Raw genomic sequence first — 137,989 nt, 5'->3', positions numbered from 1 at the left:
GTTCCCGGGGAGGCAGGGGACTGGCAGATTGAGCCAGGCTCATTCTGGGAGGCCTTGAAGCCCTCCGGCCATCCAGGGCTGGGAAGAGCGGATGCTAGGGCCGGCCTGTGGCTGGAAGACAGATCCTGGGGGCCAGCTGGGCCAGGCCTGCTGTCCAGGGAGAGGGGAGGGGGCGAGAATTGGAGGAGTTCCATGCTTCCCAGGGACGACTTCCTCTGTTAACTGTGGACAGGGTCTAGTGTCATCTTGTGGCAGAATTGGAAAGTAGCAGGTCTGTGCCGCCATGCTCCCAGGGCCCCCAGAAGCCTCTGAGCTGGGGGTGGAGCCTGCTTCCCTCTCCAGGCCCGGGCTCTGAGTGATGTCAGCACAGGGAGAGGGTGGGACCAGGCCTGCCCTTTCTCTAAGGTTCCCAGCCTTGCCATTCCCTGATACCCTTTCTCTTTCGTTCTCTCTTCTCCCCCTCCCAGAGCAAATGGGACCTGTAGCCAGCACGGGCCATCATCCAGCAGCCCCGGAGTGCTTTGGGGCAAGGGATGCGACAAAAATCCTTAAGCTGTTGACAACAGAGAGACCCTCCAGTCGCTGTTTGGAAATGGCAGGGCCAGGAACCTCTCTCCCAAGGCAGCCTAGTCTGTCAGGGGCCAGCTCTCACTGCCAGAAAGCCCTTCCCTGCATCTAAGCAGATCTGCATTCTTCGGGCCTCTGGTGCCAGGCAGACAGACTGAATCCCTCTCCCACGTGATCCTTCAAAGACCTGAAGGGCATCCCTACCCCTAAGCCCCTAGCAACCTTCTTTTCTCCAGGCTAACCATCCCTGAAGCCATCCTTTGAACCCTTTCTCATGAGGGGGGCAGTTTTGCCCCCTCATTCCACTGATTGTCCTACTCTGACTCCGGCTTGTCAATTTCCTCCCAAAATATGGCAGCCGGGAGCCCAGTACCCCCAATGGACATCTCTATTGGCTGAAGGCCCCCATCCTTAAGAGTTCTTCATTCACAGCAGGGATCTGGGGATGAGCAGGGGAGCTGTCTCTTCCTTAGTCCTGAATACCGCTCAACCCAAGATGAAATGAACTCTCTTTGGACAGGTTTTGAGCTCATCACCCATAAAACCTCTCAGGTCTCTTTCGGACATGTGGTCATGCTTCCTCATCTGATGCTTGCCAAGCTCATTTCCGAAACCCAGACTCTAGGGGGATTTATTTATTGGCTATTTATTTATAGGATATTTATATATTTTGTAGCTGTATAAAGTTGTATAAATTATATAATAAAGAATATTTATTTAAATTTAATGAGAATTGTGTTAAATTTCACATGAGTAGCCTTAGCTCTAGATTGTTCAAGCCTGCCAAAGGCTGTGTGACACTGGATAGGTTCCTTAAGCTCTCTGAGCTTCGCTTCCCTTCCAGCTTCGTGTCACCTCTGCCTTCAGGTCACCGAGAAAAACTACTGAACAAAACGAGGCCGAGACAAATACAAAGCCCCTGGACACTAGCTTAGGGGCCATTTAGTCCAACCCTTTCATTTTATAGCGGGGGAAACAGGTTCAGAGAGTCTAAGGGATTTGTCGTAATCAGAAGGGATGGGATTCGAACTCAGATCCTCCGACTCCCAAAGCCAATATTCTTTTCTCTTTTAACTTCATTCATCTTTGAGAGAGTCATTCCATTCTGAATATATCCAACCCATATCTCTCCATCTTGTCCTCAAGGATACTGCAAGGCACTCGGTCAAATGCCTCCTTGAAATCTAGCTACAATTCCATCACAATTGGACTTGATCTACTTTTTTGGTAACTCTGGAACAACAGAGACAAGATGATCAGTTCCTGGGCTCCTAGATCTATGGCTAGAAAGGACACATGGGGTCCAAGGAAGCTAACCAACTTGACCAAACAATGAGGTAGCTTGAAAATGGCAGTTCTGACTGGAAACTGAGTGGATACCCATCAATTGGAGAATGGTTGGGTAAATTATGGTATATGAATGTTATGGAATATTATTGTTCTGTAAGAAATGACCGGCAGACTACTGGGCTTATACCCCAAAGAGATACTAAAGAAAGGAAAGGGACCTGTAGGTGCCAAAATGTTTGTGGCAGCCCTCTTTGTAGTGGCCAGAAACTGGAAAATGAATGGATGCCCATCCATTGGAGAATGGCTGGGTAAACTGTGGTATATGAACGTTATGGAATATTATTGTTCTATAAGAAATGACCAGCAGGATGAATACAGAGAGGCTTGGAGAAACGTACAGGAACTGATGCTGAGTGAAATGAGAAGAACCAAGAGATTATTATATACTTCAACAACGATACTGTATGGGGATGTATTCTGATAGACGTGGAAATCTTCGACAAAGAGAAGATCGAGTTCAGTTTCAATTGCTCAGTGATGGACAGAATCAGCTACACTCGGAGAAGAAACACTGGGAAATGAGTGTGAACTGTTTGCAATTTTGTTTTTCTTCCCAGGTTATTTCTACCTTCTGAATCCAATTCTCCCTGTGCAACAAGAGAACTGTTCGGTTCTGCACACACATATATATTGTATCTAGGATATACTGTAATCTATTCAACATGTAAAGGACTGCTTGCCATCTGGGTGGAGGGGGTGGAGGGAGGGAAAAAATCAGAACAGAAGTGTGTGCAAGGGATAATGTAAAAAATTACCCAGGCATGGGTTGTGTCAATAAAAAGTTATAATTATTTTTTTAAAAAAGAAAGAAAATGGCAGTTCTGAAGACCCCATGAAGGCTCTTAGGTAACACTTTCTAAATATGGCCAAACCACTCTTTAACAAAAGCATCCTAGAGTTTTGACAGCCATCCAGCTCACATTTTCTTCCCCTTTTTGAAAACGAGGCTCAGAGACAGGACTGTGGGGACCGAATGTGAACGACAACATAATATTTTCACTTATTTTGTGGTTGTTTGCTTGCATTTTGTTTTCTTTCTCTTTTTTTTCTTTTTGAGCTGATTTTTCTTGTGCAGTGTGATAATTGTAGAAATATGCATAGAACTACACATGTTTAACATATATTGTGTTACTTGCCTTAGATCTAAGGGAGGGAGTGGAAAGGGAAGAGAAGGAGAAAAAAAGATTTGGAACACAAGGTTTTGCAAGGGTTAATGTTGAAAATTATCTATGCATATGTTTTGGAAATAAAAAGCTTTAATTTAAAAAAAAAAAAAAGAAAACTAGGTTCATATTTGTTCCTCTCCAGTGCTACACCTGTGCACCATGATCTTATTTTTTCTCCACATATTTTTTTTTATTACATGTATATTAACTTTTTAAATACACTATTTCTTTATGAATCATGTTGGGAGATAAACATCAAAGCAAAAGGGACAAACCACGAGAGGGGGAAAAAACACAGCAAAAAAGTGAACATAACATGTGTTGATTTAGTCAATCTCCATAGTTCTCTCTCTGGATGCGGATGGTGTTTTCCATCCAAAGTTTATTGGGATTGCCTTGGATCACTGAACCTCTCAGAAGAACTAAGTCTTTCGTAGTTGATCAGCACCATGATTTTGCTGCCATCCTCTCCTGTCACGATTGAACACATCTTTCATTCTTCCGGGATATGGTTCTCCTGTCACAATTGAATACATTGTTTCATTCTTCCAGGATGTGGTTCTCCTATCTGGATTCAATATATTGTTTCATTCTTTGGAGAGGTGGTTCTCCTGTCACAATTGAACACATTGTTTCATTTTTCCGGGATGCGGTTCCTGATTGAACACACTGTTTCATTCTTTTCCAATTTGGTTCTCTTGGATCCAGGATTTGAACTCATTGAGGGCATCTAGCTGCTTCCTTACTATCCCTCATATTAGATTTCAATTCTCTGTTAAAATTCTCTTTATAGCAGGACCCAGAGATCATTATATACTTCAACAACAATACTGTATGATGATCAATTCTAATGGACGCGGCCCTCTTCAACAAAGAGATGGACCAAATCAGTTCCATTTGTTCAATGATGAATAGAACCAACCACACCCAGCGCAGGAACTCTGGGAAATGAGTGTGAACCACTACATAGCATTTCCAATCCCTCTATTTTTGTTCCTTCACAGGCTAATTGTACACTATTTCAAAGTCCGATTCTTCTTGTGCAGCAAAATAACTGTATGGATATGCATATATAAATTATATGTATATATAATATATACATATTGTATTTAACATATACTTTAACATATTTAACATGGATTGGTCTACCTGCCATCTGGCAGAGGGAGTCGGGGGAAGGAAGGAAAAGGTTGGAACAAAAGGATTTGCGACTGTCAGTGCTGAAAAATTCCCCATGCATATATCTTGTAAATAAAAAGCTAGAATTAAAAAAAAAATTCTCTTTATTCTGCCTTCACATAAATTAATTATTTGTCCAAAATTCAATTGCAATAGTCAGACTTCTGTCCTGTACCCATTATCCTTGTCCTACTGATTGAAAAATGAAATTCTTATGGAGGCAAATCAAGACATTTTCAGCTATTCTGAGTGGTTTCAGTGCCCTATCAGCTACTGTATTATGCTCCCATGCCATGGTGAACTGTTTCTAAAAGTTATCATCTATAGAAAATGCCATCAGAATCCATAGAGAGAAGCACGGAAATTTAATATAAATCAATACATGCTATTTTCACTTTTTTTCCCTTTTCTTCTGTTTTTTTTTCTCTTGTGATTTTTTCTTTTGTTCTGATTTTTCTCTCCCAACATGATTCATAAATGTGTATTTCAAAAAATGAATATATATAACCAGGAAAATGAAACAATAAAAAATAAAATAAATGTAGACCAGAAAGAAGTTGTCATCTATTTTCATCTTCCGATCAAGTGATACATAGTATTCTCTCACCACAGCATCCTTTCATCTTTTCATTCAGTCAAATGTTCTGCCTAATTTTCTACTGCAGTCCACGTATTTCTTTATAGGAGTATATTTTCCTAATGTATGCTCCTCCATTTCTCCTGTTAATATTATCTGTCCCTTTGGGATTAGACCCATGGCCATATTCTAGTGATGAGTCTTCTCTAATTAGCCTCTGGGATACCCATAAATAAGGTTGATTTACAGCTTTGAATTAAGGTTTCTAGTTCACTTTACTTCAACAACTAGGTGGCACCACAGGGCATAGAGCTGTTCCTATTTGACTCCAGACACTTACCATCTGTGTGACCTTGGGTGTGTCATTGAAGCTCTCAGTTTCCTCATCTGTAAAATAGGGATAATAGTAGTGCCCACCTCCAAGAGTTATGGTGAAGATTCAACTAGATATTTGTAAAGCATTTAACACACAGCAAGCACTAGATAAATGCTAGTTCTCCTTTGGATGCCATAGCCGTTCTTTATAATTAAAGTGCCAGGGTGATTGTCTTTTATTAAACTTTCATAGCTTAAGGCTCTCACTGCATCCAGGTCATCTCCAGTTGCCCCAGTCTCTCTCGGGCCACTTGACCCAGATGGTTTCAAAGGAGAAACTGAGGCACAGGTGCACAGCCCTCCCTCACTTAAATCCAATTCACCTGCATGTCTGACATCACCCTCCCCCGGATGTCATGGCCATCTTGGAACATGAAGGATAAGCAAGAACAAGCTATTATCGTCATCATCCTACTTATCATTCACACAATACATTTGCCGGGTGCATTATTCCTACCCCTCTCCTTGGATATTGCCTCTTTTACATCACCTAGCTTCTCCGTGGACATTTTTCTCCTTGTTACTGTCGGTGGTACCTGGATTAGCAGATGTAAGACGGTTGCTTCCTCTCCCTCCGTTTTTCAGTTTTAAGGCCATCTGATCCACAGATCTCCAGCCCAATGACGTTCTCCTCAGCTTTGAGTAGATGCACTCCATCCCGGGCTAAAGCATTCACTGCAACTCAGACCCTTTCTCTCTCTGAAGCCCTGACCCCCAAATCCAAACCCACACTGATGGGGGAAAGATTCCTTTCTAGATTCCCACCCTCTCCTAGTTAATAATGTAAATGGCCCTTTAACTCACAAATCCCGGTCCCTTTGAATTCCAATAGAAGATCTGACCTGTCCCCAGCCCCACCCGGATCTGAGCCAACTTTGGGGCTACACCCGAAAGCCCCTCGAGCTAAGTCTCCTATTATAAAAGGCCATGCCGGGAACCCCTCTTTGCAGAGATTCCAAACTTGGCTACTATCTGAGGACCCTCTGTCCACTGGACCCTCTGTCCAGTGCCCTCCTCATCTCTCCCTTCGCCTATACTTTAACTTTGCTTATCCAATAATGAACCTCTTTTATCAATCGAGCTCTCCGGGCCAATAAATGCTTTTATTGGGAACTCGCGCCGCTACTAGACCCCCTTGCGCTGAATCTGTACTTCAAACCTGCCACTAGACCTTAACCCTAATTTCATTTAGGTACCCCAAATCTAAACCTCAACAACACCTCTCAGATCCCATCCTCACCTCCATTTCTTTTCTGCAATCGAAAGAAGGAAGGAAATCATGGCACTGGGGCCCTAAGGTCTTTAGTTGCTGGCTGAAGAAGATGCACTCCTTAGCCCTGCTCTCCAGAGATGGTTTTTGTCCTGCTAGGAATCACTACAAGGGGCTAGTAGTCAACAAGTCCCACCATCTCTCGAGGCTCTCCTTCCTACTTCCGATACTTGCCTCCCATATCAAGACTCCCCAGCAGGCATCTCAAACCACTGGGACTCTTTTCTTTCAGTGCCCTTTGCAGATTGACTTCCCCTTCTGATGGTCCTACGGCCCCTCGGCATCCTGGAGCCCGAGAAGCTGCTTCCTCCTCAGGTGGGGCAGTTCCACCTCTATCTACTTGATCCTTCCTGTTCCTCCCATACCTTTGACTTCCTTGCTTTTTCTAGGTGATATTCTTCTACCCACCAACCTCCTGACCTGCGTGAAAGTTCCCTCTGTTTTTCTTTTCACATCCTTCTCCTTTGTTTCCTTGTGAAGCTCTTCTTCTATTCTTTCATGGAACATTTCACCCTCTTTGATAAGCCCTGGAGATGCATTCATTATTTTTCATTGTTCAATTCAATGAGCATTTATATATTAAGCGCACCCTAGGTGCAAAGCACTGCTCTAGGTGCTGGGAATACAAAGACAAAGTTCAAACATGCTTTTCACACATGCCTGCTTCCATCCTTTTGTTTGCATTATTCCCCCTACCAAGGGTGCCCTCCTCTTTCTTGCCACTTGTATATAGTCCGATCCTTATTTCAAGGTCTAGTTCAATTCCGACTTCCTCCATAAAGCCTTTCTTGAACACTTTAGCCTTTGGAGATTATACCTTTCTTTAGTTCTCCTCTCCACTTCTTGGAGAAACCATTCATTTGGCACATAGCCTATATTTTTTAGTGTGAGAAGTATGGGCTGAAAAGGAAAACAAATCCGAGGTACCACCTCACACTTATCAGATTGGCTAAGATAACAGGAAAAGAGAATGATAAATGTCGGAGGGGATGTGGAGGGAAAACTGGGACACTGATGCATGGGTGGTGAAGTTGTGAACCGCTCCAACCATTCTGGAGAGGGTCCAAAGGGTTATCAAACTTCATATCCTTTGATCCAGCGGTGTAACTACTTTGGTCTGTATCTCAAAGAAATCATAAAAGAAAGAAAAGGACCCACGTGTGCCAAAAAAAGTTTATAGCAACCCTTTTTGTGGTGGCAAAGAACTGGAAATCAAACAGATGCCCATCAATTGGGGAATGGCTGAATAAGTTATATGAAAGTCATGGGATATTATTGTTCTTTAAAAAATGATGAACAGGCTGATTTTAGAAAGGACTGGAAAGATTTACATAAACTGAAACAAACAGAATGAGAAAACAATGTACACAACAACAGCAAGATTGTGTGATGATCGACTATGACAGACTTGTTCCTCTCAGCGGTTCAGTGAGCCAAGGCAATCCCAATAAACTTTGGATGGAAGACGTCATTTACATCCAGAGAGAGAACTATGTGGACTGAACGTAAATCAACACATGCTATGTTCACTTTTTTCCTTCTGTTTATTTTTTCTAGTGGTTTTCCCCCTTTGTTTGGATTTTTCTCTCCCAACATGATTCATAAAAAAAAGAATGTATATGCATAATCCAAAAAAATGTTGTTTTACATGTAATTGGGGAAAAAAAATTTTTAATGAGAAAATAAAAAAGCCTGGAAAGATTTACACAAACTGATATTGAATAAAACAAGCAGAACCAGGAAAACATGGTGCACAGCATCAGCAAGATTATATGATGATCAATTATGATAGACTCAATTCTTCTCAGCAATTTAGTGATCCAGGACAATCCCAATAAATTTTGGATGGAAAACGCCATCCGCATCCACAGAAAGCCCCATGGAGAGTGCATGTGAATCAATGTACACTATTTTCCCTTTTTCTTTTCTTTTTTTCTTGTGGTTTTTCCCTTTTATTCTGATTTTTTCCTTCACAACATGACAAATACAGAAATGTGTTTAAAAGGATTGCAGATATCAGATTGCTTCCTGGCTTGGGAAAGGGGAAGATAAGGGAGGAAGAGAGAAAAATTTGGAACACAAATTCTTTCTAATTTATGTCAAAAAATGAACATTATTCTTTTAAACAATTTTAATAGTATTTTATTTTTCCAAATAATGCAAAGAAAGCTTTCAACATTCACCTTGCCAAAACCTTGTGTTCCACATTTTTCTCCCTCTCTTCCTCCCTCTCCTCCACCCAAGACAGCAATCAATCTGATATAGGCTAAACATAAGCAATTCTTCTAAATACATTTCCATGTTCATCACGTTGTGCACCAAAAAAAATCAATTAAAAGGGAAAAAAACAAAACAAGCAAACAATAACAAAAGGGTGAAAACACTCTGTTTTGATCCACATTCAGTCTCAGTTCTCTCTCTGGATGCGGATGGCTCTTTCCATCATCAATGTATTGGAACTGCCTCGAATCACCTCATTATTGAAAAGAACCAAGTCCATCACAGTTGATCATCACACAATCTTGTTATCATGTACAATGTAGAATACAAAGTCTTATAAAAATAAATGTTGAAAACTAAATGCGTTTCTCACTCTATTTGATTTTGTTCGCTTGTATTTTATTTTCTCACTCATTTTCTTTCCTTTTTGATCTGATTTTTCTTGTGCAGCAAGAGAATTGTGTAAATATGTTTACACATATTAGATTTAACATATGTCTTTTTTATTTTTAAAAAATTATTTATTTATTTTTAGCTTTTTATTTACAAGACACATGCATGGGTAATTTTTTCAGCATTGACCCTTGCAAAACCTTCTGTTCCAACTTTTCCCCTCCTTCCCCCCACCCCCTCCCCTAAATGGCAGATAGACCAATACATGTTAAATATGTTGAAGTATATGGATTTAACATATATCTTAACATGTTTAACATATATTAGATTGCTTGCCATCTAGGGGAGGGGATGGAGGGAAGGAGGGGAAAATTTAGAACACAAGGCTATGCAAGGGTCAATATTGAAAAATTATCCATGCATATGTTTTGAAAATAAAAAGCTTTTTTTAAAAAAAGAAAGAAAACCAAATGCGTATTTGGAAAAATAAAATACTATAGTGGGAAAAAAAAGAATTAAAAACAAGAAAAATGAACCTTGAAATAAAGGTTTTTTCAGCACTTCTGATCAAAAGAGTACCGCTGAATAGAATCTTTGAAATATCAACATAAGAATCAAAAGGTACATAAAAGTGTTGTGCATCCTTCGTTCTTGATATCATGGATGATGTCATGACTCGTGTGTGTAAATCGGATTTAAATGAGGCAGAATTACACAAAGTCTCAGCCTTTCTAGTCTCCCTCATCTAATCTCTAATCTAATTTATCTACTGTTTCTAATATTTCTTGTCCATGTCTTCCCTGATTTTATTGTCGTTTGTTCTTTATTTTTGAAGAAGACCGATGACATCACGGGGTGAAGTTTTTGTTGTGGCTGTGTGGTTGTTGTTTAAATAGTATTTTATTTTTCCAAATACATACAAAGATGGGTTCTAACATTTACCTTTGCAAAACCTTGTGGTCTAAGTTTTTCTCCCTCTCCTCCTCCCTCTCCCCGCCCAAGACAGCAAGCGATCTGATATAAGTTAACCACGTACAATTCTTCTAAACATGTTCATATTCATCATGTTATGAAAAAAAAAAACAGATCAAAAGGGAAGAAAAAGCACGAGAAAGGAAAAAAAAACAAGCAAACAACAATAATGACGACAAAAGTGAAAATCCTCTGCTTTGATCCACATTCAGGCTCCATAGTTCTCTCTGGTTGTGGATGACACTCCAGCACAAGTCTATTGGAATTGTTGGTTCCCTGTTGGGGCAACTCCTAGTACTATTCACAGAGGTTGCTGTTTGTTCTTCATTCTTCACGAGGGCCATGACATCAGGGAAGATTGACTAGACCACTGAATGGTTAAGTGATTTGCAGACAATCAGATAACCATTATGTGTCAGATAGCAGACTCGCCAGGATTCCCAGACTTTGAGATCAGTTCTTTATCCACTAGAGTAGGATACCACTTAGATGCCTGAATATGTGGTAAGATCATAGACACTAGGAATAGAGATATTAATGGCGAATGCTCTTTTTGTGACCCACAATAGACAAAGTTTATGGAATTATCTATTTTTTTTGACTTTGTGGCAAGGGGTTAGCCAGTGAGGGTAGATTCCATGAGGCTTTCTAAGATATATGGATAGAGATAAGCACAACTAAGACATAATTTGTTTCAGTCGTTTATATTTATCTTATTTTATTTTTAATTTCTGGAATAAAACAAGCATTTACATAAGAAAAAAACCCAAGTCTATTGGAATTGTGGGATAAAGTTTTGACTTACTCAGGAATCGGATTTAAAGGAGGTAGAGTTGTACAAAGCCTCACTTTTCCTGCCAGAGTCATCCAAATCCAGCGGCAAGGCTGGCGATGACCTGGGACGCACCGGATGACCTCGGTGTCTCTGACGTCCAACCAAGTCCAACCACTTTCACGGCCGTTGGAACAAATTTTTCTCACCTGCCCATTCCACTTTTGGGGTAGACAGCCCCCTAATAGAAAAAGGTAAATACAAGTGAGCTAATATAAGGAACTAAACAAGAATGAAGTGCTTACATTCTAATAGGGAGAACGGATACAAATATTCTCTTAGAACTTTAATATCATCAAGGGTCATAGAAAGAATTAAAGAAAGCAGGAGAGCCCGGTAATGGTTCTGTAATGTTTTAATGATCCTTTAAAAAAAAAGAAAGGGAAAGGAAAAAGAATACACTGGAGGAAAAAAAGATAGAGGAAATGTGGTGGAAATTATCTCACATAATCAAGGTGAACATGTAGCAAACTATACAAACAGAAAGGAGGATGTGGGGGGGAGTGGGCTAGAAACCTCATTTTCATGTGAACTGATCAAAGGAAGAAAGAATACACAGACTGATGAAGATTTCAACATAATGACACAATGAGGGGAAGAAGTAAGTTTCATTCAACAGGGAAATGAGAGGAGAAAGAGTGGGGGCAAGTAAGAAAGAGAGGAGGTTCAGGGAGGACTTAGTCATAAGCAAAACAAACTCCAACCCACGAAGGTATATTGCAAAGAAAGTTTCAAAGGAAAGAAATAAAGGGTAAGAACCTGTGATTAGCCTCTGACTGTGGAAAAGAGGACAAGGGAATAGAAGCTGATTGCATCAAACCTGGAGCACTGTTGCTGAATACACTCATCTCTCATCTCCCTATTCTTTGTGAAGAGGATACAGGAGGACCGAGACAGGGCGAAGTATACATGAATAAGCTAGAGAAAAATACACAATTAAATGGTTATTGTGACTGTGAATGGGAATGGGAAGACCTCGTCCATAAAATGGAAGAGGTTAACAGAATAGATTAGAAAGAAGAATCCAACAAAAAGTCCTTTATAAGAAAGACACTTAAACATAGATTCACACAAATTAAAATAAGAGGCTGGAGCAAACTCTATTATGCTTCCAATAAACTTTTAAGAAAAGCGGGGATAGCAATTGTGATCTCAGATAAGTCAACAGCAAAAAAAAAATGGTATTCAAATGATTAAAAGAGATTAGCAGAGAAACTGCAGTAAGCTGAAAAATACCAGTGATGATGAATTAATATCAATATTAAGCAGTGCCAAATGACAGAGCAGCTAAATACTTGAAGAAAAATTACAAGGAAAAAGAGACAGTAAAGCTATAGTGGTAGGGGACCTCAATGTACCCCCTTTCCGACCTAGAGGGCTCTAACCCCCAAATTAGGACCTCAATAGGAGGATCTCTACCCCCCTAAGCACGTGAGGACGTCTCCTGGTGGAACGGGAGTATGAAAACGACTCGTTCCAATGGCCACGAAGGTGGCTGAGGTGCATTGTGGAGTGCTTGGAGCTCGCTCAGACATCAAGGACCCCAAGGTCATCCACTGCTTCCTAGGCCATCACCAGTCATCTTGACTTTTTCTTTTTCTTTTTCTTTTTTTTTTTTTGGAGTCACTGTAAACATTTTATTTTTTAAAGAGTTGTGTGTATGTGTGTGTATGTATGTATATATATATATATATACATATTTAACAGAATACTCTTCTTTTTAAAAAAATATTTATTTCTAACATCCTTTTCTTTTAAAAATTTCTAATTCCATATTATTGCTCTGTAAGGAATGACCAGCAGGATGAATACAGAGAGGCTTGGAGAGACCTACATGGACTGATGCTAAGTGAGATGAGCAGAACCAGGAGATCATTATACACTTCGACAACGATATTGTATGAAGATGTATTCTGATGGAAGTGGATTTCTATGACAAAGAGACTTAACTGAGTTTCAATGGATAAATGATGGACAGAAACAGCTACACCCAAAGAAGGAACACTGGGAAATGAATGTGAACTATTTGCATTTTTGATTTTCTTCCCGAGTTATTTTTACCTTCTGAATCCAATTCTCCTTGTGCAGTGGGAGAACTGTTCGGTTCTGCAAACATATATTGTATCTAGGATATACTGCAACATATTTAACATATATAAGACTGCTTGCCATCTTGGGGGGGGTGTGGAGGGAGGGGGGGGAAAACAAAACATAATCGAGTGCAAGGGATAATGTTGTAAAAAAAATTATCCTGGCATGGATTCTGTCAACACAAAGTTATTATTAAATAAAATAAAATTAAAAAAAAAAGAACATTAATGTTCTGATCTAACGTACTACTTGAACAGTGCTGGAGGAAGTCACACAAACATGCCACCAAATTCCAATACAGTTTATTTGAAAAAAAAAATTTCTAATTCCAGATTCCCTCTCTCCCTCTTGCCTGACCCTCACTGACTCACTGAGAAAGCCAATGATATGATATCAATTATATGTGTGAAATTATGCAAAACATTTTCATATTAATGTATCAAAAAAACAAAGTGAGAAAATTGTACTTCATTTGCACCCAGCGCTTTTCAGTTCCTAGCATTTTTTTTTTTAGCACGAGTCCTTTGGAATTGTCTTGGATCATGGTATTGATAAGAGTAGTCAAGTCATCTTGACTTTTGTCTTGCCATTGCACTTTGACGACTCTGGAAGAAAAACCGAGGCTTCGTACAACTCTGCTTCCTTGAAATCCAATTCATGAGCAAGTCAAAACTTTACCCCGTGATATTTTTGGTCCTCTTCAGAAACAAAGGACAAACAACAGAATCAGGCACGGAGGATTCGTGGCAAGACACGGACAAGAACCCGACATGATGAGGTGAGGGGGACCCACGCTGGACGCTATTGGAAGGAGTAGTCCTGTGGATCTGGGGGCCTAAGAACCGAAGATGAACCGAAGTCCTGGGGGGAGATGTAATGAAGTAAGAATTGAAAAGACTTGGTAATTGACTGGCTTGGGGGGGGGCAAGAAAGATAGAATTAAGGAAGTCTGGGAGAGAAGCTGATTGGGAGAGAATGATGTTGAGATGGAAGTGCCATTAGGTGGACATCTCTGGCCAGCAGGCAGTTTCATCTTGAAGAGAGAAGGCAAGGCTAAAGATGGAGTCTGGGGAAGGTACCCCCATTGGGGCAAGAGGATAAATGAACTCTTTAAGGGAGAGAGCATAAAGAGGGAAGGATGGGGATGGAGCCTTTGAGAATGGCCACATTTAAGGATGGAGGGGAAGATTCTTAAAGGAGGGGCAGCGCTCTTAGAGTGAGCAAGACCAGGGTCATGAGGTCTCTATCAACTGATAAATCAAGCACAGACATTTAAGGGCCTAGGATGTGCCAGGCCTGACAGTAGGCCCTGAGGACACAGAGACAAAAAAGCAAGGCGGCCTCTGCCCGAGGAACTTAGGTTCCGGCGGGTGGGGCGATGGCTGAGGAGTGCTGCCGTCTGCTAAACCCGAGGATGACTACTGGGGAGGGAGGAACGGGTGCTTTCATCTGGGAAGGCCACAATGAGCCTCCTGTAGGAGGTGGAAATTTGAACTAGGTTTTAAAGGAAACTAAAGGTCCCAAGAGGGAGAGGCAAGAAAAGGGAATGTGCCATGATTGGGTAACTCGTGACAGCCACGGAGCGTGTGAGGGAGAGCCATGTGTTCGATGGATTCAAAGGTAGCTTGAAGAGGGCTTTAAATGTGACTCCCAGTCTGGAGTCTGGATTCGGTCCTACAGCGTCACTGGAGTTTTTGGAGTAGGGGAGGGACGTGGTTCTGGACTGCATTTTGGGAAAATAGCTCTGGCAGCTGAGGGAAAGAGGAACTGGGGTGGGCGCAGAGGGAGGCTCTTCTCTTCTCTTCCCTGGAACGGTTCCAGCCCCACATTTCCTACTAGCTGCCCTGGAAGAGCTCTCCTGGAGAGAAGGTCCTCAATCAATATTTGTGGAATGACTAAAGAGAGTGGTTAGGTGGAGCACTACCCAGATGGCAGCGAGCTATGCGCCTCCCACAAAGCCTTTTGGAGCAATTTGATTCTGCAGCCCACTCTCTCTCTCTAGTTTAGGCCCTTATGACCTCTGGCCTATCACCTTTAGCTCTTTTCCCTTTCTGATCCATCCTGAACTTTGGTCAGTTGCCTCGCCAAAAAACCTCAAAGGCACTATGAGACCAAAGTCTTTCTGGGACTCTCCCCTGAAGTCAGAGGGATCTAGACTGACCTGGACCTGAATAAGAAGGACGTCCTTGATAACATTGCTCCTCTTGGCATTTGTGCTGATCTCCAAAGAAGGGGAGCTCACTACCCGCCAAGACCTCCCCCCACCCACATTGCACTGTGGGATAGCTGTCCTCCTTAGCTAGTTTTTCCTCTTCCTCGGCAGTATCTCCAACTCCTGGCTCCCCGGGGCCAAACAGAACAGGGCTGATCCCTCTTCTTTCCAAATATTTAAAGATGGCTATCGTGGTTCTTGTGGGGGTGGGGAGAGGGCTGGCTAAAAGTTCCTGGTTGCTTCAGCCAGTCCTTATATGGCATGGGCTCTCCAGTGGCTGCCCTTTGGACTCTCCAGCTTATCTATGAGTTTCCTAAAATGTGGTGTCCCATGCTCATCACGATCCTTTGGCCGTGCTCTCACCAGGACAAAGGGCAGAGGGCAAAGGAGCACGCAGCCCTCCCTGTTCCCAGACGCCATGCGTCTTTGGCGCGGCCCGATCGTTGGGTCCGGCGCCCTGCCGTGGTATCCCACTGAGTCCCGTGGGGCTTGCTATCATCTGCGTATTGGGGGAGGTTGCCAAATCATTGATCAGAATGAGAGATGACCCATGGTGGAGCCCAGATCCCCGGGGCACTCCCCAGAAGACCTCCCGTCTAGCTGCTATGAGCCCATTCATCACACTGGTTTCAAAGCCATTAGGCTGCACTGTCAGCCAGCCCCCATATTTTCCTTGTTGGTCAGTAGGATTTCATGAGATTCTTTATCAGATAGGTGTAGATGAACCAGGACAGGAAGCTCCAGGAAGAGGGAAGCCCCTTCACACATGCAGCATAGCCCCTTCTGCATAATTTCTAATCTTCTCGAGTTCAGAAAACTGACTTGTCTAGGGTCTCACAGACGGGCCGTGTCAGAGATGGGAATTGAATCCAGGGTCGCCTGCTCTTAAAGCCGGCTCTTTAGCCGCCGCCACCCTGCCTTTCTCTGGCAAATGCTCCGCCGAGATCGAGGTAACCCGTATCTACAGCTTTGTCCTCGGCCGATGAGGGCAATAACCCCGTCCAAAAAGGAAATGAGGTACGTCAAGTGTGACCTGTTTTGATTTTGAAAAAAATAAAGGTAGCTTGATGCTTTTGTTTACATCGGAGTCGTTTCTGGGAACGGACAACCTGTTCTTGATGGAGCTGGCCTGTCTCGTATTGTCTGTAGAATAAAGTCCAAGCTTCCTGGCTTACTATTCAGAGTCCTCCCTAATCTTGCTCCAGTTTACCTTTCCAGCCTTATTTTCCCCTCCTCCTCAACAGAAACCTCTTGATTCAAGAAAACTGGTCTACTTTCCCATTGTTCCCGTGGTACAAGAGCAAATTATGGCCTTTGTATTATCTAAGACTGTTTCCAACTCCGAATCCTATTATTCCCCCAGGTGTGCCTCGCACCTTCCTGCCTCCTAGCTTTTGCTCGAGCTCTTCCTTCTGGCTCCAAGGTCTTCATCCCCCCCATTCAGACTCAAACTCTTTGAGGGTTAAGTTCTGCTTTCAAATCTTTCCCGACTAGTCCAAGCCCCGATGAGCGGTCCTTTTTGTGAAAGACGAGATCACGGGTTTTTTTCAAATCAGAGCATGAAGATGTGCTTTTCAAACCTTGAAGTGCCACACGAATGCTAGTGATGATGATGATGATATCAATATCTTTCAAATCTATGGGTAGAATATGTAACATATCCTTTGGTATTCATTCAAGAAAGCAAAAAAAGCAGGAAAGAAAGGGGAAAGGAAGGAGGGCATGGAGGGAGGGAGGAAGGAAAAGAAAGAGAAGGAAAGAGAGAAGAAAAAGAAGGAGAGAGAGAGAGAGAGAGAGAGTAAAGGAGAAAGCCGGAAGCATCTTCCAAGGAAGGCCCTGCCTCAATGCTGGGGGCACAGAGACCCAAAAGGCCATTGTCTTCGAAGCCTTTTTGGGGGAGTGGAGACGAGCACCTCCTAGCTCTTTTTCCAGGTTAGATCGGGATGGATGGACAAGATGACCTACAAGAAGAGAAAAGGTGAACAGAGGGGACGTTCCCCTCTAGGACCGGGTTTCATGGGAGAGGCGACCTCTGAATTGGGCCTTGAAAGGTGAGAATTTCAGGGGAGGCCGGGAAAGACCCTGCAGTTCTGCTGGGGCCTAGGTAGTCTAGCAGGGGGCAATGGTTCTAGCAGGACATGTTAGTGCCTGAAAGTGGAGGGCCTTGAATGGCAGGCCATTCCCATTTGGTTCACTTTCTGATCTTGACTCGTCATCCCAACGGCCTTGGGGGAGAAACTCTAGGTATCTTTATTTGACTGAGAAGGAAGCTGAGGCTGAGAATGAGGAAGGGCCTTGCTCTGGGCACCGGCTGGTAAAGGCCTTCAGGCTGCTCTCTTGAAGTGAATAAGCCAGAGAATGGGGGACTCCCAGGGCTGGAAGGACGCTCTCCCAGCACTTCCAGCTGCCTGTTGTTTCCTGTTGTTTCAGAGGTTCAGTGGCTCGTGGGAGGCCTGCTGGGGGCAGCTTAGAAGAGTCTCCCCTTCCCCCTTCCCCCCGCCCCCCGCAGCTTTATCCTGGACCCAGATCCCCAGCCTCTGGACTCCGTCCACTACTCCATGCTCCACGTTGGCGCCAGCCTCATGTCTCCAGATCTGTGATCTCTTGTCTTTCCTTGTTCAAGTTCTTCCAAGAGCCTGGGCCTGCACATACGCACTCACACACACACTCATACACACACACTCATACACACTCATACATACACTCTCTCACACATACTTACACTCACACACACACACATTCACACACTCACACACATTCATACACACACTCTCACACACACTTATACTCACACACACTCTCACACACACTCTTTCAAACACACTTACTCTCACACACTCTCTCACACACACACATGCACTTACACACACACATGCACTTACACACACACACACTTACACTCACTCTCACACACATGTACTTACACACACACACACTCTCATATACTCACACACACACACGCACTCACACACAATACTCTCACACACATTCACACTCTCACACACACTCACACACACATGCACTCACACACACACCCAACCATGTATGTACGTGGTTGGTCAAGTGCATAATGGAAACCGCACTGGCCCTGTAGCTGGAAGGCTAGGCTTGGGCCCACACACACTCACTGTGGGGTCCTAGCCAGGTCACTTCCAAGCTTGCTTCTCTGCCCTGTGCCGGTGCCCTCCCCGCCAGGTCCCGCTTCCTTGGGTGTGGGGGGTGGGGATAGGAGGGAGGGAAGGAGGCCCAGACCCTCAAAGTCAGGCATTGGGTGGGCTCCTTGCCCTCGGCAGCCCACCATGCGAACATCTCCAAACTCTGCTCTGGACCCGAATAGGGCCGACAGAGGCTCAGTCCATGACCCTCACCCTAAAGGGAGCCTGACTCGGGACAGAAAGTGAAAGTCAGGGGACTAGGCCGACAGTTCTGTCTTTAGAGGCCATGGGCCCGACTTGGGGCTTGGGGGCTTCGACCCGCACTCCCAACGGCGAGACCTTGGATCTGGGTTAAGCAGACAGTTAATGGTTGACGATCTGTATTTATCTTAATGATTTCCAAGGGGGGGGGGTGCTGCTCACAGCATGCTTTGCAGTCCAACCCCCATCTCCTAAGGCCCTTGGACCCTGGACCCAGGCCTCTGACCCTAGGCTCCAGGCCTAGGGGACCACCGTCCCATTCGCTCCAGCTGAAATCCAAGTGGGGCCGAGAGCCGGCACACGGGCCGGGCCGAGGTCGGTCACGAGGGTGACCCGGCCTCCGGCCCGGTTGGGCACTCAGAGTTTGGGCAGACCCCGGGCAGGAGGGGCCAGGGTCACTCATCAATAGCTGGGTCCCCGTGGAGGATTGCTTGCGCAGGAGGAGGTGGGGCTGGTTAATATTTGTCCGGTTCCTCCTGGGCTGTGGGCCATATCTTCCCCTGGCCCCAGACTCTGTGGTCCCTCCCCTGAGCTGGGCTGGGCCGGCCGGAGCATTGAGTGGCAGACACCCCTGCAGCTATTCCCTGGGGAAGGGCCCCAGCAGCCACTGTGCCATTGTGCCAGGGAGGTGAGGAGGGGGGACGTGCTTGAGAGCTAGGTCTGGAGGAAGGGGAGGGAGCAGCAGCCTGGTCTCTGGGCCTCAGGGTCAAGCCACCTGGATCTCTCTCTTCCTTGACACAGCAGTCAGGTGAGTCTCCGACCAGGCTCTGGGCTCCCCTTTCTGCAGCCCCTCGATCTCACGCCCCAACTCCAGCCGCGGGGGCGCCCATCCCTCGAAAGCCATCCGCCCCTCCTCGCCCCTCCCGAAAGCTCCCTGGGTTCGGGCCAGGTTCTCTCTGCCCACCCGAGCAGGTTCCTCCTCGACTCAGGCTCTGGATGACAGCTGGCTGCTGCCAAGGGCTATTTACCTGCCCTGCTGGCTTCCAAGGCAAACAAGGCTGCCGGCCTGCATGGGGGGTGGGGGGCAGGGGAGGCTCCTCCCGGAGCCCAGAATGGGGGGACAGGGAATGTGGGAGCCAAGGGGGCTCGGGCTGGGCGGGGACGGCCCACGTGGGCCTCGAGGCTGGTCCGGGAGCTGGCAGGCACACAAGGGAAAGCGGGGAGCTTTGGGATCCGGGGAGCCAGGAGCCGGGCAGACGAGACCAGGCAGCAAAGGGAGCCAGGGTGCCGTTTCCTCCTATCACGCTACAAATTCTGGGGGAGGGGTGGGGCCGGCCTTCCTCTGGCTCTGCGGGATAAGGCCCTCCACACGGTGAGAATTCGTCCACTTGAACGGACCCAAAGCCCGGGGAAGGCCTGAACTAGTGGGAACAGAGAAGCTCTGGGTGCTGGGTTCGAGTCAGAACAGGAGTAAGGCAAGTAGGCTTGGCTAAGGCCTCCCGAGGGGCTTGGGGAAACCGGGCCTGCCTCAGGATCCTGCTGGGGAGGGCAAAGAGAAATCCCCTTCCAGAGATTCCACAGAAAGTCTCAGTGGGGAGCAGGGGGGCGGCGAGAGGGGCTGTCTAAGCAGCCGGGTCCCGAGAACGGAGCCATCTCTCAATGGGGCGGCCGTGCCGAGGGCCGAAGCGAGGTCCCCTCGGCCTCTGCCGTGTCGGGCTTACAGAGCGGGGAAGGGGGTGTCCGGAGGGAAAGGGACAAAAGGCTCCCGGCTTGCCCTGCATAGACCCTTGGGGACACGGCCAGAACCGGGGTAGGATGAGAGGTCTTTGCTCCAGGGCAGCAAAATTTAAAGGGCTCAGAATTTCCAAAGCACCATTTCACAAGACGGGGGCGTTTTAAACCGTGTGGCATCCTCGATCTGATGACACCGAAGGATGGCATAAAATGGAGGTGGCAAAATAATTAGCTGAATGAAAAAGCGAGCAGCTTGTTGTGCCGGGTCCCCTGCAGCAGCCACCTCCTGGAGGTCCCAGCTTCCCCGCCTTCCTTGGGCCCACCTTGTTTCTCCCCCACCAGCAGCTTCCCAGCTGGTAACCGAGCCACAGGGGGGAGGGAGTCCTGGGCTCTCTGGCAGTTCTGGCGCTGCTGCTTCCCCTTCCGGGGGCTGTCGTCTCCTTATTGCTGGAGGCAGCCCCGGCTGTAGTGAGGTGGAAGGGAAAGAGGGGGGGGAAGTGGGGTCGGTGACCCCTAAGCTAGAGGGGAGCCCCCTCCAGCATCTCATCCGGGTTACTCTTCCTTCATACGCCACACAGATGGAACAATCCGGGGCAACCGGGGCTGGGGGAAAGGCCTGGAGAGAAGGAAGACCTCCCGGGGCCGCTGCTGGCCAGCTAGCCGGGCCCCTCCTCTCCCTGAATGGCTGTCGAACAGAGGCCCCCTTCCTGATGCTCTCTGACTCTCGGGGCGTCGGGGAGGGTGTTGGGGGCCGCCGGGTTTTGGCTCCGGGGAGGCGTGTTGTGATTCAGGTCTATCTGAAATAGAATAGAATAGCAAACCTTGGACTGCCAGCTGGGGCCAGAATTGGGGGGGGGGGCTCGTCAGACTCCTCCAGTGAGCCAACGTGCTCCCTTGTTTCTTGTCCCCTCTCCCCCTGCTGGAAGCCACACAAAAACAGACCGCGAGCCGGACTCTGAACAAATGTCACTCAGCCAGTGTGGATTTCAAAGCCGAGTCCCTCCCCCCTGAGAGCGTGGAAGTTGCCAGCCTCCCAAAGGGAAGTCGCGGGACTGGTTGGGATGGCGGGAGGCAGCTGCTCCCGAGGGGCCGCCTAGGCCCAACTGTAGTCCCTAGGAGGCTTGGCCGGAGCCGCCGGAATCTCAGACGGGGGCTGGAGCCGCAGGTGCTCTCCCCCTGCACCCCAAGGCCTGAGGGGAATAAGGCAGGGCCTGAGGAAGGGGTGGTGGCAGTGGATAGTTCCAAGAGGATCACTGAAGGGGGCTCCTGAGTCAAAGGCCAGTGCGGACTTGACTTCCCTCTGAGACAGGGAAATGAAAGAAAAGCAGGTCAAATCAGGGGGCACGCTAACCAGGGACACACTGTCACCGAGAGAATGGAGCGGGGGGCCGCGAACAATGGGTCGGAGTTGAAATCGGGAGAGATCGCCAAATGGGTCTCCCAAGGAGGGATACCGAGGAAGCTTCCTCGGTTATGTGCTCCCAAAGTTTCGCCCACTGATGATTTCTTGGATCTGCCCCATCGCCGGGTACTCCCAGGGCTCGAGATACCCGGCCGATTCCTTCCACAACTGCCTCTGGCGCCCCCGGGGAGGGCTCAGTCTGACTGTCTTGGCCAGGCAGCGTGGGCCCCCGGGAAGAGCCCGGCGCCCCGAATCTCTGCTCTGGCTCTCGCCGGCTACGATCGGAGAGTCAGAGACCGTTGGGGCCGGCAGGACCCCGGCGCTTAGCCAGATCCCCGTCCTCATTTTACAGAGGGGCAGCGGGCCCACAAACTGCATCTCAGATTCAGAAGGGAGCCGGGTGATAGCCCCCAGCTAGGCGGCTCAGTGAATAGAGCACTGGGTCTCAGTCCTGAAGACAGGGCCCTATCCTACCTCAGGTACTTATCAGACTCTAGCTAAGCACTTCCATTGTCTACCTCATTCTCCTTATCTGCAAAATGGGGACGATTAGATCCCCGGCTCCAAATAAGAAAACATTAGCAAAGTGTTTGGCCAAGCTTTAAGGACTCTCTGAAGGGCCGCCATGGCGCCCAGACACCTAGAACACCAGACATGGCTGGGGATTCCTGGCTCCGCTGCTCCCCTCGGGGCCTCGGTTTCTCTTCACGCTTTCTGATTGGGGCCCTGGCTCCAAATGTAGCCAGAGCAGATGATACTGGGGATCCAGAAGGGTGCCCTGTTCTCTCTCCCAACCCCCCCCCCTTCTCTCACATGGCAGGAAGGAGAAGCCAGACCGTGGTGTCAAAAAGGCTGGGCCAGTCTCTGCTAGTGAGGCAGGAAACACACCCCAGACCCAAAAATCTGGGGTCGGACCTCATTCATACTACATGAACTGGCCCGCTGCTGCTGATGGTGATAGTAAGGATGAAGATGAGGATGGTGATGGTGGGGATGGTGATGGTGAGGATGAGGATGGTGAGGATGAAGATGGTGATGGTGAGGATGAGGATGGGGATGGTGAGGATGAGGATAGGGATGGTGAGGATGAAGATGGAGATGATGATGGTGAGGATGAGGATGAGGATGGTGATGGTGATGGTGAGGATGAAGATGGGGATGATGACGGTAAGGATGAGGATGAGGATGGTGAGGATGGTGATGGTGATGGTGAGGATGAAGATGGGGATGATGATGGTGAGGATGAGGATGAGGGTGGTGAGGATGGTGATGGTGATGGTGAGGATAGTGAGGATGGTGAGTATGGTGATGTTGAGGAGGAGGAGGATGGCGATGGTGAGGATGATTTAAAGGTGGAGGTACGGACCTGGAGTTCCATCTGGGAGGGGAGAGCAGTGGGAGCACCGCTCAGGGGTCACACAACCGGTGTGTGTCCACGGCGGATCTTCCCGAAGCCAAGGCCGCCGTTTACCGAATGTGCCACGGTGCCTTCCAAGGGGTCCACGATGTCAACGCGGTCACCCCCCTCCCGCCCCCAACTCCCACGCTCGCCTGGGATGTATCCCGATGCACCCGAGACGGGCCTTGCGCCGGCCTCTGAGGTCGCTTCTCTTCTTGCTGGCATCCTCTTGGGGTCCCAGGACTTCTCTTTGAGGCCTTCTGATTGTGGAGACCAGAAGCGGGCAGAGGCCCTTTCTGAAGGCCTGATGCGGGGAGGGGAGGCTGACTGTGTTGATTCTCTAGCGGCCCCCGCCCTGATTTCTGGCTTACCCAGACCCCCCGGCAGCTGACATACTAACAGCAAATGGAAGGAATGGACAGAGCTCGCGTCAGGGGAGAGGGAGAGGCTGTATCCTCCACACGCTAGCCCGAGGTTGCAACAGATGGGCAGGGACAGAATGGGCCGTCCTCATATCCAGGGCAAGAGACTTCAGGTCAACAAGCCGCTGGGAGAATGGGCCGGGTGTTCTCAAGCCACCCGAAGGACCATGTATCTCCAGAGCCTTGGGAGGGGGCGGCAGAAAGGACCACCATCCTGCCTTCCCCCCCCTCGCCCTCTGCCTGCCCCGGGGGGGGGGGTGTCTGCTTCAGAGCGGGAGAGCGGATTCACTCTGGGCTGTGCCACAGCCTACCGTGCTGATCTTGGCAAGGCCCCAAAGGCTTCTAGCCTCAGTTTCTCCATCTGTTTAAAATAAGAGCCCTTCTGAGTTCTTTGCACACATGTGTGATCCTGGAGACTCAGGAAGGGGCCATGGGGGGGTCTTCTTCTGGCTTCCCTTAGGGAAGCAGGAAAAGCAAGGGAGCTCTGGGGATCCCACTGGCCTTCCAGGGAGGGAGAAGCCCCAAGCTGGCCCTATCTAGGGGAACCTCAGCGTCGCCTAAAGCCGTCGCAGGGCAAGCGTACGTGAGTCGGGAAGCCGGGCTCCGAGTGAGCGAGAGAGGGAGCCAAGGGGACGCTGGCTGTAGGGCCAGGGGGCTCTCGTCCTCCCGATCCATCCCCCTTCCCGGCCTCTGTCTCTGGTCTCCCCTCCCTTCCCCCCACCCCTCCCATTCTTCTGGCTTCATGGCGGGTGCGGGGATGGACCGGGCGGGCACAGAACAGGTGGGTGCAGGCTGGGTGTCCGGCGCTGGGACACAAGTGCTCTGTGTCCAGGGTGGGCGGAAGTCAGGGCGTTTGATCTGAATTCTAAAGGGCGTTGTTCAGAGCCCCACAAAGCTCTCATTGTGTCCGCGCTGGGTATAAGGCAGCATATGACTCCCGAGCACCGGGCAGCGGGGAATTGGGACGCAGGCGCGGACCCGGGGAATCACTCCCCCAGCACGGGTATGAAACCATAGGGGACCTGTCCGGGTGGCCTCCGGGATAGGCGCTCCCCAAGGTAATATGTGGGATGGATGGGGAACGGAGAGACTTGGGGAAGCCGGGAGGAAGGGCGTCCGGGGCCACCGGGGCCAGAGCGGGAGGGGGAGAGGGCGAGAGGAAGCGGGGACCGGGGAGATGAGGCAAAGGAGACGGATGATGCAGAGGGCTAGGGGACCTCATTTTTCCCAACAGCCTCCGGCTCCGCGCAGAGGGCAGAGGGGAAGGATTTCCGGCCGGCAGGGGAAGCTCGGGGTCGTCTGACCCGACCTCCCCCTCTCTTGGCAGAGGGGGAAACCGAGGCAGGCCAAAGAGGGGAAGTGACTCGGGCAGGGCCGCGGCAGGCTCCCGGACCTCACGACCCCACCGTGGCCGCTGTCTTTCCAGGTGCCAGTGAGACAAGATGAACTGGACGGGTCTGTACGCCTTACTCAGCGGGGTGAACCGGCACTCCACAGCCATCGGGCGCGTCTGGCTCTCGGTCATCTTCATCTTCCGCATCATGGTGCTGGTGGTGGCCGCCGAGAGCGTGTGGGGCGACGAGAAGTCCTCCTTCATCTGCAACACCCTGCAGCCGGGCTGTAACAGCGTGTGCTACGACCAGTTCTTCCCCATCTCCCACGTGCGCCTGTGGTCCCTGCAGCTCATCTTGGTGTCCACGCCGGCCCTGCTGGTGGCCATGCACGTGGCCCACCAGCAGCACATGGAGAAGAAGCTACTGCGGCTCGAGGGTCACGGGGACCCCTTGCACCTGGAGGAGGTCAAGCGTCACAAGGTGCACATCTCGGGCACGCTGTGGTGGACCTACGTCATCAGCGTGCTCTTCCGCCTGCTCTTCGAGGCCGTCTTCATGTACGTCTTCTACCTGCTCTACCCGGGCTACGCTATGGTGCGCCTGGTCAAGTGCGACAGCTACCCCTGTCCCAACGTGGTGGACTGTTTCGTGTCCCGGCCCACGGAGAAGACCGTCTTCACCGTCTTCATGCTGGCCGCCTCAGGGATCTGCATCGTGCTCAACGTGGCCGAGGTGGTATACCTCATCATCCGGGCCTGCGCCCGGCGCGCCCAGCGCCGCTCCAACCCCCCCTCGCGCAAGGGCTCCGGCTTCGGCCACCGCCTGTCCCACGAGTGCAAACAGAACGAGATCAACAAGCTGCTCAGCGACCAGGACGGCTCCCTCAAAGACATCCTGCGGAGGAGCCCGGGCACCGGGGCCGGCCTGGCCGAGAAGAGCGACCGCTGCTCCGCCTGCTGAGCCCACGGCCGGGCCGCACCCACCGCCAGCTCTAGCCTTCGCTCGCTCTCGGTGCCCCCGGTCTGCCAGGCCGCAGCCCAAGCACGCAGCTCTCGCCCTCTGACTAGGGGGGTAGGGAAGGAGAAGGGAGGTGGAGGTGGGGAGGGGGTGGCAGGGAGCATGTCACCTCCTGTTCCCCGAGCTTAAGGGAACAAAGGGGGTTCTAGTTCTTCCTGTTTCTCCTCCCCTTTCTAATTCCTGCTCCTCTTCCCGGGCCCCCCGGGTACTTCTGGGGGTTAGGGGTGGAGGGGGGCTTTGCCAGCACTTCCACTGATGACACTAACCTTAACCCTGACACCATTTGGGGCCTGTCAGTAGGGTGGGGGTCATTGCTGGCACCTGGGAAGGGCTCGGACGGCCGGGAAGAACAAGGCTTGGATTCCATCTGACCGGCGGGGGTGGGGGGAGTGTTGCTCAGTCCTGTCTTTGACTCGAGGAGCCCGGGCCCGCAATGTTACACATTAAACAGGATTTTACAGTAAACGTGGCTGTGACTCGTGTGTTCGCCGAGTCCTTTCCCCTCCGACCTCAGGCTTCCCCCGGCTGACTTCCCCCTGCCGAGCCAGCTTTTCCTTTGCCTCGGTTGATGAGGAAAGGAGCGGAGAGGCTGACAAAACAGTTCTTCAACCCGTAGAAGCTAGAAAGAGGGGGGACCCGTCCCGCTCCTGCAGAGCCCCAAGAGCCTCCTGCCTGCCTCGGGAGCAATTGGAGGATGGAATTAGGTTTCCACTCGAACGCTCCGCTCTGGAGACCTCTGCCAAACCAGAGAGGGGCTGCTGGGAAGGCTGGCCCCTGGCCCGTCACCTCGGCCAGTCCCCTGGCCAGCCAGTTTTCCCGGGCTTCCCTTACCTCAGGTCCCCCCGCCCCGCCTGTCGCCCCTGAACCATGTGTTCAGACTGAGCCAGTCCCTGCGGAGATCTAGCTGCGCCTCCTCTCCAAGGCACAGCTCCTAGGGCCCATGGACCTCTTGCTCCCCTGTGGCTGTCTGTATCTCTCTGTGGCTGCCTCTAGCTGGCTGGCTTGGGCTGTGGGACTGCATCTGGCTGGAGCCGGCTGGAGCCGGCTGTCTCTCTTCCCTCAGTCTCTTCACGGGGCAGGAAGCACCTTTCTCGGGGCCCCCGAAGATCCCAGCCACCCCTAGGCTAACTGCCCTTCTCTCCTCCAAGCCTCAGGCAGCAAGAAGGGGCCTTGGCTCTCCCTGGTCCGGGATCAGCTTGGCTCTAGAGTTGGAAGGGACCTCAGAGACCCCTAGTCTAATCTCCCCACCCCCCTCACTTTCCAGACGAAGAAATTCAGGCCCAGGGAGAGGGGGGCTTGGCCCCCAAACACACAGGCCCCAAACCAAACTTTGAAAGCGGGAGCATACCCTCCAAGGTGGGGGGGCTCCTTCGTGGCCTTCCTGGTAAAGTTTGGGAGAGAGATTTCCAACCTTACTTTGGATTCCTTGCCATTCTGAACATGAGGGGGAAAGGGAGGGGACTCCCCACAGGCAGTTAGGATCCAAAGTGAGTGGAGAGAGTTCTGGTCTTGGAGTCGAGAAGACTCCAATTCAAATTTGACCACAGAAGCTTCCTGGCAGGGTGATACTGAGCAAGTCACTTTACTTCTGTTTGCCTCAAGCTCATCATCTGTAAAATGGGGATAATGATAGCATCCTCCTCCTGGGGTTGTCATGAAATCATAATTAGAAAGTGCTTGGTGCTTAATGTGCTTCCTCAAAGGAAGACTCCCTGGGGGGGGGGGGTTATAGTTTCCCCAGACAGAAGGGCTTCCCAAGCGGAGATGACTTGGCTACGGTCACCCAGCTGGCCAGCAGCTAGAACAAGATTCTGGCTCTATGGGGCAGACTTTGGGAAAGGTGGCAAACTCTTTCGTTGAGGATGGAGGCTCTGAGAGCAGGCCATCCCCTATCAGCGCAGTCACGGCTCGCCTTACTTAAGCCGCCATGGAGTAACTGGATCCATCATTTAGCTCTCTTCAAGCAGCTCTCTGGGCTTCTCCTACACAATGACAGGAAATCCTCCTGATCCCTTCTCGGGGATCGCCTCCCAGTAGCAAGAGCTCAGTGTCCAGGAACCTTCGGGGTGACTGGGCCATTCGGTTCCTTTTCTTTGACTCTCAGGCTTCCCAAGGCCAGAGTGCGTCCCAGCAGCTGCAACACGGGAGCCTGGGTGCCATTTCCCAGTCTCGGAGAGTCCCTGCTTCCTTTCTTCTCCATGGTTTGCGAGGGGAGGGCCCCGGACACCCAGCTCTCAGCAGGACCGTGTCTTCATAAGGACACGGGATCGGGAGATCCTTTAAGTAGTTAAGCCCCTCGGTCGGAGCAGCGTCTGGCAGCCTGCTCCGCGGCAGAAGGCTCAATCTCCCTTCTCTTCCGGGAGGCCAGGCCCGCAGCCTGGATTGGAAGGCTGACAAAAAGGCTTTGGGACTGGGAGTACTTCCCCTTCTCCAATGGCGCATGCACGGGTGTGTGTGCAAGCACACGCGTGCACCCTTGTGTGTGTGCATGTGCGTGTGTGTGTGTGCGTAACTTAGTCTTGTGCCATCTGATCACGCATGGGCACAAAAGTAGGAACAGGCCCGAGGGATGGGGAGGGCAAGATGGGGAAGACATCATGGTTGACGGCAGAGGGCGGAAGTGTTGCTCGCCAGACCCAGCGTCCTTCTAGGTCAGCTGAGAAACGAGGAGTCGGAGCGGGGACCGCTAAGTAGCCAGCGTGACTTTGGCCAAGTGGATTTTCTTCTTTCCCAGCCTCAGTTCCCCCCTCTTTAAGTAGCTGGGCTTGATGGGAAATCTATGACACGAAAATGGGCAAGAAATCCCTCCCTATTTTAGAGACAAATCCCCACCTCTGAGAGAGCAGAGACCATGGCGGTGGGGGGGCTGCTTCTCCCATAGGCTTCTCTCTGTCCTCCATCCCCACCCACAGGAAGGGAGAAGAAAAGCCCCATTTGGACACCCATGGAAACATTTCTTTACCTGAGGTCTGAACTCCTTCCCTTCGAAAAAAGCCCAAAGGCCCAACTAACGCCCAGGCCGGCCTCCCGAGCCTCTGCTGGCCCTTGAGAATGGAGCGGCAACTCGGGGCCCCTCTGTCGGAGGCTCTCCGCGCTCTGGCTCTCAGCTCCATCGCCTCCATGGCTCCCCTTTGCATTTATTGTGATTCAGCTGAAACAAGCCACTTACTGTTCTCTGATCCTATGCTGCCCTCTCCAGCCTCCCTGGAAGGCTATTCCCACAAGGCTCCAGCCAAGGCTGCCACCCGTGCTCCTCCCTTGGTGCCCGACGGCAACTGCCCTGCCCTCTCAGAAGACTCGGCTCAGGCCCACTGGGTTCTGGGAGGCCCGTTCTGAGCTTCTGTTCCCATCCCCTCCACCAATGGGGGCACTTCTGCTTTTCCTCCGTTCCACTGAGGGGGACGGGGAAGAAGGGGGGATGCCCGAGCCCCGCCTCGCCTCCACAACCAGCAGCACCAAGGTGCTAGGGGCTGTCCGTAGTCCGCCATCTTTCTGTCCCCAAGCAGTGAGTCGACAAACATTTATTAAACACCTGTCACGTGCCAGACACTGTGTTCAGTGCTGAAAATCCAGGAAAGATGGTCCCTGATCTCAGGTGGCTCACTTGGGAGAAAGAATATATAGCTCTATACCTGTGGGAAAGTTCTCAAGTTAAGGGGGAGGGGGGAGGAAAGGCTTCTTTTTTCTTCTTCTCTTTTTTTTGGGGGGGGGGAGGGAAGGGTTTGTAAGGCAATTGGAGTTAAGTGAGCTACCCAGAGTCTCACAGCTAAATATTAAGTGTTTAAGGTCAGGTCCTCTTGACTCTGGGGCCAGTATTCTACCCACTGTGCCATCTGACTGCCCCTAGGAAAGGCTTCCTGTAGAAAGTAGGACTTTTAGCTGGGGCTTGAAGAAAATCAGAGAAACTAAGAGGCAGGATGAGGAGGAAGAACATTCCAGGCCTGGTGGACAGCCAGAGAGAATGCTGGGAGCTGAGAGATGGAGGGATTGGTGAGTGCACTACAAGTGAGTGGACCAGGAGGCCCGGCTCACTGCTGGGGAGTGAGAGGTGAGAGGCCTGGAAAGGGCATTAAATGCCGAGGAGGGCATCATGCACTGGATCCCAGAGGCCATAGGGAGCCAATGGGGTCTATTGAGTAGGGGAGTGACCTGATTGGACCTGGACCTGTGTTTTAGGAAAATCACTTTAATGTCTGAATGCAGGATGGGCTGGGATGGAGAGAGGCTTGAGGCAGGGCAGCCCACCAGCAATACCCAATTGGGAGACTGCTCTGGACGGGGCTATTTTCAAGAGATATTGTGAAGGGAAAATCAACTGGAAGTGACCGTGGGGAGCAAGAAGCAACTCCCCAGGGAGGATGAGGGAAGGGGCAGCCGGTGCTGGCCAGGGGGGCGTGTTGTGTGGGTGGCCGTCCAGGATGGGGAGGGGACATGATGAGTTTCATGAAAAGCTAGTAGGTGGGAGGAGTGGGAGAGGAAAAGATTTAGGAGGAAGTTGTTTGTTGCCTATGGAAGGGATATCCCAGAGAGCACAGCGAAAGGGCTGGGCAGAGGGAGGTGGTGCGAGAGTTGAGGGGGATGGGGATGAGGAATTGCGTGCTGAAGGTGGGGAATGGAGTTTGAATCTGGAGTCACAGGAGTCCAGAATCACCGGGAGAAAGTAGGGTACGACCAGGGATGAGAACCTTTATCACTGAATGGAAGGCGCCACTCTTATCCCCTCACAGGAGTCTGAAGATCAGATAGGAGGCAAATGCAGCACAAGATAGAAGGGACATCGTGTCTCTGGGCTCACTGCTCTCTGAAGGCAGAAGGTACCGCAGGGAGTGAAAGCAGAATCTACAAGGCAGATCTTGAGTCATGGGAAAAGGTACTCGAAATCACAACTGAGCAGACAAATGCAGATTAAGACCACTCCGAGGTCCCACTACCCCTCTCCACTCGGTGAAGGCAACCTTAAAGGAGAATGATGAATGTTGGAGGGGAGGTGGGAAAACTGGGACACTGATGCATTGTTGGTGGAGTTGTGAATGGATCCAGCCATTCTGGAGAGCGATCTGGAACTATGCTCAAAGGGCTATCAAACTGCATTCCCTTTGATCTAGCAGTGTCTTTACTGGGCCTGTATCCCAGAGATTTTTTTTTTTTTGATATTTTGATATTTTGATTTTTAAAGAAATTATAACTTTTTATTGACAGAAGCCATGCCCGGGTAATTTTTTACAACATTATCCCTTGCACCCACTTCTGTTCCGACTTTTCCCCTCCCTCCCTTCACCCCCTCCCCCATATGGCAAGCAGTCCTAACATGTTAAATATATTATATTATATCGGGGTCCAATATATGTGTGCAGAACTAAACAGTTCTCTTGTTGTGCAGGGAGAATTGGATTCAGAAGGTAGAAATAACCCGGGAAGAAAAACAAAAATGCAAACAGTTTACATTCATTTCCCAGTGTTCCTTCTTGCGGTGTAGCTGCTTCTGTCCATCCTTGATCGATTGAAACTGAGTTAGCTTTTCTCTTTGTTAAAGAAATCCACTTCCATCAGAATACGTCCTCATACAGTATCGTTATTGAGGTATAGAATGATCTCCTGGTCCTGCTCATTTCACTCAGCATCAGTTCCTGTAAGTCTCTCCAGGCCTCTCTGTATTCATCCTGCTGGTCATTCCTTACAGAACAATAATAGTCCAGAACATTCATATACCACAATTTACCCAACCATTCCCCAATTAATGTATCCCAGAGATCTTAAAGGAGGGAAAGAGACGTGTATGTGCAGAAACGTTTGTGGCGGCCCTGTTTGTAGTGGCCAGAAACTGGAAACGGAGTGGCTGCCCATCTGTTGGAGAATGGCTGAATAACTTGTGGTATACAAATGTTCTGGACTATTATTGTTCTGTAAGAAACGACCAGCAGGAGGATTTCAGAGAGGCTGGAGAGACTGACAGGGACTGATGTTGAGTGAAATGAGTAGGACCAGGGCATCATCGTACACAGCAACAGCAAGATTATACAATAATCAAGTGGGATGGGTATGGCTCTCTTCAACAATGTGGTGATTCAAGCCAATGCCAATAGACTTGGGATGGGGAGACCCTCCCGTCTGGAGAGGTCTATTGGGACTGAATGTGAATCACAGCAGAGTCTTCATCTTTTTTTTGGTTGTTTTTGGTTTTTTTCTTCCTTGTTTTTCCCTTTTGGTCTGATTTTTCTTGCCCAACGTGACAAATCTGGAAATACATTTAAACGGATCGTACGTATTTAACCTATATCAGATTGCTTGCTATCACGTGGAGGAGAAAAAAAATGGAACACAAAGTCTTACAAAAATAAATGTCGAAAACCATCTTTACATGTATTTGGACAAATAAAATACTCCTGAGGGGGGGAAAAAACCCTACAAGGCAGAAGTGCTCCCACTGATTTTTTTCTTTCTCTTTCCTCAAGGGACTGTCAAAGCAAGAGATGGGAAGCCTGAGGTCAAAGGGAAGGTTGCTCCTCTTTGCATAGGGGTTCCCATGGCTCGATCAGGAGATTGGTAACAGGAGGTAGGAATGGCCTTGCCCGATCTCCCAAGAAAAGGCAGCAAGGGGTCAGGAGACAGAAGGTGTGAGGAAGACTGGAAAGACTGGGGGGGGGGGGGCAGATCACGAAGGGCTACAGGATTTTCTGTTGGATCCCAGAAGTGAGAGGGAGCCACTGAATTTACCAAGCAGGGAGAACAACATGGTCAGATGTGTTTTCAGATCTCTTTGACAGCTGAGGGGAGGATAGACCGGGGTGGGGTGACAAGTCTCAGATGAAGTGCCATATTGCAGTAGCCCAAGTGCCCTCCTGCCGGAGGGGTAGCGTTCAGGGAAGAGGAGGGAGCGCAGAGGAGACGTGCCGTAAAGGAAGCGTGGAAAAGACTTGGCAACAGATTGGATGAAGGGAGGGGCCCGTGAGAGATGGTAGAGAACTGGGAGTGACAGATATCTAAGTCGTGAACCTGGGGGACTGGGAGCGTCAATGGGGAAGTCAGGAAGACAGAAGGGTTTGATGGAAAGACCCGAGTTCAGTTTGCGGCACGGCGAGCTTCACACGTCCACGGGATGTACCATTCAAGATGTCTAGTAGGCCGTGGGAGGTGTGAGCTTGGATTGAGCTCAAGGCTATGGTCAGAATAGGTAGAGTCGGGCAGGATTTGAGTTGAATCGACTGGGGAGCTGTGGGCAGTAATTACAGGGATGGGGTACAGCTTAGGTCAACATAATGATGGAGGTGTTTCTTAAGAAGTTGTTACCCTTCAGCCACGTGCAACCCCTTTGGGGGTTTTCTCAGCAAAGACGCTGGAGCAGTTTGCCATTCCTTCTCTAGTTCATTTGACAGATGAGGAAAAATGAGGCAAACGGGTCTAAGTGACTTGATCAGGGTCATACAGCTAGCCACCAAGGGCAGATTTGAACTCAGGCAGAAGTGTTCGGGATTCGGAGCCCATCGCTCTATCCGCTGCACTGCCACCTAGCTGCTCCTTCCAAAAGTACAGCCGACCGGCCAAAGATGCGCACTGCTGCACTACCGCAGGACTCCAAGTGGAGGCTGGATGTTGCCAAGGTCTAGAGGCGGAGCTTAGCCGGACTAGAGCTGAGGGAGACGCAGCCACTTCCGGAGGCCTTAAGCAACTTCCACCAGTCACCCTGCCAGGTCGATAAGATTCTCCAATGGTCACCTAACTTCAAAGGGAATCATTTTTACCCGAAGGCCTCCAGTTCCAACCTAGCGTGGGAGAACCGCCAAGGCAGCAATATATACCCTCGCTCTCTTCTCCCACAGGAGGCAGCCCATCCTCATTCCTGGTCTGGGCCAATTCCACGAACTACATCACATCATTAAGGTAACGGGAGTTACCTCCACCCAGAGTTCCTGGGCTAAACACGTATAATACAATATAATATAATACATGGGAGCACACACCCATGTTTGGTCTTTTTCCACTGACAGAGATCTGGTGGTATGGAAGGCCATTGTATTTGGAGTCAGAGGAGCCGGATTCAAATCCTGCCCGTGCCCCTTGCTATCCTCTCTAGGCCCAGCATCTCATTTGTAAAAGGAAGGGAGGGGTTCCAGCTCCAAATGGACAAAGCTGCCAAACCCTCTCTGTCCAGGCCTACGGGAGCACACTGGGTATCACCCAGGACTCGGGGGCCTGCCATCGGGCCCGGCTGCTCCTCCAGACAAGATACCAACTGTCACCGGGCAGATGGGACAGCTGGGGCTCCTTCAGAGCCTTCGAGACCTCACGGGTTAGCCTGGTAGCCGCGAGTGGACCGGAAGGTCATCCCTGAGCTACCCAAGGTGGGGGGTTTTCTGTCGGCTCAGCTACGGACGAGGGGGCCGACTGAGCCGGGAACACGTTAGCAATGGGACCGGGGGTTCGACGGAGGCACATGAAGCCGCATGGCCCCCCACTGGGCCCTTCCCACATGGGATTCCGGTTTGGGTACCAGTTAGACCCGAGGCCCTTCCAACCCCGGAGGTTCAAGGACGAATCAGATAAGATGATGTCAACCATTACCCAGGAGGTGGTATAGAATCTCCCTGTGATCACTCATTTCTAAAACGGCATCAAATTTAACAGGACTCATCAAATTCAACTCTCCTCCCTGAGGTCACCGACCCTGGCGTTGGAGGAACAGTAGAGACACCAGACCTAGACACGGGAGGCCAGTGTGCGAGGCCTGCAGGCAGGGGTTCCCTCGGCACCATCACTTAAGCCGAGGTCGGCTTCTTGGCTCTAAGACGGGACTGTTGGCCCTTAATGGGCCAGTTAAACGAGCTAGCCCGAGCTGTGGGTTAAAGAAGGGGAGGTTGGCTTAGTTAAAATGAGGGGGAGAAAGGGGACTCGCCTCAGGGGAGAACTCCAGGTCCTCAGGGTGGCTGATGAGCTAGGCCAGCCCTTCCTAGCAGCTACCAGAAGTCATCGGGTTCCCAGGAGCAGGAGGCCCATCTTTCCTATAGCACTCCACCCCCAAGGGAGTCTGCCTGCTGGCAGCTCGCACCCCCCCATCTTCCCACACCTGCTTGCTCGTGGAAGCCCGAAACCCAGGTTGAACTGGGGCCGGGCCTTTCTGCCTCAATCAGAGCTAAAAAGGCAGTTTGGCGAGCCAACGCGCGTTCCTAAGCCCGTGAGTCAGTACGACCCGGTGGGTGTGCTGGGGGGAGGCAGGGATGGGAGCAGGAGGGCCCGGACAGGGCTAAGGCCTGGCAGGCGGCAGGAGCTGCTTAGGGAGCCCGCTAGCTGTCCCTCTCTCCCTCATCTTGGCTGGAACCTCGACCGAGCAAGCGAGGCGGCCCGAGCCCCGCTGTCTGTGCTTCCCAGCAGGCCTCTCCTGGCCCCGGCTATCCCTATCTCCCGGCCCTAGCCTCCTCAGCCCGCCTAGCCTCCTCAGCCAGGGCCCTGGGGATTCTGCCCCCTCCTCGGGCGAGGAGACCCCCCCCCCCGGGTCCTGCTCTCCCCAAAGAGGGGGAGTAAGAGCGACTTTTGAATCTTTATTTGAAACGAACAGTTCCAGGGACAGAAGGTTAGTTGTGACAACGGCTTCTCTCACTACAACACGAGGGCGTCAGCATCACTGCGGGGACGGGCGAGGCGTCTCACAACAATATATACAATTTCAACAGCGGCTAAACTGAGAACAGTTAGAAAAACACAGAGGGGGGGCCGGGAACAGCAAAGCCTTTGGGGGGAAGCTGGCCCCCCTCCGCCTGACCCTAGTCAGCTAACCTGGAACGACAAGGCAATGAGGGGAGAGGGGAGGAACGAGGTGGCGGGGGGAGGAGGCGCCTCCCCGCCCCGCTCCCCCTGGAAGATCTGAACAGATGCCGCCCCAACTGTCGAGGGGCCCCCACAGGCTCAGCCTGGTTCTTCAACGGGGGCAGGCCAGGAGCGGGGAATCGGATCCCATGCCAGGAGCGGGCACGGTCGGTGCCGTGGGGACTCTGCCCCCCCTCCCCGAGCTCTAAGGGGAGCGGGCGGGGGAGCCGTGAGAAAGGGGTAGGGGAAGCACGGCGGTGCCGCGGCTGGCCGAGTCAAATGAACACACAGACGGAGGGAACAGAAGTGTGTGCCCCGCACTCGAGAGTCATTCTCTGCCTGGGGCCGAAGGGAAAAGAGCAGAGGGAAGGATCACTAAACTCATAGCACAAGGCCCTGGTGCCTGGGAGGGAGCAAGTGCTGCTGGGACTCCGGCAGTGAGGGGAGGCCCGGCGGAGGAAGTAGTGGCTAAAGCCCTGGAGTGAGGATGGCCCCCAACCCTGTGCTGCAGGGAGAAATGGTCCCCTCCCTTCCCCTGCCCCCCGTCTTTCCCCACCAAAGGCTCCTCGAGTGGCACCTTTAGGAAAGGGAAAGGGGCGCGTTGGGACGCTGCTTTTCCTCGTCCAGGCTGGCGAGGAGAGCGAGCGCGGTTCCCCTTCCACCCCCCCGCCCCCCACCCCAAATCTGGCCCAAGGGAGAAGTGTTGCTCCGAGGCCCAGGGGAGGGCCCCCCCGCGGGGCTGACGCCAGGAGAAGCGCCCCTGAGCAAAAGAATGGGGTCTTCGGTGCTGACGAGTGGTATGGAAGGAGGGGAGAGAGAGGTGCCCCCGAGGCCAGGCCCCGGAAGAGGAGTGGGGAGGGGCGGGCAGGGCCCTTCAGAATGAGCAGCATTGGTGCCCAGGCCGGCCCCTCTCCGGGGCGGGGGGTGGGGGTGGGGGTGGGGGGGGTGGGCCACAGGACAGACATTGGTGCGGAGGATGCGGACGCGGGGCACGCTCAGTCCAGGTCCTCCTCGCCAGGACGACCGGGATCTTCGTAGATTTCGCGCACGGCCAGGATGCGATTGAGCATGCTCTCCAGCATGCTCCGGTCCATGGGGATCACGGAGTACCAGAGTGGAGACTCGGCGATACAAGACCGCTCCGGTTGCAGGTAGAATACGTCATTCCGGCTTCGCAGGCTCTCGGGGCTGCAGGGAGAGAGCAGGCCGGTGAGCGGAGGACCTCGACGCCCCTGCCTGCTCATCCCCGCCTGCCTCGGCCTCCCAGCTCACCATTTGGAGAGATAGAACTCGTAGAACTTGACGGGACAGCGCAAGGGGTTCATCCGATTCTCACGCTGTTCCAAGATGGGAAGTTCCTCCTCCCTCTTCCTCTTCCCCGAACTGGTGTCTGGGGAGGGAGTGCAAGTCAGCTCGGGGAAGGGCTTCTCAACCTGGGGTCTCAGAACTTAAAAAAACAAACAAATTCAAGAGCTTTACTTCCACAGAATTCCTTTTCTTTGCAACACTTTGTAACTTCAACATTGTAACATGGTGTAACCTTGCAACACTTTGTAACGCTAACATAACATTTTGTAACACATTGTAACACTTTCTAACCGTTTAACTTGTGTTTTGAGGCCTAATTCTAACAAGGGCCTTGACCTGGGAACAAGAAAGGGGGCGGGCCCTCGACTTGGGCAGCCTCCCAGATCCCTCTCAGTTCCCGTGTCCTACGAATAATATTGGACGGAGGTTCTTCATCGCGGGATCCTCCGAGAGATTTCAGGGGACTCTTGAGGTTTTGCTAACGGCCCTTTGACAGAATTGGATTCTCGTAACTCTATGGAGTTTGTCTGATGCTATTCCAAGAAATGATCCAGAAGCTTCCCCAGACAGATTGCCAAAGGAGTCCCCAAGCGCTAAAGGGGAGGATGACTCCCCTGAGCGATCGGTGGGACCTGGAAGTTCATGAGCATCAAAGAGCCCGTGGCATTCTGGGTCAGCTCACAGCTTCACCTCCAGAGGCCCGGGCTCTAGTGCTCGAGACTAAGGGATGAAGCAAGCTGCCCATTTGCTCTTTCCCAAGGCTGGCCAGAGCCCTCATTGGGAGGCAGCCCTCACGAGTCTTCCTCGACAAGCTGACATCTCGTGGGTCAGTGTGAACACCACCACCCGCCTGGCCGCCCAGCCACTCATTTATACATATGGGCCAAGTGCACACATATGAAATGACAAGCTCCTTTAACAATAAAGTCCAAGGCAACCCACCCCAGCCATTACTCAGATGACAGGAGGATTCGCATAACAGGGAATATGAGAACCAAGGGTCAACAGGAAATTGAGGAAAACCTCTCTGTCCTCTGCTCTCTCCTTCCCTCCCTTCCTCCTTCCTCTGTTCACCCCTACTCCACCCCCGGCCCTAGCCACAAAAGCCACGTGACCGAGAGAAGTTAACCCAGAAGGACCGATCGCCTGCAGGGCCCTACCCGCTCCACGGAGCCTCTCTTGGGGCCACAGAGATTGAATTCGGAGGGGGCGGCGTGAGAGGGAGTGGGAAGGCCTCTGCGCCTACCTCGACTCTTTCGCTGGCGGGCAGGAGCATAGTAGCGGATGCTCACTACCTTGGTGGTGCCCCGAGGGGTGGTGCACTTGCGTGACTGGCGCACCACATTGGTGAAGGACAGCTGCATGTGCTCTTCCGCCGTCTGCAGGCCGAAGAACTTGGTATTGAAGAACATGAGGGTGTTGAGCAGGACGAAGGGAGAATAGACGCCCAGCTGCTTGCACTCCCAGAGGTGCTCCTCCTCTACCCGGGAGAACACGGTGTCTAATGCACAGAGAAAGGGAGTGGAGAGTCAGGGCTGGGGCCGGGGCCACGCAGTCAGCACGGCCTCGTCTTGGCGGCAATCCTGATTCCACCTGGAGCGGTCTAGGCAGTCGGAGAGCCGCAGAGACCTCAGAAGTCGGTTCACATGAAGATAGGCATTTTTGCTTCCATTTAGGGTTAGGGGTTTAAGTAATAAAATCGCGACATCAACTTTAATTGGGTATTATTGGTACGATTTTGTACTCTCACAGGAAAAGGGAAATAGCTAAGAGGGGCCTCCTGGGCTAATGTCATGGCGTCCAGAGATAAACCTCAAGGCTGCTCCAGCTTCTTCCTCCTCCAGAGGGGATTCTCCGCTGCATCCGGAGCAGCCCCTTCCCCTTCCTCCAGGCCCTAGTCTGCCGGAGGAGGCAGAACAGGGAGACGGTCCCCAAACCTCAATCTCCCTCTCTGCCCGGCACCATCACTAGGGACACTCAGTGGACGCTAACTGCTGATGAAGATGGCTGGTAGACTGATTAGAAGTCCTCATAAAATATAGTTCAGCCCACTCCCTCCCTCCTCACCACCCAAGGGGGCTCTTTAGACAGCCCGGGTACTGGGCTTCCTTGTGGACAAAGGCCCCGAGCCCACTCTGAGGTGCAGGCACCTTTTGACCCGGCCCCTCCATAATTCTGAAAAAGCCACTTCCCAAATTCCACTTTGTTCCTGCCTGGAGACAGGGACGTGCTTCTAGGAAACAGGAGGGGGAAGAGCAGGAGCAGGGAGCCGCTATTGCTTACTGTTAGGGAGGATCGTGGGTTGCCAACTGCTCAGCGCCTTGTTGAGTTCTTGAACAAAGGTCAGGTAGTAAAGGTCCGTGAAAATGTTCACCATTCGGTTGTTTTCCAGTAGGTACTGCGGTAGGACGGTGGCGGCCATGAGATCTCCGCCCTACCCCCACCCCTGGACTCCTGCTGGGTGACGTGGGCCCTCATGGCGATCTACCTCTAGGGGCTAGTGGGAGACGGAGGCCTAGGCCCAGGCAGGTGGCCCGTGGGCAATACTGAGACCTGAGGCCTCATGGCAACAACTCTTTAATTATAACTGAAGTCTCCCATCTCCCCCTCTCTTGAATGTTCTCTGATGGAAAACACCCCCTGGAACCCAAACCAGCCTACCCAGTGATCAAGCAGCCCCCTCCCTGTCCTTAAGTCCGGACAGGAGAAGATGGAGACACAGCACGCGACCGTGGCAACCGTCCGGCCTGTGGGAACCCAAACCCTGTTCTAACTAGAGAGGACTGGTGGGAATTTGTCTGCCCCCTGGAATGGCTGGGGGTCAAAGACAAGAACGTCCCCCACAGGGCAGAGTGCTGGACTTGGGGTGGGGGGGTTGCTCCCGGCCGGAAAGCTTTGGGACCTAAGCGGGCAGACTCCAGGGGATACCTGTTGGATGCCAAGACACAGGTAATAGATGCTGTCAGGCTCGTATCGTTCGCCATTGGGCCGCGTTATCTCCCTCACAAACTGGGCCAAGCCATAGTTCAGCTCAGCAGCTGTGCAGGCCAGGATGTCCTCCTTGATCCGCATTGGCTTGGCTGTAGGGAAGCACAGTGAGCGGAGAGGGGTACGGATCCTCTGGGGTGGGGAAAGGGGGGGTACTACCTCAAAGGAAGCCAGAGTGGCTGGGCCTGTCTCGAAGAACAGGTTCTGGCACATGGGCCAAAGAAAGAAGGGATTGGAGCGTTTGGAAGGGGAAACAAAGGGACGGACCAACACGCAACATCAAGGCAAACGACGGCACGGGTGACGCGCTTCCGTTTTACGAGATTTCCAAGTTACGGCTGAGAGTCCTCGGCTCGGGGCTCTGATGAGCGACGGGCACCCTCGCAATGCAGAAGTCCTCTGTCAGCGGGACGTTTTTGGCGAGGAGAGAGCCCTGGTTGCCCTCCCCCCCGCCCCCGCCCCCCAGGCCCGGGTCACTCACGGCCAAAGCGCAGCTCCTCGCTCTTGCTTGACTCCCCACCCGCATACTTCGACTGTACCCAGCACTTCCAGGCGTTGACGCCGTAGGAGTAGTTGAGGGCCGTACAGCTGGGTTGGCTGCTCATGGAATCCCGGGAACAGCTCTCGGAAAGCACAAGCCGCTTCTGGCCCTGTGTGGGAAAGGAACGGAGCCGGGGCTGCGGACCCAAGTGGAGGCCAGGGGACCCAGGAAGGGAAGCATCCACCTCCCGGGAGCCAGAGCTGGGAGCAGTGGTGCTCTCCGGGACGGGATCTTGGGGGAGACCGAGGTAGCGAGGTCACAAATCACAGCCCATTTTTAGAACTCGGGCAGTGGCCGGGGGTTAGGTAATTCGGGTCAGCTCGTGGGAGTCCACGGCAGGCAGTGACCAGAAGGGTCCTCCTCCTCGGGGAGTGGGAGACACGATATGGCTCACCTTCCGGATGGCTCGCGGCAGGTCCTGGTCAGTGGAGACGTCATCTGGCCCCACCAGGCCACAGTCAAAGAGGAAATCCACGCTAGGGTTAATGTCCAAGGGGTCTGGCAGAAGGCCGGAAAAGAGAAGGCAGTTAGTGGTCCCTTTTGAGCTCATCACAGATTCAGCAGTGTTAGGGTCCTGAGAGGTCGGCTAGTCCTCCCTCCTGATCTGACAGAGGGGAAAACTAAGGCAAGTTTGGAGAAGTTGACTCGGTAGAATCCGCGTGCGAAGCTCGGATCTGACATCGGCCCCATCGGTCCCACTGTCCATCTTCCCTCCCTCGAGGGCCGTGCTGCCACAGCGCCTACCAACCATCTCCTGTCTGGATTTCCCTGGCTATGTGGTTTGGGCCTTACTATAGGTGCCGCCGCGGCAGGGACGTGGAACCTTCCTTCTGCCAAGGGCCATTTGGATATTTCCAATATCATTTAAGGGCCGGACAAAATCATTCACTTTCATGGGACTCAAATGGCAGGAGGCTGTTTGAAAGCTGAGGCTTTCAGCTCCTTGCTGTCTGTGGTCCCCTTAGCGAATGATTTCGTGGGCCTTATACAGACCACGGGCCCTTGATTTAAAGGCTCCAAGAGAAAGGCCTCTGAGTCAGAGACCCAGATGGGGCCCATTTCAATGTTTGGCCCCATTGCCCTCTCCACGATACCAGCTGATCACCTTAGGGTCCCTGGGAGTCCTCTGCTAGCTTCTTCCCAGTTCCCCCCAAGGGGGGAAACACTCACTCTTGGGGAAGTCGGCCTCTAGGTCCTGCCCTGGTTCATCCAGGACGTTGGCCATCTTCACCGCCATGGCAAGGACGTCGTCCCTCGCTGGTCCAAACAGGTCACAGTCTTCCAGCAGACCCTCTGTACTCTGGTTGCTTACTAGGTCTGGGGGCAGGGAAGACCACGGACTTGGTTACAGGAACTTTCCTTCCCCACTCCCACCCCCCAAGCCTGGCTTCGTTGCTCTGCTCCCCTCGACACTGCTCTAGTCCAGCTCAGGGCTTCTTAAGCTTTTCCCACTGGGACCCTTCTTTGCCTGAGAAATTTTTATGTGACCCTGGGCACACGGGTACTTCCAACGGGGTATGGATCAAATGTTTGCTGAAAATCAATCTGGATTTTGTAACCCCCACATTGGGTCAAACCAGGTTCAGAAGCTGAGCTCTGGAGCAGAAAGCCCACCCTGCCCTTCAAAGGAGGCTCCCCCTGGAGTACCACAGAGATCGGACGAGGCCTTATCCAACTCCTCGGCTTCTGCGATCATCTCCGCCATGGCCAGGATGTCGGCCTCTAGAGGGTTCGATGGGATTTTCACTTTCAGCTCCTCGATAGTCTCCACAATCTTGTCTGTGCTCTCCAGAGTCGTGGGCAGGAACATGGGCACAGGTACCTAAGGACATTGCAAAGCACAGGAGGGGTGTGATCGGGGAGAGGGCAGGGCTGATGGCTGCGCCGCCGCTTCTCGGGCTTTGGAGGGGCACGGCGACTTACTGGGATAGGCAGTGACAAAGGCACCGGGACTTTCTGGCTGTACAGATGCATAGGCACTGGGACGAAGATGGGCACCGGGACAGGCAGTACGATCACCTGCGGTTTCCAGTCTTGCTCTGAGGAGACAGGACCCAAAGGCCCTCCTGTAGTCGGGTTGCCAAGTTCCCCACCCTCAAGCCCTCTTCTCGGAAAAGCAGAGGCACAGGTGTTTGAGGAGTTCCCCCGAGAGAGCCGAAGCGGCCTGAACCGCGGCCTCTCTCCGCTTCTCACCTGTCTGACACCCTTTGGATCTCATGTCCACCTTGCAGGACACGCCTCGGTTCTGCATCAGGGGCTTACACATGGCAGCTTTGTTCTTGCGAGGCATCGAAGGTGGCGGCGGTGGTGGCGTAGGATCAGTTGGGACCGGGCGGCTTTTAGCAGTAGCCTGTGGGAACGGAGAGCGAGCCGAAAACGTAGGGAAGGCCGAGGTTCGGCCTACCCGCCCCCTCCCCCCGCCTCCAAAATAACCTCTTCAACCGCCGGATCTGAGTAGGCCCAAGCACTCACCGCTGAGGTGCTGCTGCTGGTCGCTTTGGACTGGGGAGGAGCCGAGGGTTTGGGCTCCGGAGACTGACCTGAAGAAGAAGAAGTTTCTGTACTTGAGAGAACAAAGAGCTAAGATCTGGGGGCCCTCCAGAAATGGGGAGTTAAGGGAGAAGCAGCTTCTCCCTCCGCTGTGGACAAAGAGGAGCGTCGATATGGGCACCCTGAGGGAAAGCGAGGTTACCCCGGGGACTACGACGCCCCCTGCCTGGGGAATGGCAAGTGGACTGAAGAGAAGGGCCGGGAACACCCACTGGGGGTGCTCTCACTCACTGTTCAGAAGGCTCTCGGGCCCGCTTTGAGTGTCCAGGTTGGGCTGATTCTGCTGGCTGTAGAAGCGAAGCAGACACTGCTGGTTGCAGAAGTGCCGGATCTGCCCCCGCCAGTGGATTGTCTCCAGCAGCTTCCCTTGGCGCTTACAGGCATGGCAGCGAGCAGCCTAGGGACATCCGGTGGCCTCTCAGCCCTTGGCCTTGCCCGAGATGCTCCCTCCTCCCTCCCTCCCCAGGTGCCCTCTCACCTTGCGGTACCACAATAGGTATTTGCTCTTACAGTCCTCGCTACAGAAGTCCCAAGTGCTGCCGTCCAGCTGCTCAGTGACCGCACGCTGGCAGGTCTGGGAGCAATAGGTGCAGGTGATGCAGCACAGGCCCAGCTTCTTGGTGAAGTCCTGCTTGTAGAGCAGCACACAACCTGAGGGACGAGGGCAGTACCCTCAGCGCCAGCTAAAGCAGAGCCGGGCGGCCCGGAGAGGGCCAGCCCAAGCGGAGCCGAAGTGGAGCCAAAGCGGAGCCGGGTGGCCCAGAGAGGGTCAGCCACCGAGATTCACCAGTTTTCTTTGGAGCTTCCCCTTTCCAAGTCTCATTTCCCCGTTTGTAACACAGGGCTTCAGAGCGAGGAAAGCAACTACGAGGCCCGGGAATCTCATCGTAGCCATTCTCCACCCCCAATGACAGGACCAGCACCAAGAGAACCCAGTATCTTCCCAAGACGGCCAGCCCCCTTCAGATACCACCCTCTCCCCGTCGTCCAACCCGACCAGCAGGTGTTTACTCCCACACTAAGTGGGAGCCGCTGCTGACGGGCCACAGAAATGCCAACCCCTGCCGTCCCAAAACGAAGCTGGCCCCGGGGAACTGCCACCCATGGCCGAGGGACTGGAAGGGCAGGCTCGTTCTCCCCCACCCCCTGCCCCACCTCGACCTTCAGGTCAGACCTTCGCTGCAGAAGCTCTTCTCCACCCCACTGAAACGCAGCTTCTCGTGGAGCAGCTTTTCCTGCCGGCAGTGCTCGCACTGGGACACCACGCCCCTGAGCCTCTTGAAGTCCTCACAGCAATCGCGGCAACAAAACTGGAACACTTGGTCCTGGAGCGAGGCAGAGAGGGCCCCCCCGGGGGGAAGTGGGCAGGAGGCAAGGAGCCAGGGGGAGGGAGAAGGAGCCAGCCAGAAGGCCGGGTCCCTTTCCAGGGGGCCACCGGGAGGTCTCACCTGCCAATCCAGGATCTCGGGCTTGCCACTGAACAGGCTATGACAATAGTGGCAGCTCAGATGGATGCCCCCCTCGGGGTTTGTGCGCTGCGGAGAGGGGCGGGTGGTCAGAGGCGCTGCGCTCCCCCTGGAGCGCACTGCCCCCTGCCCCGGGCCCGGCCCCAGGGTACCTGGAACTTGGTCCAACAGCTGGGGCTGCAGAACTGGTAGACCGTCCGATCGGTCTTGTTGTAATAACAGGGCTCGGAGAGACTGCGGCGGCAGAAGCTGCAGGGGCGGGGAGGGCCTGGGACGAGAAAGACAGAAGGGGAAGAGGGAGGATGAGAGCAAGAGGCAGGACAGACAGGGTTTCTCAAAGCAGAGGGAGAAGTCTGGTGCAGTCATCCAACCAGGGCAGGCAAAGAAGGGCGGCATGGGGCCTGAAGTGGACAGGGAAGGAGGAGGGAGGGAGGCCCAGGACACCTCGGCACAGGCCCCATTCTCCCTCTTACCAGCCAACCCAGCCTGCTTCACTTTGTGGGAGGTGGTACAGCACAAAGAACAGAAGAGGCCCGTCTTGCCATTCCGGTCCACATGGGATAGCATCTCGAAGTTCTTACATAGCGTCTTGCACCAGACGCAGGGGTACACTCGGGTGTTTTTCTGGGGTGACAGGGAAGGGGAAGCTAAAGTTTGGTTCCTGGTCCGGCCCGGCCCCCCGCCCCCATTCCTCTCCCCCTGCTGCCCACCCTCCTCTGGGCCCCTGGCTGGGCTCACCTTCTTGTAGCCCCCTAGGCAGGCGGTGCTGCAGAAGCGCTTCTGCTGGCCCTCGTGAAAGAGCAGTTCGGGGGGAGGGGCCCCACCTCCCCCCTTGCTGTAGATATAGGCTCCACACTGGTCACAACAGTTGGTCTTCAGTCCCTTGTTGGCACGGAACTTGGTGAAACACGAGTCGCTGCAGAGTCTGTGCACGACGCTCCCGTTGCTGACCTCGTGGAGGACCTGGCGCACCGAGACCCCGCCTCAGCCAGGCCCTCCTGGGGCCCGTGAGGCAGCTGGCTCCAATCAGGAGGAGATCAGACGGGCAGAGGCCCACCCACTGGACCCCCCGCCCCCACCGCCCTCCTCACCTCCCCAGATTTCTGACAAATGCTGCAGCGGGTGGCATCCGACGCATCAACCGCGGGGGGCGCCGGCCGCTGCTGGGCCTCATACAGGGAGAGGCAGACGGATGTACAGAATTCGTGGAAGGAGCCGCCCGACCCGGTCTGGGCCACGACCGAATCCTTGGTGTTCCAGATCTCCCTGGAGGTGGGACAGGCCCCAGAGAGGGCGGTGGTGGCGGCGTTCCTGCTCCTCTCTGACCCCACCCCCGCCTCCCGGGTACCACCGCGATGCCCCCGCCCAACCAGGACCACGCCGTACGGCTGTCCTCGCCCCACCGCCCCCCACCCCCATCCCTCACACACTTCTTGCAGAAGGTGCAGGTTTTCTTGCCCAGAGGCTTCTTAGAGAACGTGGTGAGGCAAGTGGAGGAACAGAAGAGCTGCGGGAGCCCTTTGCGCTGGTACGCCGTCTGGCCCTTCTGCAGTGGGGTCCGGCAGTGGGCGCAGGTCATCTTGGTGCCCGCCGAGCGGGAGGCCCGGGGCGCCAGGTTGGTCCGCAGGGACATTCGGGGAGAGCGCCTTGGCCGGAAGGGCACAAAGTCCTCGTCGTTGGGGTCGTCCACCATGGCGTCCGAGTCCTCGTCTGACACCGGAACTGGTGAGAGAAGACGGGGTCGGCTGACGGGGAACAGGAGGCCTGGCCTGAACCCTCGTCTCCTCCCCCTAAGGTTTGGCTGTCCTTCTGGCCAATCTCCCCATCAACTCCTTGGGGGAGGGCCGACAGCTCCTACAGAGGCACTCCGAAGAGCCTCCTCGCCTAGACGAGGAAAGAGAAACTGGGAAAGGTGAAATGACCAGGCTGCAGGTGGGCAGAGCAGGGTCTGCGGGCAGGAAGGAGGCCCGGGCCCGAGCCAGTCACCAAACTCCGGCCTGCCTCTGTCTCCTCAGCTGTAAAATGGGAATCGTGATGGCCCCCATCTCCCAGGGCTGTTGTGAGGATCCAATGAGATCATCTTTGTAAAAAGCTCTTAGCCCAGTGCCTGGCACACAGCAGGTGCTATAGAATCCAAGGGCTCCTCCCCTCCCCCTCCCCACAGGGCACTGGCTCCGGAGGCAGGGGCTGGCCTCTGAGCTCCTGACTCCCAGCTCGCCACCCCCATGCTGCCTTGCTCTCAGGGCTCAATGCCCATCATGAATGCCCTTGGCCCAGATCCCCCACTACTAGCCTTGGTTCCCATGCCAAGCTACAGCAGGAACACAGGCGTCCTGAGCTGCATGTGGCGGGAGATGGGAGAACCTAGAAGCCGCCCACTTTCTCACAGTCTGCTCTTGCTCACTCACCCCCCCCCCCCATCCCTCCCCTCAAGTCGAAATCTTCCTGGAACGAACTTACTCTCTGAGGAGTCCACCGTCTCTGGTTTGGGGGCCTCCACCCTCCGAGCACGCTCACTTCTCTTCTGTTCCTGAGAGGCACGAGAGAGAGGAGGAAAGCTGACACCGAGGGTGGGCTGGCTGCACAGCGGGGCTCAGGAGCTCAGGCCCTCGGGAGGGGGGGAAGACCCTCGGGCCGGCCTGAAGGGGAAGGAGGCCGAGGAGGCCGAGAGAGCACGTGTACTCTCCAGGGAGCAGTGGGTCAGTCCCTCCCAGGACTGTGGGGGAGCAGGGTTGCTCACCTTCTCGGGAGGCTGCTCAATGTTCTTCTCAGTTTGGCCATCCCCTGCAAAGGAAGAAAAGGCAGAGCCTGAGCCTGGAACTGGGCCACTTCCTCAAAACTGAAAGGGAAAACTCCAGGGTCCGTGGCCACATGGGGCCCTGCTCAGGGCTCTCTGGCCTTTCTGGCCCCAGTCTCTGGCGACAGAGCCTATCACTCACATAGATTTAAGGACTGCGGAAACATGCTCCCCCCCCCGGCTCCTGCCAAACCCCAAATTTCCCCAACAAGAAGGTATGCGGCTGTCCAAGGACAAGGGGGAAGGGAGCACACAGTGGTGAGCCAGGGCCCGGCCGGCCATAAGCCCTCAGGCTCAACATCTGAGCAGGCCCCCAGTCACTCCTCCGTGCCCTTGTCCCTGCGAGGGAGGCCCCCGAACCTGCCCTCTCCTCCCGGCTGACAAAGACTCAACCAGAGGCCCTGATCCTGCCTCCCCACTGTGTGCTCCTGAGGCCTTTGGCCTTCGGTCCCCTGCACAGCCACAGTGAGGCCCGTCTCAAGCCCAGGAAGCCTAGTTTTTTGTTTGTTTGTTTATTTCCCTCCCCCCCCAAGGCCACAAAGAGCTATGTCGCAGAAGCCACTGGTGGGGGGGGGGGAACTCCAAAGCAAAGCACTGCCCCCTCCCCAAGAACACTGTAGCTTCCAGCCAGCCCACAGCAACCTACCTGGCAGGGAGGGCTGAGCTGGGGGGCTGGGCTGGGTCTTGGAGCCACTGAGTCCATCCCCCTGGGCTTCCCCCACAGAGGGGCTCGGTGGGGCGTTGGGGCTTGGGGGCTGTCCTTGCAGCAGCTCTTCCTCTTGCCCAGAGGGTCCCTTCCTTCGTGTGGTCGTGGAAGGGGTCTCTTCTTCCAAATTGATAAGTGAATCTGGAGCCAAGGGCTCCAGGAGCCCCTCAGTCAAGGCAGGGCTTGCCCCAGCTCCGGGATCAGTTGTTGTGACTTCAGGGGCCGGGCCTCTGGGGCCAGATTCTAGGGGCTGGTCCCCTGAAGGCCAAGCCAGTGTTCCCTCTGGGCTGTGTTCAACCTCTGGAGGAGAGGGTGCCTTGTAGAGGAGCCCCCCGAGCCCCAGGAGATCAGTGGCTCCATCTAGAACGCTGGGGTCTTTTTCCAGGCCGGCCTGGGTGTCCAGCAAGTCCAGGGCCTCGGTGGTCGGGGGTGGCCCCGGAGGAGTCCAGCCCTGACTTGGGGCGGTCTGGGAACCTAGCAGATCTTCTCCAAACTCCATGTCCACTGGAAGGTCTCCAGCCAGGGGCTTCTCTGGCAGAGCCAGGGAGTCAAACGAACTGGAGAAATCGCTGGGGTCCATGGGTGGCTGGCTTTGGGCTGCGGGTCAGAAGTGGGAGAGGTTTTGAGCCAGGCCCCCTCCCTGGATTGCCTCGGAGACACACCCCATTTTCGACTTGGCTTTCCTCTGGACACCCCCCTTCCTCGACATGCATTCCCACAAGTCTCGCCTGGCTGACCACTCCTCCACCGCGTAGCGCCCCCTGTGGGACAAGCAGGTCCCCACCCTGGACCAGTGCCCGCGCCTGCCTGCTCTCCCGGACCCGAACCCGGACCCGAACATCTCCCCCCCCCCTCTTTCCTCCAACGCCTCCAGCTCCAAGTTCCCCTCCTCTCGCCCCAGGCTGGGAGCCCCACGGGGGCGGCTCCTACCCCCCTCCCCCCCCCACCCGCCTTCCTTCCCTGCTCCCGCCCCCCCCCTTTCCTCGGCTTTCCCCCTCCCGCCCGATCTTCCCCCAGGGCCCCCCACCCCAGAAACGCCCCGGCTAGTCCCTCCCCACCCCCCCTTGCAGGGCCCCCCAGTCCCCCCTTCTTTCTGGCCCCTCCCCTCTCCTTTCAGGCAGCCCCTCCCCCGGGCCCCCCATTGCCCCCCCACACCTTCCCCCCGACCCCGGGCATTTCCAGGAAGACATTTTGGACCTACGCTCCCTCCCCAGCTCCCCTCGGGGGGAACAGCAAAACCCCTCTCGGCCCCTCCTCGCTTCGGCCCGGCCCGGCCCGGCCCGGCCCGGCCCGGCCCTGCCCCTACCTGCGGCGGGGCTAGTGTGGCTAGGGTGGCGATTACCAGCCAGGGGCTGCAGACGGCGACGGCCCCGAGCTCCTCCTCCTCCCTCCCTCCCTAGCAGCCGGGACGGGGGTCGCGGCCCCTTTAAATGGCAGCGCCGCTCGCAGCGCCCAGAGCTCTGCACCAGGCGGGCGGGCGGCGCCAGCAACCAAGCCCATTGGCTGACGCGAGGAGGGGGCTCGCGAGACAGCGCCGGCCCCCGGCGCGAGACTCCCAGCCCCGCGGCCGCCTGCAAATCGCGGAGCGGAGCCGCGCGGCGGCCGGAGCCGGAGCCGGAGCCCGAGCCCCCGCCCGCCCGCCCGCCAGCCCGGGGCCCCGTCAAGCGGAGCGCGGAGGCGGGGCGGGGCGCTTCGGGCGCCGCGCCTGGACAAGCCGAGGCCCGCCTGTAGGGCCCCGCACTCGGGCCCCCGCAAGTCCGCACCTGCCCCCCCCACCCCAGTCACTTGCTGTGCGGGCGGGGCTCGGATGCCTAGCCCCCCGGGCCCACGTGGCCCCCCGCCCCGCACCGGGCCCGGGCCCAGCCGCAGCTTTCGGGGCGGCCACCCCCGCCCGCCTGATCTTTGGGGGAGCAAGTTAGAGGGGCGGCCAGACCCCCGCGCTCACGTACACACACAACACACGCGCGCGCGCGCACCCACCCTCCCTCCCTAAGGGTTACAAGCCGGGACTAGGCGGCCCTGGCCCGCCGCCGCCGCCGCTGCGGGGCTGCCTGGGGCCGGGCCGGGATAGGGTACGACTGGGGTCTTTTTAAATGTGCGCGAGCGTTTAGGCTCCTGCTCCGGCCGGCCGCGGCTAACGCTTCCATTCGAATGCCCCCGGGCGGGCGCGAGGGGCTGAGGGACCTATTTCTTAGAGAGGTGGGGCACTCGGAGAGCCCGGCTTCCCGATCAAGTTCAAACCCGAGCCTGAAGCAGCCTTGGGCTTCGCAGCGCGGGGCACACGGAGTGGGTGCCCCTCGACTTGGCTCGATGGGAAAGACCCTAAGCGGCCGTCGGTCCGTTCGCCGGGGGAGGGTGGGGGAGGGTGGGGTGGGGGCTCTCTTTGGCCTCTGACCACACGGGACTCTCCCCGGAGAGCTGGCCTCCTCCCCGGGGCCCTCCTCCCGGCCTCCCGGCCCAGCTCGGCCTTGGGGCTTATCTCTCTCCCCTGAACAAAGGGTCACACCAAGTCCTTTCCAAGTCTCCCCAATCGCGTTTTCTCCTTTATCTTCCCCACGGCTCTCCACGCCCACCTCCCACGGGCTCCCTGCTCCCACGTCCATGAAACCCCCTTCTCTTCCTTTCCCATAGTTTCCTCCCCATTCTCCCGGCAGCCATAATCACCACAGCGATAAGACGAGCTCCCACTTTGAGACTTGCCGTGCAGTGTCTCATGTGAGGCCTTCTTGCAGAACACAGCTCCGAATGAGAGCCCGGGGTAGGAAGGGACCTCGGGGGCCCTGTCCAAGGGGTTTTTCTTAACCTTTTTGGGGTTATGCCCCAACCGCCCTTTGATGGGATTACAATAAAATCCACGAGATTGCAAAGGAAACCGAGTCTCTGCAAATCATCCTATTTTAAATACAAATTCACAAAGCCCCGAGTTAGGAACCCTGCCGCCTGGCCTGGCTTGACAGATGAGGAAACTGAGACCCAGAAAAGGAAAGCCATTAACTTAGCTCTTCTCGCTCTAGCACTCTAACAGCCTACATTTCCGAGGCAATTCAGGGCGACAAAGGGACTCGTGGAACTCCTTCACTCAGAGGGAGAGGAAGCTGGCTCTGTGTAATGGAGAGGAGGCTGCATTGTAGTGGAAATCTGAACCCTGCCCCTGGCCCTCAGGCTTAGTCCTAGCAGCTGCTAGGAATTACCGCCCTGTTTCAGCCGCTATCACACCACAACCTACCTCTGTGAGGATTCATATTAGACTCATTTTACAGAGGAGGAAACTGAGGCTGACAGAGGACGGCAGTTGTCCCGTGGGATTCGAACTGGAGTCTGCCTGCCTATCGGGCACTAGGTGCGCCATCTAGTGGCACAGCTGCCATGACTGTTTCCGGGGTCTCAGTTTCCTCCTTTATAAGATAAGCAGGTTGAACTAGATGGAAGGCTGCAGGAAAACTTGCTGCCCCGGGGAGAGTTCAACATGGGTGCCCTTGGCAGCCATGACTGTGGGCGAGGCATCCCGCCTTTCCCGGTGGGCTCCGGTCTCTCCATCTGTAAAGTGCCAGGCTCCTTGCAGTTGTCTTATGATCCTGGGATCCTCTCTGCTCCTCAAATGTTCCACCATTCCTCCCTTCCAAGTCAGAGCAACCCTGGGAACACAAAATGCGCCATCTTCTGGAAGGGATAGAGTTGCCCCAGGCACATGCCTTCTGGTCAAATGCTGACTGTGGATCTGCCCTTGCCTACCAAGTGCCTGGGCGCTTCTTGGGGCAAGGCAGGAAAGTGCAGGGCTGCCAGTCTACAGAAGGGAAGCCCTAGTGAAGTAATTAGGTCTCTTGAACACATCCAAACCCAGGAAAGCTGCCTCCTTGTAAAAATCAATCAATAATCCTAGCAGCTTTTAGCTCTGACTAGGATTTATGAAAATCCCACCAATCCAAGAAAATCAGTAAGCTTGTACCTCACCTAGCTGGGGGGTCATCTCTATTTTGTTGGATTCTGGAAAAGGCAGGAAGGACTTGGAAGCATCTGTAAGCAGGCCAGACAAATACAAGTGTTTGGGGGAAATCAAAAATTGCCATCAACATCAAGAAAAACAAATCTTGCAGGAAGGAAGGAGCCATGCTTAGCAATCCTCTTCCCTTCCCCTGGGACTCCTCGGAACCATCAAATCCCAGATCTTTGAAGTCATCTAGTTCAAACCACAACTAACAGAGGAAGAGGACAGGGCTGAACAGTAGCAAGAGAACTGCTTTGGGAGCGGGAGGCCTAGGATTCTTGGCTGTGCCAGGAACTACTATTCCCCTGGGTTTCCTCAGTTTCTTCATCTGTAAAATGAAGAGGCTGGCCTAGGTGACTTCTAAGAGCCCTCTGAGTTAAATCTAGGAATTCTTTACAATATCAAACTTCTCATCTCACCGAATCATTGTCTTTGTGCACTCTACCTTTTCCCTGCCCAAGACGGCACCCGTCTGACGGGACGGCCGAAAAAACATCCCCAATCCTGACGGAGTTCATTTTGGCCAGAGTTGTCTGGATTGGTGAATGAACGAGGACGAATTTGTATAGCTAGTCCCAGACCATATATCATGTGCCTGCCATGCTGTCACACACACTGAGCCCCCCCCCCCCCCCCCCCCGATCTCTTTCTACCTCTCACTTTGGGATCAGTAATCAAATCAACACTACGATATACTATTCCTGGAAAATGCCTGTTAACTGTATCCTATGGATTAGAATTCCTATTAAAATGGCAGTTCCCTGAGGATGGACTCTGTTCTCCTTTTTGATTTGTATGCCCAGTGCACAGCCCGCCTGGCTCAGAGGAAAACCTGAACAAATACCCGTCCATTCGTGCCGTCAATCGTCACTCCAAAGAAGTCATCTGGGTTAAACCCATGTGTGACCCAGAATTGCCATACCTATGACAGTGGCCCTGACTTCTACTTAGAGAGCCCCCGGGAGGGAAAATCTACCTTTGAGGGAGTCCATTCCATGTTTGGACAATTCTCCTCAGTTTAAAAAAAAAAAAAAAAAAAAAAAAGGTTGTCTTTATTATCAAACCCAGTTCCGCCTCTGCAATTTCTACCCATAGCTCAACTCAACAAGCACTTATATTAAGTGCTTATGATATACAAGCAGTGCCAGGAAGACAAAGACAGAAGCAAACATTCTTTAAAGTCCCATCCAAATGGCCTCTCTTCCAGGAAGACTTCCCCATTTTGGGGGGTAGCAATGTCCTTCCCCCTGGGAACTCCTAAAGAACACTTGGTTTTAAAACTCTCTAATATCTTGAATTTGTAATGTTCTGTGAATCACCCACATTTGTGTTCATCCCCCAATTTGTGTCAAGGCCACAACGAGAGGGACTGTGTCTTATCTTGCTCAGCACCTGGTTAGACACATGGCACAGGAATTCACAGCAGAGCCATGGACTTGGGACAGCCATCCCAGGACCCATAATATGCCTGGAGGATACTGAAGTGGCCCTGCAGAAAACAAAGCCAGGAAAAGCAGCTGAACTTGATCACACCTCCAGGAAGTGAGCGCTGAGACTGTACATTTTGAGGCCAGAAGAACTGATTCTCACTGGAGATGGAGAGGAATCCACTAAAAATTATGGGAAAAGTTAATAACTAACATGTATATAACATGTTATATGTAACTTTGTGCCAGGCATATAAGCACTTTACAAATATTATCTCCTTTGATCCTAACAATAAGCCCTGGGAGGTAGATGCTATTATTATTCCCATTCCATAGATAAGAAAAGGAAGCAGAGAGAAGTGCCTGCTCAGGGTTACCGACTAGTTATTGTCAGAGGCTCTATTTGAACTCAGCTCTTCCCAACTTTCCACTGCACCACCAGCTGTCTCCTAAAATCTCAGTCCATAAAAAGTACTCCACTTGATAGAAAGCAAAAAATTTCCCCCACCCCCACCCCCACCCCCAAGACTCATTTCCAAAGAGTTTTCTCCCATCCAGGAAGATGCAACAAACACCACAGAAACCATTTTCAAAGACTGGCTGGTCAAGCAAAGCAAAAAACTGGGAAATGGAGCCTCTGAATGAAAGAAGCACTTCCTAACACTCTGGTGAATGAATTATGGAACTGAATTCAGAGCAAGCAGTTTGGGTAGCGTCTGCTTTGGAGACTTTGATGGTTATATTTAAGCAAACATCACTTCTGTTTCAGATAAGCTACAGTGATTTGTGTTCTGGCAAGCCGGAAAAAAAAACAAACCCCACAAACGAAAAAGACAGGTTTTTGATTATGGGAAGGTGCTGCTTCCTTAGAAGCAATCAGGTCTGGCCTTTTCCAAGGCACTTAGATGGTAAAATAGACTGCTGGGCTTGAAGTCCAATCCATCATCAGATACCCACTAGCTGGATGATCTCTGTTTGTCTCGGTTTCCTTAACTCTAATAACAACCTCAACCACAAAGTAATGTGATCATAAAATATTGTAAACTTCTTAGTCCAGTATCTGGGTTATAATATGTGCTATATTAAAGATTATTCCCCTTCTTCCCTGCCTCACCCCTTTCTGAAGAGGAGTGCGAATCAAAAGAATGGAAAAAAGATCTTTTGGAATAACAAAATTGGGCTGTGGCAATACATACAGTTTGGCCTTCCAGTCCTCACTTGTCTCAGAAGATTCTAACCTAGATCAACAGCTGCCCTCTGCTGCATGAGATGTGCATTCACCCTGGTAACAAGCTTTCTTCCCTTAGTGTTTCACTTACTTACTTTTGCCTCCATCCCAGGCCTAGGGCAAAGGTGTGTAGCACTGAGCAAAACAAATTAGATACTAAGTAGTTAAGAGTTAGGAGAAATTGTATATACAGTAACTTACAAACCTTATATATGCTAGTATAATATTAAATGAGTATATTAAAATCCTCTGCCAGTCCACTTGGGGGGTATATACAATCTAATATGAATTTGGGAGCCCAGTATCAACAGAGTAACCCAGAAGGCAGTATGGATTATGCTTCAGTCTTCACTTTTCCCAGTAGATTTCAACCCAGATCAGCAGCTGCCCTCTGCTGCATGAGATGTGAATTCACCCTGGTAACAAGCTTTGCTAGTTTTGTGTATATTAATTACTTTTGCCTCCATCCTAGGCCTAGGGCAAAGGTATGTATCACTGAGCAATAAAAATTAGATACCAAGTAGCTAAGAGTTCCGAGAAATTGTATGTAACTCGCAAACCTTATATATGCCAGCATATTATTAAATTAGTATATTAAAATCCTCTGCCTATCCACGTGGGGGTAATCTAAAGTGGCTTTGGGAGCCCAGTAGCAACAAAGTAACCCAGAAGACAGTATGGATTATGCTTCTAGATAGTTATGAAACACTGCTATAAATTGGCATACTCTGCCTGAAATTCTGAGGGTCTTCCCCTCCTAGATTTACCTATTTACTTAGATTGTGGGGGCTAAGCTAAAGAGGAGATTGCCTTAATTGCTACCTAGCCTTCATCCCTGAATGGGTCTTCAGTGAACTCTTCCCTATAGCTAGGAACTCTGGAAGCTTCTGTATAAAGGGAAAAAAAAACCCAAACATCTACTATTTGCTAAGTACATTGCAAATATCTCATTTGATCTTCCCAACAAACTTCTTACAGTTCATATCCCCATTTTACAAATGAGGAAACTGAGGCATTCCGAGGTTTCCCAAGATCATCCGGTTAGGAAGTGTCTTTGGTTGAATTTGAACTCGGGTTTTCCTAAACCTAGGCTTGGTGCTGGCCTGGATCCTAAACCGACTCTAAGATGTTCCACATAAACACTTAAATAATAATCCTTATCAGGCCTTACAAGGAACCAGCCGTGGAGCCTGGAAGTCAGCACAGTTTATGGACCTCAAGCTCTCTATGGTACCTTTTGGGTCACACAAACAAGAGCTTTCAATAGGGTTTCATAGCCGGGATAGAAATAGTATAGACTGAAACTGACATCTCCATGAGATTTCCAGAGCTCCAAGGGACCTCAGGGATTGTTGGGTCCAAGCCCAAGGTTTTGATGTAAGGGATCTTCATCACCAAGGGACCAATGATTTAAGGGAGGATCATTGGGTTGGAGGCCTCTTTTGCAGGGGAGCAAACGGGGAATAGAGGCACACAGGACACCGAAGGGGCAGCTGGGACAGCAGTTGTCCATTGCAACCCTGGGCTAGTTCCTTTCCAGCCTGATTCTGATGACCAGGGCCCACCAGCAGGCCAGATTAGGCGGGGCAGTGGGTCGGTGGGCTTTGGGTTCCCTCACTTGACTGAACTATACTACTTTTTTTTGTTTTGCAACACCACCTTTGAAGCCTGCGGGGAGTGAGAAGCCTCAGGTTGGCTAGCGTGTAGAAGAAGGTGTGAAAATGCCGCATTGCAACTCGAGGCCCAAGTAAAATTGACAGTCTCCAGAGCGCGCGGCTTCCACCAGCAGAGAGCCAACCGTTACAGGGTCCCCGAGCGCAGGCGCAGTGAGCTAGTGGCGGGAACGTCCAAGGCCTCACGCGCCTCACTTCGCGCAGGCGCAATGAGCCTCGCAAGCCTGCTCTTTGTCCCCCGTGCACAGCTCAGGCGAACTTGCTGAGCAGCAAGGTCTGTGGGCGGTGCCCAAGCCCAGAAGAGCCAATTGCCGGGATGCCCCGGGCGAAGAGTGGCTCCTCCCCTAGTACGATATCGGATTGACAGGGCGGCCATCCAGTAAAGGTGTCAACTCTGAGAGCCCAGGGCGGTGCCGAACTAGGTTGAGTGGTTTCCGGCGGCCTCGCGCTCTTTTCTTGAGGCGCTAGAGGCGGCGGAACGCTGCCGCTACTCGGGGGAGACACAGCTTTGCATCAGGTGAGTCGTGCTAGGAGCGGGCCCCGGTGAGGCGGAACGTGGAGTCTCTGGTGGGGCACAGCGAGAAATGTTTCGGGGCGGGGCGGAGTGGAGTTAGGTTGGGCGGCGGCGGTAGCGGCGCGGCACGAGACGGTTAGGCGGCTCGGTGGTGAGGCTGAAGCAAGCGAGCCAGCTCGGGCGGGCGGGGAGCTGTAGGCAGAAGGGGGGTGGGGGGGGGGCGGGCGTAGGCCCTCGCCCTCGCGCCGGCCTCAGCCTCGGTCTGGTCTCGGCCTCGGCCTCGGCCTCAGCCTCGGTCTGGTCTCGGCCTCGTCGCGCTCCTCCCCCTTCTCTCTTCCCCCTCCCCCGTGCTCTCTCCCCACCTCTCCTCATCCGCGGTCGCCCTCGTACCGAGTGTGCGGCGCGCGCGCTCGTTGGCGGGCAGCAGGGCGGCCTGGGCCCGTGCTGCTGCAAGCGCTCGGAGCGGAGCGAGCCAGGGCAGGCCGGGGCTGCTCGGGGCGTCGCCTCCTGCTCTCCTGGGCCTCTCTTTGTGCTCAGCGGGAGCGGGGGCGCGGCGGCGGCGGCGGCGGGGGGAGGCCGCCGGGGGCCCTGCCACGTTTTGCCCTTGGGATCCCGCGCTTCTGCTCATCGGGCCCGTACCCCGCCGGGATAGATGTTGACATTCATCCTTCAGGGCCTTTTTGTGTCCCAAGTGATCACCGGTCCTCCTCCCCCCTCCCCCCCCCCCAGCTTACAAAACGCTTTCCACCAACGGATCTTGACTTCTTAAATCTGCCAGCTGCTTCCTCCATCGCTAATGCTTAGCAGTTTTCAGAAAAGTCCTGCCACGGGGTTAGAAAAACTCACTCTCCATTGTGAAATTGTTCTTTGGCATTGAGCACTAGGTGAGACTGCCTGTATTCTAGACGTAATCTCGGGGGCTTCGTGACCATTGACACACGAATCCTCTGAAAAGATTGGGTCCAAATACCACCTCTCAATGTAACAGCCTCACTTCCCCTGTCTGGAAAATGGGGCCAATAAAACCTTTCGTATCTTACAAGTTTGGGGGCATATAGGTTCAAATTTATAGGATGTTATGGAGTCGATTTTGCGATCTAAAGCACTTTCCAAAGCTTACATGCCAGCTTTTATTGCTAAGTGAAGGATTGGGAATCTCAAAATCATTTGCACTGTGTTTTATTTTTTTATTTTATTTATTTATTTATTTATTTATTTTTTGCACTGTGTTTTAAAGGCTTAATATTTAGGTTTTAGAGGTGGGGAAGGAGGGAGGGAGGGAATGGCTATTTAATTTGTATAAAAATAGACTTTTAGAAGAAGGAATGTAGACCATTCTTTGAAGTTTTCCTGGTAGAAAAGGCTGATCTCCCTTAGTGGCCAAAATTTTGTATGCAGCTGGTAGGATCCTTGATGGGGGAGTGGAAGATGTCTTGTAAATGTTTTAATCTTATCTACCCAGTTTATTTTATAGTTGCTAAAACTGAAGGCCAGAGAATGTTACAAATTCTGGGTCACACTGGTGTCCCAATGCCATGATAGTGCAATCACCTGTTAGAATAATTGTTACACTCCAGGCATTTTGTTATTGTTGTTGCTTCTTTAAAATAGCTACTTGTTCCCATGCAGATTGTTCCACCGAGGGAATCTGGGAAGAAGGTGGGAGGTGGGTAGGAAGCAAGGTTATTTCTGCTTCCTTGTTTCCATTCCTTAAGCGCACATGCCCCTTAAGCCTATAGTCCTCCACCCACCCCCCTCCCCAACTGGAGAGAGATTCTAGACATAGTCATTCCCCCATCAGTCATCTAAAGGTTGGGTATGTAAGAAAAAAAAAAATCCAATCACCAGGTTCAATTTGGTCAGGCTTCATCCATCCAACAATACCTTTCTTTATCTTATCCTTGGAGAGACGCTTAGAAATGAAGTTCTGGCTCTTCGTGCATCTCAAAATTCCTCCTTGATGTACCAGCCATTTGCTTGTGGTTGTCTTGAAATGGCTTCCTTTAAATTGAACGTTAAGTGAAATTTCTGTGTGCAGGCCTTGAACGGTAAATATTGAATGGAAGTCCATGGGGTTGCCTTTAACATGCAAATGTGTATTGTGGATTTCTGAATGGGGATATTGTCCGGGAAGCTCTGGGATGTTAGACTAGGACCAGTGACACAAACCTCTGCCAGGGCCTGTGTTCTAGACCAGAGAGAGGTAAGGAAAAAACCAGGGGGTACTGAGAATGGTGCCAGGGGGCATGCTAGCTTTATTGTTGACGGAGATTACAAAGCAAGCCATTTCAGTTGGGAGTCGATGCATGCTTGTCTGAATAGAGCTTTTGAATAGAAATTGGGTGGGCTAGCCAAAAAAAGTCTAGTCTAAAGGTTAGTGCTCAAGAGAGGGGGCCTGTAGCTTTAAACAAGCAATAGTAACAGAGACCATCTGGCCTCAATCAGTGTTTAAACCTGTACCGAGAACCCCGAGTTCTGTCCAAATTGACTATTGCCTTATCTCCTGTATTGTGGCTCTGCCCTTGAGCTGAGAGAGGATGAGGGACTATTGAGAAAGGGCATTCTTGGAAAAGCTTGTGCAGGAGACGCTGGGGCCTAGAGATAGGGCCTCTGAAAAGATTTCCCTAAGTGATTGCATTAATTCCAAATATTATCAGCCATAAAGTAAAGATTTTTCTAGGTACGTTATTACAAAAGAAAATATAACAAGGTGTAAACTTGTAAATTCTGTGTAATTTCTGAATTTGAGGGACTGTTCTGTGTTGGAGTTGCCATAGGAAGCCAGTGAACAAGCCTTTCTGCAATCGGTTTCCGGTTTGGCATTTAAATGGCTAGGACTGGTGTTTCAAGAAATGGGAATTAGACCCTGACCGCCAAGGTGGCCTGGCTTGTGCACGCGGAAGCATTTCAGCTGGGATCTTTGGGCATCTATGACCCCTTGGCACTGGCTTCCTTGCTGTTCCTCACTCCATTTTCCCACTCTTAGCTGGTTGCCTGCTGTGCCTGGAGTTCTTTCCCTCATATACTTACTGGTTTCTCTGGCCCCACCTTCTGCAAGAATCCTTTTCCAGGTCTCCTTAATCTTGAGCCTTCCCTCAAAGACTGCCCTTGCCCCCCTCCTCCCTTGTCTTGACTGTGGCTCAATTGGGAGTTCCTAGGTAACAGTACCTGTTGATTTGATGTTTTGGTATCCCTGGCACATGAGTGCTCCCCAAATGGGAGCCGATGGCATCTCAGGGGCAGTCAGTTCATTTAACTGTGATGAAATAAATGGTCCTAGGATTCATTTTGGATTTTTGACTTTGGTTTCTACTGTGAAGATCGAGCAAAAACATGCAGAGTGCTTTTCGAACCTCCAAGCGCTATATAACTTAAATTGGTATTCATCGAGTTAAAAATTGGTGGGTGGGTGTGAGTGTTGTTTTGGTTTTTAATGGGACCCGGTCGCTCCTAAAATAACTTTTTGGCCAAGTTGTCGTGGACTCTTCCAGTACTGTTAAATCTTAGGTTTGGCTAGGGATGGTAGTGGTCTCTGAGATTGCAAAGAAAATCTCAGTAGGATGTAAGAAACTCCTCCTTCAGCTGAATCATGACTTTTGGGACCTCTATATGGTGTTGACTTGGCCTCTGTTTTGTTTCATACAGAACTAATGCTGAAAGAAAGCAGCTCAGCTGATGTTTGCTGATGAGAAATGGTTGTTTTACTTGAAAGAGCTAGTGCTCTCATTCCTGGACACTGAATTGAAAGCCAAGATCAGTGGATGAGCCAGGTCATCAGTAATCTTGGGCCTGCTGAGAAGCCCTGGAGGCCCTAACTGGGGTAGATTTGAACTTGAAAAGTAGCTGGATTGGCTCAGAAGTAGAGTCCCCATTGTCATTTTTCCTTTGTTACAGGTTCTGCTCATCTGATGCTCTTTTGTATGTAGTTTAATCCTTTATGTCACATAGAACTTGTTGGTCTAGGATTGCATTAAGAAACACCTAGGTGGTATAGTGGATGGAGCTTTGGAGCTTTAAAGGCCCGAGTTCAAATTCAGCCCAGCCGTGAATACTAGCTGTGTGTTCCCATTTCCTCAGGATCCTATAAAATGGGGACAATAATACCACCTACCTCCTAAGGCTGTTGTGAGATCTTTGTCATATGCTTTCTTAGCAAAAGAGTCGTGCACACACATAGTAGGTGCTTATTTAATGCTTGTTTCCTTCATACTTTCCATTCCATGTCTCCAAGGAGGAATCTGTTACTTGGTTCTAGCAGAGGCTTTCATTTTTCTAAGGTGAGAAAGATATCGAGGTGATGACTGACTGCCTTAACAAATGTGTATAAGGATACACCAACCTGTTCTATTTTATTTTGTAGGGTGCAAAAATGCAGAGCAACAAAGGTTTTAACCTGGATAAACAGAATCATACTCCAAGGAAGCAGCACCAGCACCAACACCAGCATCAGCACCAGCAGCAGCAGCAGCAGCAGCAGCAGTCACAGCCGCAGCCGCAGCAGCAGCAGCAGCAGCCACCACCAATACCTGCAAATGGGCAGCAGGCCAACAGCCAGAGTGAGTGTTCTAGCACTTGGGTGGGAATAGATTCCTCTCTTGGCAGTAATGTCTTGATTTAGCTGGGTACTTGGAGGACGAGCCTTTCTACCTCCTGTTGGGTATCTTCACATTTCTTTTCTCATCTCTTCCCAAACAGCTTCTTCTTGGGATGGCAGGCTGGCTCCTTAGCTACAAAAATGAATGTGTTCTAGGGTAACTCCGGTCGGTGTCCTGTAGTGCCCACTTCTTAGAGGTGCCTTAGAACACCACCTAAAGGGCATAATGCTGCTGTGGTGTGTAGGTGTGGTACAGCCTTTGCTAGCCCTTTTCTTGCCTGGACTGGGGACCCTAGACCTGATTTTCTTGACTGGTTCCTGTTGTGGGTTTCTGGGCTCATGTGGGCTCTGTTTTCTTTGTTGGATTTTATAGCTAGGGCAGAGGTTCCTAACCTGGGGTGCCTGAGCTTGTTTCCGAGATATCCTGACAACTGTATTTCAGGATTACTGGTTTCCTTTGTAATTTGAAGTATTTTCTGCCTTAAACATTATTTGGAGAAGTCCATAGACTTCACCAATCTGCCAAAAGGGGGAGTCCTTGTCCCAGAAAAGGTAGAGAAGCTCCACTCTAAAATTTGTTACTTGGGTGCCAGGCTCCTGTCAGTGCCACCTCTCTGTAAGCCCTGGAGAAGCATGACTCTCCATGAGAATGTGGGCAAATTCAGGGTTTCCAGGTGAAAGGCCATGGAGTCCAGGCCACATTTGAATGAGAAGCCTCTGCTCGGTGCCTGTCAGGGAGAGGGAAGGTCCATTTCGCTTGGTACCCTGGCCGGTTATCAGGAAGAGATGCAGAAGTTTCTTTTGATTTTCATTCTGCTTCTCAGATGCCTTAATTGAGGAATATCTTTACGGTGTGGTGGAATTACAAAAACAGTAATTTCATGCAGAAGGAAAAGCCCCTCTTAACCTTTAAGATTAGGTCTGGGCTACTATCACAGTGTGCTTGTGTTCTGGCCCGCTTTGAGTTGGCTTTGTGATTGAGCCCATCCCCTCAGAGTCTGAGATACTCTCTGCTGCTAAAAGGAGAGTAACTTCTGAGGACTTAACCTGTGAGAGGGGGCCTTTGCCTTCAACAATAACAAATTTTAAAAATTCCTGTTTTATATATGGTCTTGTGTTGGGGATCGGGCTCATGTTTTCTTCTTAACCCCTTCTTTGTCAGCAAGGCGAATCTGATGAAAAGTGACCTGGCCTCCCATTTTTTAATTTAGGTACAAAGTACTGAAAGCAGTTGGGGGTTTGCTTGGGAAAGAAAACAGTTATCTTTGGCACTGGCTTGTCCCTGTTCTCACGATGTTTTGTTTTGGGGTTTTGGTCAGAACTCGGTGGATTTTATTCTCTAATTTAGAAACCATCTGTGTATCTCATTCCTCTGCAGATGAAGGCCTGACTATTGATCTAAAGAATTTTAGGAAGCCAGGGGAGAAGACCTTCACCCAGCGTAGCCGCCTCTTTGTGGGAAATCTCCCTCCTGACATCACTGAGGAGGAGATGAGGAAGCTGTTTGAGAAATACGGCAAGGCAGGCGAGGTGTTCATTCACAAGGACAAAGGCTTTGGCTTCATCCGCCTGGTGAGAGGCTCTAAAAGAACTGAGCTGACAGGGGGCTGGGGAGGGAGAGATCGGGACCAGGGATGGGATTTCACAGGCAGAAGGAAGGGGTTGCTGGGATCAGAAAGGCCTCATAAAGCCCTGGTGGCCTTTCTTGCCCTTGGTTGCCAGTTCCTGGGCTGTGGAAAATTTGGGTTCTTGATCTGTTTATTTCTGTGTTGGTCTGTGTATCAGGCTGTGAATGTGCTTTCTCCCTCCATCTAGGAAACCCGCACTCTAGCTGAGATTGCTAAAGTGGAGCTGGACAACATGCCCTTACGTGGAAAGCAATTGCGAGTGCGCTTTGCCTGCCATAGCGCATCCCTGACGGTTCGGAACCTGCCTCAGTTCGTGTCCAATGAACTGTTGGAGGAGGCTTTCTCTGTCTTTGGCCAGGTGGAGAGGGCTGTAGTGATTGTGGATGATCGAGGGAGGCCTTCAGGGAAAGGCATTGTGGAATTCTCAGGGAAGCCAGCTGCCCGGAAAGCTCTGGACAGATGCAGTGAAGGGTCCTTCCTTCTGACCACGTAAGTGGAGGAAAGATTTAGGAGAGTGGTCCCTGTGCATGAGGCTTCACATGTTCTTGTTGTGTCTCTTAAAAGTTGACTTTCCCTCTTTGGCGTGAGTCTAGAGGATGAGCCTGGAAAAGCCAGATTCTTCGTTTTCTAAGCCTTCTTCCCCTAGGCCTGCAGAGATTAAGCTGGAGGGGCCAGTTCTACTTGGAGCAGCTGGACTGAGCTGCCCAAGAAGCTGTACCGATATGGTATTCCTCATTGGAAGCTGCAGAACTTGGCCTCTCTTGAGCTTAGTCTTTTTATTTTTTGGTTGATGCATTAGGGGTTAGGACTTGCCCAGGATCCCACAGCTAGGAACTTGTCAGACACTTGTCTGAAACCAGATTTGAACTCAGGTCCTCCTGACTTCAGGGCTGGTGCTCTATCCACTGCGCCCCCTAGCTGCCTTGATCTTGGTCTTTTTTTTTTTTTTTTTTTTTTTTGATCCTCTCTCTGTCTATGAAAGCAAGAGAATAACAAATAGTCTGCTCCTTGAACATTACACACCCAAGCCATTTTCTCCAAGTACAGTTGATGGTATTGCAATGCCAGCTTAACATTGGTGAAGACTGTGCGTTGTTAACCCCTTGGCTTATAGAAAACATGGCATGTACCATCTGAACATTTGAGCCAGTACTTGCTTTGAAGAATGGGCTTGAGTATTTTGTCACTTCTCTTTGGGTTTGGCTATGGAAGTATTTTCTGTATCTGGGGGGTCCCAAGGTGCTTTGCAGCATTCTTGCAATACTTATTTTGGACTGTAGCTGGCCATTCTCTCTGCCTATTATAAATGACTCCTTTGTAGCTACACTGTGTCAGTTAATTGCTGGCTGATCCTTCTGTGAATGTCAGCTCCAGTTCCTCTGGAGTGCTTTCATGAGGGAGTTGGGCTTCCTGGGACTAGGTATGAAAGCCTCTCCAATTCTCTCTTTGGTTGCTTTCCTGAGCCCCTGCTCTAGTTAATTTGCTTTGTTAACGCTAAATGCTTCCTTCTCAACTGACTCGAAGACATTTTCCTGTCTCCCAGATTTCCTCGGCCAGTGACCGTGGAGCCGATGGACCAGCTAGATGATGAAGAAGGGCTCCCAGAGAAGTTGGTCATCAAGAACCAACAATTCCACAAGTATGTTACCTGGAAACTAAGCCTATTTATTTCTAAGAAAGAAGGGGGAAGAATGAATGCCTTTAGTCTGTGTGTGCGTGAGAGAGAGACAGGAAGGCCAGGTTTCTGATTTGGAGTACTTTGAGCCAGAATGGGTTTTAGGGGCTTTCTAGCCGTTGTGATCAGTATACGGTATTCTTTCTGCCCCTCTGAGAGATTGTCGTTTTCCTTGTTGGGTGTGAATGCTAGGGTAAAGGATGATCCCAGGTCTTTCTGTTACCAGGGAGCGAGAGCAGCCACCTCGATTTGCCCAGCCTGGCTCCTTCGAATATGAGTATGCCATGCGCTGGAAAGCACTGATTGAGATGGAGAAACAGCAGCAGGACCAAGTAGACCGAAATATCAAGGAAGCCAGAGAGAAACTGGAGATGGAGATGGAGGCTGCTCGCCATGAGCACCAGGTCATGTTGATGAGACAGGGTGAGTGGGGCCTGAAAGTAATTTCCCTCTTTCTGAGCGCAGACTCAAAGCCTCATCTTGGAGGGCTGCTCTTTTCCGACTCGTGGAATAATATTGGAGGAGGTCCTCAGGCATAGCAGACAGCACAGTGTAGGGAGTCAGGAAGGCCTGGATTCTAGTCCTGCCTGTGCTGTGGCCTAGCTATAGATAGAGTCGCCTTCCCTCATTAGGATTAAACATGGATGGTTTCTGAGGTGGCATCTTCCAGCCTTGAATCTGTGAGCCTATGACGTGGGAGGGCGTGTGGCTGGGTTTATGGGAATATTGTCATGAAAAATGCCCTGGGTATCATTTGCCTGATGTATGCTCCTCTAGATTTGATGAGGCGCCAGGAAGAGCTTCGAAGGATGGAGGAGCTGCATAACCAGGAGGTGCAGAAACGCAAGCAAATGGAGCTAAGGTACTTTCTCAGTCCCATCTCCCTCTCTTTCCAAATCCTTTTAGGTAAAACCTAATTGACTCCTCATCAGGTTGCTTGAGACTGGGCTGTTCCTAGGCCCCTTTTCTGGCCACGCTATGGGGCAGGGAAGCTGTTAAAGTGCTGGCCTCACAGGCACTGGAAGGACAGGAGAGGGACCTTCCCAGGATGAAATAGGGCAGAAGAGAAGGCCTGGTGTGGTTCGTAGGATTCCACATAGACTAGCTTGCCTCGTTCTGGTGGGTCCTAGGCATCTTGATGGCTGACTCTCTGTTCCCTGTAGGCAGGAGGAGGAACGCAGGCGGCGTGAGGAGGAGATGCGACGGCAGCAGGAAGAAATGATGCGACGGCAGCAGGAGGGCTTCAAAGGAAACTTCCCTGATGCGGTACGGAGTGCCTTAGACACAGGCACCCCTGAGGGGCTGCCCGTTCATGGCATAACAAACCAACTAGGAACCGGTGCCTGGGATACCGAAGGGCACCAGGGTCTGCCCCTTGCTCACTAAAAGAACCTTTTGGAAGAGAAATAGCACTAAGAGTCAGGCTTGGGTTTAGAGAGCTTACAGAGAGCACATGGAGCAGGGATACAGCCTGCTGCAGAGTATTGGTAGTGTCAGACCTGACACACTCCCCAAACAGGAAAAAACAGTGTAGATGAAGCCTAGTCTTGAGCTCGGTGTGAAAATCGGGGCCACTGTCTTCCCCTGTGGTTCTAGGTTAGGATCTAAGTTCTGTGGCGCCACCGATGCCCTTTGTTCATGCCCTCAAATTATTTTTGACAGGTTTTTGGTCTGGGATCCTGGGTGACAGCAATAGACAGAGCCTGAGTCCCTCTCTAACGGGAGAGCCCTTAGCTCGTGTCTTGGCAGCTCCCTCCCCTTGGCCTCAGCGCAGTACGCTGGGGCGGCCTTTTCTGGCAGGCCTCTTGATTTGATTATCTCCCTTAGAACTGTTTCCCAGGGATTTGGGGTGGGGTGTAGTGGGGGGGGGTGAGGACAACTCAGAGCAGGTGGTCCTTAGAACAGAAACAGGTGGAGGTTTTGGTGAGCAGGCCGTGGTGAACTTTTGTGCCATTTTGTTTGTTTTAGAGAGAGCAGGAGATGCGGATGGGCCAGATGGGTATAGGAGGTAAGGAAGCTCCAGCAGTTCCCCCTTCCCTCTCACCTCTCCCAGATTCCAGTGGCTGCTCTATTCAGGTAGCATTATTGGCTGGGGTTTAGTGTTGGGCTCGAGACTCCCCTGGGCCTAGGACTACAAGAAAAACATCTTTCAAAAACAACTGGCATGATGCAAAAGCACTCGGTGGCTGTGATTAGCTATGGGCCAAGGTGCTCGCTACCTGTATGGCATTCTGTCGTGCCAGCCACCTGGCTTGAGAGTTGGCTGTGGGCAACGAAGGTCGCTTCTGCTCTCCTTCCTATCCCATGCTCTCCCCATGTTTGACTTGGCTCTGGGTAACCAGAGGAGGGCGTGAGAGGCCACAGCATCGACCCTTTGTCTAGCCTCTGAGGCTAGTACAAGCTTCCTTTCGGATCACATCTAGCTTGGGGAGTGCGTGGAATATGAATGTGTTTATAATTGTGGTGATGTCCTTGTCCTTAGTCCCCCCCAGCTCCTTACATTACTGTTTTTAGGTGCTATGGGCATAAACAACAGAGGATCCTTGGGAGGTGCTAATGTACCAGCTGGTGCCCCAAGTGCTCCAGGGCCTGGTCCAATGATGCCAGATGGAACCATGGGAATGGTAATATATTTGCAGGGCTGGCCTTAGGGGTACCTTGGCCCAAAGGGGGAGGCGATGCTTGTTTTCTGTGGGGTGTTCTTTCATAGGCCCCCTATTCCAGCATTCGGTAGGGCCCTAGAACTAGAACTGGAAAGGGACCTCCTAGGGCAGCTAGTCCAACTTCCTCCTTTTAAGAAGGAGGAAACAGAGTCCAGGAGGTTAAAGAAATGATTCGCCCCAGATTTCATAGGGTGGTAAAGCGCCAGAGTTGGCACTTTGGACTCCACTTTGGCTTCATTCCCTATGAGACAGTGTTCAGATAGGCTCTACGAGCTGGTGCTCGAGGAGCTGAGGTTTGGCTGTTCTAGGAACCGATTGTTCTGCTGTTTCCTGTGGGGGATGGGATAGGTCTGCTTCTATTTGAGGAAGACGAGGAAAAGGGATATATAGGCAGAGGTTGGTGTCATGAGCTCAAAGACTTTGGCTCTGTGTGATCTGGAAGCATGCTTCCCTTGGGGGCCAGCTAGGTCAGTATCCGGTAGGCCGAGTCCATAAGGACCGGCCCCCGTTGGTCCAGTTCAGCCATCTAGGCCAGAGGAATACCGAATGTCAATCCAGCAAACACAAATCGAAGGGATTGCTCCAGACTGCTCCGATTGTGGAGTTAAGAAAATTGCCCAGTGTCTGGATTCTTGTCAGCACTGAGAAATCGGGGTGAGTGATCAGAGAGGTGATTGCAGCAGCTCTTGACGCTGGTATCGTCAGCCTCAGTCACCCTAAAGCCGAGAGTCCCCGTCTCTGGTTCGGCTCTCTTCTTGGTAGAGTAGAGACCTGGTGTGCAGCTGGCCCTTACTGGCCTTTCAGGGGAGAGGGACTTTGGGTAATGGGGAGCTCGGGGTTAGGGGATGTGCTTTAACACCTCTCTCCCTTTCTCCTTTGGCATTGAAGACCCCACCACCCAGTGACCGCTTTGGCCAGGGTGGTACAATGGAAGGACTTGGGGCAATGGGTGGAAACCCTCCCGCATTCAACCGAGGAACTCCTGGAGGGGACTTTGGCCCAAACAAACGTCGCAGATACTAATAGAGTCACAGTGTCGAGTTTCCCCGGACCCTTTTTGGACTAGCCAGGATTCTACCTTAGAGGGGTTTTGGGGCTCCGCTCCTCCTGCTAGTTAGGCCTCCCACTTGAACTATTCTAGGTAGGAAATTTGCTGAGGGCAGAGAGGGGTTAGGGAGGGGCATTAGCGAAGCAGTTCTATGTGGCTCATTCCTAAAACTTCAATGTGAAGGCTAAGAAGGGGATGGGGGAGGCCACGGCACAAGCAGACCCGGCTCTATCCCTGGTTCCCTTGACCATTCCACCTTTCTCCCCTCACTGGTCCCTCAGTAACTTAGACACGATCCTTAACCCCGTTTCCTTTTTGGTTAGGCCCTCAGGTGTGTCCATGAAATTCAGGCAACAATACCAATAGAAGGGCCTCTTCCCTCTTCCCACCCCAGTGTTCCTTTTTACATCCCGAGAAGGTTTTGTTATCTGCTTTTAGGTTTCCATTATCCGTTTTGTTTTGGTTTTAGTTTTTTAACTTCTATTTCTTGGATGGCGGGAGGCAGCCCAGAATGGAGAAGCTTCACCTCCCTCTGGGGGGTGCTGGCGTGTCACTGTTAACACTCTCTGTGTCGGTCCGCTCGCGAGCTTGGAGGCAGGGCCAGGGGCTGCTGGGTGCTGGTGCTCTCTTATCCATGCCTATAGTTCTTAAGGCTTGCCTGTCTTCCTGGGGCTGTGCTGTACAACTTTCACTGGGGTAGCTGATGTTTGGCCCTCACAGTCTGCATTTGATTTGAGAAATGAGATAGGAATGCAGCAGCAGCATCATTAAAAACTGAATTTAAGCCTTTTTCCATCTTCTGTGTTGTCTCTTTTTGGGGGACAAGTATTTGGGAGGGGGGAGCATGAGCACGGAGGTGTGGGCACAATGAGTGACAGATATACTGGGAAGGGAGTATACCTCGCCGTTTCCGCCTTAAGTTTGCTCCAACCCTGAAAACCAGTCCCCTCCCTTCCGCCAAACCCTCCCCCCAGTAACCCACAGGTAAGCATCTGGCCTTTGCCTGAGGGGTACCCATTGGAACCCTGTGATCTGAATCCTCGGTGGAAGAGAAGATGCCCTAGTCAGAGGCATTTGGAAGGCCTGGTGCTGCCCCCCCAACGTCTGCCTCAAAAGTTTGAGGTCTTGGGGGTGGAGTTAAGCTGGCCTACATCCAACTCTCCCAGGAGCCTCTTTTCCTGGACTTAAGCCCTCCCCCTCACAGTCCCTCTGCTGCCTCCATTGAGTGACAAGGCCACCTGCAGATCCTTGCCCAAGTTAGGAGGTGCCTCACTGCGAGCTAAAGATAGCCATTGGGCCTTCTGGGTGGCCATACCTCCCATTTTAGTAAGAGCTGCTCCCGGGTTAGGCTGCCAGACCCTGGAAAAGACTATTCGGCCACCACCACCCCCGTTGCCATGTCCATGCTCTGCTTTAATAAAGGCTGTGGGCAGCACTTCGACCCAGATGCCAACCTCCCAGGTGAGTCGGGGCTTGGGTGCTTTTAGGGAGGGAGGTAGTGATCTTGCTGCACTGAAGGGAGTGGTGTGGGCCTAGAACTGTAGGCCTCTGCCTTTCCAGCTCCACCCATACATAGGTCTGAAAACAGGGGTCTGAGCATGCAGTTGCTTCCAGTGGAGGGTGTAGGGATGGTGGCTAGATGGCACCTTAACTGCTCATACTCGATCTTGTCTGCTCTACAGATGGCTGTCGCCATCACCCTGGGGTGCCCATATTCCATGATGCCCTTAAGGTGAGCCGGTGGGCTGAGGATCGCTTAGGGCATGATTGGGGCGGGGCGGGGGAGGGCTGGGGAAGAGTGTGGAACCTGAACAGAACTGGTTGAAGTTAGCCTTTCTTCTTAGGGTTGGTCCTGCTGCCCTAAACGAACAACAGATTTCTCAGAGTTCTTAAGCATCCAGGTAATCTCTGTCCTCTCCCCGGTGTGAGTGCCCCATTCGGTCCTTAGACCGTAATCTGTCCCTGACACTCGTTACTCCATTGCTACTAGGGCTGTACTCTGGGACCACACTGTGCCGAGAAGCCTCCGGAGAGCTCTAGTACTAGGAGTGCCCTCAAGGGGCCCAAGCATTCCGACGCCATTCCGAAGTCAGCAGAGACACTTCGTCGGGAAAGGCCTAAGTGAGGGAGGGAATGAGGAAAGATGGCGTCGGGGTGGGCAGTGGGGAGAAGTTGTTCTATTTTTTTGTCCTCCTACATAAGTTCCAGAGGCTAGATAGCGGGATGTGGGTAGTGGTCTTGGGCTTGGGGGCTTGATCTTGGGCATCTGGCACAGAAGGCATCGGAGCTGGAGCTGGGATCATACACGTTTTTTGTCTCATTTGATGGGATACTACTGAGGAAATGAGATGAGTGAGGCTGGGATTTGGTAAAGGGGGGAAGGTGGGAAGGAAGGGAGAAGATGTGACCATAATCTAGAGTTGAGGGTGGGGCCTTGGAGATAGGGAGGTGGGTCTGGATGCTGGCTTTCTAAAAGGTGGGATAAAGCTGAGCAGCTGAATTGATGGCTCCAGGAGGCCCTGCAAGAGATCTGCCAGTGGGTGTCTGTCTAGCAAGGAGGGGCAGTGATGTCCCTTCCTAGTAGCATTTATATTCCACTTTAAAGGTGGCAAAGCACTTGGTGTTCCTCACAGCAAACTTGAGGTAGGTGCTATTCTTGTCCCCATTTTACAGCTAAGGAAACAGCCACAGAGAAATTACTGACTCATTGTTGGAGTAAAAGAAGATTCAGGTTCAGGTAGCAGTCCTCTCACTGTGGACTAGTCCTTTAACTTCTGTGAGCTGCGGTCTCCTCCCTGTAAAAATGTGGATAAGAACACTTGAATTAACTGAGTAGGCCCGTGCTTTGTTAAATGCTGGGTGAGGATGAGCTTGCCGGGTACAGAATCATCGCTCCTGGCGTTTGGGGGCTGTTGGATGTGGGATCCTGCTTTGGGCCTCAGGAGCTGAATTTGCTGTGCTCCACAGGGAAGAGCTGAACCTGTGCCTCCTGCCACTCAGCGTATCTCATGCCCTGGAGAGTGCCCTGGAACAGAAGGAGCTTGCATCAGAGGCCCCCGAGCCTGGAGCAGGTCAACAAGTCTCTAGTGTTTGTTAAATGTCTACCGTGGGTCAGGCCCCATGCTAAGTGCTGCCCTTACAAAAAGGAAGGCCGGCCGAGCCCCGTCCTCCAGGAGCTCTCAGTCTAGTGGGCGAGTTAACGTGCCAATGGTGCCATGGGTACACACGGACATAGGGACATATACGAGAGAAGTAGGCCAGAGGGAGGAGAAGCTCAGGGAAGGGACTAGCTGAGAGCATCCGGGGAAAGGCTTCTGGGAGAAGGCGGCCTTTCAGCCAAGACCTGAAAGGAGCCAGGAGATGAGGAGCATGGGAGAGGACCAGTGAAAGCGCCCGGTCGAAGCAGCCATAATTGCACAAGCCTCATAAGGAAAATGCTCTTTCAGAAAAAGCCGATGGACGCCATGCCAACTGAAGGAGATTTTCTTTTTCCTGTGTACCTGGCTAATAACGGGGATTTGTTTCTATTTGTAAGGGGGTTGGGGGAGGTATTTTTTCCTTCTCATTGGGTGTGGTGGGGAGGTAATTTGGAACTGAAAACAATAGAGAAATGCACAGGCCCTAAATGGAGGGATGGCAAGGGGGTGCTGTCCCTGGATCAAAGACTTGTAATATGTTGTGGATTGACTTGAAAGGTGGGAGATGGCTAGGTAATGAAGGGCATGAAAAGCTAGGAGATTTTCCTTTTGATCCTGGAGGTTGGTATTAAGGAGCCAAAGGAAGTTATTCAATGGGGGTGGACTTTGTGAGCAGGGAGGGATGGGTCTGACTTGTGTTCTAGGGAAAGCATCTAACTGGCTGAGTGGAGGATGGCCTGGCGGAAGGAGAGCTTGGAGCAGGCAGACCCTCCCTCCAGAGCAGGCTGCTGCAATAGGCCAGGCCTAGGGTGATGAGGGCTCCCACTGGGGCGGCGCAGCCTTAGCAGGGAGGAAGAGACAGATGCGAAGATAGAACAGGCTGGACTAGGCTGTTGTAATTGGCCATGTCGATGGCTAATCGATTGGATATGGGAGCTCAGTGAGGATGACTGGGCGGTGGGTGGGCCCTCAACAGTCATGGCAAAGTTAGGAAGAGCAGGAGTGGCTTGAAGGAAAGAAGGCTTTCTCATCATGCACATGATGAGCTTAAAATGTCTCCGGGACATCCAGCCTAAGATGCGGAGCAATTTCAAGGTGGGGAGAACTATTCTTGTTGACCTCCCCCATCTCCTCTGCTTAGGACTTGGTGACTCTGTGGTCCAGCCTGGCTCTGTCTGCCGGAACCCGGGATGCGGGGCTGTAAGTAAAACCTAGTGAGATCTGGGGAGTGGTTGGGGATCACGTGAGGTGCTCTTATGTGTCCCTTTATTCCCTCCCTGCCTTTCTGCCTCCTTCTCCCCCCCCCCCCCCAGGTGTTCCAAGGCCCAGAGAGTGATGCCAGCCCCTGCAGTTTCCATCCTGGAGGGCCTCGATTCCATGAGGGGTAAGGAAAGGAGGTAGCATGGAACCGTATTTGTTTACAAGAAAAGAGATGGGGAAGTTGAGGTATGAGAAGGGCTTGATGGCCTTTCCGCTGCAGGATGAAGTCTTGGAGCTGCTGTGGCATAACAACTGTGGATTTTAGCACGTTCTTGGCACAACCAGGATGCAGCCTAGGTAGACACCTATGGCAGACACAGGTGAGTCTGGCCCTGGGGCTTCCATCTTGCCTGACCTCTGGGTCAGAATCTAGCCTAGTGAGGTCTTCCTTGCCTATTCCTTGCACTGTCATGGTGACATGCTACTCCTTGGTGGTCCAGATGCTTTGCGATAGGAGGCAGATACATTTCCTTGGGATTCTACCCGGTGCTCCAAGCATCAGAACCTACTGGTTGACCAAGTGGGTTCGGAGGTCTCATCGGGCTCTTGTGTTGCCCTCAGCAACGTGTCTCCTGCCGCCGTGACTGGCACCAGACGGCCTCTGTAGTGGTGGTGACCGTGTATGGCCAGCGACCGCTGCCTGCGCTCAGCTGGGTCAAGGCCAGTCGGACCAAGGTGCGTGAGCAAACTGATATGTTTGGGTTGGCCACGGATTGGCTCTTGCACCCGGGGAGGCCTGTCTCCCTCTCCTGCCTTTTCAGTCTAACGTTTCCATTCCCTTTCAGCTTCACATCCACATAGCTTTTGAGGGCAACCGGGTTTTCCAGGAACAAATGGAGCTGTGTGGGGTGAGTGTGGGTGGGGGAGAGGGTGGAGGAGTGGTATGGAAAGGTCACGTTGGCAGATACCTGTGATTGAGGCAGGTCTTCAGGCTTTGAGTGGCAAGGTCAAGGAGCTCCTCTCGCCTCTGTCTTCCTTTCTCCCAGTTCATCCCTTTCTCTTGACTTGGGTGTAACTTCTTGTCCCTTGACCCTTTCTTTTTCCTCACCTCTCTGTGTCATCTTCTCCTGAGTTCTTCTTTCTCTGTCTCTTCCCCAGGTCATAATCGTGGAACAAAGCGCTGTCTCCCTCATGCCATCTCGGGCTGAGATCTCCCTGACCAAGGCTGACCCAGGGCCTTGGGCCCACTTGGAGCAGCCAGGAACGGGGATGCCCGTTGGGAAGGTTGGGGAGGACGTTGGGTCTGGGATGATCGGAGAGGAGCCGGAGGATTCAGATGATGATTTGAGCTGGACAGAGGAAGAGGAGGAAGAGGTTGAGGGAGAGTGACCCCTAGCTAGGTATTTTCACAGAATCTTTGAGGATCTTCCAGGATTTTAGAGTCGGGGTATGGTCATTTGCATGCTGTTCTTGGGAACCGGGCTGGGGGCTGGCAAAGAAAACATAAGAAGGATCCTTCCCCTGCTGGTCCTCCTGCTCAGACACATTTTGTGGTCCTCCAATCACACAGCATCATCCTCTTGCTCTCTCCTCAGTTCAAGAACAACATCTGGAGGCTTGTTTCCTTCTCAGTACCTGGTCTTAGTCTTCCCCGCCTCTTCACATTCCCAACGAAAAACAACTCCCCGCCACCAAATAAAACCAAACCAAGCCACACAGATATCCCGCGGTCTTTGACATAAATCTTGAATTTATTTCATACAGGCCATGTGCCCAAACCTCTGTTGGCCTGGGTGGGGAGGGGGAAATCAGAAATATAAAAGAAACAGGAGACAGGGCCCTGTCAAAAGACAAAACAGTAGTGTATACTTTCCAGAAAGGAGGTGGGCTAACATGGGTAGCTGTAAATGGCTGCTACAGTTTGAGTGGAGAGAGAACTTAATGCCAGATGAGGATTTGGGGCTCTGTATCCAGGCCTCTCCTGCTTCTGCAGTCCTGGAACAGAGGGCAGAAATGGTGGAACAGTTTTGATCTGCCTCTGGAACCAAGTATTTGGGACAAGATTCCATCTCCAGCAAACACGTTTACTTCTCTAGAACTCTAGAACTCAAGGAAACTCCTTGAAGAGCTTCAGGGATTTAGCTTAGCACAGTTGCCTGACTCTTATTGGGTGCTTGGTGGTTTGGAGTAATGAACTGGGAGTCTCGATCCAGGACTTCTGGTTATTCTGAGCTCTCCTCGGGCCGTATTTTCTCCTTGAAGCATGGGAACTCCAGAGAAACCACGATGGAGAGAGGACCAAATGTTCCTGTAAGGGCTCGGGTGGCGAGAGCAGCTGGGACTGGGCTTTGGACCCAGTGCCGGAAGGGCCTCATCCTGCAGCCTTTGCAGTTCACTGAGCTCCTTCTGGGCTTGGGGCTTGCTTCCAGAGCTGTCTCTGCTCTCCAGCTACAGGGAAATGGCTTGTAGGCTGGAGGAGAGAATAGCAGTGATAGATGGTCAAGGGTTCCAAAGTGCTCCGTGTAGCATCTTGTCAGTTAATCCCTGTGACCCCCTTGAAGATCAACGCTAAAATTTTGATCCCAGTTTTATGGATCAAATTGAAACCAGTGAGGTGACATACCTGTGGCCACAGGGTGAATGGGGGAGTCTCCCAGCTATAGATTCAGCACTCTGGCCGACGCCACTGGGAAGTGGGCACAGGAGAAGGGATGGGCAGCAAGGCTCCTTGACGATCTGAGAGTTGGGCTCACCCACTGCCAGGTTCGGGCTGTGTGAAGTGGGGGTGGCTGCTAGGATCTGGCAAAATGAGCTGAGGCCTCGTAAGCTCTCCAAGATGGAGGGTAGATTCAGTTGGTGTATGACTGGTACTGCTTCTTGTCCCAATTTGGCTCACTTAGGAGCTGCGTCTATCAAGGCTCTTCCAAAGTTGCCCGGTTGCCCCTTCTCCATGCTGCCACTCCAGTGTCATGAAAAAGGGAAGGGCATAGCTCAGGGGCGCTCCGAAGTACAGTAGAGAGGGCTGTGATGGTCTCTTCTCTTCCCCACTCGCTTTGGGTCTGGATTCGTTCCAGGATGGCCATATTGAGAGATCAACTCAAACCAGCAGCTTTACATGGATAAGATGGAGTGGCCTGAGCAACAACAGTCCCTTCAAAAAGGGGTCTGAGTGAACGAGGGGCTCTCGGGCAGGGCTGTGCTGTGGTCACCTAATGGGGCTGGGGAATGTTGGGTTACATTCAGCTTCTTTCTAATGGAAGGTTTTGGCAGCATATCCTTCGGGGCCCCCTTCCTGGCCCTGAAAACTACTGCCTTCAAATTCTGGGCTCTTAAAGCTCCCACAGGCACCTTCCCCACCTGCCTCACCACAGCTGCAGGCGGACCCACCACCCAATTTCCCAGCTGAATTCCCTGGGCAGGGCAGGGTGGCCCAATGGAAAGACTTAGATCCGGCCCGCGAGCGGGAATGTCTCCCCGGTCCCTGCTGCTGGCGTCATTAGGCACCGGCTTCCTGTTTTCATTTCTGTGCATAGGGTGGGGGTGGGGGAGAAGAGCCTGCGAGCAGGCTGGGATTGGATGGGTGTGCAGGATATGGTTCAGTTCTTTTCAGAAGAGTCTGCCTTTAGCTAGCTGGCCATTTGGTCGTAGAGAAAAAGAAATCCCAGTTTGGAGAGGGGCTTAAGGTTCCCTGCAGGCGCCCGACACAGAATTGCTGAGGGGAACGGCTCCCCGGAAGTTTGCCCACTGCCCCCAGCCAGCAGCAGAGCAGATTCGGGCCGACTCCCCTGCCTAGCAAGAAGGAGGGGCTGGGGGGGGTAGGGTGGGGGTTGGTCTTGCGTTTTAGTTACAGTGGCCCTTGGACAAGTGAGCAGGCAGCCCCTGCCCCAGTCTCCCCAAGTCCCTCCGACCAAACCCCGGAGGGCCGGGTTTCTGGACTTCCCAATACTGGGAAGTATTGGCGGCGTAAGTGCCGGCAAGTGGCCGCAAGAAGCCTGTGGAGCTGCTTGAGAACAGGCGGCCCCGAGTGGGGGGCGCTCCCTGGCCCCCGAGAGCGGCTCATTTTGGGGGGCGGCCGCAGGCTTGGGATGCTGGGCTTCAATCCTTTCGGAAGATGTTTGCAGTCTGGGCGTGATTTCTTGGGCCACATCTCTTGGATCGGGCTCCCTCCCTCGGCCGATACAAGCCGGCCAGACCTCCCCGGGCGATCCTTTGAGGGAAGGAGTTGGCCGACTGCATCGCACGAAATGGAAAGTTGTGCAAATTGAAAACAGCCCCTTGGCAAGGGCCAAGATCGGGCCGGGAGGCCTAGCCCGGCAGCCCGCCTTGGGAAAGGCTCCGAGGACTGGGGGCAGCCCGCAAGGAGCAGAGAAAGTGAAAGGTTTCAGGCCGGGAAAGCTTTGGGGGTGGAGGGCGCGGGTGGGGGCCGCCCCTTTCCCAACCCCGCCCGCCACGGCGTGGAATCTTCCAGCTTGTTAGCGAGTTGCCGGCGCCCAGATACCTCCAGCCGCAGGCCCGAAAGGAGCCCCTTGCCCGCGCTCGGGTGGCCCTGCACCTTGGGGCCGTGATCAGCCAGTGCGAGGTCATTCGGAGGGGAAGGTGGCACCGAGTCCCAAGGAGACGGGAGCGGGCAACGAGCGGGCACTGCCGCCTCGACTACTCTTCCCCTAGAGGCCGAGGCAGCTAAGTGCCCCGGACGCCTGGTTTCCCTGGAAAGAGCAGGTCCCGAGAGCTGGAGCCCCTAATGCGGGCCTGCGGGAGGGGGGGGACTCCGAAAAGGGTCAGGCTCCAGGCCTGCTAGTCAGATTCGCAAAGTACACTTTCGAGCCCCGGGGCCCAGCGGGGGTGGGGCCAGCCTGGGAGGGGCGGGGTGTGCCCCCCCCTCCCCGCGAGCTTTCCCAGGAGGTCACGGGGCCGCGACTACGGGGAGGAGCCTCTGGGAGTTCCCGGATGTGCAGCTGGGGCGGCGGGCTGGCCGAGCCTGGGAAGTGGCCGCGAGGATTCAGGCGGCGGCGGCCGGCGGGCCAGGGGCCACGGGCCACGGGCCACGGTGAGAGGCCGCGGGAGAGGCCGACCCGCCGATTGAGGCGGCCTGGGGAGCGGGGGGTAGGATGAGACGTGCAGCCCCGCACGTGGGGCACCAGCCTGGACGGCGCTGGAGGGTGGGACGCGACGGGCCGGGCCATGCGGGGGCTCCCCTGGGGTGCCACCGGCGGCCCCGGGCGAAACCCCGGCTGGGAGCCGCCCGCCGCGCCCGCGGGATGCCGAGGCCGATGCCCGGATCCCGACATTTGTTTTTCCGGGGGAGGGGCACAGTAACGGTGATTGCCCGCGGCCGGGGCGGGTCGAGGCTGGGGGGAGGGGCGGGGCTGGGCGGAGCCGCTGGCTCAGCTTTATGAAAATGGTGGCTTCAGAACCCTCGCGACCTGATCTTTGGCCTTGGGAAAGAGAGAGCGCGCGCTTGTGCCGTCCTAGCCGATGTGGGCCTCAGGGGGCCAAGGTTTTGCGAGGGGTGCCCGGAAGGAAGAAGGGACTGGGGCTGCGAAGAGTCGGAGGCCAGTCCGGAATGGGGGGGAGGTCTCCCAATAACATCCCAGGAAAGTTTTGGGGAGGAGGACGCAAAAAGTGAAAGCGCATGCCCTTCCCCCATTCTTCTGCGTGGGAGATAGGGTGAGGAGGGACTCTGGAAACCCTCGTGGGACTGTGCCAGGCGAGGGGGAGGGGGGGCGGCGGTGACCGAAATGGCGGCCCCGAGGTGGAGAAAAGCGCGGAAGGGAAAGGGTGTGAAAAGAGCTCGAGCCCGTCTGCTTGCAGGATTTTTAATGCCAAGCCAGGGAGCTTGTTTCTTATTTTAGAGGCCAGAGGGAGGCCCCGAGGCTTCTTGAGAGGGCCAGTGATAGGCTCCAAGCTGCGTCTAAGCTAGATGGCTTTGGCAGCTGAGGGGCAGGCAGGAGGCAGTTCTGGCCTATTGCATTAATCCCTGGTGAGGGACTTTGGGAAAGTGGATAGAATGGGACAGATGTTCTGGAGGTCAAAACAACCAGACTTGGCTGATACCTTTACACCCTGTGTTGGATGGATCCAAAGCAACAGCTGGCAGACAGAACAGGCTAAACAAATGGAGAAATGACCCCGGCTAAGACTGGACTTTTCCCGTTGGTCCTAGTGCTTTGCTGAAGTTCTGTTTGAGACTCAAAGCCTCGTGGATTCTATATCCACTACACCTCTTATCCCCTTTCGGGTGCTCACACCTCCCTAGCTCAGGCCCTCATCAGTGACCTTTCTCATGAATGATATGGCAGGAACCTCCCAGATTCTTTGCTCCCAATCTCTTCCCACCTCAACCCAGCTTTCACTTAGCTGCCAAATGAGTTTCTCAAGTAGAGGTTTGAACCTGTCACTCCCCTGCTCAAGAAGTTTCAGGGGCTCGTCGGCTTGGCATTTAAAACCTTTACCACTTGGTTCAAGTTGACCTTGCTGACCTTGTTTGGGGCTCTCTCCATCATGATACTGCATTTCAGCCACATGGGCCTAACTCCATATTATTTGAATTTGGCATGAGCTCTCCCTCAGCCATACATTTGCATGGGTCCTGGAGGCCTTCTTACTGAATCAATGGTGGTGGTGGTGGGGTCTCCCTTGAGAATTCAAGAGCTGCCTCCTTCGCACAGCATTTCTCCCCTTGGGTGTGCTTTGCCTCAAGGGATCTCTTCTCATCCATCTGCCCAGTAGGGTTGTGAATTCTCCCAAGGGACTGAGCTCCTTATCTGCTGTGACCATTCCTTTTTTTTTTTTTGGGTCCGTTCTGCTCCAGTCTTTAGAATACTTCCTAGGTGTTGTATAAACATTGGCTACTCTGAATGGACTTAGTTGGGTGGCTCGGGTAACTTGGTATTTATTGCCGGAGGAGTTCATCCCACAGAATCAGATTCAGGCTATTGATTCAGAGCTTGTCACGGGCCAGGTCCTTTACTAAGCACTGGAGATAGTAAATTAAGGCTCTGCCCTCAAATCATCTCAGTCTACTGGGAAGAGGCTTGAAGCTACTCAGCTTTAACTCCACAAATCAGCTGCAGGCTGGATACATGGGAGGCCTTGCCATGAAGGGAGAACAGGAAAGGCTTCTTGCACAACGTAAGCTTGGAGCTGACACTTGAAACTAGCCAGGGAAGCCTGAAGGCTTCCTGTGGGCTGAGGAGGGAGAACTTGAGGGACAGCCGAAGAAATTGCTCAAAGTCAGGAGGTGGAGTATCTTGTTCACGGAACTGCCAGGAAGCCAGTGTCCCTAAATCCAAGATTGTGTGTTGGTTTGAGTAGGGAGTAGGGCTGGAAAGGTCGGGGGGGGAGGGGCAAGGTAGGTTGTAAAGGGCTTTCCGTGTTAAGCTGAGGGTTTTGTATTTGATCCTGGAGACTGTAGGGATCCATTGGAGTTTATTGCGGAGAGAGTAGGAGTGGGTGACTTGATCTAGCCTGTAGTGGTTGAATGGAAGATGGATTGGAGAGGGGAGAGGGAGATTTTGCATTAGTGTAGAACCAGACCTGCCCCAGTGGGGTGGCAGTGGGCCAGGAGAGATTGGGACCATATATGAGAGATGTTATGTAGGTAAAAGTAATGGGACTTGATGACAGATTTGGGAGTATGGGGGGAGGAAGAGCGAGGGATCCACAGTGCTTTTGAGATCTGGAGCCCAGAGAACCGAGAGAATAGAGGTACCATAGACAGGAAGAGGAGGGGAGGGCTCTATGGGGATGAGTTAAGTGCTGCACATTCAGTTTGATAGTGGCCCTTGGGCACTTGGACATTTGATATGGGTGGAGGCTGGATTAATCATCAGCATAGAGTTGATAATTAAATCTATGGGAATCTGGTAAGCTCACCTAGCAAAAGAAAGGGAGAAAAGGGCCCATCAGTCTCAACTGGTACAACCTGTCTGGATCTAGCCAAAGAAAAGTGAGAAGGGGCAGTCCTCCGGAGAGAGCTACTATCCTTCAAACCCCAGAAGAAGGTGAGCAGCAATGTCCATGGCTGCAGTTGGGTCAAGAAGGATGAGAAGAGGTTGGTCTGGTCAGCCATTGAGACAGAGCTCATGGGTGATTTTGGAGAGAGTCGTTTGAATGGAATGATCTGGGCCAGACGCCAGCCTGGAGAATGTTGGAAAGGAAAGGAGGACGTTGATTGGAGACTGCCTTTCCAGGCAGCTGTGGAAGCTTCTCCAGAATCCTTCCTTGCCCATGGACATCTCTCCTTTCTGACTCTGGCCAGAGTTCCCCTTTTAAAAGCAATTAAGACAGTTGGGCCTAAAATGGGAGGCTCGGAGAGATCCCTTCTAATAACTTGAATAACTTGAATCAGGATAATACATTTATGGGCAGGATGATCCAGAGAAGCCTTGGATAAGCAGCTGGAGTAGGAATTTTCCCTTTAAAGTTGGCAGAGTTCTATTGAGGGATGTCTTGGGAAGATAACATCGCTTCAGCTGTTGCTTTAAGGTGGCTTTTGTGACAAAGGCCAATCATACACTCACATTTCACTTTGGCCACTCGTGGGACATTAGGGCTTCTCTGGGCTGCCTCACTTTCCTCTGCTGTAAAATGAGGGGGTGGATTAGTTGACCTCTGAGGTCTCTTCCAGTTTTAAGTCTATGACTCTTGCGATCTTAGGAGTTCAAGTGAGTGAATGAAGGAATCCTCAGTGTGAGAGTGGTGGGTGTGGGGGTCCTTGCTGAAGCAGAGGCAGCTGCCCGACTTAATCTCTTCTCTCAGCTTCCTTTTTCCCCATCCCCTTTTGCCGGATCCAAGGACAACAGTTAGTTCCTTTTTTGACCATGGGGCAATATAATGGCCCCTCAAGTCAGCTTGGCTCCTTCCCCTAATGCTTTATGTTAAATGAAAAGTTGGGGTACATCCTTATTCTTCAGTTTCCAGTTAGGCAAATTCTGCATGTTGAGGCCGAGGTTGAGCCCTCTGCTTTAATTTGGGCAAAAATGTTCATGCCTGATAACTGTTTGGACAAAGAGAGAAGCTGAATACACTACGGGCTCTGTTCACAGCCTGACACGGGGAGAGGAGGGTGGGGAGGGAGCTGCCCTCAGCCCTTGGGGAGGGAGGTACCAATGGGGGGGGCCTCTGGCTGACACTTGGGTCTGCCTTGATTTCTCTCTTTGCCCCAGCTGGGGCCTACTTTGTTTTTAGCCTTTGCCCTGTTACCCCTGGGTTGGCCTGCCTCCACTCCTTGAGGTGCCCCCCACACACTTCTTTTCCCTAGAGGAGCTTGGCTGGTGTTCATCTCTCCTGGTTGGCTCTTCCAGTACCTGGATTCCAGGCTGCCTTATACCATCTCAAAGGACATGGCAGCATGGCAGAGCTCCCCTCCTTTCCCCTCGCTCCTTCCCCTCCCCCCCCCAAACTTTTCTTCACCTGAGGACCTTTGCTTCGGGCAGTTCCTTTGATTCCAAGGACATGTCTCCATTTAGGAAAGTGGTGGCAGGGCTAGTTTTCTGTGGCGCCCCCTCCCACCCCCCCATACACACCTAGGATGGGAGCAGAAGCTTCCCATTAAACCTCCTGAAAAGCATTTTGAGAACATGTTTATAAAATAGAGAAATATTTTCATAGAAATGCCTGTTGCGCATGTAAACTGTAGTCCTGGGTCTCTGGAATAAGGTGCCTCCTGCCGTGCCGGCGCTGCCATATTGCTGAAGGGTTTGCAAAGCATTTTATGAATGTGATCTCATTTGATCCCTGGGAAGCAGGTGCTTTTATGACCTCCATGTTGCAGATATAAGTGGCTTGCCCTGGGTCACCCAGCTGGGAAGTATCTGAGGCTGAATTTGAACTCGGGGCTTCTTGACAAGAGGTGGTGCCCCCTCACTGACCTAAGTACTGTTCCTCTTAGGGTTACCTTGCCCGTGAACCCCTACGCTGTTGCACTTCAGTAGTGGTGAGCCAAGGTGGCCGTCATAGGGAGAGCATTTGGGGATGGAACTTCTAAGGGCTGCTGTGGAAAGCTCTCCTTGAGAAGTACAGTTGCTAGATTTTGCACCTGGGTTATCTTCTTGGACAAAGAGGCTTCCCTTTGCAGAGTGGGAGCAGAATCCCGAGGCTCCGAATACAGTGACCGACCATCTGGAAGAGGACAGGAAGAGCGCAAAGACTGAACGACCTCAGAGAGGAGGTAGAGGCATTCTCCACATGGGCACCGCTGGCAGGCCAGGACCAAAGGCCTCTCAGCACCCTCTGCACCTGGCCACTTCACCCCTTGCCCTTACTTTTGGCGCAGTCGGGGCCTCCTTCCCCTGGACCTCATTGTCTGGCTCAGAGGTCCCCAGTCCGGCCCCTTCCTGGCCTCACACTTGGAGAAAGGGGGAGGCGGGAGCCAAGCGGGGATTATGACCACTTCAGAATGCTTTCCACACTTGAGAAATTACCGTTCTCTCTCAAAACACGAGCCTCTTTTTAGTGCATTCATCTGGTTTACCGACCCCAGTATTCTGCTGTCCATTCAGACTCATAGTAGACCTACCTGGGTTTTTCCCCATAAACCCCCGAGGGGAAACAAATGGGAATTTCCTTTATGACTTTAGTTTGACTTTCTCCCATCAGTTGCATCTGAAAGGGGCAGAGGGAGGTCCCCTTCTGGCTTTGGGGAGTAAATGGGATCTCTACCAGCTTTGTCATTTCAATAAGGTTTAATAGACCTGACTTTTTCAAGGCTGCTATGTGATCTGCCCCCTAAGGTGAAGTAGACTGCTAAAAAATAGACATGTCAGCCCACTCCACTGCCTGCTTTCCTGTGTCAGGAGCCCTTGACTTCCTGATCATCCTCGAGGCCCAGCTCCTCTCATTTTACAGATGAGGAAACCAAGGTCCAGGATCCGGAATGCTCATTAGCCATCGGCTCTCCCCCAGAGTTTCCTCTTGGGCCTTCTCCTCTTGACTGGAGATCTCATTCACACCCACGGTTTGGCCAGTCATCTCTGTGAAGAGGAGAACTTGCCGGTGTCTGTATCCAGCTCTTCTCCCGGACTCTCTGGAACTCCAGCCTGCATGCCAAATCGGGCATTTCCATGCACAGCCCGGCACCCCCCGAACAATTCTTTCCCCCTTCACTAAACTCTTGGGTAGCACCTCTCTCCTTGATCTCCGAGACATCCTCACCTTGCCTCGCTTTGGTCTCTAACTCTCCAGTCAGCCTCGATCAGCCTGGTCACTGCTGATTTCTCCCTGTTTCAGGTCCACTCCCATCCGGCGGTCTGAAGCGCTCCTGCCAAGCTTAGTGGAAGAGAGACCTGTCGCCATCTTTTGCCAGTCTGCCCTACCCCCGGCTGCCCCAGGTCTGGCCACACCCTTCCCCTGCTCATTGTCCCAGGGGACTTAACTTAGTCCTTTGAGGCTTCTCCCAAAGGCCTCAGGCCGTGCTGCTTCTCAATCAGCTTTGTGTTTACTGTTCTCTAGGTGGTGGGTTTCCCTGGAGGATCAAGCTGCTTGAGCTCGGCTCTGTTTTGGGACCAGGCTTTGAACACCGAGTAGGTGCTTACTAAATGTCTGTTGGGCCTTGATCTGGGCCCGCTAGCCTAGAAATGTGAGGAAAGCTCATAGATCTTAAGGTGTGGGTAACATGTGCAGGCACCTAAACAGGAGAGCCAGAGATCTTGCTTCTTCCCATGAATCAGCTTTCTCGGGAATGGAGGCTTAGCCTGTGGCATGCTGGCTCTACTGCACTGTACTGGCGATTTTCTGGGGAGGGGAGAAGGGAGAAGAAACAGCCGGTCTGTTCAATAGCTCGTCTAAACATCCCATAGTAGTTGGCCTGGAGGTGGGGGTGGGGGTGGGAAGAGGGACTTCTGGGACCCCCCCCACATTTCTATGTGAGGGCTTTGTCATTTGTCAGGGATGCAAGTTCCTTTTGCTGAGTTTGTAGCAAAGATTGGGAGTGAGTGTTCTTTCCTTCCATTTCATCCCGAGGAAGGCAAAGACTAAGATTTAGAGCTGAGGGAATCCTCGGAGGTTTTTTTGCTAAAGGGGGGAGCTGAGGCCCAGGGATCCAAAATGACCTTAGTCACACAGTGGCAGTCGCTATTCAGTGCTCATTCTGTTATTCCATAGAGCTTTGCTCTGTGCCTTACTCCAGTGGAACAGGGAGTCTCGGTCTCCTCCCATTTCCATGATTGAGTATGTTACAGGGCTTTTTTTTTTTTTTTTTGCTGAGGCAGTTGGGGTTAAGTGACTTGCCCCCAGGGTCACACAGCTAGGAAGTATTAAATGTCTAAGACCAGATTTGAACTCAGGTCCTCCTGACTTCAGGGCTGGTGCTCTATCTACTGCACCAACTAGCTGCCCCCTTAGAGGGCTCCTTAAATTTTTCTACTCAAGACCCCTTTTCGCCCAAGACACTTGGATGTGACTTGGGTATGTTAGGTATAAAAAATAAGTCAAAATAAAAGATTTACTGATAGCATATCATCATTTCATGAGCAGCCAGTACGCCACAGGCTAATTTCATAACCTCCAGTTATAAGAGTCCACATGAGGAGTTTAAGAAGCTGGGTGTTAAGAGAAGCCCTGGTCCCTGAGGTGACCGGGCCTCAGCTGACCCTTCTTGCCTTTCTCTCATGCACAGGACCGTGGAGGGAGGAGGAAGGATGCAGACGATCAAGTGTGTGGTGGTTGGGGATGGGGCTGTGGGCAAGACGTGCCTTCTTATTAGCTACACGACCAACGCCTTTCCCGAGGAGTACATCCCCACCGTCTTCGACAATTACAGTGCCCAGATGTCCGTGGACGGCCGGACGGTCAGCCTGAACCTGTGGGACACGGCTGGCCAAGAGGAGTACGACCGGCTCCGGACCCTGTCCTACCCTCAGACCAATGTCTTTGTCATCTGCTTCTCCATCGGCAGCCCTTCCTCCTATGCCAATGTGCGGCACAAGTGGCATCCGGAGGTCTCCCATCATTGCCCCAACGTGCCTATCCTGCTCGTGGGCACCAAAAAGGACCTGCGAAATGACCTCGCCACCTTGAAGAGACTGAAAGAGCAGAGCCTGTCGCCCACTACTCCTCAGCAAGGGACCTCCCTGGCCAAGCAGGTGGGCGCTGTTAAGTATCTCGAGTGCTCGGCCCTGATGCAGGATGGAGTCGGTGAGGTGTTCGCGGAGGCTGTGAGAGCTGTGCTATACCCGGTCACCAAGAAGAACACAAAGAAATGCATCCTCTTGTAGCTCCAGCAACAGCACCTGGGCACCAGTGGCCAGCCGGCGCCTGGGCCTCCTCTGCCAGGAACCCTTCTGTCGCCCCCCAGTCCTGAGGGTACTTGGGGCTGGGCCTGATGGGGAAGTGGGGAACAGGGCCGGGCGGGACTGCCTGCTCCTTGGTGCTGAGCATTGGGCTTTGTGGGGCAGGTGTGGTTGCATGAAGTTGTTGCCTTAAGTTTTTCTTTTCTTTCTTGGGATGTACCAATTTTGGAAAGTTTGTTTGTTTCTTGTTTGTTTCCCAGATGTTCCTTACGCTTAGCCCGGTCCCTCTCCTGCCTGTGCCCTTCCCACCTCTCTCCCCAAGATGAGGTGTTTACATCGGCAAGGTCTGGGAGAAACGAGGAGCCTCCTAGTGAGGCCAGTGGGGCAGAAGGAGCTCGGGGCCTCTTGGATCGCCTTTGGTTTCCCACCAAGCCTTCCTTGGCCCTGGGCCTCAGGTGACATAGCCCCGAGGAAATGCTTCATAAATGCAAAGATCAATGGAGGCCATGGTGCTTTGGGGGTAGGCTCTGGTGGCAGTGCAGGCCTAGTGGTACCCTCCATTTCATTGCTCTTTTCTACCCAGAAAGGGAAACCACATGACACAGGACAGACTTTAGCATCCTTCTTACCACTAACATTAAGGAGATTCTTTGTCTCTTCTGGGCTGAACTCGGAGACTCCTTGATTGGGACAGTTTTCTTATCTCTATGCCTGCCCTGTGAGGCTTGGCAGCTGCTTCCTCCTTAGGGCTTTTTAGGAGCTCGAGGCTGGGCTTGTGTCCGTCCGTCCCCTGTTTTCCCCCCTTCCCCCCGCCCCATCCCTCCCCGATCGAGGGACCTCCCCCGTTTGATTGGCCAAAACAATTCAGCTATTCCTCCATTCTCTCCATCTGAGTTTATGGGATTTTGTGATTCCTCAGACCTAGAAGGAAAAAGAAAACCCCTCTACTCTTGATTGGGAGGGACAGCCAGATGGAGCACTGACTTCCCCACATACCCTACTTTTAAAAATTATACTGAGGCTGTTGGGAATCTGGGAAATGGAATTAAATGGATCTCTCGTGTCTCCTTTCCTCTTCCTTTAGTGAATAAGATGTGCCTTTTGTGATCTCAACATTCCCAGTCCTAGATGGTGGATTTTGGCCTGGGTATACTTAGAGGGAGCCTTCTAGAGGACTAGGAACCCTAGGTAGAAGCAAATATTAGGGCTTGGTGTAGGGAATCTGCACCATCCTTTCCTCTTCACCCTAAACTAATTTCTCTCCTCTTTATCATGTGTCATAAGCTCAGGAGATGAAATTCATCAGGCTTCCTAGACGCTTTATCCCCAGCTGCAGACGAGTGCTTACTGGTGCTTCCATATAGCTCGGCACCAGTGGACTGAACCCAGGAAAGAAAGGCCCAGAAAATATCCTGCTGTCCGTGTATCAGCTTCTAACTGCCGTTTTCATGCCATGTCTATTTTCCCATGTGTCAACCACTGTGGTAGTATCCCAAGGGGTTGGGGCAAGGCTGCCTCTCTCAGTAGAGGTAGGATCTTAACTAACATACATTAGCACTTTGGGGGAAAAAAAGGCCCTGCTTTAATGAGGGGAGTGTGTGGTCCTCAAGAGCCAGCCACTTCAGGGCCTGTGATACCAGTTGTTCGGATGTTTGCCCACCATCAGCCAGATGAGATCTCAGAGGTGCATTATGGCTATCCCGATGGCTCAAGCTCGTGGTCCTCTTTGAGGGCTTTGTCACGGTCTCCAAATTGCCCAATCGTTAGCAAATTCATCAAATTGAAAAATGGGCAATTCAATTTTATTTGCAGTTCCAAATTCTCTTCCTTCCCCGGCTCCCCCCCTCTCCCCCCCCCCCTCGCCTTCCCTCCCCCCCAGCAACCCCACTCGCCCATTAAGAAGGCAAGGAAAATAGAACCCATTACAAACATGTCTAGTCATACAAAATATCTTTCCACTGTAGCCAGGCTCTCCTCCCATGCCTCCCCCCTCCAAAAAAAAAAAAAAAAGCTAAGAAAAGAGAAGAAAATATACCTCAATCTACTCCTGAGTCTACCCTCTCTCTGTCAGGAGGTGGATGGCAAGTTTCATTATGAGTGCCAAGAATTGTTGTGGTGCCAAGCATTCCTGCCTTTCACAGTTGATTTTCTTTACAACATTGTGACTACTTTATAGACTGTACTGGGTCGGCCCACTTTTCTCTGAGTGAGTTCATGCAAGTTTTCCCAGGTTTTTCTCCCAACAGAGGGACATCCTCAGACTGAGGAATTTGTTTTCTTCCAGGGAAATACTTTGTCCCAATATGAAGATATCTGGCTTGAGAGGTTACTTGCTGAATGCTCTTTTGCTAGTGAGGTCAAAGGATTGGTCCTGACTTATTTGGTAGGGCCAGTTTGGGCTGGGGGTGGGATATTTGATAGGAACAGAGTACTGAGACAACTGCAACTCTCTTGAGTGGATTTTAATCCTCTGGTGCCTTCCTTCCTGTCCTCACACTCTTTCAATTTGGGTATTGTTTGGGCAAACTTTGGTTTCCCCTGAAAATGAATTTAGCCCATCTCTGGCAGAGCAGGGAATCACCTCTGCCCATGGCTGATGGGATGTGGTACTGTAACATACACTGGTAACTTGATCTGTATACTTAAATGGATTTTGTATGAAAACTAATATGCTAGAGTCACTTGTAAATTATTCATAATTAAATGGTGGTAAAGCTTTGCTGATTTTCCTCAGGCCTCTGCATTGTTATTGTCTCAACCTTAAGGATTCCCCTTGCAAAGATTTCTTCCTACTTCCTACCTGGGTAGGAGTTTCCTTTTTCTCCATTTTATACATGTAGCTATTTAAAAATATCAAATTTCCCCTAAGGTTTTGGTACCTTATCGTCATCATTCTCTGGAATGAAATTATGGATTATTTCGGTGATTTGTTGTTCCACCCAATCAATCTTTAAAATTAGAATTTAGAATCTTTAGAATTTCCACTTGGCTTTTAGTCTCTTTTTCCCCTGGCCCTTTATTGAATGTCATTTTCATTGCATTGTGGTCAGAAATGGAAGCGTTTACTATTTCTGCTGCTCCCCAAGTCCCCAATTTGTGAATACCCTACAAGTATATTCGACAAGTTGCACATTCCCCCCATAGCCCTCATTTTTCCAGCCCTTCCCTTTTGCACAGCAACCCAGTGGATTTCATCCATCCATCCATGTGTCCTTCCTTTTTCCTTAAGGAAACACCTACTTTTGTTCTTGCTCATCGATGACATCAGTCAGTTTCAACTTTGGCAACCTTAGTCACATATATAGCGAGTCCCCTTTACCCTCCAATCTTTCTCCCACTCCCAGGTACCACTACACAGAACGAAAAAGTGGTTGCTTTATAAGCTAACTCGGGCGGAGAACCCACATCCAAATCGACCCCATTTATTTCCTTTGACTCCCTTCGATGCATCCGTGTCAGGAAACCGCGGTTCATCCGCCCCCTTCCGTGTCAAGAAGGACGCGCTCAGGGTTCTCAATTACTGATGTTGACGTAGGCTAGACAAAGCAACGGTTAAGGTGGGCTCGGAAGCCCCTCCCTGCTATTGTGCGGTTAAGCCGCAAGCCCAGCGCTTCTCCTCCCACCCCCCTAATTCCGTGGCTGTGCTGTCTGCCTGCCTGCCTGCCAGCTCAGGCTACTTAGGGGAGGCAGGCTGCCAGGGTTAGCCAGGGGCACTGGGAGGTGAAGAGGGTGCTTGCTACCGGCTGCCCCGTGGTTCTCGATACAAATGTAGCCATTCCTATCAGACTAAGGGGAAGGACTCTTGGCCTGAGCACGGGCAGGCTGAGGGCGAGGGCGAGGGCGAGGGCGAGGGCGGCTGCGGCGGCCGCTGCGGCTGCGGCAGCCGCCTCGAAAACTGAGCCAGCTGGCTGCCTCCGCCCCTGCCTCAGTTTCCTAGCCACCCTCCACCCCCTCCTCCTCCGGGCAACGACGAGGCTGGAGGCCCGCCGCCTCCGCCAGCCTTTATTCCTCGGCTTACGCTGACAACCACGGGACGCCCCCCAGAAACTAGTGGAACTGCAGGGGTCAGGGAACGCCGCGGCCACCGAGCCAGCGAGCCGAGACCACGTGACGGCACACCCTACACGTGACCCGGAGACGCCCTTCCCCCCTTTCTCCCTCCCATTGGAGGTCTCTAGAGCGGCTGCGCGAAGCGCGGCTGGGCGGGGCCAAATTGGCAGGGTGGGGCGGGGCGGGGCGGGGCGAAACTCCGGGCGCGTCAAATCAGTTGGCGCCGAGAGGGCCCGTGGAGCGGAGGCTAGAATCGCGCGGCGGGCCGCCTGAAGGCTCGCTCCGCCCTCCGCGGCCTACCTGGGGCCTTTCCGGTGTGCCCCTCGACCCTCCCGAACTTCCGGAGGGAGGGGCCGCCGGGAGACCGGCGCGCGCCTTGTCTCTGTGTCTCTGGCGCGTGTGGTAACCGGCTGCTTCCCGGCCTGAGAGGAGGCATCATGTCGGACTCGGACAGCGACGAGGACTCAGCCGGCGGCAGCAGCGGCGGCGGCGGCGGGAACTGTGGTGGCGGCGGCGGCAGCAGCAGCTCTAGCGGCGGCGGGAATGGGGGCGCCAGCGGCGACGGCGGGAATGGGGACGCCGGCGGCGGCGGGCCCTTTTCCTTAGCCGGCTTTCTCTTTGGCAACATCAATGAAGCTGGGCAGCTGGAAGGGGACAGCATACTGGATAAGGTGAGCACGCGGGCCGGCAGCTCTGCCCCTCCACCTGCCGAGCCCCGAGTCCCTACCCCCGCGCCCCGCCCCCGCGCCCTCCCGGCCCCCCACCGCCGGGTCCCTCTCCCCATCTCTGGCCCTCGCTTTTCTCGGCTGTCAAAGGGAGGATTGGGACTGGGCTGGGTGAACGAGCAATTGAGCCTCCTCTTAGCCTCCCATTTGGAATCCGAAGGAGCGTTTGGATCGGGACCTCCCCCCTCTGCCCCAGACAAAACGGCTCTCGAATGTTCCCGGGAGAGTTCTGTCCGTTTTCTGAAGCTTTCGAGGAAGGAACCCTTTATAGACAACTCCCCTCCCCCACAAGTGTTCGCTTCTGGAACAGGGTTCTCACCTGCCTTTTCTCACACCCAAGTGAAATCATCTCCCTCAAATGAAACGTTTTCCTCAACCTTCTGTTATCATGGAACGTCACTTCTTAGCATTGCCTCCTCCTCGATTTATAAACTGCCGCGCCATTCCATTGGCCGCCTTCTAAACAAAATCATTCCTATTTCTCGAATGGTGTCTTCTTTTCCTTTACTTACTTTGGTCCTCACTCCGTTTTGAATTCTTCCCAGTTTTTTCCCCTGATTAGAGAGTGGTGACCAGAAATGGTCACAGCATCTTTAAGGAGGGCCTGCCTAAGGTAGAATAGGATCCAAAGATGATTTCCCAGCCCCCATAGAAGTCCATTCCTTTAGCGGGTCCAAAGTATCTTGTTGATTTAAGGATATGTTTTGGACTGGAGTAGGAAGGGCAGCTGAAAATGTAGGAGAGTGGTATCTTAATTAGGGGTCCTCAACTCTGCCTGGTCTCATTTTTTCAGGAGTCTAAGAAGCATTTGGCAGGTCTTGGGGCTTTGGGTCTTGGCAGTTTGATCACTGAAATCACTGCAAGTGAAGAGGAAGTATCTGGAACTGATGGTGTCTTTGTGGATGAAGAAGGTGAAATTGAGCTCTTGGGCATTTGGGATTAATGTGGTGGTAGGAATGATGGGGGAATCAGGGCTGCTTCTTCCCGTGATCTCTTTTTTTTCCTCCTCTAGGTTGGGTTAAGAGTACTGAAGATGCCGTAGACTATTCTGACATCACTGAGGTGGCAGAAGATGAAAGCCGAAGATATCATCAAGCCATGAGCAGCTTGCAGCCATCCTGTCCTACAGGTGATTCATGGGAAGCTGTCAGCACTCTTGGTGGTCAATCATTGCCCCAGCTTTTGGGCCCAGTTACTGCCGTGGCCCTTGGGCCCTGGCCCGCAGGTGTGCCTGTCTACCTTCCTCAGCTTAGCAAGCAGTTTCCAGCCAGCCTGATGGTCACTATGGCACCAGATGGGAAGTATTTAATTCTTCATTTTGTTAAATTGTGGATACACTGTTGCTGTTTGATAACTGCCCAGCAAAGATGGGCAGTAATCTCTTGTACCTTATCAGCAGACTCTTGAGCACCCAGAGAGGCCAAATGAAATACTGTTTGTTAAGTACTTGGCCCATAGTGGGTGCTCAAGAAAAGTCTTTTGACTGCCTTCGAAGGTTGAAAACGTAGGGCAAGAATAATTCCCCGTTGAAGATGATGAGGGAATTGAAAAGGGATTTAAAAAAAGAGCTTGATGAAGTGTCAGTGACAGTATGTGATAGAAAGAGGGAGAGGAGGTTATAAGCATATCTTTAAGTTTAGTTGTTGGGGCATCTCAGTAGAGGGGGCAAGGTAGATCATAGGAGTCAGATAATCGCAAAGAATCGGGTAGGGCTGGCAAGACGGCTTTGGAAATTAACAGCATGCTGGTACAGGTAGAAGGGAGTGACCGGGGAGAGAGAAGAGCAGTGGGGTTAGCGTTATACTTTGAGGGACAATTGTTATTAAAGAGAGAAAAGGAGAAAAAAGACTAGTAGTTAGCAGAGAGACCCAGGAGAGCATGATGTTGTGGAGATCCAGGTCAGGAGGACTATCAAGGTGTGTCAAGTACATTTCAGAGCTGGAGAAAGATAAGGTCACAGATGTGGGATGGAAAGGGGAGGCTAAGAATTGATTTGGGGGGGGGGGAGGGGAAGGTACACAGTGGGAGAAGGTAAAAATGGTTTGTGTGAGACCAGTACTTCACCAGTAAAGTTACATGCATGTGTTTATAGCGTGCTGTTTGGCGATGTGAACGTTCCATCTCTTCCTCAAAGCCAGGGCTACATCTCTCAATGTTCTGCAGGACTCTACAGGATGCCCCATGGGGATGGGGTGCTCTGAACAACCCCTGGAAAGATATCCTGACTGGGCTCTCTCTTGTTTCTTAGACGATGATGACGATTATGATGCCGATTGTGAAGATATTGATTCCAAGCTGATGCCTCCCCCGCCTCCCCCATCAGGATCCATGAGGAAGGATGATGGCCAGGACCTTGCTGTGTGTGGTAAGTGTCGCCTCAAAGCCATCATTCATCCTTTGGTGTATTGCCCCAGGAATGACCGGTTAGCAAAACTGAACTGCTAGTTAGGAACTACTGCTTGTGTGCACCTTGGTATGTTCCGGAGATCACGGAGTCATTCTTGATTCCCAGGATGACGTTCATATACATCAGATACCATGTTACTGCCCTTTGGGGCTTTATTCACCTAATGCTGGTTCTCATACAAAACGTCCAGAGCTTAACCGCCATGTGGGAGTCTGACTTTCCAAACACTTGGGATATGATTTTGTAGTATACTCAAGTCAATATGACAATACAGATGGCTGTCTGTCTTAAAGAAATAGCTTGCTAGGCCAGGAATCATGGGATGAGGGTTATATAGACTAGCAGGACCCTTGATAGGACAGGCATCATGATGGAGTTCTAGACTTGGGGGTTTGGATCCTTCCCAACTTCTTGGGCTGGGCAGGTTACTTCACCTTGGGGTTTCACTTTATTTCCCCTGCTCCGCTTCTCCCTCCTCTCCCAAATGGGGAGCACCTACCTCTGAGTTGTACTAAATTAGCATAGTAAAGTGCTTTGTCAATCTTTATGAAGACTAGCTATTATTAATTCTAATTACCATCTTGGTCACTAAGTTGTTTTCCCTTCCCTGACTTGGGCAGTTGGGAGAATCCTGACTTCCTTCACTAACAAGTTGCAGTTCACAGTTACTTTCAGCCCTTTGTGTTCCCAGTTTTAGCCATTTCTTCTTGATCCACCCTTGGTAGAAATATCCTGCTATTGGTTTCTCTTTGCTGGCTTTACTTTGTTGGTTAAATGATCCTAAATTCCACTAACCTTTCCCCATAAGCCTGATTTTCAGGGCATTTTCACCGTCATCCTCAACTTGCTGCACATTCTATAGGTAGTGGTGTCCAGAACCAGTTGTAATGTAGCCTGCGAGACCCCCTGTAGAGTCTAACAGATTGACCTTTTCTCCCATTCCAGCCTCTTCCCCAGGCTTCTATGGGGTTACAGAGAGGACTGTTGATATGGCTGAGGTTTTGTCTTCTTGTAGGCTGTAGCCTTAGGGATCCCAGGTACAAGGTCAGTTTAGGGATTTGTCCCAGTGCTGGGGATTCTGTCTGCGAGTGATGCCTCAGCTGAAGTGGGGCTTGGACCTCACCTTGCTTTAAATGACAAGTATGCTTCTTTCTCTTGTTGCAGCAATATCAGAGGATGGAGACGGCATCATTCTGCCTTCTATTATTGCCTCTTCCTCCATGACCTCAGAGAAGATAGACTTCAGCAGTTCTTCTGACTCCGATTCTGATATGGGTCCGCAAGAATCGAGGCAGGCGGAGCTGGAGGGCACGCTCACTCTACCTCTGGCTGGCATCATGCAGCGTGATGCCACAAAAGTATTACCTAGTGTCACGGAGCTTTTTCCCGAGTTTCGACCAGGCAAGGTATGGTGGGTTTTTTATATTTTGGGAGGCCTGTGATATGAAGGTGGAAAGAGAAGGGAAAGGAAGGCAAGCTCAGGCTTAGTTGAGCACATAGGCCATGGAAAAGAAGATCATGTATTTGCCTCCCAAGGAATGAATGGAAACCAATGAAAAATCCCCTCCCAAAGCATTTCTTTGCCTACCTCTTTGTAGATCATGAAGCTTAAGTGTTGGAGAATTTAAAAAAAAACAAAACTATGATACGTTATCAGGAGTGTCATGATATGTAATGTGACCTAACTTATAATTGCTCCAGTTTGGATGGTGCTTTAATTGTTCCTTGCTCTGAAGTGGGAAGGAGCATAACTGGTTAACCCTGGTGAATCAATTGGAGCTAGGAAGTGTCAGAGCCAACACTCGCACTCACTCAGGCCTCCTGATCACAAATCCAGGACTCATTCTGCTCCCCTCCACTGTTGTTCTTTCATGTGCTCTGGAAGGGCTACAAAGATAGATAGGTAGAGTCCCCAAGTTTGCATAGTACATGCATTAGAGAGGGGATAGATCAGTGCTGGACGTGGGGAGGGTGGGGGGTGCAAAGGGAAGGGTCATTACTGATCCAGGAGAAACAAGGAAGGCTTCATGAAAGTAGCATTTGAGTTGGATGAGGGGGACTAAAATAAGCCAGCTGTTGTAAATGCAACCTTTGGAACCGAGGCCCTATACTGTTGGGTGGCTCAGTGTGTGGCGAACCTTGGTCTGGTGCAGAGCTCTGTGCATGACGTTGGATCAAGAATGGCAATAATCTAAGAGTTTTTGTATCTTGGGCTACATGTGGTCTGTGTTCTGTGGGAATTGAGGGGGAGTGTTTCTGGAATAGCAGGGCTCTCTTTGAATTCCTTCCTGGGTGGTTGAACCTGGATAGGCTGATGGGAGAAATGACTTTAAGCACTACTTATTGTGAAAAGCAGTGATAGCAGTGGGTGGTGTGATTGTTTGGCCTTCCATTTGTAGGTAGACCAGACTAGCAGTTAGTAACCCAGACTTCTTCCCCTGTGGCTTTGTAAAACCTTGGTACTATCTTGTACCCAACAAACTTCTGTTTCGGTCTCGGACTTTGAGACTCTGCTGCTGGGGCAGCTGGCCTGTGCGGCGGGTAGCACAGCGGCCCTGGAATCAGGCAGCAACCTTCCTTCTATTCTAGGTGTTGCGCTTCCTTCGTCTCTTTGGCCCAGGGAAGAACGTTCCATCTGTTTGGCGGAGTGCTCGCAGGAAAAGGAAGAGAAAATATCGAGAAGTAACCCCCGATGATCAGCTTCAAGACAGCGAGTGCTCAGGGGACTCCGAGATGGAGAGGAAATCATCGCTGTGGTCCTATGAATTTGCTCCCCCTCCCCCTCCAGAGCAGTGTCTTTCAGACGATGAGGTAGGCACAGTAGAGGCCAGTCATCCCAGTGGGCTAAGGTTCCTGACAGTTGTCAGTGGAGAATCCTGGTTTGGTGTTACAGACTTCTCCAGCTGATGATATGAGAAATATGATAGAGGGAGGGCAAATCTTGACTCAAGGTCTGATGAGTCTTGAAGAGTAGGTAAGATGCTCTTGGTAACATCATTCCATGGCTTCTTCCATCCTTACCCTCAGGCAAGGATATCTTTTGCTCAAACTCTCCTTGGGATTCTTGAAAGTCATTTCATTATGACTATTGCCTCAGCAGCAACAGGAAGTCTGGGGTTCTTTGTCTTAATCCATAAAAGACATCGCCCGTATAGAACTTGGTGCTTTGAAGCTCAACAAAAGATGGGCCTCTGTCTCTTTCCCTGTTCTACTGTAGATCACGATGATGGCTCCTGTGGAGTCTAAGTTTTCTCAGTCAGCTGGAGACATAGACAAAGTTACAGATACCAAGCCAAAGGTAGCGGAGTGGCGCTATGGCCCTGCCCGCTTGTGGTATGACATGTTGGGTGTCCCTGAAGATGGCAGCGGGTTTGACTATGGCTTCAAACTCAAAACTGCCGAAGAGCAGCCGTCTCCAGAGCCAAAGATGGCGGAGAAGGTGAGGTTCTTTGAAGTGGGGGGGGACAAAGGGACAGGCTTGAAAACGTGGCTCACATTGGGCCTTCTTTGGCCACTTACCTAGTCAGCGGTAGGTAATAGGAATTCATCTAGTGGTTGAGTTAGTCTCTCTCGGGCCATTGACCGGGAATCCGTGGCCAAGGAGAGACGAGTGCTTTGTTTGACTTGCTGTTGGGAGGAGACCGGGGAAAGAGAAGTTTCACTCTTCTTCTGCTCACTTCTGTTTTCCTTTTCAACCAGCTTTAGAAATTGAGTGTCCTTAACTCGTGGGTATCTTGTGAGCATGCTCTCTCACAACATGGATCCTGAAGGCAGGGTGGTTACTTTGCCCACACCTTTGGTCTCAGGTCCCAGCGTCATGATGTCTTCTCTACTAATGCAGGATTCGGGCACTTTGGAGGAAGGAGGGGATCTTCTGGCTGACGAGAACTTTTTGATGGTTACCCAACTCCATTGGGAAGATGACATCATCTGGGATGGGGAAGACATCAAGCACAAGGGGACAAAGCCTCAGCGGGCCAGCCTTGCCGGCTGGCTGCCCTCTAGCATGACCAGGAATGCCATGGCATACAATGCTCAGCAAGGTGGGAGGGGGACAGACTCTGTGAGATTGGGGGGAGCAAAGGCAGGGGAGTGAGAGGTGGGATTGGACACCCAGGGATGTTTCTGTGCTCACCAGCTGGGGAGGCTTTACTGTCTCATGAAATATTGAGCTGGAAGTCTGTTCCTGAACTTGGAGAAATCTTTCTGGAGTTTGAGCACTTTGTGATGAGTACGTCATCTTTTTTCAAACTGCTCGCAGGGAAATAAAAAGTGAAAAATGCTATGTTCACCAAACCTGAGATGTGTTTATTTCTTCTCAGGCAGACAGCTAGATAACTCTCCCGGCACAATTGGCTTTTTCCATCTCTCCTTAGTCATGATGGAATGAGCATTTGCCCATCCCTCACTTGCCCACTATTAAGGATCCCCCTCTCCCATCTTGAATAGGTTTTACTGCCACTCTGGATGATGACAAACCTTGGTACTCCATCTTCCCGATTGACAATGAAGAACTGGTTTATGGCCGCTGGGAGGACAACATCATCTGGGATGCCCTGGCTATGCCTCGGATCTTGGAGCCTCCCGTCCTGACACTTGATCCAAATGATGAGAATCTCATACTAGGTATGGCCGTGGCCACGACCAGTGTTCTTCTCCCCATCTGGGTAGCTGACTTACAGAATCTGAGGGCAGGAAAGGCCCAAGGTGTGCTGGAGGGGAGGAGAGGAGGAGAAGAGGTACAGGGAGAAGTCCTTCCTGCTTTGCTGCAGGCTGGTTTCCTGGATGAGGCAACCACAGATGTACTTGGAAGAAAGAGTAGGGATGGCTAGATGGCACAGTGGGTAGAATGCTGGCCCTGGAGTTGGGGAGAGGGGACTTGAATTGAAATCCAGCCTCAGCCACTTAACACTTACTAGCTGTATGAATCTGGGCAAGTCACTTAACCCCAATTGCCTTGCAAAAATAAAAAGAGAAAGAGGTGAGCTGGGGAGTGGCGACAATTGCCACCGTGTCTGCTGGATGGTTCCTAGTTTTTCGAGGGTAGTTTTGAGAGAACATCAAGTATTTGAGTAGTGGCAAAACGTGTATTCATATAATTTTATGTGTTATAGAAAATCTTTTTATGTAAGATCATATGTATACACACACAAAATATGTGTCTACACACACACACACACACACATATGGACGGACAGAGAATATCTGGTTGGTTGGTTAAGGGTAATGAGGGATTTTCTGGAAGGAAATCAAAGATCATTCAGTCAACATTTGGTGTGTACAGAGGGCTGCTCTCCATAATCTGGGAAGGACTCCCTGCCTGCTTATCAGCCCAGTAAGGGAACACAGAAAAATACTTCTGGTTTTCCTTAAACCATAGAGGTGATTTTCTGTTCAGCCATTCTGCTTATCTGAACCTGTTTCCTCATCTGTAAACAGAAGGCAGGGCGGGGAGGAGCGGAGGGGTGGGGAAGGGAGAGGGAGAATTCAGTGTTTTCCTGGGGCTGGCCCTTAGAACTACAGAGAACTCTCAGTAAGGGAGCTCCATCTCCCTGGAGGCTGTTCCTGAGTCATCTTTGTTTGATTGTCAGAAATACCTGATGAAAAGGAAGAGACAACATCGAATTCCCCTTCGAAGGAGAGTAAGAAGGAATCTTCTCTAAAGAAGAGTCGAATTCTCTTGGGGAAAACCGGAGTTATTAAGGAAGAGCCCCAGCAGGTCTGTGAGGAGGTTTGGGGGATTGGGTGTGGGGATCTTTGGGCATTTGAGGAGCTCTCTGAGTGATGTCCATTTGCTGCTGTGTGATCAGAACATGTCCCAGCCGGAGGTGAAGGACCCTTGGAACCTGTCCAACGATGAGTTTTACTATCCCAAGCAACAGGGCCTTCGAGGTACCTTTGGAGGAAACATCATCCAGGTAAGAGCAACTTTATATGGAGGGAGGGAGAGGTGGCTCCTCAGACAGTCTTTTGGGACTGCCTCATGGTGCTGGATCAGTTCTCCAGTCAGAGGCTGTGTGTTGCCTCTTCCAGCATTCAATCCCTGCGGTGGAGCTTCGGCAGCCCTTCTTTCCCACCCACATGGGCCCTGTCAAACTCCGTCAGTTTCACCGGCCTCCTCTGAAGAAGTACTCCTTTGGGGCCCTGTCTCAGCCAGGTCCCCACGCCGTCCAGCCCTTGCTGAAACACATCAAGAAGAAAGCCAAAGTAAAGCCTTTCTGGGGGGAGGGAGGGAAGGTGTACAGGAGCAGGGTTGAGGCGACCATGGCGGGGCCAGGATGGTGTGCCTCTGACTTTTGGTGAAGTGCGTTCTGGTCTCAGTCCTGTGCTCTGACGTGGCCTGTGTTTTCTCTGTGTCGGGCAGATGAGAGAACAAGAACGCCAGGCCTCAGGTGGTGGGGAGATGTTTTTCATGCGCACGCCCCAGGACCTGACAGGCAAAGATGGGGATCTGATTCTTGCCGAGTATAGTGAGGAAAATGGTCCCTTGATGATGCAGGTCGGCATGGCAACCAAGATAAAAAACTATTATAAACGGGTGAGTTTGTTTAGGGGATCTGCCTGTTGTCATTACATGTTGTGATGATGTAACCATAGATTTGTGTTCCTCCTCTCTTCCTTGAGCCCATGAGCTCCTTTGGGGACAGAACTGTGTGTGGGTTTTGTGTGTATGTGTACTTCACCATATCCCTGTGAGGCTCGGTGTGGTTCTGTGCTCACTCAGGAGGGATGCTGTCTATGTTTGCTCACACTGCCTGGGTCTGTTTTCTTCCTAGAAACCTGGAAAGGATCCTGGAGCCCCCGATTGTAAGTATGGAGAAACGGTATATTGCCACACGTCTCCGTTCCTGGGCTCTCTCCATCCTGGTCAGCTTTTACAGGTGAGGAATTCCCTCCCCTTCCCATTCTTCACCCTGTCCCCTCTGTGTAAAGGAAAGAATAGATGGCCCCAAGTCAGGGCAGGAAAGGTCAGTCATGGGAGAATATGAATGGGGTCATCAGGGCAACCTAATGAACCTCTAAGTTTCTAATTTTCCTGGGTAGCCAACACTGGATTGGATGATAGAAATAAACTTTGGTTTGTATCAGGAATATATATCTTCCTGTAATATATATACAAGATATAGTATCTTGATTTTTTTTTTTTTAAGAGGGTAAAATTTTTCTTCCTAAATATCATGTTCTGAGTTAAGATGAAAGTGAATTTCTTTTTTCCCCAAGCATAGGTGAGGAGAGGGAGTTCAGAAACATCTGGGTGGCACAGAGAAGTCAACCTGGAGTTATAAATTTGTCTTGGCTAATCCCCCCCATCCTCATCCCTCTTCCTTCCCGCCCCCCCTCCCCACTGTGCATTTGCCACATGTAGAAAATTGAAACTTGGCATGTTGGTCATGGTCACTATGGAATAACGAACACGCCTGAACTGTGCCATCTGCAGCCTCCAGTCCTACGGACCACCTTTGGCTATTTGCAAAGCATGTATAAGCTTTCTCTAAGGCAGCCCTTTGTGCTCCCTACTGCAGGGGCCCGCTGTGCTCACCAACCTTGTCTCACCGTTTCTCCTGAACGTACTGGCCATTTCTTGTGTTTTTTGGGCCTTCTAATGTGGGCTTAGCTTTGTCTTGCCACTACAACCTATTTCCTGGCTCACTGCTGGTCCTTGACTCTTTTTCTCACCCCATCGAGGCCGGTCCCTCCCTTCATCTCTGTGTATACTTCCAGCATTTACCGCCTTCTTCAGACTGTGGCATCCCCTTTCTGCTTTGTGTTTAATTTCCTCTTTCATGCTTTTTTCCCTCACAATGATATGCTAAACAGCTTTCCCCTTTAGTAGTTCTTAAAAGCCATTTTGAAGGTCCTAGGCTTCCAGGGATAGTTGATCTCAGTGTAGCTTGCTTCCTTGTGCATCTCTTTCCCTAAGGGGTAGGTTTATCACACAGGTGATAGTTGAGCTTCTTTGCTGAGGTAAACTACTAAGCATGAACTGTGTGTACCTCTCTATTCTCTTGGCATTCTGGGATTTTATTGGTGTTAGAGACAGTTTAGACATCAGCAAGACCAGAGAACAAAGACAATTGGTTAGCTTCTTCTCTGGCCAGGCTCCTCCTCAAGTGCTTCTCTGGGTCTCATTTCTCATTCCTTTATTCTTTCTAATAGGCATTTGAGAACAACCTTTTTCGAGCTCCAATTTATCTGCATAAGATGCCAGAGACAGACTTCTTAATTATTCGGACACGTCAGGGTTACTATATTCGGGAGCTGGTCGATATCTTTGTCGTTGGCCAGCAGTGCCCATTGTTTGAAGTTCCTGGTCCCAATTCCAAACGGGCCAACACCCACATCCGAGACTTTCTGCAGGTCTGATTTAGGGGAATGGATCAGAAAGGGACTGGGCTCAGAGGAGGCAGGTGCTTCTTGCCTTCCTCCTGAACCCCGGGAGATTCATCAAAGAGATCATTTGATCGTTTATTGGTTCGTTCGTTCGTCTGTGCTCTGACCGACAGGTTTTCATTTACCGCTTATTCTGGAAGAGTAGAGACCGTCCCCGAAGGATCCGTATGGAGGATATCAAAAAAGCTTTCCCTTCCCACTCAGAAAGCAGCATCCGGAAGAGATTAAAGCTCTGTGCCGACTTCAAGCGCACAGGTAAGGGGGGGGGGGGGTGGCGGCATCTGTGCCGGTAACATCCCTTTCCTTGAAGTCCTCGTCCGAGGCGCACTCTATGGCTCTCGGCTATCCTGCTGGAGATTTTGCATGTATGATCTAAGGTCAGATTTCATCCTGAGTTTTTTCCAGGGATGGACTCAAACTGGTGGGTGCTGAAGACTGATTTCCGTTTACCCACCGAAGAAGAGATCAGAGCTATGGTGTCTCCAGAGCAGTGCTGTGCTTATTATAGCATGATAGCTGCAGAGCAGCGCTTGAAGGTACCTCCCCTACCTTCTCCTTCCTTGTAGCTACCGCTGGGTTGGGCTTCCCTTTCAGCTTTTGAGGAAAACTTCAGGGGTGGAATGGGGGATGCTGCCTGTTTTTTTGGCCAGAAAAGGTTCTGAACGGATGAGGTACTTCCTGTGTTCTGAGACATTGGGAAGGTTTCTTTGATCTGAAAAAGGTTTGTTTTATCCACTTGAGGGGTGATTGACATCTCCTTAGTGATGGTGGTGATAAGGCGGCTATGTGAGCAGTGAAGTCACCCGTGGGCTGTTCCCAGCATCCATCAGGCAAGCCAAAGCGCCGTAGGTGCGGTGTGAAGAAACCCAGGATAGGTTTCTGGTTCTTTTCCTTCCCAAGTAGGCAAGGACCAGGTGTCTTGAGCTGGCTTCTTACCTAATAGGACTTTGGTTTTGAGGAACTGAATTCAGTTAAGACTGGGATGGTGATGTCCAGGAAGTGATGACTCTTCACTGTGGACCTTGAGCATCTGTTGACTTTAGCTGGCCTGTAATAAGTGCTTGGGAAACCACGGAGGCCATTTTGGCTCTGTCCCCTGAGATGTTTAGGCTGGCATGGCCACCTTTCTGCTTCAAGGATATAGAATGCTTGTTGGATGACTTGTCCACACTTGTTTTCCTCTCCAGGATGCTGGTTATGGGGAAAAATCTTTCTTTGCTCCTGAAGAAGAGAACGAAGAAGATTTTCAGATGAAAATTGATGACGAGGTAAACTTTGTGCTGATTCCTGGGAGCTCATCTCATCTACTGTTCCTTGCCGTTTTCAGCCTTAGCAACCAGCGTGACAGTTTGCCAGCCGCCTTCTCATTTCCCAGTTGTGTCCTGGTGTCCTGGGGATGCCATCTCACATGGAAAAAATGAGGGTTGGGAAGCTGGTTCAGTCTGTAGCGCAGAGCAGAAGGAAGTTGTCGGCGAGCAGAAACAGGAAAGGGAAGTCAGCCCAGGGTATGGGGAGGGAAGTAGTTCTGTGATAGTCATTTACCGAGGAGAGAAATTGGGCTGGGAGGAGTGGGGAGAGGGGCAGCTGCTGACTTAGAAAAACTACAAAACAGTCTTTGAGCTAGAACTTGGAACCAGGAATTAACTATGGGACCTTTGACACAGTTTTGTCAAAGCAGTTCAATCTTTGGGCCTCAGTTTCTCCTAAACTAGCAAGTGTGGTCAGGAAGATGATTTCAGCAGCCAATGATTAAATTTCTTATAATCGGGGGGGAGAGTGGGAAGAGCCTCATAGTCAATAAATAGTGGGCTTTGGCCCGATGGTGTCAGGATAGGGACAACTGTTCAGCCTGTCTAGCCCGACTGCTCACTTGGGGAAGTCAAAGCAACTACAAGAAGAACACATGCTTCGGCGTTCATTTTCATTTGCTTATCAATGTTGACGGTAGTCCGTGGCTCAGGGGGGAGAGGAGAGGAAGCCGACAGCAAAGTTCTAAATGTTGAAGAGCATGTCTTTGCGTTGGTCAGCCAGCTAACCCACTACTGAGACAGTAGGAGAAAGGAGAACCAGGTTCTGGGCCCTTTTAAAGGAGCAGTTCTTTTTTTGGGGGGAGGGGGGAGTCGAAAGACTCTCCTACTCTCCTGTGGGCCGTGCCACTAGCACCGAATCTCCTCCCGATCCAGGTGCGTACTGCCCCCTGGAATACTACAAGGGCTTTCATTGCAGCCATGAAGGGCAAGTGTCTTCTGGAAGTGACTGGGGTGGCAGATCCTACGGGGTGTGGGGAAGGCTTCTCCTATGTGAAGATTCCAAACAAACCAACCCAACAGAAGGTAAGATTGTAGCCATGGCTATGAGGGCGCGTGCAAGGTGACACTACTGGGAGGGGCATTATCTGCAGGCTTGGCCAGAGGGCTACCTTCAGAATGGTAGGCTAGTAGTGAGAGTGGATATTCTGGGGTTTCCTCACTGTTTTATGTTTTGAGATAGGATGATAAGGAACCCCAGCCAGTGAAGAAGACAGTCACGGGAACCGATGCAGATCTCCGTCGCCTCTCTCTAAAAAATGCCAAGCAACTTCTCCGTAAATTTGGTGTGCCGGAGGAAGAGGTTGGTGTGGAGGAGGCTGACTGGGCTTTGTGTGGAGGGTAAAGCCAGGAGTCAGGTGTGAGGGGCAGTCTGGGGATTCCTAAGGTAGGTCGGCTGACGATACACGTATCAGGGCTTAGTTTCCCCAAAGTCGTCTACTTCAGCCACTTTGGTCCTCCGATCCCTCAGCCTGTTTCCAGAATAATTTAAAGAGGTGCATGTTATATGTGTGTGCATGTTGTCACAGATCAAGAAGCTGTCTCGGTGGGAAGTGATCGATGTTGTGCGCACCATGTCGACAGAACAGGCTCGCTCTGGAGAGGGGCCCATGAGTAAATTTGCCCGAGGGTCAAGGTTTTCGGTGGCTGAACATCAGGAACGTTACAAAGAAGAATGTCAGCGGATCTTCGACTTACAGAACAAGTGTGTTGCTAAAATGCAGTTAGCGGCCAAAGTTGGAAAGGGGAGGAGGGGACTCCCGGAAATGTAGCTGGATAGGCAAGAGGTTGAGGTTCCACAGGCGGCCAGTGCTGAGCAACTCAGCATTTGTTGGAAGGCTGTCACGGAGAGCCCTCTCACTGTCCCGAGAGACACAAGAAGGGGCGTTAAAGAGACAGAATGGGCCGGGATGATTTGTCCTCTTGGCTTCAAGAGGCTCTGGGGCTCTGGGAGTAGTGCTAAGAGAGCTAGCTTTGGCTTTGGGATAGCCTGGTGGAAGGATTGATTTACCATCGGTCTCCTTTGACTTCCTTCCTTCCTTCTCCAGCTGGCACGGGCCTCCAGCACTCTGTCAAATTTGCTTTTTGTGACTAGTTCCAGTCTTTCTGGTTGAGTCCCTCTGGCATCATAGTGCCTTTAGAGGTGGCCCTGAGTGGTGTTCATTTCTTAACTTGCCCGATCAAATTTGGTAGCCCTTTGGATTATGCCGGGGTGGGGGTTTCCCTTTGTCGCACTGGTTTTCACGGTGGTTTTACTTTCAGAGTTTTGGCATCGACTGAGATTTTGTCAACCGACACCGATAGCAGCTCAGCTGAGGACAGCGACTTTGAAGAAATGGGAAAGAACATTGAGAATATGCTACAGAACAAGAAAACCAGTTCTCAGCTATCGAGGGAGCGGGAGGAGCAGGAGCGGAAGGAATTACAACGAATGCTACTGGGTGAGGAAGGTGCCAATGACAAGGAAACGGGCAAGAAAGAGAAGAAGGACAAAAAGGGACTGTGTACGTAACACAACGTGATATGCGGCAGAGTGTGGCGCAACAGGAAAAGTGGGGGATGAGATTAGAGAAGCCAGAAGGTTGGTAAAAAGGCGGATTGGACTGTGAAGCTCAGTGAAGGAAAAATCAGAGAGGAGAGTGAGCGAGCCCTATCAGAATGATGGGTACTCGCCATCTCTGATAGTTGACGATGGCTTAAGAGCAGCTGCTCAGCTGCTCTCTCTAGCTTAGGTGCGCCAATAACGTGAGGGTGGCTAGGGAAGGTAGCTCAGTGAGAGTGGTGGACTGACGTTGTGATGAACAGAACTTCTTGTTTTCCCTTGCGTTCCCTTGCACTTTCTCTTCCAAACCAGTGTTTTGTCCTGTCACCTTACACGTCTTCACTCAGGGCAGAGAAGATGCTAGCTCCTTGTGGTTACAGGGAAAGGCTTGTAAAGGTTATTTCTTTCACCAACAGTGAGCTCTGGAGGCTCGCACAAGGACGATGACACGGCCTCCGTGACCAGTCTTAACTCTTCAGCCACCGGTCGCTGCCTTAAGATTTACCGTACCTTTCGAGACGAGGATGGAAAGGAGTATGTCCGATGTGAGACGGTGAGGAAGCCTGCTGTTATCGATGCCTATGTGCGCATACGGACCACGAAGGATGAAGAATTCATGTAAGTGTGTGGGCTCTGAGCCTTTCTATAGAGCACAGCTGGCCCCCGAGAAAGGGGAAGCCCCAGCTTGACTTTTAGCATCAGTGGTAGGGTTGAGATGCAGCTCATTTGGAGCCGTGAGCTCTGCTCACTCAGGTTGACTCCATTTTCCTGGGAAGCTGATGGACATCAGGTTTCCTTGGCAGGTTCCAAAGAAGATTGAGTCGATGTATAAATATGTAGACATATATTGGATTTAACGTATTTAACACGTAGTGGACTTCCTGCCAGCTAGGGGAGGGGATGGGGAGAAGGAGGGGAAAATGTGGAACAGAAGGCTTTGCAAGTGTTAATGTTTTGTAAATAAAAAGTTGCAATAATAATAATAGTAAAAGATTGAGTTGACTGGGAGGGATAAGTTTAGGAAGGTGAAATTTTTCATTTCATCTGTGGGTTTCTGGTTTTTTAAATAACGGTCAGCTGCTTTGCTGGTCCTTGGGGGATGTGGTAAACTTCCCTAGGGGAAGGAGAGAACGTTCGTTCCTCATACCAGTGGCTCCTCTGAGCATACGGAAGAGGCTTCCCGGGAAGGGGAAGATGGTGGCGTATTCTGGAGGCTTTCTGTGTTTAGGCCCTGGATCATGTTACCATCTCCCTTTATCCTTGGGTCGATTCTCCCATTGCTGGACCACTGATAATACAGGCTGAGAGAACCTGCTGGGAATCTTTGTTTCAGTCGGAAATTTGCCTTATTTGACGAGCAACACAGGGAAGAGATGCGGAAGGAACGCCGGAGGATTCAGGAACAGCTGAGACGATTGAAACGGAACCAGGAAAAGGAGAAGCTAAAGGGTCCTCCTGAGAAGAAGCCGAAGAAGATGAAGGAACGTCCTGACTTGAAGGTAACGCCTGACTTGGAGGTAACGGCCTGACTTGGAGGTAACGGTCTGACTTGAAGGTAATGACAAGCATCCAGAATAGGAATGTGGGGCACGATAGGCTGTGGCGTGGCACGGTGGACGTGTATGGAACTCGAGTCACAAAGACCCGAGTTCAAATTCTACCTTGGATAATTTGCTATTCGTTGTGTGTATGTGTACATTAAATGTGTATGCTCACACACATACATACACACATGTAAGCTTGTGTGTGTGTGTGTGCCATTTTCTTGGGTGCCCTGTAAAGAGGTTCAGTGTCAAGCCCCATTTTGCAAGCGAAGCAGACTTAGGGCAGACTTGGATGCAATTGTGGAGCCACCGAATCACTCCTTTGTCACGCCTTCTGTTTAATGATGCTCACCGACAGCACCGATCGATACTCTGGTGCCCTGTTTACTCCTGCCCTCGTTTGAAATTTCTTCTTCCCAGTTCTCTATAGCTCACGCTTGAGCTGGACATGTTTTGTCTGGTTGTCTTGGATTTGGGTATAGTTTTATCTGTGCAACTTTGCATGGCTGTTTTTTATGAGGTAAATAGACAGAGGTCAAAGGCAGAGAATCTGAGGCCATATCTGGCTTATTATTTGTTTTGTGTCTGACGCTTAGCACCCACAAGCATGGGACTCGCTGCCCTGTGACGTGAAACTTTTCTTTTCATAGCTAAAATGTGGAGCTTGTGGTGCCATCGGACACATGAGGACAAACAAATTCTGCCCTTTGTATTACCAAACCAATGCTCCGCCTTCCAACCCTGTTGCCATGACAGAGGAACAGGAGGAAGAGCTGGAAAAAACTGTCATTCCTAATGATAACGAAGAGCTTATCAAGGTGGAAGGGACCAAGATTGTCTTGGGAAAGCAGCTGATTGAGAGGTAAGGGGTGACAAGGCAGGGAGTGACTGGAGTTCAGCGGTATGTTCTCAGCGTGTTGGGTAGGGGCTCGGAGGGCTGCAACCAAGGACTGGCAGGGGGATCGGCCGCCTGCCCTTCCTTCCGTCGCTCCTCTCTCATACTCAGAATGCCCTGAGAGGCAACTGCCAGAGTGGCTGTGGGATCAGGTGCCTTGGGTTTGTTAATCTGCCTTTGCCTTCACACTTTGGCACTTCTTTTTCTGAGCTTCAGTCTCCTCATCTGTCAAAAGAAGGGGTTGGATTCAATGATCTCAGCAGTTCCTTCCAACTCTAGATCCCCACATTTTTGAAAGGACCTTGCCCTTAGCCACCACCCGATAGAAGAGGATAGAGCAGCGTGTATCTTAAGGAACTCCAGAGCAATTCTCCACCTGGCTTCTGTGCTTAGGGAGTGAATAAAGAATGTCACGAAGAAGCAAGCAGTTCCTTTTTTTAACAGACCTGTGAGCTCATCAGAGTAGGTGCCTCCTGCCGACCACACCTCATTTCATGGGACTCTTGTCCCTACCCTAGGTAGCTGAGCTGGTTCACTCAGTATACAGGAGGCCTTCCTTGAAGGCTTTGCACAATCTCTGGGTACCAGTGCAGCACTTAGGCTGTCTGTCTGTTATCCCTTGCTCTCCTTGAAACAAAACCCCACCTTTTTAACACCAATATTTTTCTGGTGATGCTATCTGGCTGTGAATGATGGAATACTACAATCTCTGAAGAAGGCTGCAGCATATTACTAATGATGACTCTCGAGCAAGAAGTGGCGTAAAAGATTGCATCCAGGAGATATGTGGTTGAAAAAGGAGGTAGGCCAGTCACGTAGCAGGATAGAAGGATAACAGAAGCAGCCGTAAATCTATAGAAGTATACTTTAAAATATTTGTATATATTTTAAGCTAAGCTTTTGTCTTTTTTTTTTTTAATTAAACTTCAGCTTTCTAGAAAAGCCCAAATAGCCAAACTAGCTACACCATCTCTCAGCCTCCCTTCTGAGCTTTCTTAGTGTACCTGCCCACATAAGACCCAGCTGCAGTCTGTATGTATCTGTATCCTCAGTTTTTGGTTTGTTTTTTTTAAACTTCATCTAACACGTGTCCCCACATGCTTGATACTGATAAAGAGCTATGGTACGGTACACCTTTGCGGGGGATCATATGGCATAGTTTGCTTAACCATTTCCCTTCTGGGGGGCATTTGGGTTGTTTCCAGGTTTTGGTTTTTTGTTATGAGTAGCATTGTTTCTGTAGATCTGTGTACAACATAGCCTTTCTTCCTCGGGCTCCATCCTCAAAAGTGAAATTGTATATTCTAAGTAAATTAACAATTCAGAATGTATTAACAGAATTGCAGTGTTGCCAGGTAAAACAACTGTATTCAGAAAGGGAAATGAGAGCCATCCTGAGGCATTTGGCAAAAGGCACCTATGGGAGGAGAGCAGGGGTGAGACCTGACTGAATGGGGGAGGGAAAGAGTATGGCTTAAAAGAAGCTCCACCTCCAACTTGGATTTCTTCTTTTATTTCCTTGTGGGTTAAGGCTTTTTTTTTCCCCCCTAAGTTAGAATCATAGATTTTAGAGTTGGAAAGAACCCTAGAGATCATTTGATTCAGCTCCTCTTTTATATATGGAGAAACTGAGGCCTAGAGAAGCCACAGTTTGCCCTGTTTCTTTCCTGTTAAGGTACAGCTACTGGAAGGTCCTGTCCAAGCTGAGTCTTGGAAGAAGGATGTCTGCGGGGTTTTGGTCTTAAGGGCTCTTCCCCACCCCCAGACCTATTTTTAGGCCCTTCAGAAACTTGGGGATGAGGGCTTGGTGGTGGTCTCTGAGTGCCACTAGTGAGCATATACACTACTCCCCTGCGTTGTTTTTTATAGTGCAGATGAGGTTAGAAGGAAATCGCTGGTTCTCAAGTTCCCTAAACAGCAACTTCCTCCCAAGAAGAAACGACGAGTTGGGACTACTGTTCATTGTGATTATTTGAATGTGAGTCCCCGTGTTCTTTCTTTTGTGTTTCTCACTGAGCCCTTTAACCCTTTACCTACTGCTTTAGACCTGAGCCTTCAGGCTTGGCCTGAAAGAATACAGTCACACTCTTGCATTTTAGTCTTTCCCGAAGGGGCACCCCTGTATCTGAGCTTTCTACCTTTTGATTTCCAGCGCCCCCATAAATCTATCCATCGACGACGGACAGATCCTATGGTGACCTTGTCATCTATCCTGGAGTCCATTATCAATGACATGAGAGATCTTCCCAATGTGAGTACTTTAGAAATACTCTAGTAAATACAGAGGCAAGATGGCAAAACCCCGTTCTTCTGTGTGACCTCGTATGGAGGGGGGGAACGCTTGTGGCTATTGCTTTCTCTAAAATGACATCAACGAACCTGGAGATTCCATATTTTGCAAGTACAAGATCAAGTGGCTTTGAAAACATCACACCCTCTTGAGAAGTTGGTTAAATTGGCCAGGGGGAGGATGGCGTGGGGAGATTTGATTCTGAGTTTAGCTGCTTGGACTTTCCAGCCTAGCTTTTAGCATTATTGGCATGTGGTGCCAGTGATAATTTGTTTGGGGAGCAAGTATTATCCAGACCTGGTCCCTCTGGAAAGGTTCCTTTGAAAACGAGTGCTGATTAAGCTTCTGGGCCATGTAGAGACCTTAGGGCAGAATTCAGTCCAGGAACACCTAGGCATCTCTCTCCCACCTATTGTTCTTTCCATTGGATCGGTTCGTCGTTGCCTGTTGACAGGACTGTTGTGATCATTTCCTATTCTTTTTGCCTCTTGGCTTCCACTGCATCACGCAAGTCCTGTAACTCTTCTCCTACCCTTCATTAGCTCCCCCGTATTCAGTCGACAAAGTGGAAACTCCAAAGCCTTGTATATGTGGCTCTGCTCTGTCACCAACCTTTGGCTCATCCTCCACGTCCTCTTTGTTGTAGTCAAACTGTCCCCTATGTTTTTCCTCATGTTGTCCTCCTTGTCTGAAAAAGCTTGACCCTTTCCCCATTTCTCCACCTTGTTTTAAGGACCGGTTCAGATGTTCCCTTTTTCATGGACACTTACCTTGTCTACCCCCTGCTATACCTCCCCATGTCGTGCAAGTTTCTGACTCTCTCCCCTCTCCTCAGATTCCTCCTAATGTTTTGTCTCACTCTTTGTTTTATATTTAACATGGTCTCTCTTAGAAGAGTTATGGGGTGTACCTTAACTCCTTTAGTAGCTAATGATTCTTTGAGGTCAGAGATTGATGATTTTTGTCTTTGGGCCCCCCATCCACAGCCTAATTTTTATTTTTTAATATGATCAGATATAATATGATACCAGTCTTCTGCAGAGTCAGTGTTGAAGTGTTGCCCAACTGAATTGCTGTTTCTCATTTGCACAGACTTATCCTTTCCATACACCAGTGAATGCAAAAGTTGTGAAGGATTATTATAAAATTATTACCCGGCCCATGGACTTGCAAACGCTTCGTGAAAATGTTCGTAAACGCCTTTACCCATCCCGGGAGGAATTCAGAGAGCATTTAGAGTTGATTGTGAAAAACAGTGCGACGTATAACGGTAAGGACCACCAGCTCCTTCATTGGAAAACAAACCATCGAGAGGTCAGCTGGTTAATCTTTTTTTTTTTTTAAATGTATATTATTTTTCCACTTACATGTAATGTAAAATGGTTTCCAACATTTTTCTAAGGTTATACACATACAGTCATTTTCAACATATTTCCTTGTGAGTCATGTTGGGAAAGAAAAACAGAACAAAGGGAAAAACCTCAAGAAAGAAAAACCAAAAAACCCAACAAGGGTGAAAATACTATAATTCGATCCACATTCAGCTCTCCGTAGTTCTTTCTCTGGATGTGGATGGTATTTTCCATCCCAGTTCTATTGGGATTGTATTTTGGATTGCTGAGAAGAGCTAAGTCTGTCACAGTCCATCGTCACATAGTCTTGCTGTTACTGTGTATGATGTTAATGAAATTATGGATCTAAACCACAAAAAAGACCCAAACCACCCCCAAAAACTTTTAGGGTAGTCAAGTCAATCTGGCCTAAAGCCTTGGAAATAGGCAATCACTTTGAAGGTAATATACACTTGCTCTTGGGCCCTGTGTTCTTTAGGATTCACTGACTCTTCAGACAGACTTTAGAGGGTTATAAGTTCTTTGAGATACATCATCCAACAGCTCTTGGATGCTGGGGATGTTTTTGAAATACATGTACCCACTCACAAAAGTTTCTAGTGTTAGGGAGCTTAGCACAGTGGACCATAAGATCCACTGATAATCCTCACGACAACTAAAATCACGAGTGAGTCCTTATGTTTAAGTAACATCGTTCATCACAGATATGAAAAACCATCATCCAATGTTGTCACTAAAGCAGAGTGCTGCAGCATTACTGTGTCCAAGAAGGAAACAGGAGACTTAGTGAGTTAAGAGAGAAGCATCAGGGCTAGAGATTCGGTCTCACTGTGTGGAAAGCCCACCAAGAGCACCGTTTACATGTAATTCTCTACTGGTATACCTATCTTCCTTAGGAGGATGTTCTGAAGAAACAGTGCCAGAGCTATATACTAGTATGAGAGCAGATACACCAACTTCCAGCCTAGCCAACTTCTTGGTCATGTCAAAGAATGGCTGACAAGCAGGCTGGCTTTTTATACACTGAGCTAAAGCGGGACGATTGAGATCAGAGTACAGAGTGATTCATTTGGAGATATTGGAAAGGCCAGCTTTAAGCTGTTGAATGCTCTTGTAAATAGTTTGGGACCCAAGCAGTATCTAAAGCAGCAGGGGCTCTTTACCTTGTTTATCACGGACCTCCTGGGCAGTCTGGTGAAGAAGCCATTGGACTCCTGAAAAAAAATCACGTTTTTAAATTTAGCACAGAATACAAAGGGTTACAAAGGAAATCGATTCTGGTGAGATTCTCTGATGGCAATATTAAGAAATTTTTAAAAAGCACAAGTTTACAGATCTCAGGTTAAGATTCCCCCGATCTAGACCAACTCAGTATGCAGGAGTCACAAATGGGACGAAGGAAGGGCTTTCACTAAGTCACAAACATCACTGAGCATCCGGCACGTCGCCAGGCTTTGTCCACAGGGCCTCTAGCTGCAAAGTGCACGTCCTGTGTGCAAGGGATGCTCGCAGTGTGTTTTTAACAGTAGCCCTTCACAGTCAGAACCGCCATTAGTGCTACTGCCTTCATACCATAGTGAGTGAAGTAAAAACCAGGCCATATTGCTAACGCAGAAATGTTTTGCATGTCTACGTAGCTGTAAGAGGTTTTTATTTTTATTGCCTTAATGGGTAGGGGAAGAGGTGAGGGAAGGGAGAGAATTTGAAACTGAGAGAAAAAAACTGAGTTATAAAAAGAAAGAAAGAAATCAGGCCACATTGTGTAGCTCCTGAGGGTTTTGTAACAGTCCTGACTCAGAAATCTCCTGCTACGTTTATAGGGCCAAAGCATTCACTGACTCAGATCTCTCAGTCGATGCTGGATCTCTGTGATGAAAAACTGAAAGAGGTAAGCCATTGTTATTCTGGAAGGAGGGGGCAATGGGATTTATATGCAGAGAAGGCGTATGATGCAGATATGATGCATTGATGCAAAAAACCAGAGGGGGTGGGAGACTGGGAAAGGCAGGAGAGTCAAGCAAGGGGGAGGGGAGGAGGGGCATGGGAAGAGGGAAGACGGCGAGGGGAGAAGAAATGAATATCAGAAGTCAGTAGGTGCTGTGATGACTGAGTGGGGAGAGATCACAGAAGGATAAGAGCAAGCAGACTGCACACCTGAGCCGTTACCATTCTGGACATCCCGTCATTTTCCTTTCAGAAAGAAGACAAACTGGCCCGCTTAGAGAAGGCCATTAATCCCCTGTTGGATGACGATGACCAAGTGGCATTCTCTTTCATTCTGGACAACATCGTCACCCAGAAGATGATGGTGGTCCCAGACGTAGGTGGCCTCTGTTCTGGGCAGTATGAGGATGGTGCAGGGGTCAGGGCTATAGTCCTTATTGCATGTGGGCTTGTGTTAGGTGGTTGATTCAATCATAAAGATGATTAGAACATTGGCTAACAACCTCATCAAACCCAAAGTGGTCTGGGGACCATGTGACAGGAGAGGTAGATGGATTCGGGAGCTGGTTGAATGACTGGACCAGAAGATGTTGATTAGTGGATTGAGTTCAACCTGGAAGGAAGTTGTTAGTGGTGTGCCACATACAGATGAAGGCTGTATCTTCAGCCTCATTCAATTCAACAAACATCTGTTAAACCCCTACTGTACGCCAGCTCCTTTGTTAGGAAAAGACAAAATGCCCTCAAAAATTTCTCTCCTACTGGGGGAAGCGATGTATGTGCTGATAGTAAATGTGAGATATATGCAAACTAAATACACAAAAGTCATTTCTGAAGGGGCTGGGGGAAACGGAGAGGGAGCTGCCATCTAAAAGAATAAGGAAAGACCTCCAGGAGGAGGTGGCACGTCAGTTGAGCCCTTAAGGGACTTAATGGTCCCAAAAAGCAGAGTTCAGTCTGAAGAACGTTCCAGCTTTGGGGGACACACAAGTGCAAGGTAGAATGTTGAGTATAGAATGGAAAGGCTATGAGGAGGACCATCGTGCCATCATGGAGGATGATGAGCGAAGGTGGGAAGTGCTCACTATGGGCCAAGCCTGGTGCTAAGGCTGGGGGTGTGAAGAGAAAAGACAGACAGTCCCTGACCTTGAAGGGATCCCATTCTAACAGGGAGGTAATATATAGCAAAGGTTTCAGCAGCAAGTCAGATGGAAAGAAAGGGCTCATGGTCCTTAGGCTGGAGCACAGCTCAGGCCTTTCCCCTAATGTCATTTTCACTAATGAAATCATCTCAGTTTCTGCTGGGGAGTCATTAGACAGGGCCAAAGACTTTGGTGGTCAGCACTTTGCTTTCTGGGTCTTTGGCTCCTCCAGGAGCAGTCAGTTTCCAGGCTGCCTCTCCCCAGGGTTTGTTTCCCAGGGGGAAGGCTGAGAGTACAAGGCCGGAAGCATCACTCTTCTCAAGGCCCTTGGATTCAAGGTCCTCTGTTGTCTCCATTAGGGTCTGATTGGTAGACAAGATGGTTGGGGTACTTTGATTTCCTTGGCGTGTGTTGCCCATTGTTCCTCTCTCCAAATGTCTGGCAGCTTCAGTTAGGCTGGTTAACTTGCCGTGAAGGTGGCAGTTGGTAGAGGTGGCTGTCCCCCTTCTCTATAGGAGCTGACTTCCTGGCTGAAGGCAGCATGGACGAGGCTGGAAACGGAGCGGTGGTCTGGGATGGTGGGGGGAGGGGTGCTGCCATTCCATTCAATATGCTTATCACTTACTCAGCACTAGAAGGGTCTTTAGAAGTCATCAGGTGGTAGTCTTCTCCTTTTACAGATGAAGAAACTGAGGCCCCAGGAGGTAACGTGACTTGCTCAGAGTCACACAGCTAGGAATTGTCTGAAGCAAGGTTTTCCTGACTACTATAACATGCTGCTTCACATAGAGATTGGCAGAAATGGGTAGCTTCTCTGTTAATGTTTGTGTATGATAGGAAGCTTGGAGAAATAGCTTATACTGTGACTGAGACAAGAATTGGGGACTCGGTCTAGCAGGGCGGAAGGGCCTAGCCAGTAATATCGTCCTGCACTTTGGTATAGGATGGGGGAAGAGAATGAAAATGTTCTCATGCAAAAGACCTGCAGGTTTTCAGTTGACTATAGGATTCATAAGATGCAAAAAAAAATGATCAAAAAGGCATAATCACTCAAATGAGTTTACATTCTAAGGATGATGGGTACAAAGGAAAGTTCTGGACAAAATTCTCTAGTGAAACTTGAGGAGGAGGAACATTTTTAGATGGGGAAATCAAGGAAGATTACCTGGAGGAGATGGCATCCAAGCTGTGCCTCGAAGGATGAGAGATTAGAAAAGCTGTCCGTGAAGAGGGAGTGCATTCCAGGTTGATGTGATCTCAGGAGGGGAATGTGAGGGGATTCCATGTCAAGTTTGAGGGCACAACTGGAACGGAACGAGGATGAAGGGCTTGTAATAGGGAGACGAGGCTAGAAAGGCAGAGCGGAGTCAGTTGGTATTTCTTTTTAAGTGGCAAGAGGGATCTGCTGGGGTTTGTCTTTTATTTGAGGGAGCTGGAACTGGACCTTTCGGTTATTTTGGCAGATGTTTAAACAGGGGAGAAAAGGAGAAAGAAGGAAAATTATTTTAGGAGCTATTAGAAGTGGCTAATTCGTGCCAAGGGCCCGATGTGCCTATCAAGTGCTGTCTGACGTGCCCTTAGGCCCACCTAATGCAGGCAGTGTACAATTAGAGCTATGATAGCTCTGTTGTCCTCTGCCCTAGTCAGCCCTCAGCCGGAGTACATACAGGGTTCAGGTCTGGCACCACATTTTATGAGGGCCTTTGATGAGTCGGAGCATGCCCAGGTGGGGGCAATTTGGTAAGAGGGCAGGAAACCGAGTTCTATGAGGGTGAGTTGAAGAAAGTGAGAATCCTTGCTCAGAAGAGATGACTACATGAAGGGTTGTCATTTGGAAGAACCCTCCCCTACCCAGGCCCTGGCCCTTATCAGTCGGTGTGGCCAGGCCCATCATTCAGGGTCAAGGAAGGGCCTCCAGGGTCATTGCCACGAGTGCGGGAAGAAGGTCTGCAAGGAGAGGGCCTAGTTCCGGTGACTATGCCAGAGAGCGCTCCTTGCCTGTAGAACTAGGACTGACGAGTGGCGGTTAAGTGGAGGGAAAGTTTTTGTCTTAAGCCTACGAAGCCAGATGGTTCTAGCCATTCCCCAAGTAGAGCTGACCACCTTTTGTTATAGTCAGGTCCCTATCACTGCGAGCGTTCAAGTAGCCAGGTGACCACTTAGCAGGGATGTTGTTCTAAAAATCCTTCAGGGAGGAAGAGAGTGAGGCAGTCTCCAAAATCCCTTCTGATGCTGCAATTCCAGGATTCTTCCTGATTTCTTGGAATGTAGAAAGCGTGTGAGTGGAGGACAGGAATTCCTGCCATGTGGTGGCCCCCTCTGAGGCACATAGCTCTTCCGTGGTAGTCCTGATTGGTAGTTTTTATGGCTCTTAGCAGAAAAATCATCTGTGACAAGCTGGCAAGCAGCTACTATCCCAATGGAGAGACTTCTACCAGAGGCTGCCTTTGTTGAGTGCTGCTCTGGTACTGATGAACTAGGTTCCCCCTTCCCCTTGTGCCTCTTAGTTCATGGGGCTGGTCATTCTGAGCATCTGCTCTTTGGAAATCCAAAACTAAGCTGGAGGACAATTCTCTGGTTTGACCTTGAGAGGAGGGTGGTCAAGACTAACAGAAGAGCAGTAGGTCAAGCCAACGTAAAGTAGAAGATTGCTTTGAGTTACTCGTTTTTCTCTTTCCTCTAGTCTTGGCCATTTCATCACCCGGTGAATAAGAAGTTTGTTCCAGATTATTATAAAGTAATTGTCAATCCAATGGATTTGGAAACTATCCGCAAGGTAAGGAGGAGGGGGGTTTGAGATGGCAAGATACCTTTGGAACTTGCTGTTTCTAAGTATGTATCTAACTGTTTGGTTCTTCTAATTATAGAATATTTCTAAGCACAAGTATCAGAATCGGGATGCCTTCCTGGATGATGTAAACCTTATCCTAGCCAACAGCGTCAAGTATAATGGTAAGTTTTTCTAGGGGCTTTCCTGTGAGATGGGAGGACTCAGCTGTTCCCTGATCTCTTTGGGACCCAGAGTTCTATTGCTAGAGATGGGCAGAACCTCTGAGCCCCTCTGAATGTGGTCCTCGGATCAGCAGACCCTGAGGCCCCTTCTGAACCATTCCCCCCCCTCTCTTGAAATATTTAATGAATGGCATGGCCAAGTGGACTGCTCTGGGATCAATGTGGCCACGTCATCTTGAGGGTGACCCACTCTTTAGGTGAGGGTTACTGCAGAGCCTGCCAAGGATAAAAAAGAGTGTCCTCTGAAAACCTATTTTAGGAACTGCCAAAGCCATCTTGCCCCCACATTTACTCATAGATACCTGTAAAAATGGCCAGGGAAGATGCTCTCAAAAGTGCAGTTTAGAGTTGAAGATTCTGGCTGAGATGGCAGGGACAAATGGGAGGTCCCCCCCCCCCCCGATAGGCAGCACCTCAAAAGTAAAAGTTCCATCCTGCCTAAAGGCCTGGGAAATCAGCCATCATTATCTTCACCTACCTTATTCAGTAAGCAGTCACGAATCCCCTGGGGAGCCGCCCCATCCCCACCCTCCATGGATCCTGTGAGCCCTGCTCCCTCCTGCTGTGCTTTTTTGTGAACTTTCACAGACAGGTAGAAACTAAAAGCAGCCCAGGGTGGCAGTTTTGTAAAATCAGAAGTCCAAAGCTAACCTGAATGTCATGTATTGTCAGTATCCTAGTTTCTTTTATTCTCTTCTGCGTCCTCGCTAGGATTTCAGCTTCCCCTAGACGTTTTGGGGGTGTTTACCTTATTGGCTTCCATGAGCATGCCTTGGGTAAGTCAGCTGTCTGATGGGCTTTGGAAAGACCTGTTAATAAATTTAACAAAACCAATAAAAGGTTGGTAATCCCTCCTTCAAGAGTTGTGCAAAAAAAAAAAAAAAAAAAAAAAAAAAGGGCAGCTGTATTTTCTTAGCTGAGTATGTTAGGAGCAAAGGTTGGAATCCTGATAAAGGGAGCTGAGTGAGCAAATGACCTTACGTCAGTGAGGCCCCCTCATGACTTGGGACAGTTTTTCCCCAGAGTTAGCACAGGTTAGCTTAAACTGCCCGACAGCCCCCAAATCCTAAACCTGCTTAGGGAGGAGAATTCAGGCATCCCTTCCAAGAAACTTGTCGGTTCACACAGTTATGTCACATGTGAATCTTTGTTCTTCCAACTGCACATGGGGCTCATCCATTTTGTAGCAGTTTTTTGGTTAACTCCAAGAATCCAGATGATCACTGAAATATGAGATTATCAGAAGTCATTGAGTTATCAATTAATCATCTGTGAAGTGCCTACTATGTGCTGAGCTCTGTGCTGTGTATGTACTGGGGATACAAAGACCAAGAGGAAACAGTTCCTGCCCTCAGGGAACTTCCACTCCTTTGAGCCTGTGGATACAGAGACAATCAGTAGGTGGCCATTCTTGGCAAGAGCTTTGCTTCTGAAGGTAGTCCAACTCTGTTCACTGGGCTTATGGAAATGCGTCATAATTCGCTCTTAAACTTTAACTCGGGGATCCCCAAGAAGTAGGAATGCTCCCCTAAAATGTAAGAACCCAAATTTTGGGAACAAACTGGTGATAACCCCCTTCTACCCTCCTCCCCCCCCAAATTTGGGACGGCTGGGAACCGTTCAGGACAAGCACAAAGGTCTGTGACTTCATCAGTGAGTCTCCTGTTGCTGCTCCCTAACCCAGGTTGGCCGTATATATGTTCGGCATCCCCTCATTTGAAGCTGGTGCTAGTATCTTGAATTTACCGATAAGGAGACTGAGGCACGGAACTTTCTGAGTGATTTGCTAGTCGGAGGCTGGGTTCAAACTCAGGTTTTCTTCAAGTCTAGCAATCAGTGCAGTGGCTGCACTGCTTAGTGTAGGATCTAAATTTGCCTCGTTGCGATTTTAGGAGATGATCTTATTTTTTATTAGGTGTTGGGCAGGGGGAGTCATTCCCCCAGATGGCCCTTCACTAGGCTAGGCCTCTGCTGTCAGACCCTTTGAGTGCTCAGGAACCCTTCCAAGCCTCCCCCCAGGGCACACCTCAGCAGGCCCATCACCAACTTTTTCTTTTGAAGTGGAAGAGCCCAGGAACTTCCATCTGCTTCTCGAGATCCCCCTCATAGCCCTGAGAATTAATTAAAGGGCAGATGAGAAGCAAACACACCCAGCATTATGAACGTGTCCCCCTAAATTAACATGGACTCCAAAAACTAAAAGGGCCCTTGATACCATGTAGCCCCGAGGAAAAGGAGTCCCTGAGATGGCTTTGGGGCTCCCCATGGAGCATTGTAACGGAGGTCCTCTGGCTATAAACCCTGCCCTCGGCTCCAATGCCCGGAGTCCTCTGCCTCTTTGTTCATGCACAAATTTCCTTGGAGAGATTGTAAATAGCTACTTGGTCCTTACAACCTCCAGTGGATAAGGTTTTCAACAATGTAACATCCTTTTTGATAGCCCCTACCATGTGTGCAACATTTGAAACAAACTGATCCTTAAATCCACTCAGACTTGGAGCGAGGTCACTTTAACCAAAAGAAATACAGTGTTGCAGGAAAAGGGCAGGTTGGCACTCAGAGCCACTTCATGGCATTTTGTGCCAAGAGAAATTACATTTCCGACTCTCGTCTTCTTACGGTAACTTCAACGCCTGTTTCTGAACTCTTTTCATTACTAGGGGAAGCTCCCTTTCAGGGAAGACCTTCAACCATTGTAAACAGGCACCTCTTGGGTACAATGTAGTTTTCCGAACTTGTCTTGGGAGGCTAAGAATGGGGTAGCCAGAGAACCTGAAGCCAGACCTTCCTAACCATTTGGAGCCAAGATTTTTCAAAATAACATGCCCCAGAGCTCCTTTGAGTTTTTGTTTTTTTGAAGGTCAAATTGAGAGGTAACCTAAGTGACCCATGCTTCAGCTTTCTCCATTTGTTCTACCTAATGAACTAGTAAACTGTATTGAACTAGATTAATCCCGATTTTGAGTCCAGATGATTTCCTTCCAGCAGTGAGTTACAAAGGACGAGGGTTATGTGGTCAGACTTAATTTTTTTGATTAATGTGGTATTTAAAGCACACCTGGGATATTTAAAACACACTGGGATAATTCTGGCTTTGGTTCGGGGTGGCCGGGATGGGGCCGGAGTCCCTTGCTGAGTGAGGGATTGCTAGATGGGCCCAAACAAAAGAACCTATTGGTCTTTGAATAACTTAATTTAGGTTGGATCTGAAACAGATCCCATTTTTTTCTTTTAGTGAAACGGTATTGGGATTTCCATCATGTTAAGTTACTGGCCAGGGGAAGTTATTCTTATGTGGTTTCCATTTAGCAGGGCAGCTAGGATAGCAGCGGATAGAGGCCTAGTTTAAAGCAAGTTCAGGTTTCTAAAGGAGGTTCCAAACATATGGCTACTGACAGTTGATATTTTGCAGAAGCCCCTCAAGTGTGTCCCTGGTGTAGATTCTGTCCCTCATGACAGGTTCGAACTATTCCCCAGGCCCAGATTTGTGCATGTGGTGCTTTTAGCTCTCGCTCAGGAGGCCTGATGTCTTTATTTGAGAACCCTGGGATCTTTGCACTTGACCCACATTCTATGTAATAATATCACTCAGGATGTGTCTTCCTTTACCCCAGTCTCTCCAATCACTTGATAGCCTTTCTGAGACTAGTTGTTATAAGGTCAAAGAATTATGAGGCTCCATTTCTTAGGACATGGCCAAGGAAATTTATCCGCTGTAATTTCTGCAAGAATTTGCTGGATAGATTTCTGACGAGCACTGAAGAAGTCCATATGGTTAATCCTTAAATATAGTCTCTGAAAAAAAAATTTATGATGAATGTCAACAAAAATACATCTCTCCCACATCTTTACCTGTCAGAGTGTTGATCCATTTTTGTCTTGGCATAGGAGGAGGGGGAGGAGGAGGCAGAGGAAGAAAATAATAATTTAAGGTTTCCAAAGTGTTTTACATGTATTACCTCATTTGATCCTCACAACCCCGTGAAGCATGTTATCGTCCTCATTTTACAGAGGCTGAATGACTTGGCCAGGGTCACACTGGTACTGAGTTTCTGAGACGGGATTTCTATTCAGATCTTCCTGACTCCAAGCCCAGTACTCTATTTGTTGCATCATTTGATGCCTCTAATTGAGGTTAACTGTCTTAGGAGAAAGGACATTAGGTAATACTATTTGAGGAATGGTTTTTATAATTGGATGGAACAACATATAATAACAAAGGCCGATTATTTAGATAAGGGAGTTGACAAAATCCCCAAATTCTGTTGAGGAAGTGTCAGTACTAGAGTTTCCTGGAAGTTTGTCTCAGTAAGTCACGGAGCGGGATCTGGGGGTTCATTTGAGGAGCAGGAAGGATCATATCTTTGCCTATCATCATTATGAAAGCGTCTTAGAGAGAGGTCTTAATCTTATTCTCCCTGGTCATATAGTCCATTGTTGGCTCCAACTCAGGGTAGCCAGAAGTGTTTTTCTTAACTAAAGCTTTCCAGATCACTTATTGATGATGCTTGTCCCTCTGACTAGAGGCACAGAGCATGTTTGTAATGGTCCTTTTTAATCTTGTTTTATTTTGGTGACCTTGCTATTGAGGGAAATTTGGAGATGACAACAGAAATGAGGTTTAGTTCTGAGGGAACCCAGCTTCCTAGACTGTTGTCAGAGTTGCCAGTTGATCTGAGTGAGGCAGCTTTTTAAGGTGGACTATTAATTTCTTCAGCAATCTGGAGTTGCTTTTGGGCCATGGCTTAACAAGAAAGAAAAAGACAGAGATCGTGTACATTCCCCTGTATCTTCAACCACAAAGCAGTCCATCCCATGTCGCTAAAATATTGAAAGTGCAGGGTTTCCCTCTTTGGTACTGGGGGTGAAGGCAGCAAATAACTATTGTATTTAGAGAGTAGTGTTTGAAATCATACAGAAAATTTCTTTTCATCCTAATAGTTGGACACTCCCAGATGAGGAGTGACCAAATGCTGCCAACTGGTAATGATGAGGTTCCCTCACTTGATCAGCCACTTCCATACCCTCTAAGTTACTTAGTAGCAGACCAGCCAGGACTATGCCCTCTAGACTACTTAGTGGCAGACACAGACACTTCCATAATTCCTTAGAATTAAATTGTTATCCTAGACCTGGCTAGGGCCAGAGCTGGTTAAGGATTTCTTGTCTGCTTGGGAAACCACAACAGTAAAATCATAAAAAAAATTTTTTAAACAAATGGGCCACATATCTCCAGACCTGAATTGGCTAAAACTTTCACTTGCCATTATGGCCATTCTTCTTAAAGGCGAAGTCATTATTTTACATAGGTTCAGGAGATAATGTAATGTTCATTTACTTATTTTGGTGACCAGAAGGTATTCCTTGTAGCTATTTTAAACATTCCCCTGCTGCAAACTCAAATCTACTTCCCTTGGGAAAAACATCATTGGAGATCATTGAAAATGTGGTCACCATTTTTCATATAGCGACTTTTAACTTAGGGAGTTAACAAATACACTTTGGCTTCCTCTCAGTAGTCTCTTCCCAGGGTCCTGATGGGCCCAGGCAGTCTCGGTGTATCTTGTCGTTCACTTTCTCCATTTGATCTGTCCTTCGTTCGAGCTGTGAAGCCCACGACTAAACCCAGCATTCTAGTCAGCACCAAGAAAGTCAAAGGATCACTTCTAGATTTCCCTGTCCTTTGTCTCATGGCTCCGAATAGTTTACAAACTCCGCTACTGTTATCCTCATCAAAAACATCTAATCCCATTTTGCACATGGTAAATTAAATAAGTGAAAGTAGTTGTGGGCCCCTGCATTCTTGTGAGCTTAGAATATCTAAGACTGACAAATGAAAACATTAATAAAGACCTACAGGCATAGGAACAAATATGTAAATAGGTACTCTTTGACATTAGAAAGGCGTAAGTGGCTTTAGTGGGGTGATAAGTGAAGTCCTGGGAATTGCATATCTGGGGAGGGGGGATGGAAGAGGAATCTTCCCACCTCATTTCCAGTTAGGGTTTCTTGGAGAAGATGGAATTTTAGGAAGCTTTTGGATGGAAAGGAAAGGGTTTGGCAAGCTGCGTCCAAACACATTTCCATGTTAGAAATGAGGGGTTTGAGCTACAGAGAAGTCCAGATATGTGTAGAGTCCCAATTTCCTCTCTCACTGGCTAGGGCTTCATTCCCTCTTTGGATCTGACTCAAGCAGTAGAGATAACAATGCTAGGAGAGCCTCCTGGCTGCACTGAGTCTTGTGGGAGAACTGCATTAGGCTTTCACTGTCAAAAGGCAAGTGTCTCTTAATTATCCTCTTATCCTCCCAAGTTTTTGAGGGCCCATTGGGCCACAAGAGGTAAGGGCCCTGCAGGTTCCTGAATTGTTTAGCTTCTCGTCTCACACGCAGTGTTCCTCCTCTGATGTGATTCTGGCTCTACTGGCCCTGGGGAGTCATTGACTCGAGAACTGATGGCATTGTCCTGTCGTTTGGGTTGGTGTTAGGACAGAGTTCCAACAGACATGGTTCGGTGCATCTCAGAGGATTCTTAAAATCTTTCAAAGGCCATCCTCTTCTCAGGAGTTTCTGACCAGAGGATTTGAGGTTGACACACACAGACGATCTCTCTCTTGTTTCGTGTTCTGATAAATATTGGAGTCCAATGCAGCAATGATCAATCTAGGCAGATGTTCCTGTCCTTTTATATAGAGTAACAGGAAGCATCCACACTCAAATGGAGAGTTTTGTTAGCTGACAAGCACTTCCAAATAGAAAAGTTAAATGCCATGCTTGAGGTCAGAGGCTCACAGAGTTAGGGGCTGACGGGATTCCAGGGGTCCTTTAGTCCAACTGTTTTGGTAGAGGAGGAAACGGGCCCTGAGAGGATCATAAAAGTAGTTAGTGGCAGAGGGTACTGAGACAATGATGGTGCTGGTGGCGATTTGAGCGCACTGATGGCAGCCAACGTTACAACTTTGTCTTTTGTGGTTACAGGTTCTGATAGTCAGTACACCAAAACCGCTCAGGAGATCGTGAACATCTGTCACCAGACTTTGGCGGAGGTAGGTACCAAGTTTGCTTCCCTGGCACTCAGCTGGGAAAAGGGTTTGACATTCTTAAGGTACTGAAGTACATTTGGATCGATTTTTCTAGTATGATGAACACTTGACGCAGCTTGAGAAAGATATCTGTACAGCTAAGGAAGCAGCTTTGGAAGAGGCCGATTTAGAAAGTCTCGATCCGATGACCCCGGGGCCTTATACTCCACAGGTGAGTGAGGACCAGGTATCCTCTGGATTCTGAACCGACTGGCCTTGGGCTCAATCTCCTCTCTTTGTTCCCATCTGTTTTCTGGTCTTCAAGACCAGGCTAAGTGAGTGCTTTGGTTGATGGCAATCTTGCTGAATTGCAAAGATGGCCACTATGGGGCTTGTGGGTAAAGAGGGGTTCTGCTTTCCAATGTGTACTGTTGGAGGCTGCCGGCCTCTTAGCTCCTTGCTCTTGCCAGAGCCTCTTCCTCGAGATGCTCTGGTACTTTTCTGTCCCTGGATTGGATTATTTTCTGCTCTCTTATGAGAATTTTCTTCAGGACCTTTCCTGAGGAGACGAGCTTGGTGGCTGTGGGGCTGGGCCATCCTGCTCTTGAGCCCTCTGGGTCTCCTGGCTGCCCATCTCCCTTCTCTCTGAGAACTGCACCCTTGCTTTTTGTCTTCTCAGCCTGAGCCCCGGGCGTCTGGATCACGTGGGGATGAAGGTGATCCACTCCTCTTATTTTGACTCATCCTCGGCTATACTTAGCTGAGCTGTAATGCCAGGAGGCTGGCATACTGGGAGGGTAGGAATTAGCAGAGTGATGTTGGCTCTCCTTCTGGAGTCTTTTAAAGAGTTATTTTAAGTTTCTTCTGGCTTTCTAGAGGCTTGATTATACTTTAAAAGAAATTGCTGGGGCTGCTAGGTGACATGGTGGATAGAGCACCAGTGCCCAAGTCGGGAGGACCCGAGTTCAAATGCAGCCTCACTTATTAACTATGTGACCCTGAGAAAGTCACTTAACCCCTTATTGCCTCCAAGAGAGAAGGCGGGGAAGAGAAAGAAAGAAATTGGTTATACTGGTTTATTTATTTACACTGATTATTGGCTAATATTTTTAACTCTTTGCAAACCTCATCAGGAATTCTTTTTCTTTTTCTGTCCAAGTTGCCTTCTGTTTCTGTCTTTTTTTTTTTTGGTACTACCCAAAACAGCCCATAAAAGGATGCCGTGTTCTCGTTTGTGTTGAAATGGCATATCCAAATTGTGTCAGTCAGCCCTGACCCCACAGACTTAGAGGAAAGGGAAGGCCGGAAGTGATGTTCCGAGCCAGAGCCCCGCCCTGATGCTGCCCGTCTTGCTTATGGCCCTTTGGGTGTGTGTCAGATGCCCTCCCGAGAATGGGCTCCAAGCCCTGTGGACTTTGAAGGGCTTCCACCCCTGGTTTTCCTTTTACTGTGATTCCCTTTAGAATCAGGCTGCCACGTCTTTTTCTTCTGAGTAGGCGCTAGGTGTCAGGTTCTCTACAACTTTTCTTACTTTCCCCTCCTAAAGAAATGTTACAGGATGTGTTTTGTACCACAGCCTCCTGACCTTTATGATACAAACACATCTCTAAGTATGTCTCGAGATGCCTCAGTATACCAGGACGAAAGCAACATGTCTGCCATGGACACACCAACGACGACTCCAGAGAAGCAGGGGGCACAGGTAAGGATGGTTCCCTTCTAGAAATGGGTTGTTAGCCATGGTAGGCCTCTAGCCTTTTGGTTCTCTGCAAAGAAGGCCTGAACCGTGGACAGAAAAGTGGCAGGACACATGACTCCCTCCTCCACTGATAGGTCCTGGGTCCCATATAGATCCCACAGCAGAAGTGCAAGTGATATTTGGATTTGCGAAAAGTGTCTCATCGTCGGAGTGACCCGATGCATGGCTCAAGGAAATGCTCTAATTTGGTTTTTCTTAGGGAAGAACAGACTTGGGGAAAGACCCATCTAGTTTTGAGAGCTGACTGAAAACAATATTCTCTGTAGGTGGCAGAAGGCCAGGAATCCTAACTTTCTTTTAGGTTTCACAGTGAGGGGGATGAGAAGCCGAAGCGGTCTCCTTAATCATCTGCTTTGAGCTGAATAATTCAGCCTAAAGAAAGCTTATGATTAAAAAGAATGCTTTCTCTAACATTTACATAGGAAGAAGTGGTAGGAATGGGCTGGATACCCACTTGTGTGCTGGAGTGTCATTCTAGACTTGGGAATCTCTTCCACAGGAGGAATTCAGGGAAAAGTACATAGATTCTGAGCTCTGTGAACAGCTCTCACTAGTAGTAGGGGTTGGCACCTGTTCTGGGTGACCACTCCTGCCGGCACCCCACTCAGTGGTATGCTCTCTGCGTTCCTTATTCAGCTTTGTCAGGGCCGTGGTAGGGTGGGCGAGGAAGACTCTGCTAAAGAGATTGAAAGGTTTGAGATGGTGGAGGTGGAGGAGGAGGAGGATGGGAAACCTAAGCCCCAGCGAGTATGCCTCTAGAAAGCATCTGGCTCTTTGTACCCTTGTGATAGGAGTGCCATTAATGCAGGGCAGGCCAAGTTTCAAAGTGACAACAGCAAGCCAAACCCAGATCATACAATGGAGTAGCCAGCTGAACAAGCACGGCTCTCCCCAGTACTTTGTTCTTTCTGTGATGGTGGCTTCTCGTCTGTCACTCACATCCCTCAAGGTGAATTTTGTTGTCTGTCTCTGTGCTACAGGAAGAAGATGGGGATGGCGACCTTGCGGATGAAGAGGAAGGGACCTCACAGCAGCCTCAGTCCAGTGTCTTGTATGAAGATCTGCTTATGTCTGATGTAGAGGATGAGGAGGAAGATGCCGGGAGCGATGATGAAGGAGATAATCCTTTTTCCTGTAAGTCTTGCTTTGCTCCCATATGGCTCACCATAGCAACCTTACAGCCACACTGGGAAGCTGTTGAGATGGCGCTTCTCTTCCCTGAGTCTTGTTGCTCATCCTGTCATGCACAGATAACTTGCTGCAGCCCGGGGGGAGATGCTGCAGAAGAGGTGCTAAGAATGGGAGGGAAAAATTAGGCTACATAAGCCTAATTTGAATATTGGCCCAGGCCAGGTGTGTAATGTGTCTAATATGGCAAAGGGATAAAGAGCAGATACGTTGCCAAGGGTAAAACAGATGGAAGTCGGCTACTGGGCTGGGGGAGGGAGGGGAAGGAAATTAATTCAACTCCAATTTTCAAAGTGCAGATCCTGCATTTGTCTCCCAAGAGTCTGGCACAGGAGAGCCCCAAAGGAAGAAATGAAAACGAATTCTATATTGGAGAGGCTCTTGGGCCAAGCTAGATAAAAAGCGCTGGCTCTGGAGAGCTCCTCCTCCAAGGCTTGAAACAGGGTAGGGTAGCTTTGAACTGTCACTTTTCCATTTGCACAGCTATCCAGCTGAGTGAGAGTGGCAGTGACTCGGACATGGAATCTGGGGGAATGAGACCCAAACAGCCCCACATGCTGCAAGAGAACACGAGGATGGGCATGGATAACGACGAGAGCATGTTGTCTTATGAGGGAGACGCTGGAGAGGCCTCTCATGGGATGGAGGACAGTAACATCAGGTAATGGGCAGTAGCAGCGGCAAGAAGGGAAGGTCAAGAGGGGTCCTTTGTACCCTAGTGTCCTATCATGGGTCCCAAGGGCAAGCAGTACACTCTCATTTCTGCAAAGTGGCAACCGGGGTGAATTCTTCCATCCAAGCTCCTCGTCCATGAAACCTCCCCAAAACATGAAGTAGTCATGAATGGGTTATGGCAAGTGGGGCGGCATTCGTGGTCAGCTCTGGCCTTTGGGTCTCCGGGGGAGGGGGTCACTTTACTCATCCCAGGGCAGCACATGGGAGGGCGAGGACGTGTCCTGAGTTCCAGAGTTCAGTTAGATGAGCCCGTGACTTTCTCTCCTCAGTTATGGAAGCTATGAGGAACCTGACCCCAAATCGAATACTCGAGATACCAGTTTTAGCAGCTTAGGTGGATATGATATATCAGAGGAAGAAGATGAAGAAGAAGAAGAGGAGCAGCGTGGTGGACCAAGTGTCCTCAGCCAAGTTCATCTGTCTGAGGATGAGGATGATAGTGAGGAATGTCACTCGATTGCTGGAGACAGCGATTTGGACTCTGACGAATGAGACTTCTTTAGGAACTCCTTGGGATCTTAGCTTTCCCTCAATCTGTAAATATTGTGTACAGTGTCTAATTGAGCCACCAGATGACCAGGTTAGACAGTTTTCTTTTAAATTATTCACAAGTATAATAAAGCTTTCCTCCTTACTGGGTTGGATATCATCATTTTATTGGCCAAAACTCCCTCTCCATCTCGTCTCAAACTTCCCTAGATCCTCTGGCTTTATTTATCAGCACTGGTTAGTTTTCCCACCGAAGCTAGCTGTGGCAGTAGGAGGCCACTTAACTAAAAGACTAGCTGGCTTTAGGAGCTTGTAGTAACTCAGCCTCTACTCCTAGATTGGACCACCAAGAGCCACTCCTGCAAGGCTAGCCTTTTACTTACTTTTTTTCAACTCAACACATTCCCCAAATGGCTGTTTCCAACCTGATTCACTCTTCTCCAGCCTCATCACAAGCCCTCTGATTGGCAGTAGGACCAGCCTGGCTTTTTGTATGGCACCTCTTTCCTGCCCTCCCTCCCGGTCAAAGCTTCTCAGTCTCCGCTTCTGCCCTCTCTCCCTCTTTGAACTCCTTTGGCTTGCTATATCATGCTTGTTCTCAATCTCATTCCCTTGTGCTTTCTTCTGGACCTCATTCTGCCCACCGTCAAATGCCTCTTGCATCTTCCTTGCTAGCTCCTTTACTTTAGCCCACAGGGGTGCTCAAGTCTTCCATACCCTAGTTACACAAAACAAATCCAAACCTTGACCCTGTGACAGTCTCACTTCGTTTTCTTTGTTGCCAAACTTTTAGTAAGAACAGTCTACACTTATTACCTCCCCACCTAGTCATTCCTTATAGCTGGCATCCTTTCAGCCAATTCATCAGCTTTTCTTGGGCCTCTTTCTGCCTGATCTACCTCTATTTGCCACCGTTGACTACTCATGCGTCCCTTGCCTCCGGCACGCCGTGTCATCTTTTGTAGCTCCCTAAACGTTAGATGCTCTTCAAGGCTTTGACCTCAGGCTTCTTCATTTGCTTTCTTCGCCCTCCCTCAATCATCTCAGATGTGTCCGGCACTTCAGTGGTCCTTTTTGGGCTTGTGACTTTTCGATTCTATCCCTTGGCTGCAACAGCAGATGATAACTGAAGCTCAAAAGGGCCGCCCCTGAGAAGAAGACAGTACTTATGGCTAAACCAAAGCCCGATACCCAGGAGTTTTCTTTGCTCCTTAGGAAGTCCCCGTCTTTGATCTGTTGTTACAGTGACAGATCCCAGGCAGAGAAAGAGTGTTAGTATTTTTAGGTCTAGAGCAAGACTGTGAGGGTAAGTCCTTCATGCCTGGCATAAAGTTGTAAGTGTTCAAAACAACTCATCTTTTCTCCTCCATTTCCTGTGTCTACAAATGATAGCGTCATACTTGGGACTAAAGAGCCAAACCTCCCACCTTTAACTCCTCCACCCATAATGTCTAAGCAAGCTGCTACATTCTGTCTCTCTTCTGCTTGGGGATATCTGGCCCCTCCATTACATCCCTAACACCACTCCCCAGGGAATTCACCTGGGGTACTGTTATGGCTTCCTAACTTTGCCTCCAGGCTCCCTTTTCACTCAGTCCCACCCACGTGCACTATCCTTTTCATCTCTAATCCAGTCGCTTTTGATTAAAATAAAACTTATGCTTTGTTTTGAAGGTCTCTTACAACTTAGTTCCAATCTGTCTTCTCTCATATGTGCCTGCAACACATCCAGTTTAAAAATACACATTTAACAGTCAAAGTCTTGCTGAAGCTCTCGAGTACGCTGACTATTTTATGGAACTCCTGCCCCAAAATGATCCTCCGGCCACCTCGGTTTATTAGAATTAGACCAGTGTTGTGGGCAGGCTGCCCTTGTTTCTTTGCACTGAGAGGCTGATGAGGTTGGAGGATGGAGACTGAGGCTTGAGGAGATTGAATCAAGTCTAAACTAGCAATTTTGGGAATGTGATAAGGAGTCCAAAAGGTAAGTACAAAAAGCCAGTCATGAGTCTGTGTGTCCTTTAGAGTTTGAGGCAGGGAGTAAGTTTGAAAATCAGGTGAAGCACTTAAAGCAAGCTACTGCTGCTACCCCAGCCTCTGGCTACTGAAACCCTCTTCCTTGGCGGAGTGGGAGGAAGAAGGGCATGAATTCAGAATGGAAAATCAAACAGTTTTCAAAAAGAAACCCCCACCTTTAGGTCCAAATCTAATTAGGAGATCACATTGGTATCAAGCACTTAGCAGGGCCTGGTACATGGTGGGTGCTATGGAAAAGCTGCTCCCCTTTCCCCACACAGCTCTGTTCCTCCCTCCCCAACCCCAGCCCCCATCTGATCTGCTGTGCTGTTTTGTTCATAAATTGAAGTAATCTCCCTCCCACTTGGGTGTGCCTCTGATGCATTTTTCAAACTTGATTACTTGATACTTTGAAACTGTAGGTATTTGTGTACTTGTCTTAACTCGCCTCCTAAATTGTAATTTCCACGAGGAAGGGGACTTTGTATCTTTTATAGGCCCTAATATTAAACCCAGTGCCTTGTAATAACAGATGTCTAATAAATGCTTGTTCAATTGAATCGAAACCTGACTTTCAGTCCCCTTTACATTTTGTATGTCAAGAAGCCCACAAAGTATCTTTCCTAGTGGGATGGTTGCTAGTTAGGGCCGTAAGTGGACAATCAGTCCCTTCCATTCTGGCGTCTCATTAGTGTTCGTCCTTTTATTGTGGGTGTCGTCTCCCTAATTGGAAGCTTTTCAAAGCAGACTATGGAGCCATTTCATCTCCAGAAATGACTACCACATGGCTGACCACAAGGGATGCTTGAGAAATATTCCTCGTGGCCTGCCTGAAGGCAGATTGCTAAAAGCAGCTTGGCCCATGTCAGGAGAGAGGCTTACTTTTCTGTTCCCTCCTGCGCCCCTCCTGGCGCCCGCACAGGCCCAGTCACAGCCCAGCCCCCAGTGAAAGCTCAAGGAAAGCATATCAGACAAAGGGGGAGGGGGAGCCCATTTCTCCATTTGAGGCCAGCTCTCAAAGCTATGCCTTTGTTTCTCGTTACCTCCTGCTCTTAGACTGAATCACAACAGTAACCTACCACGCTCTCGAGTTTGCTCCTTCCTTGATCTCACGTCATAGTTTCAGCACAATTTCTGTGGGGAGAGTGTGACTCGGCCTAGTGTGGCATGGGAGCTTCTGCTGGGTTTGGACTCGGAGGACCTGGGTTTGAGTCCTGCTTTTGCCACTCCCTTAAACAGTTTGCCCTCTCTGGGACTCAGTTTATTCATCTGTAAAAGGAGATCACTGTGCCACGTGATCTTTCCAATTCACCTTGACAGTATTAGCAGGCCCTTGTCAAATCCTTACATTACTGCTAAAGCCACTTGCCTGTTACCAGCATCTTTTCCACTTAGCCACTCCACCGTGGGTTTTCACCACCCAGCTTTCTTCTGCTTTCCTCTGATATGTCCAACCAGACCTTTCTGGTCTCCATTGTTGGGACCATCATGTATTTCTTGCCTCCTATGTGTAGATATTTGCCAGAGCTCTGGCCGGAGTCAAGTTGATCCAAGTCAACAAGTATTTTATTAAGTACCTACCGTGGGCCAGGCACTGTGCTAAACCCTGAAAATACAAAGAAAGGCATAAACAATCCCTGGACTCAAGGAACTCCCACACTAATGAGAACGATTTTGTACAAACAAGATTAATTGGAGAGAACCTTAGAAGTAGGCCCTTAAGGGCAAATGGGCAAGGCTTCTTAAGGAAGGTTGAATTTGGGCTGAGACTCTAAGGCAGCCAGGAGATGGAAACGACCCAGGGGGAGAAAACTCCAGGCACAGGGCCCAGCCAGTGACAAAGTTCAGCACTGGAAAAAGGAGTATTGTGTGACAAGGAAGGCGGTATCCTTGGGCTCTGGAGGGGGGAAGAAAGATGGGAAGGGAGAAAGGAGATGATCACTCGGACAGCTTGAGGGGAAGATGGACTGCAGTGAAGAGAGCTTTGAGGCAGGCCGGGGTCTGATGATGAAGAGGTGCCCCAGGCAGTGTCAGAGGACAGAAGGGGCCAAGAGGTATAAAGAACTGCTGGTTCTCGTCAACACATCGGATATGGGGCTGGTGTGGGGTGGCAGAGCAAGGAGGTAAGGATGGCACCTAGGTTTTCATGACTGAGTGACCGGGAGGATGGTGGTGCCCTGGACAATAACAGGGAAGTCGGGAGGAGGGGAGGGTTTGGGGGAAAAGATCACGAGTTCCTTTTTTGACATGCCGAGTTGGAAGATGTCAACAGGACATCCAGTTGGAAATATGAGACTGGAGGTCAGGAGCTAGATTGGGTCTGGATAAATAGAAGAATCTGCAGACAAATTGCAAGCATAGAATGTGATGGGACACATGTCATCCTGGATCTTGCCACTGCCCACAAATGTCCTTCGTGTTCAAGAATTCTGAAATTCCCCCTCTCTGGGGGAAAGCCAATAGGCTTTCCACCACTCCCTTTCTTCTTCCACAGCAATACCTCCAATTCCTTAATCCCCTCAGCCCTTTTCTAGGCTTCACCTCTGTGTACTAGCCACACTCTCTTTCCCCATCTTTATTGACCCCTTGGTGAACCAGTTCAACCTTTACTGTTATCTCTATCTCATCTTTATTGACCCCTGGGTGAACCAGTTCAACCCTTTACTGTTATCTCTATCCCATCTTTATTGACCCTTTGGTGAACCAGTTCAAGCCTTTACAGTTATCTCTTCCACATCCCAGTTTCAATATATCTTGGCTCAGCAGAAGAAATTAAATGGAATTAATTCTCTAGGGGAGTTTTGCAGATGAGACACACATGAAGTCAGCAGACAACACAGAGCCCATGACCAAATTTTACAACAAAGTATTACAGTTTTTAAAATACCCCAGAAAAGAAAAAGAAAAACTTCAGATCTCTTCTCTGACATGAAGGCCAAAAGTTTACTTGGATTTTCCATCTGAGGGGGCACCACGCCCCAAAATGTGGAAGGGATAAGTGTACTGTCCTAGTCTTTTGAGTCCTTTCATTTCATTGATGGCTGCCATGATTCACCCCTGCCGAGCTTCTTCAGCCTTGGATCATCCTACCATCGGTCACTTTTTCTCATTGCCCCCCACCCTGCCAACATGCTGCTGAATGAAGGTGAAGAAAATTATACAATCATCCTGATTGGATCCAATACAAATTTATATTATGCAACAGCAGCAGGGCTCTCACTGCTGTGTGGCAATTATCCTTCATACCTCCCTTACTAACTCACTTATGGCAGCCGGGTGGTACAGTGGATTATCCGTAACTCCACAGCAATCTCTTCCTGTCTACAAGCTGTTCCTTGCCACTCGTATTTCCCCGATCCTCAAAAAGTTTTCTCTTACTCCTTCCACTTTCATCTCATATCTCTGCTGCCTTTTGGGGCTAAGCTACTCAAGAAGGCTGTCAGTACCAGGCCCTTCCACTTCTTCTCCTCCTACTCTCTTCATAACCCCTTACGATCTAGCATCTGACCTCCTCATTCTGCTGAAATGGTTCTCTCCAAAGTTACCACTGAATTTTTAAATGCCAAGTGGCTTTTGACACTCAATCACCCTCTCCTCCCTGATCCTATCTTCTCTCTGGGTTTGCAAGACACTACCCTCTTCTGGTTCTCCTCCTGCTCCTCTGATTGCTCCTTCTCAATCTTTTTTGCTGGATCCTCCTCTAGATCATGCCCTCTAACTGCAGGAGTCTCTCAGGGTTCTGTCCTGGACCCTCTTCTCCTTCTCTACTACTTCACTGGGTGATCTCAGCTGCCATGGATTTAATGACCATCTCTACGCTTCTGAATCTCACATCTCCCTATCCTGTCCCAACCTCTCTGCTGATCTCCAATCTCTCATCACCAACTGCCTTTCAGAATCCTGACCTGGATGTCCAGTAGACAAATGAATGTAAGCTCTTTGAGCAGAGGGACCGTTTTGTATCGGTATTCCGAGCCCCTAGCCTAGGGCCTGGCCTTTGGAAGGCACCAAATACCTGTTGGATCAAGTCATTCTTAAGGGCCAGGGGTAGGATTTGACTCCAAATCCAGGACTTTTTCTATCTTGTTTCTCTAAGGGCATTCATTCAATGTACAAACATGCCAAATGGTGAAGTGACAACAGGCAAGAGGATGAGGTAAACTCAGGAACAGTTTGTTCATGTGTTCACAATCCTCGTCTCAAGATGAGGTGGACAAAAACGCTGTGGAAAGAGGTAGGCTTTTGAGACCGTTTGTTTCTTCACCAAATGCTAAGTCCTCATATGTGCAGTGAACTGGAGGCAATACAAGGCTTAGCCACCTGGTGGTCCTTGCCCTCCTGGATATTACATATATGCAAATAAGACCAGCAGAAAAGAGCAGCTAAGCAAGAGGAACCTGGTGACTGCCAGAATCCGAGGGGAAAGCACACATCCCTGAATACAGGGGATCAGGAAAGATGGTTTTGAGTTAAGCTTTGGAGGAGAAGTATAAATCCAAAAGGCTGAGATTGGGTGTGGTGGACTGGAGGGAGGGCAGAGGTGGGATTTGGGGCACAAAGAGCATAAACCAAAGCAGAGACAGAAAAGGGCCAGGAATGGCTGAGAACCGGGTACTACTCCAACATGGCTGGAGTATGAACTGAGTGAGATGGGAGAGAATGCCAGGCAGAGGATTTTCAACTTGCTTTCGGAGACAAAAGAATCCCAAAGGTGCCCAAAGTCACCTAGCTGGTTCCAGGCAGAACTGGGCCTGCTCATTTCCTAATCCCCAGGGGATTTCTTATAGCACCCTCCCTTTTCTTGGAAGACCTGAGGAGAGCACTGAGGTTTCAAACTCAGCCGGTGGCTCAGTGGATGGTGCTGCCGCTAGCAAAGTCAAGTCAAGCGGAAGAGCAGCTTTGGAGTGGAGAGACAATCGATTCGCTATGGGACTTGGTACTGCTGGGTCCCAGGAGTGGGAGTTCTTTTAGGCTGGTGGAGAAGAGGGTATGGAACTATGAAGAGTGGGCATGCTGGAAAATGCAGCCTGGGGAGTCATCTGCATGGAAATGATGGTTTAAAGAGGGAGATCCTCAGGACAACATCGGGGCCAAAAGAGGCCTTTTAAGAAAGAGTGGAGTGTGAGAGCCGGTGATACAGAGGCAGGGGAGTGCTGAGAGTCGAGGTGAGGAAGGCAAAAGGGAGGGAATCCATGGAGGCTCCCAGGCTTTCCAGCTGAGGCTTATCACTTCCCTCACCATTACACATGGGGGAGTTGCTAGAAAAAAACCAAGCAGCAGGTGGCTAAAGAAGGAGTAACCTCTAAATAACCCAAAAGGTGGCTCCAAGGCCACTGACAGGAGGCTGCACTGATAGGAAACCTGGTTCCCTCCCTTTCCCTTTATCTTTGCACAACACAGGCTTAGAAGGGCTCTTTTGAGTGATGTTCCTGCTGTTTGGGACTATGAGTCTAGTGAAGCAGGTACAGAGTTTGGGAGAATGCATATCCTCAACCTTGCCTTTTTGCAAAGGACTCAGGGTAAATCGTTTCTAAAGAGCACTAGCTCTTTTAGGTAGCTCTGATTGACCTCCCTTTTGTTTCATTGTCTGGAGACTCCAACCTTGGAGCCGATCAGATCACATTGTTTGTTTTCTCCAGTATTTTTGCTCTGGATAACTGACCAACCGGAAGGGATTTAGGCAAAAGCTTCTGGCAAAGTGAAACCGTCTGAAGAACACAACCCTGGTTTTTGTGCCCATTTCAAAATGGGACCTCGGGTCTGAGAGCCTGTGAGGAAGGGCCAAGTTACTTTCCCTGTCTGGGGCTCAGTTTCTTTATCTATAAAATGAAGAGACTGGAGAAATGAATTCTACATCTTTTCCTCTGAACCTGAGTCTGAAGATAGCTCTTCCCTCATTTAGGACTCCTCTTTGCCATTAGTAATATTAAGGGGATGAAGTTAAGGAAGATGCTTATTTATTTAGACTTTTCTTTCAATCTGTTGTGAGTGCAAGGATTTTTAGGAAAAATCAGGAATCACTGTAGGGCAGAAAACCCACAACGCTATTTCAAAAGTGAGGCAAGGGGAAGTAGCCTAAAATGTTATGACCAGCAATTTCTACCCAGAAAAACTGATCTATGAGGTGTGATGTGACCCCCTAACTAAAGTCCCAACTAGGACTCTAATGTTTCTCGGGGACAGGACTCCTTAGAGATGGCATTTGGCCCAACTTTGGATGGGATGCTGGGCCCCCAGACTCCCTTCTCCAGCACAGATCAGGCGCATACATTATTTTGTTAGTTTGAACTCTTCTGGGGATGGTTTGTCACTTCTACGAGGAGGTGACAGCTCCTAGATTCTTTTCCAAAATATTTTAGAATTTTGTCCTGGGAAGGAAAGCCACCGGAGTCCAACCTGTACCCAAACCAGGAGGTCTCTCTCTTCAAGAGTCCTTCTCACCAACATTAGTTCTCTTAGCAATCTTTCTGAAGAGGTGGATCCGGTTTGGGGTTAATAAAATTACATGCTGTGGCATGCCATCCCAGTGGAGAGGAGGAGGATTAGTCTATAGCTTAGTATGCTATATTATGCTATAGATAATGCAAAAGTGTCAGGGAAGCTCTCTACATTTGGAGATGGAGGAAGGAATGGAGCTTCTGCTTAAGGCTCTGGCTGAAGGCACCTGGTAGGGACCAGGACTTGACTTTGTCCATTCTAGGAGGAATTCTCCAAGATCCCTAATGACCATATGCAGTGAGTTTTTCTCAATGTTCAACTTTTCCTTTGAAACTTACTCTCTCCTACCTTGGCTGCAGCAATCCTACACTCTCCTGCCTCCATTCTCCTGAACCCTTCCTAGAAAGGTCTCTGCCATCTGTTTTTTCCTGGCCATTTCCCCTGCCACCACAGCACTTTGGACTTTCACTCCTGTATGAATTGCCACCAGTCTTCTCCTTAGCTCCACTTCAAGGTCACCATCTGGCTTCACCTTATTTCCTATTCAACTTCTGCAACCTTATTTCCCATCAATCCCCACGGTACTTCCTCCTGCTTTTCGGAGCCCTGGTCCCTCTTCCTTCTCTCTAGATTCGAGTTCTAGGTATCCACTGAATCTCACCTTCCTTCTGAAGCCACTTCGGACCATCTAAAGCAGAATAAACCTTACTTCCCTTCATC

At 50.5% G+C, this 137,989-nt stretch overlaps 6 protein-coding genes across 13 annotated transcripts; 5 read left to right on the top strand and 1 right to left on the bottom strand.

Annotated features, from left to right (window-relative positions):
- Positions 1-19,260: 19,260 nt before the first annotated feature.
- GJB1 (gap junction protein beta 1) lies at positions 19,261-26,333 on the top strand. Its single transcript, XM_051968345.1, has 2 exons — positions 19,261-19,368; positions 24,944-26,333. The coding sequence occupies exon 2, from the start codon at positions 24,960-24,962 to the stop codon at positions 25,809-25,811; it is 852 nt and encodes a 283-aa protein (XP_051824305.1). The 5' UTR covers positions 19,261-19,368; positions 24,944-24,959; the 3' UTR covers positions 25,812-26,333.
- Positions 26,334-35,388: 9,055 nt separating this feature from the next.
- Positions 35,389-49,494, bottom strand: ZMYM3 (zinc finger MYM-type containing 3). Its single transcript, XM_051969342.1, has 25 exons — positions 49,329-49,494; positions 47,963-48,619; positions 47,260-47,303; positions 46,980-47,049; positions 45,950-46,241; positions 45,611-45,785; positions 45,258-45,482; positions 44,993-45,143; positions 44,672-44,787; positions 44,502-44,588; positions 44,228-44,378; positions 43,532-43,704; positions 43,285-43,450; positions 42,976-43,043; positions 42,697-42,853; positions 42,427-42,542; positions 42,151-42,325; positions 41,674-41,820; positions 40,898-41,001; positions 40,444-40,612; positions 39,903-40,054; positions 39,258-39,372; positions 38,221-38,475; positions 36,939-37,113; positions 35,389-36,854 (listed from the first exon to the last, which is right to left on the bottom strand). Exons 2-25 carry the CDS (start codon positions 48,600-48,602, stop codon positions 36,662-36,664), a joined length of 4,116 nt encoding a protein of 1,371 aa, XP_051825302.1. The 5' UTR covers positions 48,603-48,619; positions 49,329-49,494; the 3' UTR covers positions 35,389-36,661.
- Positions 49,495-56,734: 7,240 nt separating this feature from the next.
- Positions 56,735-69,246, top strand: NONO (non-POU domain containing octamer binding). 2 transcript variants are annotated; one of them, XM_051968658.1, is made up of 11 exons: positions 56,735-56,852; positions 61,210-61,405; positions 62,822-63,015; positions 63,259-63,560; positions 64,615-64,710; positions 64,973-65,169; positions 65,524-65,608; positions 65,910-66,012; positions 66,715-66,754; positions 67,261-67,370; positions 68,298-69,246. In XM_051968658.1, exons 2-11 carry the CDS (start codon positions 61,219-61,221, stop codon positions 68,430-68,432), a joined length of 1,449 nt encoding a protein of 482 aa, XP_051824618.1. In that variant the 5' UTR covers positions 56,735-56,852; positions 61,210-61,218; the 3' UTR covers positions 68,433-69,246. The 2 variants fall into 2 exon arrangements, with proteins under 2 accessions (XP_051824618.1, XP_051824616.1); XM_051968656.1 differs by lacking the exon at positions 56,735-56,852 and adding an exon at positions 61,083-61,126.
- Positions 69,247-69,331: 85 nt separating this feature from the next.
- ITGB1BP2 (integrin subunit beta 1 binding protein 2) lies at positions 69,332-74,514 on the top strand. Its single transcript, XM_051968659.1, has 12 exons — positions 69,332-69,918; positions 70,140-70,189; positions 70,302-70,358; positions 70,448-70,578; positions 71,425-71,528; positions 72,736-72,794; positions 72,908-72,978; positions 73,075-73,174; positions 73,416-73,529; positions 73,640-73,702; positions 73,953-74,194; positions 74,390-74,514. The coding sequence occupies exons 1-11, from the start codon at positions 69,855-69,857 to the stop codon at positions 74,181-74,183; spliced, it is 1,044 nt and encodes a 347-aa protein (XP_051824619.1). The 5' UTR covers positions 69,332-69,854; the 3' UTR covers positions 74,184-74,194; positions 74,390-74,514.
- A 1,810-nt stretch (positions 74,515-76,324) lies between these two features.
- LOC127542826 (rho-related GTP-binding protein RhoG-like) lies at positions 76,325-88,756 on the top strand. Of its 5 annotated transcripts, none has more exons than XM_051968663.1 (5): positions 76,325-77,841; positions 82,873-82,965; positions 84,024-84,124; positions 84,246-84,316; positions 85,411-88,756. In XM_051968663.1, exon 5 carries the CDS (start codon positions 85,433-85,435, stop codon positions 86,006-86,008), a length of 576 nt encoding a protein of 191 aa, XP_051824623.1. In that variant the 5' UTR covers positions 76,325-77,841; positions 82,873-82,965; positions 84,024-84,124; positions 84,246-84,316; positions 85,411-85,432; the 3' UTR covers positions 86,009-88,756. The 5 variants fall into 5 exon arrangements, with proteins under 5 accessions (XP_051824623.1, XP_051824621.1, XP_051824624.1 ...); XM_051968661.1 differs by having other exon boundaries at positions 82,687-82,965; XM_051968664.1 differs by lacking the exon at positions 82,873-82,965.
- A 1,547-nt stretch (positions 88,757-90,303) lies between these two features.
- TAF1 (TATA-box binding protein associated factor 1) lies at positions 90,304-131,397 on the top strand. 3 transcript variants are annotated; one of them, XM_051968655.1, is made up of 38 exons: positions 90,304-90,744; positions 91,592-91,709; positions 91,811-91,927; positions 93,047-93,163; positions 94,370-94,611; positions 95,795-96,016; positions 96,423-96,644; positions 97,047-97,248; positions 97,655-97,831; positions 98,797-98,924; positions 99,016-99,123; positions 99,239-99,412; positions 99,570-99,743; positions 99,982-100,086; positions 101,363-101,563; positions 101,710-101,851; positions 102,002-102,132; positions 102,784-102,864; positions 103,780-103,929; positions 104,087-104,206; positions 104,433-104,608; positions 105,166-105,344; positions 105,862-106,063; positions 106,779-106,944; positions 107,640-107,851; positions 109,754-109,862; positions 110,037-110,135; positions 111,267-111,444; positions 113,347-113,414; positions 113,724-113,846; positions 117,296-117,388; positions 117,480-117,564; positions 124,601-124,668; positions 124,760-124,876; positions 126,221-126,346; positions 127,384-127,537; positions 128,075-128,252; positions 128,596-131,397. In XM_051968655.1, exons 1-38 carry the CDS (start codon positions 90,511-90,513, stop codon positions 128,816-128,818), a joined length of 5,721 nt encoding a protein of 1,906 aa, XP_051824615.1. In that variant the 5' UTR covers positions 90,304-90,510; the 3' UTR covers positions 128,819-131,397. The 3 variants fall into 3 exon arrangements, with proteins under 3 accessions (XP_051824615.1, XP_051824614.1, XP_051824613.1); XM_051968654.1 differs by having other exon boundaries at positions 105,166-105,407; positions 106,812-106,944; XM_051968653.1 differs by having other exon boundaries at positions 105,166-105,407.
- The last annotated feature ends 6,592 nt before the right edge of the window (positions 131,398-137,989 follow it).

This window comes from Antechinus flavipes, chromosome X, assembly GCF_016432865.1.
Source record: "Antechinus flavipes isolate AdamAnt ecotype Samford, QLD, Australia chromosome X, AdamAnt_v2, whole genome shotgun sequence".
Taxonomy (NCBI): domain Eukaryota; kingdom Metazoa; phylum Chordata; class Mammalia; order Dasyuromorphia; family Dasyuridae; genus Antechinus; species Antechinus flavipes.
This window is presented reverse-complemented; position numbering and strand designations above follow the sequence as displayed.

Excerpts from the sequence above, each read along its gene's own strand:
- GJB1 (XM_051968345.1), top strand. The coding sequence starts at position 24,960 with ATGAACTGGACGGGTCTGTACGCCTTACTCAGCGGGGTGAACCGGCAC.
- ZMYM3 (XM_051969342.1), bottom strand. The coding sequence starts at position 48,602 with ATGGACCCCAGCGATTTCTCCAGTTCGTTTGACTCCCTGGCTCTGCCA. Across the intron at positions 45,786-45,949 it reads ACCTGCACCTTCTGCAAGAA|GGAGATCTGGAACACCAAGG; the intron begins GTGTGTGAGGGA and ends TCCCACCTCCAG. Across the intron at positions 44,589-44,671 it reads GCTGTTGGACCAAGTTCCAG|CGCACAAACCCCGAGGGGGG; the intron begins GTACCCTGGGGC and ends CCCTCTCCGCAG.
- NONO (XM_051968658.1), top strand. The coding sequence starts at position 61,219 with ATGCAGAGCAACAAAGGTTTTAACCTGGATAAACAGAATCATACTCCA. Across the intron at positions 63,561-64,614 it reads GGGTCCTTCCTTCTGACCAC|ATTTCCTCGGCCAGTGACCG; the intron begins GTAAGTGGAGGA and ends CCTGTCTCCCAG. Across the intron at positions 65,170-65,523 it reads GGTCATGTTGATGAGACAGG|ATTTGATGAGGCGCCAGGAA; the intron begins GTGAGTGGGGCC and ends ATGCTCCTCTAG.
- ITGB1BP2 (XM_051968659.1), top strand. The coding sequence starts at position 69,855 with ATGTCCATGCTCTGCTTTAATAAAGGCTGTGGGCAGCACTTCGACCCA. Across the intron at positions 73,175-73,415 it reads GACACCTATGGCAGACACAG|CAACGTGTCTCCTGCCGCCG; the intron begins GTGAGTCTGGCC and ends TGTTGCCCTCAG. Across the intron at positions 73,703-73,952 it reads AACAAATGGAGCTGTGTGGG|GTCATAATCGTGGAACAAAG; the intron begins GTGAGTGTGGGT and ends TCTCTTCCCCAG.
- LOC127542826 (XM_051968664.1), top strand. The coding sequence starts at position 85,433 with ATGCAGACGATCAAGTGTGTGGTGGTTGGGGATGGGGCTGTGGGCAAG.
- TAF1 (XM_051968653.1), top strand. The coding sequence starts at position 90,511 with ATGTCGGACTCGGACAGCGACGAGGACTCAGCCGGCGGCAGCAGCGGC. Across the intron at positions 117,565-124,600 it reads CAACAGCGTCAAGTATAATG|GTTCTGATAGTCAGTACACC; the intron begins GTAAGTTTTTCT and ends TTGTGGTTACAG. Across the intron at positions 127,538-128,074 it reads AGGAGATAATCCTTTTTCCT|CTATCCAGCTGAGTGAGAGT; the intron begins GTAAGTCTTGCT and ends CCATTTGCACAG.